The sequence below is a fragment of the Tenrec ecaudatus genome, unplaced genomic scaffold (genome assembly GCF_050624435.1).
Source record: "Tenrec ecaudatus isolate mTenEca1 unplaced genomic scaffold, mTenEca1.hap1 Scaffold_204, whole genome shotgun sequence".
Lineage (NCBI taxonomy): Eukaryota > Metazoa > Chordata > Mammalia > Afrosoricida > Tenrecidae > Tenrec > Tenrec ecaudatus.
This window is the reverse complement of record NW_027458296.1, coordinates 12,431-154,420: the sequence shown is the minus strand read 5'-3', so window position 1 is coordinate 154,420 and position 141,990 is coordinate 12,431. Positions and strand designations below refer to the sequence as shown.

General features: G+C 48.2%; 1 long non-coding RNA gene across 7 annotated transcripts; it reads left to right on the top strand.

The window, feature by feature from the left end:
- Window positions 1-29,927: 29,927 nt before the first annotated feature.
- On the top strand, window positions 29,928-108,269 carry LOC142436299 (uncharacterized). Of its 7 annotated transcripts, none has more exons than XR_012781863.1 (8): window positions 29,928-30,060; window positions 30,355-30,397; window positions 81,087-81,232; window positions 86,275-86,386; window positions 86,847-87,028; window positions 90,095-90,221; window positions 99,863-99,956; window positions 106,043-108,269. It is a non-coding gene; the product is annotated as an uncharacterized LOC142436299 (long non-coding RNA). The 7 variants fall into 7 exon arrangements; XR_012781864.1 differs by lacking the exons at window positions 99,863-99,956; window positions 106,043-108,269 and adding exons at window positions 88,096-88,218; window positions 94,188-98,684; XR_012781866.1 differs by lacking the exons at window positions 99,863-99,956; window positions 106,043-108,269 and adding exons at window positions 74,893-75,093; window positions 94,188-98,684.
- Window positions 108,270-141,990: the final 33,721 nt, after the last annotated feature.

The following is a 141,990-nucleotide window of genomic DNA, read 5'->3' as shown; positions in this document are numbered from 1 at the left end:
GCCTGAAGCCTAGGGGTGCCCTAGCCTGAAGGCTAAGGGAGCCCTAGCCTTAGCCTAGGGGAGCCCTAGCCTAAATCCTAGGGGTGCCCTAGCCTGAAGGCTAGGGGAGCCCTAGCCTTAGCCTAGGGGAGCCTAAAGCCTAGGGGTGCCCAGCCTGAAGGCTAGGGGAGCCCTAGCCTTTGCCTAGGGGAGCCTAAAGCCTAGGGGTGCCCTAGGCTGAGGGCTAGGGGAGCCCTAGCCTTAGCCTAGGGGTGCCTAAAGCCTAGGGGTGCCCTAGCCTGAAGGCTAGGGGAGCCCTAGCCTTAGCCTAGGGGAGCCTAAAGCCTAGGGGTGCCCTAGCCTGAAGGCTAGGGGAGCCCTAGCCTTAGCCTAGGGGAGCCTAAAGCCTAGGGGTGCCCTAGCCTGAAGGCTAGGGGAGCCCTAGACTTAGCCTAGGGGAGCCTAAAGCCTCTGGGTGCCCTAGCCTGAAGGCTAGGGGAGCCCTAGCCTTAGCCTAGGGGAGCCTAAAGCCTAGGGGTGCCCTAGCCTGAAGGCTAGGGGAGACCTAGCCTTAGCCTAGGGGAGCCTAAAGCCTAGGGGTGCCCTAGCCTGAAGGCTAGGGGAGCCCTAGCCTTAGCCTAGGGGAGCCTAAAGCCTAGGGGTGCCCTAGCCTGAAGGCTAGGGGAGCCCTAGCCTTAGCCTAGGGGAGCCTAAAGCCTAGGGGTGCCCTAGCCTGAAGGCTAGGGGAGCCCAAGCCTTAGCCTAGGGGAGCCTAAAGCCTAGGGGTGCCCTAGCCTGAAGGCTAGGGGAGCCCTAGCCTTAGCCTAGGGGTGCCTAAAGCCTAGGGGAGCCCTAGCCTGAAGCCTAGGGGTGCCCTAGCCTGAAGTCTAGGGGAGCCCTAGCCTTAGCCTAGGGGTGCCCTAGCCTGAAGCCTAGGGGTGCCCTAGCCTGAAGGCTAGGGGAGCCCTAGCCTTAGCCTTGGGGAGCCCTAGCCTGAAGCCTAGGGGTGCCCTAGCCTGAAGGCTAGGGGAGCCCTAGCCCTAGCCTAGGGGAGCCCTAGCCTGAAGCCTAAGGGTGCCCTAGCCTGAAGGCTAGGGGAGACCTAGCCTTAGCCTAGGGGAGCCCTAGCCTGAAGCCTAGGGGTGCCCTAGCCTGAAGGCTAGGGGAGCCCTAGCCTTAGCCTAGGGGAGCCCTAGCCTGATGCCTAGGGGTGCCCTAGCCTGAAGGCTAGGGGAGCCCTAGCCTTAGCCTAGGGGAGCCCTAGCCTGAAGCCTAGGGGTGCCCTAGCCTGAAGGCTAGGGGAGCCCTAACCTTAGCCTAGGGGAGCCCTAGCCTGAAGCCTAGGGGTGCCCTAGCCTGAAGGCTAGGGGAGCCCTAGCCTTAGCCTAGGGGAGCCCTAGCCTGAAGCCTAGGGGTGCCCTAGCCTGAAGGCTAGGGGAGCCCTAGCCTTAGCCTAGGGGAGCCCTAGCCTGAAGCCTAGGGGTGCACTAGCCTGAAGGCTAGGGGAGCTCTAGCCTTAGCCTAGGGGAGCCCTAGCCTGAAGCCTAGGGGTGCCCTAGCCTGAAGGCTAGGGGAGCCCTAGCCTTAGCCTAGGGGAGCCCTAGCCTGAAGCCTAGGGGTGCCCTAGCATGAAGGCTAGGGGAGCCCTAGCCTTAGCCTAGGGGAGCCCTAGCCTGAAGCCTAGGGGTGCCCTAGCCTGAAGGCTAGGGGAGCCCTAGCCTTAGCCTAGGAGAGCACTAGCCTGAAGCCTAGGGGTGCCCTAGCCTGAAGGCTAGGGGAGCCCTAGCCTTAGCCTAGGGGAGCCCTAGCCTGAAGCCTAGGGGTGCCCTAGCCTGAAGGCTAGGGGAGCCCTAACCTTAGCCTAGGGGAGCCCTAGCCTGAAGCCTAGGGGTGCCCTAGCCTGAAGGCTAGGGGAGCCCTAGCCTTAGCCTAGGGGAGCCTAAAGCCTAGGGGTGCCCTAGCCTGAAGGCTAGGGGAGCCCTAGCCTTAGCCTAGGGGTGCCTAAAGCCTAGGGGTGCCCTAGCCTGAAGGCTAGGGGAGCCCTAGCCTTAGCCTAGGGGTGCCTAAAGCCTAGGGGTGCCCTAGCCTGAAGGCTAGGGGAGCCCTAGCCTTAGCCTAGGGGAGCCTAAAGCCTAGGGGTGCCCTAGCCTGAAGGCTAGGGGAGCCCTAGACTTAGCCTAGGGGAGCCTAAAGCCTAGGGGTGCCCTAGCCTGAAGGCTAGGGGAGCCCTAGCCTTAGCCTAGGGGAGCCTAAAGCCTAGGGGTGCCCTAGCCTGAAGGCTAGGGGAGCCCTAGCCTTAGCCTAGGGGAGCCCTAGCCTGAAGCCTAGGGGTGCCCTAGCCTGAAGGCTAGGGGAGCCCTAACCTTAGCCTAGGGGAGCCCTAGCCTGAAGCCTAGGGGTGCCCTAGCCTGAAGGCTAAGGGAGCCCTAGCCTTAGCCTAGGGGAGCCCTAGCCTAAATCCTAGGGGTGCCCTAGCCTGAAGGCTAGGGGAGCCCTAGCCTTAGCCTAGGGGAGCCTAAAGCCTAGGGGTGCCCTAGCCTGAAGGCTAGGGGAGCCCTAGCCTTTGCCTAGGGGAGCCTAAAGCCTAGGGGTGCCCTAGGCTGAGGGCTAGGGGAGCCCTAGCCTTAGCCTAGGGGTGCCTAAAGCCTAGGGGTGCCCTAGCCTGAAGGCTAGGGGAGCCCTAGCCTTAGCCTAGGGGAGCCTAAAGCCTAGGGGTGCCCTAGCCTGAAGGCTAGGGGAGCCCTAGCCTTAGCCTAGGGGAGCCTAAAGCCTAGGGGTGCCCTAGCCTGAAGGCTAGGGGAGCCCTAGACTTAGCCTAGGGGAGCCTAAAGCCTCTGGGTGCCCTAGCCTGAAGACTAGGGGAGCCCTAGCCTTAGCCTAGGGGAGCCTAAAGCCTAGGGGTGCCCTAGCCTGAATGCTAGGGGAGACCTAGCCTTAGCCTAGGGGAGCCTAAAGCCTAGGGGTGCCCTAGCCTGAAGGCTAGGGGAGCCCTAGCCTTAGCCTAGGGGAGCCTAAAGCCTAGGGGTGCCCTAGCCTGAAGGCTTGGGGAGCCCTAGCCTTAGCCTAGGGGAGCCTAAAGCCTAGGGGTGCCCTAGCCTGAAGGCTAGGGGAGCCCAAGCCTTAGCCTAGGGGAGCCTAAAGCCTAGGGGTGCCCTAGCCTGAAGGCTAGGGGAGCCCTAGCCTTAGCCTAGGGGTGCCTAAAGCCTAGGGGAGCCCTAGCCTGAAGCCTAGGGGTGCCCTAGCCTGAAGTCTAGGGGAGCCCTAGCCTTAGCCTAGGGGTGCCCTAGCCTGAAGCCTAGGGGTGCCCTAGCCTGAAGGCTAGGGGAGCCCTAGCCTTAGCCTTGGGGAGCCCTAGCCTGAAGCCTAGGGGTGCCCTAGCCTGAAGGCTAGGGGAGCCCTAGCCCTAGCCTAGGGGAGCCCTAGCCTGAAGCCTAAGGGTGCCCTAGCCTGAAGGCTAGGGGAGACCTAGCCTTAGCCTAGGGGAGCCCTAGCCTGAAGCCTAGGGGTGCCCTAGCCTGAAGGCTAGGGGAGCCCTAGCCTTAGCCTAGGGGAGCCCTAGCCTGGAGAACTAGGGGTGCACTAGCCTGAAGGCTAGGGGAGCCCTAGCCTTAGCCTAGGGGAGCCTAAAGCCTAGGGGTGCCCTAGCCTGAAGGCAAGGGGAGCCCTAGCCTTAGCCTAGGGGAGCCTAAAGCCTAGGGGTGCCCTAGCCTGAAGGCTAGGGGAGCCCTAGCCTTAGCCTAGGGGAGCCCTAGCCTGAAGCCTAGGGGTGCCCTAGCCTGAAGGCTAGGGGAGCCCTAGCCTTAGCCTAGGGGAGCCCTAGCCTGAAGCCTAGGGGTGCCCTAGCCTGAAGTCTAGGGGAGCCCTAGCCTTAGCCTAGGGGAGCCCTAGCCTGGAGGCTAGGGGAGCCCTAGCCTTAGCCTAGGGGAGCCCTAGCCTAAAGCCTAGGGGTGCCCTAGCCTGGAGGCTAGGGGAGCCCTAGCCTTAGCCTAGGGGAGCCCTAGCCTAAAGCCTAGGGGTGCCCTAGCCTGGAGGCTAGGGGAGCCCTAGCCTTAGCCTAGGGGAGCCCTAGCCTAAAGCCTAGGGGTGCCCTAGCCTGGAGGCTAGGGGAGCCCTAGCCTTAGCCTAGGGGAGCCCTAGCCTAAAGCCTAGGGGTGCCCTAGCCTGGAGGCTAGGGGAGCCCTAGCCTTAGCCTAGGGGAGCCCTAGCCTAAAGCCTAGGGGTGCCCTAGCCTGGAGGCTAGGGGAGCCCTAGCCTTAGCATAGGGGAGCCCTAGCCTAAAGCCTAGGGGTGCCCTAGCCTGGAGGCTAGGGGAGCCCTAGCCTTAGCCTAGGGGAGCCCTAGCCTAAAGCCTAGGGGTGCCCTAGCCTGGAGGCTAGGGGAGCCCTAGCCTTAGCCTAGGGGAGCCCTAGCCTAAAGCCTAGGGGTGCCCTAGCCTGGAGGCTAGGGGAGCCCTAGCCTTAGCCTAGGGGAGCCCTAGCCTAAAGCCTAGGGGTGCCCTAGCCTGGAGGCTAGGGGAGCCCTAGCCTTAGCCTAGGGGAGCCCTAGCCTAAAGCCTAGGGGTGCCCTAGCCTGGAGGCTAGGGGAGCCCTAGCCTTAGCCTAGGGGAGCCCTAGCCTAAAGCCTAGGGGTGCCCTAGCCTGGAGGCTAGGGGAGCCCTAGCCTTAGCCTAGGGGAGCCCTAGCCTAAAGCCTAGGGGTGCCCTAGCCTGGAGGCTAGGGGAGCCCTAGCCTTAGCCTAGGGGAGCCCTAGCCTAAAGCCTAGGGGTGCCCTAGCCTGGAGGCTAGGGGAGCCCTAGCCTTAGCCTAGGGGAGCCCTAGCCTAAAGCCAAGGGTGCCCTAGCCTGGAGGCTAGGGGAGCCCTAGCCTTAGCCTAGGGGAGCCCTAGCCTAAAGCCTAGGGGTGCCCTAGCCTAAAGCCTAGGGGAGCCCTAGCCTAAAGCCTAGGGGTGCCCTAGCCTGGAGGCTAGGGGAGCCCTAGACTTAGCCTACGGGAGCCTAAAGCCTAGGGGTGCCCTAGCCTGGAGGCTAGGGGAGCCCTAGCCTTAGCCTATGGGAGCCTAAAGCCTAGGGGTGCCCTAGCCTGGAGGCTAGGGGAGCCCTAGCCTTAGCCTAGGGGAGCCTAAAGCCTAGGGGTGCCCTAGCCTGGCGGCTAGGGGAGCCCTAGCCTTAGCCTAGGGGAGCCTAAAGCCTAGGGGTGCCCTAGCCTGGAGGCTAGGGGAGCCCTAGCCTTAGCCTAGGGGAGCCCAAAGCCTAGGGGTGCCCTAGCCTGGAGGCTAGGGGAGCCCTAGCCGTAGCCTAGGGGAGCCCAAAGCCTAGGGGTGCCCTAGCCTGGAGGCTAGGGGAGCCCTAGCTGTAGCCTAGGGGAGCCCAAAGCCTAGGGGTGCCCTAGCCTGGAGGCTCGGGCAGCCCTAGCCGTAGCCTAGGGGAGCCCAAAGCCTAGGGGTGCCCTAGCCTGGAGGCTCGGGCAGCCCTACCCGTAGCCTAGGGGAGCCCTAGCCGTAGCCTAGGGGAGCCCAAAGCCTAGGGGTGCCCTAGCCTGGAGGCTCGGGCAGCCCTAGCCTTAGCCTAGGGGAGCCCAAAGCCTAGGGGTGCCCTAGCCTGGAGGCTCGGGCAGCCCTAGCCTTATCCTAGGGGAGCCCAAAGCCTAGGGGTGCCCTAGCCTGGAGGCTCGGGCAGCCCTAGCCTTATCCTAGGGGAGCCCAAAGCCTAGGGGTGCCCTAGCCTGGAGGCTCGGGCAGCCCTAGCCTTAGCCTAGGGGAGCCCAAAGCCTAGGGGTGCCCTAGCCTGGAGGCTAGGGCAGCCCTAGCCTTAGCCTAGGGGAGCCCAAAGCCTAGGGGTGCCCTAGCCTGGAGGCTAGGGCAGCCCTAGCCTTAGCCTAGGGGAGCCCAAAGCCTAGGGGTGCCCTAGCCTGGAGGCTAGGGCAGCCCTAGCCTTAGCCTAGGGGAGCCCAAAGCCTAGGGGTGCCCTAGCCTGGAGGCTAGGCCAGCCCTAGCCTTAGCCTAGGGGAGCCCAAAGCCTAGGGGTGCCCTAGCCTGGAGGCTAGGGCAGCCCTAGCCTTAGCCTAGGGGAGCCCAAAGCCTAGGGGTGCCCTACCTGGAGGCTAGGGGAGCCCTAGCCTTAGCCTAGGGGAGCCCAAAGCCTAAGGGTGCCCTAGCCTGGAGGCTAGGGGAGCCCTAGCCTTAGCCTAGGGGAGCCCAAAGCCTAGGGGTGCCCTAGCCTGGAGGCTAGGGGAGCCCTAGCCTTAGCCTAGGGGAGCCCAAAGCCTAGGGGTGCCCTAGCCTGGAGGCTAGGGGAGCCCTAGCCTTAGCCTAGGGGAGCCCAAAGCCTATGGGTGCCCTAGCCTGGAGGCTAGGGCAGACCTAGCCTTCGCCTAGGGGAGCCCAAAGCCTAGGGGTGCCCTAGCCTGGAGGCTAGGGGAGCCCTAGCCTTAGCCTAGGGGAGCCCAAAGCCTAGGGGTGCCCTAGCCTGGAGGCTAGGGGAGCCCTAGCCTTAGCCTAGGGGAGCCCAAAGCCTAGGGGTGCCCTAGCCTGGAGGCTAGGGGAGCCCTAGCCTTAGCCTAGGGGAGCCCAAAGCCTAGGGGTGCCCTAGCCTGGAGGCTAGGGGAGCCCTAGCCTTAGCCTAGGGGAGCCCAAAGCCTAGGGGTGCCCTAGCCTGGAGGCTAGGGGAGCCCTAGCCTTAGCCTAGGGGAGCCCAAAGCCTAGGGGTGCCCTAGCCTGGAGGCTAGGGGAGCCCTAGCCTTAGCCTAGGGGAGCCCAAAGCCTAGGGGTGCCCTAGCCTGGAGGCTAGGGGAGCCCTAGCCTTAGCCTAGGGGAGCCCAAAGCCTAGGGGTGCCCTAGCCTGGAGGCTAGGGGAGCCCTAGCCTTAGCCTAGGGGAGCCCAAAGCCTAGGGGTGCCCTAGCCTGGAGGCTAGGGGAGCCCTAGCCTTAGCCTAGGGGAGCCCAAAGCCTAGGGGTGCCCTAGCCTGGAGGCTAGGGGAGCCCTAGCCTTTGCCTAGGGGAGCCCAAAGCCTAGGGGTGCCCTAGCCTGGAGGCTAGGGGAGCCCTAGCCTTAGCCTAGGGGAGCCCAAAGCCTAGGGGTGCCCTAGCCTGGAGGCTAGGGGAGCCCTAGCCTTAGCCTAGGGGAGCCCAAAGCCTAGGGGTGCCCTAGCCTGGAGGCTAGGGGAGCCCTAGCCTTAGCCTAGGGGAGCCCAAAGCCTAGGGGTGCCCTAGCCTGGAGGCTAGGGGAGCCCTAGCCTTAGCCTAGGGGAGCCCAAAGCCTAGGGGTGCCCTAGCCTGGAGGCTAGGGGAGCCCTAGCCTTAGCCTAGGGGAGCCCATAGCCTAGGGGTGCCCTAGCCTGGAGGCTAGGGGAGCCCTAGCCTTAGCCTAGGGGAGCCCAAAGCCTAGGGGTGCCCTAGCCTGGAGGCTAGGGGAGCCCTAGCCTTAGCCTAGGGGAACCCAAAGCCTAGGGGTGCCCTAGCCTGGAGGCTAGGGGAGCCCTAGCCTTTGCCTAGGGGAGCCCAAAGCCTAGGGGTGCCCTAGCCTGGAGGCTAGGGGAGCCCTAGCCTTAGCCTAGGGGAGCCCAAAGCCTAGGGGTGCCCTAGCCTGGAGGCTAGGGGAGCCCTAGCCTTAGCCTAGGGGAGCCCAAAGCCTAGGGGTGCCCTAGCCTGGAGGCTAGGGGAGCCCTAGCCTTCGCCTAGGGGAGCCCAAAGCCTAGGGGTGCCCTAGCCTGGAGGCTAGGGGAGCCCTAGCCTTAGCCTAGGGGAGCCCAAAGCCTAGGGGTGCCCTAGCCTGGAGGCTAGGGGAGCCCTAGCCTTAGCCTAGGGGAGCCCAAAGCCTAGGGGTGCCCTAGCCTGGAGGCTAGGGGAGCCCTAGCCTTAGCCTGGATCAAAGTAAGAAACCTGACTTGAAACTCCCTCTCCAAATGCTCCAGAGTCAGAATGCTTCCTTCTTTTCAGGCCCTTACAGCACCCTACAATACACAGCTCCCTCCCTGCATGGGCGGTTCATATCTGTACTCACACTGACTTCCCTCCGTGTGTCTTACCCACCGTAATACATGGAATTGTGATTGACTTTTAGACTGTCCATTCGCTGATACAGTGTGTTCTTGGCAATGTTTCTAGAGATGGTACACCAGCCTTCACGGAATCTACATAATATGCGATAGCAACAGTACTAATATGTGAAACCCACTGTAGGCCTCGAGCATGACTGATACAGGTCACAGCAGTGCTACTGAAAGTGAATCCAGAGATTGCACAAAAGAATCTCAAAGACATCTTAAGCTCCCTCAAGTCTCCTTCAGACCCAGCCGGTTGCACATTAGTGTTGACACTTGCAAACACAGAATATGCTGGTCATGAAAACCATGACATATTTCCAGTCTCCTGCTCCACACACTAGCTCTCAATAAAATGACTTGTTAAAATACCTGAGTGAGACAAGTCTGTGTTCATACAAACTACTGAATGGGCTTACCTGGGGACTCTGGTACTGAGGATCTTTTCCCAGAGCTGTATGGTTGGGAATGGTGTGGATTTTATTAGCAGAAGGGGCGGGGGGCGGTATTTGCATATCTTCCTAATATACAGTGGCAACTATGGCTGAATATTTTCAAAATGCTCACTGTTCCACCTTAAACGTAAATGAGTCTCCCAGAAGGATTCATTGGGATTATTACTTGGAAATGGTTCCTTATTATGTGATTGCGATACACAGAATACAGTCCTGTTCATATTGTTTCATACACAATAAGCGATTTATATATAGCTGATTTAAGACAGTATGTATGCTCATTTGCTTAACATATTTCACTCAATTTATTTCATTTATGTGGCAATAGACCCATAAGTTTATATCTAGTCAGCATGAATTGATTTTAATGCTTAACATCTTAGAGAAGGAACAAGCATATACTACAATTTATCTCTTTTTAGACATTTAGGTTATTTCTCATTTCTGGTTTTATAATGAAAGTTACTATTTGGGTTGAAATAAAAGAGAAGAGAAAAAAGCATTCACATTAATATTACAAGAAATCACAGTAACAGACATGGCCTTACAGTAAACTTTTCTTCAACACAATTGTAATATTAACAATAAATATCATATTTTTAGTGAGAGCGTTCCCATTAGGACAGAAACACACCAAAGTCTTAACTTTGCTAGAGAAGATGTCTTAGATGACATTGGAACTGCATAAAGATTTTTCTAAAATATTTAATAGTTTAAAGCCTCTTGTGTCAAAGTCAATAGGATCTCCCAGAAGCACAGACTTATGACAATACTTGTTTTATTGCAGAACATATCTTAAGATGTAGATAACAAATGTGGCGAAGAAAGCTGATGTTGCCTGGCTATCGAAAGAGATAGTGTCTGGGGTCTTAAAGGCTTGAAGGTGAACAAGCGGTCATGTAGCTCAGAAGCAACAAAGCCCACATGGAAGAAGCACACCAGCCTGGGCGATCACGAGATGCCAAAGGGACCAGGTATAAGGCATCATGCAAAAAAAAAATGTGTATATATATGTGTGTGTGTGTATGTATATACATACCATAGTGAATGAAGGGGGAAGTGCAGAGTGGAGACCCAAGGCCCATTTACCGGCCACTGGAGATCCCCTCACAGAGGGGTTTAGGAGAGGAGATGGGTCAGTCAGGGTGTGATGTAGTACTGATGAAGAACACAGCTTTCCCCAGATCCAGCATGCTTCCTCCCCCAACTACCATGATCCGAATTCTACCTTGCAGGACTGGATTGGGCAGAGGTTGTACACTGGTGCATATGGGAGCTGGAGGCACAGGGAATCCAGGGTGGATGATACCTTCAGGAGCAGGGGTGTGAGAGGTGATACTAGGAGAGTAGAGGGTGAGTGGGTTGGAAAGGGGGAACTGATTATAATGATCCACATGTGACCTCCTCCCTGGGAGCTGGATGGCAGAGAAGGGGGGGTAGGGATACTCCAGATAGGACAAGATATGACAAAATAACAATCTATAAAATATCAAGAGCTCATGAGGGAGGGGAGAGCAGGGAGGGAGGGGAAAAAAAGAGAACCCGTTGCAAAGGGCTTAAGTGGAGAGCAAATGCTTTGAAAATGATTAGGGCAAAGAATGTACGGATGTGCTTTATACAATTGATGTTTGTATATGTATGTACTGTGATAAGAGTTGTATGAGCCCCTAATAAAATATAAAAAAAAAGAGGTAAGTAACAAACAAAATTGATTTCCTTCTAATCGCTTGATGGTGGCTAGGGTAGCAGGAGAGTAATCACTGACAAAATGCAACCAAACTTACCTCTCCTGAAACTCAACAGAATAAAATCACTGAAAGGCTAGGTGTACATTCATAAAAATCTATATCTGACACAGATAAGAACAAATCTGAAATTATGTCCAGAAGTTACTCTTCAGTTTGTTTGTGTATGAAGTCTTCCATTTCAAGAGGAACATAGACATTTGTAGCTGAAAATATTTTTCAACAAGGGAAAAAGGAAAGGGCAGGCACAGCTTCTCGACCTTTGCAGGAGGAAAGAAACAACGAGAAAGTCGTATCTCAGATGCAGGTTCTAAAAGGAAAGAAATGGGCTTACTTCAGGCAATGGTAGTTACCTGGACTTGAGGTGGGTGATCTTCAGTGGGGCCTTATACCCTGGGTACCATCAATCCTCCAAGGCCAAGCCAAGCAGCTCTTCTACTGAGGCATCTTGAGCAGGTTGCTCCGGAGGTGTAGTGGAATAAACTGTACCACACACTTTGTGTTCAGTGGGGCAGTCATTTCCCCAGCACCCTTTCTGTTCATACTATGGACATTACTTTCTTGGAGGTAACAAATTAGGACATACATTTGCCCATGGCCCCGAGTGGGAGCATCTGAAGCAGGGTGCTCATGGTTCACTCGTGGGCGGCCCAATAACTAGTTTAGATACACCCACTCGGTCCTGGAGGGCACTTGCTAACATTTGAAATTTAACCTTAAGTCTTGATAGCTTATATAACTTTTCCTGATCCTCGCTACTGTTGAAAACTTTGAATGCTGCACTGCGATCTTGCTGTGAAGTCTGGGGTCCACAGTCTAACTTTTTAAGGTTTCTTTTAATGTCTGGAGCTGATTGTGAGATGAAATTTGAGTGACGTACAATGATTCCTTTTGGTGTAGTAGGGTCTACTTTCATATATTTAAACCTTCTGGAAGATGATGTGACAGAAATTTGGCAGAATTTTCATTTGGTTCCTAAATGATTTCCCTAATTTTGTCATAATTGGCTGCTTTATTTGAGGCTTTTGGCAAGCCCTCAATGAGATGAAAATCATATCATTTTGAAGAATTGGGTGCTCATGATCATCTGATAATTCTAATTAGGGTTGTGCTTGGGAACTGCCTTGAAGTCCACGGGCTTAACCCAGTCTGGGCATACCCTTCATCAGCTCTCTTTGTGCAGCTATCCAGATTCTCTCCCGATCTTCAGGGGTCAAGATAGTTGTTAAAATCATATGGATGTCATGACAGGTAAAATCATATGACTGAGTGAGATATTTAAATTATTTTATTGTTTATCTTTTATTTCATAATCATAAACTTAACTCTGCTTTCCAGCTGGACACAGGAGAAATAAGGAAAGTAGGAAACCTGAGTAACTGGAGGGAGAGCACAAGATTAAACGATACTGCAAGCACATTGGGAACAGAAGGGTGATTTCTCAAGCTACAAAAGGAATGGTCTGGTGCTTAAGATAAAACATGAAAATTCAGATCAAATTTAATTAGAGTTGTCCACAGTCAGCAATGGTGATCTTCTTGCTGGTTTTGCCATTCGTGGAACCAAAACGCTCCATGGCTTCCACAATATTCATGCCTTCTTTCACCAGACCGAAGACCACGTGCTTGCCATCCAACCACTCAGTCTTTGCGGGACAGATAACTGACTGGGAACCGTTCGTAGTGGGCCCAGTATTTGCATAGACAGGGTGCCAGGACTTGTGTGCTTCAGGATGAAGTTCTCATCTTCAAATTTCTCTCTATAGATGGACTTGCACCAGTGCCATTATGGCATGTGAAATCACCACCCTGGCAAATGAACTCTGGAATGCGCCTGTGAAAGAAGGAGCCTTTATAACCAAAGCCTTTCCCCTCAGTACTCAGAGTGCGGAAGTTTTCTGCTGTCTTTGAAACTTGTCTGCAAACAGCTTGAAAGAGATGCAGCCGAGGGGCTCACCATTGACAGCTATGTCGAAAAACACAGTAGGGGTGACCGTGGCTGGACCAGAAACCCTAAAAATTCAAGCAGCAGCATCTGCAAAGCCGATATTTAAATTCTTTAATGTAAGTGTCTGGGTCCAATGTATAGCATCTAAGATGTTTTCCTAAGCCTGAAAAATAATTTAACAAAAAAGGGATCTGAAATTTTACTAGCCTCTCTGCTCCTGCAACATCACAGAGGGTACTGAGGGGGGATAGGATTGAGCATGGATGCTTTGGATTTGAAGGAGCTGTCTTTGTGCTGGAGAGGGCTGGACATAAAAGAATGAGAGGTGGAGATGGTGCTGGCAGTAGGGGACAGGTGTCAGATGTCTTATAACATGGCAAGGGTGGGAGGGGAACTGGTGACAGAGAGGTGGGAGGACTGGACAATCATGGTATGGACAAGGGAGGAGTTTGGGTAGAAAGTGTATGAGGTAACAGGGTAGGGGATACTGGATTACAGAGTGTGGGCTCAGAGGTGGTGGGAGGGTGTTGAAACAAGGCAGGAGTGGGAGGAGGTGGTGAGGAGGAAGGCTGAAGAAGAATGAGACACTATAGCAAGAGATATAGGGTTACAGTCTGGCAACTGGGAGAATGTAGCAGCATCCTGTGGGTTGGAGAAACCTGAAGGAGGTTGTAAAGGGGAGGGGAGAAAGAAGGCACAGCTGCAGTTTGGTCAGAGACAATAGGCACTGAAATTGGCGGCATATCATGAACAGAAGGATCACAGACTGATTCTTAGTCTGAGAGAGGAACATTTTCCTGAACCAGTAGGACTTGCATAGTGGAACAATTCTGAAATAAATGAGGTTGAGCACAAAGGAGAAAACTTGGATATACGGAATATCAGAATATATTTTGTAGATTAAAAAGAAATTATTGAGATCTTGAAAAAATTTAAAATCAAGTATACCACCTGGTGACCATCTTGAATTGTTGTCCAATTTGTACTGCAGTCATGCATTATTACATGAGAAAATCAATTTTCCCCTATGAATAACTGATTTAAGACCGAGTGAATTGAAGTTTGCCAGTACACAAACTAGAAGTATTTTATGCCATTGCTTAGTGTGGTAGTTATATAAACATTTGACAATTTGATGATTAAGACTGAAGGGGTGGAGTCCAGCCTGCCAATCAAAATATAACCAATGGCCCCTGTGTGGGTACGGCCTTCTCCTGACAATTTTGGAATTCCGGAATTTCCTTCTTGGAGGCAGGAGACAGTCTCTCTCTCTCTCTCTCTCTCTCTCTCTCTCTCTCTCTCTCTCTCTCTCTCTCTCTCTCTCTCTCTTTCTCGGCTCACTCTCTTAGAGACGCTCTACTGACCAGACACATGATACTATGCTGATAGACCCCATGCCCTGGGAACTAGAGAAGCCACATGGAGACCCCTGCCAATGCTGAGATGCTTACACCACCACTGAATCCAGACTTTCTACCCACTGGCCTGTGATTATCCTGCATTCAGCATCATTGCATGTGTTTCTTACGTCTGAAGGGGACTTCATGGATTGGTATCGGACATATGGGCTAATATCAGACTTATGGGCTTGAACTGGACTGGGTGGGAATGCTTTGTTAATGTACAATTTCTCTTTATATAAACCTCTTATACACACGACTTTCTATGAATTTCTCTAGCCTACCTGGACTAACACACTGAGCATTCTTACAACCCATTTAAAAATGCTGAGTGAAAATGTGAGCTCTGTTATATGAGGTAGTAAAACAGGAGAGCATCCTTACACTGGGTAATTACCACCTAAGCCCCCAGGGCTGGGAAGACAATCTGACTGAGCAAAGCTTTCTGGTACGTGGACATTTTCAGAAAGGCCAAGAGAAAATGAGCAGATGACCTTGAAGTAGGGAGCTTTGGATTTAACACTCACCAATGTGTTGTCAGAGGGTCTTTAGCTGAAGATGTGGAGATCCCTCTGTTAGGCTCACTGGCTTGAAGGGGGTCCAGGAAGGCTGCTAGGAACTTTAGAGGCTAGGGAAAGGAAAGTGCCACTCCAGTCCTAGCCTCGACAGCCCCCCACCTTCCCCGTGCAGGCCACCATATCTCAGGTTTTACAGAGATAAGAGACAGAGTGAGACCTTTAATTTATAGATTTATTGAGGGAGGTGTGGTTTGTAGGGAACAGGAAATCATAGGGGTTTAGAATAGTTAGGTAAGAAAGGTTAGAGCTGGCCCTTCGTCTAAAGCCAGAGGATTAGCTAAATTAAAATGTGTAAAATCCATGAGACCCACTATTACATAAGAGAACATGAACAAACTACAGTAGAATTGGTGAGGAAGGGGTTAAACAGCTCTAATGTCTGCTGCAGAACCTGCAGAAAGAATCTAAGTGGGAGGGAGAGTCAGCCTTACAGGTAGAGAGAAGAGGTGAGAGCAAAAGAGGCCAGAGCAGCAGGAGGGTAGAAGGAGCCCAATCCAATCCAGGCTCAATTTGAGTGTGTAAGTCTTTGGGATATCTGTACTCTTTTTGATAGGATGGTTCCCCCACATCTTTGTGGGTGGTCTGGATAACTCCAATGGACTGGCTGCCAGCTTCCACAGACTGACAACACAGCTGGGTGGCAAGATATATGGAGGAAGCTTTGTAAACATAAGAAACCTATGCTTTCCTTAGTAAAGGCTTCCAACGAACCCTAGAAGGGTTCTGGCCCTTCTAGAGACCTATAAGCTTTTCCCCAAAATACTGGGTCTCCCTTTGACTGAGTTCCAGGTCACTGAACCCAATCTTTCTAGGGCAGGGTGTGTCTCTTCTTCTCCTGCCAGCTGCCAAGGTGTTCACTAAGAGCCACCGAACTGGGCCATCTCCTTGAGGCCCCAGTCCTGGAAGGGCTTAGCCCAGCAACCTGGGAATGCCAATCAGTTTCAGTGCATGGTGGCTGCACTGGAATACCACTTCTACACCCACAAGGCTGAGGCTCCCTGCGGCCACACAACAGCTGGCACTAAGAGCCAGGGAGTTTCTAGAACTGGACCTTGGGTTCTCCCCCGGCCCTGCTTCAGAAGAAGGTACCGCACAGGTGACAAGTCTTAGCAAACCTCCGGAGGAAGCCCTAATGTTTTGCGCACCAGCTGCAGCCACTAGCTTCTGGAGACGCGTGCTCTTCTTCGTAGCGAGAGAAACAACAGACCCCAGGGCTCACCGTTGAGCTGATGAGGTGCAAGGAGTCTCTGGGAGAAGGTATCGATGTATGGAAACAATGAAAAGGGGGGTGAGCAGAAACCCACAAGGCAACGAACCTGGGAACCTCGAAGACAAGACCCCCAGCCTGGGATTACCTTTCTCCAACAGGGATTTCCACCAAGAACCCCAACCAATCCAAAAGTTGGGGGATGGGACACCAGCTCACCTCTCACCAGGAGAGGAGCGTCCCCTGGGGAAGGTGAGAAGAGAAAGGTCGCTTACACCCCAGCAGGACTTCTGTGTGCACCAGGGTACCCCAAACTGGCTGCTGCCCACACGCACATGCTTGGGAAAGAGCGCCCCTCACCTGGGAGCGCTGGCTACTACGCAGAGCTAAGGTACCAGGAGGTTCTCTCGCACCACATGCAGCGCACAGTAAGTAGGACGCTAGGACGCGCCCAATAAGCCACACTTCCGGCTGGGACATCGCCACTTCCACCCCATCTCTGAGCACCCGGGTTAGGAGGAGCCGGCGGGGTTGGTCTCTGCCTTCACTTCACCTTTGAGGCGGTTCTGGACCGGACCATTGGCTTGGATGCACACACCCAGGTGTCTGGGGAAGGGAAGAACCAGAGTGCTGTTTAGGCTGGGGGCGGGGCCAGAGGCGGGGCCTGGGGCGGCGCAGGGAGGAGCCAGTGATAGTCCTCCCTCAACAATGGGCCCTCAGACTTTGATAATGATGGCCAAGTCACCTGAGGGCAGAAACGGTACTTTCTCCCAGCACCGAGAGTGTGCATGGGAGACATAAAACGATGTACAGCGTACGTGGACTGTGTAAGCTTGTGATCAGATTCCCCAGATGGGGCATCCTCCTCACTAACATGAACCATCCAGCCATTCAACCCTGCCACGGTGTTAATGGTGCTGACGCAAGAACCGAAACTAATGACCTTTGAGGTGAAGGGCCATTCTGCTCCCCAAAGCATTGTCATGTATGAAGACTGCCTTTAGGAAAAAAGAAGTAGCTGGCATCAAATGCTCTAGGTAAATTTTATGTCAGAGTAACAAAATTTAAATATAAAACAAGCGGGAGCACTAAAACGTGATGGGAGAAGGGGGAGGGGAGTTGTTAAACTTGTCTGTCCTTAGAGTTGGAGTTTGTGCTTTTATCTTGTTTTATTTTGCTTGAATGCTATTGGGGCAGTTAAACATGACAGTTCGATTCAATTATGCATATCATGATTTCCCCACTCTGCTAATTTAATTTATCACTCACCAGAGGTTCTATCAATCCAATGGTTTCAAGTGCATGGGCAGAATATTTGTAGAGACTCTTCCAAATTGCGAGGTCTGGAATTTAAATTTAATTCCTCCAAGTAACTCTTGTCTGTTGGGTCTCTCACAACAAGTGCTTATGGGACAGATCAAAGTGAAGCATGTCCCTATTAATTTGCATCCATAAAGACTATGCTTCTTTTATGGCTGTTATACTAGATAATTTCATTATGAAAGTTCTAGTCAGATTCCAAAGTTGCTGGCTGAAAATGGAGATACAAGAATTTCAATATTGTTACATTTCCCAATTTGGTGAGATCATTCCACAGACGATGGAAAACTGTCGCCTAACTTTATAAGGAATCAAAAAAAAGTCACTTATCAGCAAATATTTATTGAATTAAACTGATTTATGTTGCCAGTTCTGATGGACTCGCCATATCCTTAAATCTTGGGAAACAGAGACTAGATTTTGCAAAGAAAAGGGGACTTCTCTTGAAATACCTGCCCTGTTCGACTGGGTAGGCTAGAGAAACAAATCCAGGGACACTCATAATGTATACGAAAGAGCTTTATATCAAAGTGTAATTGGATATCAAGAAAACATCTCAGCCCAGTCCAGACCAAGTCCATAAGTCTGATATTAGCCCATTACTCCAATACTAGTCCATATATTCCTCTTCAGACTCATGCACCACATGCAATGATGCTGAATGCAGAAGGATCACAGGTCGGTGGCTGAAAATTCTTGTGTATCCAATGGCGGTAGACTTTCTTAATGCTGGCTCAGGTCTCTATGTGGCTCTTTTGGCTCTCTGAACAGTGTGAAGGTGAAGCAGAGAGAAAGAAGTTGGCCAACTTCCAGGGAGAAAGAGTGGAAGTTCCCAGAATTCTCATGAGAAGGTCAAGCCCACCAGGAAGCATCATGGAGCTGTGACATGAATGACAGGCTAACCTTCACCCCTAGACTAATTTATCAGGTGAATATGAAATTATGTAACTACTACACCTGCTTTCATGTGAGGTTTTCTGCCCCCATGGATAAATCATGAATTGTCAAAAAAATAAAACAAGCAAACAAAAAAATCAATCACTGCGATCGAGTCAATATGGACTCAGAGGGATGCTTATAGGACAGGGTAGAACTGCCCTTGTGAGTTTCCAATTCAGCGTCCAAATTAAGTTCCCATGGTTCAGATGTTTACATATTTTTGCAGTAGTTGATTTCACAGTACATGATTTTACATTTACCCTGTAATTATAATTCATGAAGTGTTGTTTTACTTCCAGTATTGCTGCTTCCAACCCAGTAGCTGCTTTTAACAGACTAGATACTTTCAACACAGCAGCTGCTCTCTACAAAGTAGCTGCTCTCTACACATGTGTTACTGGTAAGCAAAAGCACATTATGGCACTAACCCTGTCACACACACTTGCATTTGTACGGGGTGTATGTGATTGGGTTGGAGTTATGATATCATTACGCCAGTTACTCATATGTGGGTGTTTTTTGCATGTGGGAGGATCTGCCTGGAGACAGATAGAGGATTGGTGTCTTGGTTCCTAAGACCATCAGAAATATGTGTTTTCTGATGGTCTTAGGCGATCCCTGCAAAACGGTGTTTGTCTGGGTATTTTAGAGAAACAAATCCAAAGAAACTCGTGTATCAGAGAGAGTTTTATATAAAGGTTAAGTACACATCGAGAAAATATACCAACCCAGTGGTACCCAAGCCCACAAGTCCAAGATTAACCCTCATGTCTGACACCAATCCATTAAGTCCTCCTCCACCTCACAAAATACACACAATGACTGGAGGAAAGCCAAATCAGAGAACATGTAAACATCTCAGTGCTGGAAGGGGTCTGCCACGGCTGCTCCAGGGCTGTATTGGGGTAGGTCCATGCGACTTCTCCTTGGGGATGTCTTGCAGGAAGTGAACCTTGTCAGCTTAAGCAGAGAACTGGCCAAGGCCGCTGCACCCTGGTCCGACCATCACAACGCAAGAGACCTGGGAACTAGAAAGGCAAGGCTCACCGAGTCATTTATCCCTCGGCCCTTCAAACAATCCCACATGTGTTTATCGGCCAGGTAGGCACAATAAACTAATTACCTTGAGTAGTTCGACCTTCAAAGGGGTATCGACCCTCCAAGTTGAGAACCAGTGCTCTATAGGGTTTATATCAGTCTTAAGTGACTGGACAGATGTGAATTGTATGTTTGGGGTCCAGCCTCTAGCGTTGCACCTGAGATAGACCCAAGGTAACAAGGACAATCACAGTTAGCCATGTGTTCAAGAGGAGCATCTCCCCACTCTCATGTCTGAATTCCTAAGGTACTCTCCTCTGGAAACAGCTCCCAGAATGGACTCACTTGATTTGATTTTTCTAAATATAAATCAACCAGTTTTTAGGGAAGAGGCTGAAAAGAATTTATTTCTACATAAGTCCAATGGTCACAAATCATAATATGCTTCATAAAGGAAAGGCAGATGAACCACTCAAGAGAGATTTGAAAACAGTTTCCCCTTGCAAATTAATGGATTGAAACCTGAGGACACAGGCTTGAATGACCCAGCAAACTATAGTGAAGAGCAGTCATTGTGAACTCCAATGAGGCTAACCCTACTCTCTACCCCTGGTTTTTCCAGCTTTCCACCTGACCACTTTTTAGCACTTATTTCATGGAATATATTTGTTTTCCCTTTCCACAACGTTTTACCTTATGCTACTATTTCCTTTCTAAAGCTTTACAGCAATCCCTTTCTCGTTGTTGTTCTACTAATTCTACTACTTCTGCTTCATCTTCGTTTTCTTTTACATTAAGAGAAAATAGAATGGTTCCTACTGGAATTCCTACTAAATCTGTTGCTAAAATCCAAATTTTGTTTGAACAAAATAAACTAAAAACCACAGCAGACCATCCTATTTGTGCTCTCACTTGCACCTACTCCTGGATCCTGGGCCTGTGCTTTTTGGGCCTGAGCACACCCATTACCCTGAATTCCCTTCAGTTCAACCCCAACCCTGTGCTGCAGGGTGGTTTATATGGGAACTCACATTAACTTTCCCTCACTGTGTCTTCTTGCACAGTCATACGCAGCCGGGTCCTCCACGGCCACAGTGCTCAGGTGCAGGGAGAACTGGTTCTTGGATGTGTCTGGGTTGATGAATAGATGATCTCTGAAGGATGGTGTGTATTCGCTAAACCACTCTTACCTGTAGAAGCTCCTTCCTATCCACCCAGGGCCTCTCCCAGGGCTGCCTGATCTGCTCCCAAATAGCGCTGGTTCTGGAGCCTGAGTCCCCAGTGATGGTGCAAGTGTGCGTGAGGGTCTGTGATGCCCTCACCACCTCATGGTCTGACTCCTGCAGCTTCACTTTGGACGGGACACAAGGAGACTTACAAAACAAGTATTAAATATCCCACCTGTCATTAAAACTGCTGTGACCTACTGTATCTCCCTGCCACTGACACGATGGGAGACACAGTACCATCAAAATGAGAAAAAGAATGCAAGCAGACCTTTCTGTATCAGAGTCTCCCTGGTACAGCAGGCTCTGGAATTCTGCTGGTTCCAGAGGGGAATCTTGAGGGTGGGGTGGGTGTTCATATCATTTAAATAATAAACCACACCAGGCTTTTGCTTATGAGTGTTACTGGCTGTTATCAGGGGGTCAGAGGATGACTATTAAGAGTGTGCTAATTGACAGGGCTCACAGCTCCACATGGAAGCTTCTCCAGAGCTGGTTCTTGAAGCACGTTGTATGGCAGTGATATGTAAGCAATGAGAGTGGGGTGGCCCACAGGCATACACTGAATTTATACCCTCCCAGATCCTAATATTTGCAATCATAAAATTATCCGAGTTCCAGTGTACCTTGTATTGTTTGATTTGAAAAAATGCATCCACTAGTGTGTGCATTAATTTATTCATTTGAGTTCTGAGAGCTATGAACACGCCAGACATTCTTCTGCACTGAGGGAAAATCAGTAAACCACGCAACTGAGCTAGGAAATGAATGATCTCTTCCTCAAAAACTAAACCCACTGCGAGTGCACCTGTCCTGATTCATGGGAACCTTATAAGATTGATTAAAGCTGCTCATAGAAATTCTCTGACTGTAAATAATAACAGGAAAAGACAACCTCATCTTACTTAGGAGGAATGGTTGGCTGGTTTGTGGTGAGCAACCCAATACTTATCCCATTACATCACCACATCTCTGTATATCTTTATACTAAGAAGCCCATATTAAGGGCTTTTTAAATGTCACTTTGAGAAGCCAAGTGGTGATACTTTCAATATTATTATATGAATATGAGCCCTGGACTATGAATAAGGGGGGCCATAACCAAATTTATGGCCATTCACTTACCTTTTGGAAAAGAATGTTGAAAGTACCATGGACTGGGCTATCAATATAACAAGCAGATCTCTTGTGAGGGAAACATAGCCTGGGAGTTCCTTAGAATGAAGGATGGTGAGACTTAGTTCCATGTACTTGAACATGTTATCATGACACCAGTCCATTGAGAAAGACATCATCAATGATAAAGGGGATCAGTAAAGAAGAAGGTGATGGACTGACACAGTGGCTGTAACAATGGGCTCAAACATATTTATTGTGATAATGGTGCTGAACTAGGCATTATTCAGTTCTGTTTTGCGTTGAATCACTGAGATTTGAAATTGATTCTGTGGCACTTAACATCATCAAAATTAAATGAAAAGACACAATATTCTTCCAAAGTTGAATGACAGTGCTGGGGAAAGGATATATGTTTTATTTTCCGTAGCAAAAGGAAATATGTAACAGACTACACTCTTTATAATTGTTCTTATGTGGAATTTCATTTTGCCTTGGTTAAATATTGGTTGCAAAAGTCTTGTCTTCGTATTTATAGAACATTAAGCATCCAAGGTTGTTTGGGTGCAGGAACATAAAGACTCTTAGTGACCCTACATGAAAGAGAACTCTCTGAAAGGATTTTCTTTTCTGTAATAATGATGGGATAACCTTATCAGGTCTTTAACCAACTGAGTCACCATGTGGTTTTGAACTGCCAACCTTTTGGCTAGAAGTAGAGCATTTAATCATGCCCACATAGTTTCGTGGTCCAGGTTCTACTACATATAATTTACATGTATCTACTTTTACTTCCTACAGGTGAATATTTATGTGTATGTTGACTGGTCTTAAGACATTATGTAGAGTTCTTCTAGGTCAATACTATTACTATTATTTGTTCCTTGAGTGTTTAATATGGGATTCTGTCCAATGCATTGTGTGATTTTAGTAGTAACCCTGGGCACCGTCTTCAGTGCCAGAAACACCTCCCAGAATTGTGAAAACTAAGAGTGACTCCTGTAATGGCCAAATACCCCATAAGACATATCAAGGAATTGATGCATTTGGGTTATGTTGTGGCAGTTTCATCATCTCTTGTCAACTTGGGAAGGGATGGAGTCTAGCCTGTCAATGAGATCTCAGCTTGATGACTTCATTTGTAGGTGCAAAGGAGATGAATATCTCCCTGGAAGCCAGACCCAGATAGCATCTCTTCTTGTTGAGACATTCCTGTTTACAAAGCCACATGGAGCTACACTGATGCAGCTAGAGCCCTGGAACTGGAGGGGCCATGTGCAGACCCATGACAGTGCTGAGATGCTTCCATCACCATAAGAACCACAAGACTTTCCACCCACCGGCCTGTGATCTACATCATTGCATGTGTTTCATGAATCTGAAGAAGAATTTATAGACTGATATCAGACATAGGGGCTAATATTGGACTTATGGACTTGATCTAAGCTGGGATGTTTTCTTAATATACAAATACTCTTTGATATAAAACTCTTTCTTACACACATGTGAGTTTCTCCCTGGATTTGTTTCTCTAGTATACCCAGAATAGCACATGGTGTTACAGAATAATATTAAATCTGTCATGGGCTGCCTGAAGGACAAGCAGGTCTGTCTTGGAGTAAACACATCTTGTTTAATTCTTGTAATCATTCAAATAAGATTGTAACTCACTTATTTGGGCATGACATTAAGGAGAACCAGAACCCAGAGAATGATCTTGTACTTGGTAAAGTAGAATGTCAATGAAAATGTGAGAGACTTTCAATGGGACTGATTGTCCTAAGGCTGCAATGATGAGTCCAAAGAGAGGGATGATTGTAAGGATGGCGCACTTTCGGGCAGTATTTCATCCTGTTTGTATTAGTCTGGGTACTTTAGAGAAACAAATCCAACGAAACTCATATGTATAAGAGAGTTTTATATAAAGGCAAGTGCACATCAAGAAAACATCCCCAACCGGTGCTGCCCAGGCCCACAAGTCCAACATTAGCCCATACGTTCAACACCAATCCACAAAGTCCATTTCCATCTCAAAAATACATGTATTGACACCGACTGCAGGAGGAAAGCTGAGTCAATTAATGTGTAAGCATCTCAGCTCTGGCAGAGGTCTCAACATGGCTGCTCCAGTATCTAGGGTGCATTGGGGTGGGTTCATGTGGCTTCTTCTCAGGGATGTCTTGCAGGAAGTAACCCTTGCCAGCTGAAGCAGGGAACTGGCTAAGGCAGCTGCACCTTGGTCCAACCATCAGAAAACAAGAGACCCGAGAACTAGAAAGATGAGGCTCACCGAGCCATTTAGCACTCTGCCCTTCAATTAACACCACGTGTTTATCCGCTACATTGCACAATAAACTAACCACCTCACTGTTGTTCATGTGATCACTGTGAACTTAAGCCAACTTAAAGATCCCTAACAAAATATTATGCAGGTTATTGTAAGTTAAAATTATTACATAAACATATATTTGTGAGTATTCACTGGAAGGAAAATATTGGACATGCAGCTGATGGATTGGAGAAAATTTGAGGCTCACATAAGAATTTTATACTGCATTAATATTTTTATAAGGAGTTTTGGTGGCATAGTGGTTATGCATTGTGCTAAGATTTGCATTCACCAGTTTGCAACTACTAGCCACTCCATGGAAGAAAGACAGGGGATTCTACATCAGTAAAAATCAGAAACTCACTATAAATTGGCATTGAAATAATGGCAGTGGGTTTGGGTTTGGTTTTCTTTTAATATTTTTAACTTGACAACAAATGGCACTAGTTAGTGTCCTGAATTGTAAACTGAGATCTGAGTACATATTGTTGTGAAGTCTGCCTTTGGGTAGATGGTAAATAAAGGCCATCCCTATAAAAAGAAGTATGGTCAGATGCCTGGAGATTCCCTAGAATCACACTCTGCACAATGGTCCCTAGAGAGGTGCTGACAAGGCGAGGGAACCACAGCGTCTGAGAGGAAAGCATCACTGACCTAAGTCTCTTGCATCTGCTTAAACCATGACCTGATGTACTAAGGTTTGTGTCTGGGCTCACACTGACTTCCCATCACTGTGTCTCTAGCACAGTAATACACGGCTGTGTCCTCAGGATTCACAGAGCTCAGTTTTAAATAAACTTGGCTCTTGGAGGTGCCCAGGTGATGCTGACTTGGGCCTGGAGAGCTGGATTATAGTCTGTGCTCCCATCACCCCGTATATCACCAACTCACTCCAGTCCTTTTCCTGGGGCCTGGCAGATCCAGTACACACCATAGCTGGTTAAAGAGAATCCAGAGACAGTACAGGTGAGAGACAGGGTCTGTGAGGGCTTCACCAGTCCAAGACCTGACTCATAATTGCACCTTGGCCAGGATACCTGGGTATAAAGACAAACACAGTGAGTCGTGTGCTCAAATGCTGTAATCTCAGACTTCATGTACGAATCTCTGAAGCACTCACCTCCCAGAGTTGCCACCAGAAACAAGAAAAGCCATACACAATTCATGTTCATGTGGCTGAGATTCATGATAAAGGAATGCTCTCCAGGGTGAGAAGGCATATGACTTTAAGTACATGTATGCTGTGGTTTCATCTGAATGCATATTAGTTATTTGCATGTGGGAGGTGCGGTTGTATGTAAAAAGGTGGAAAGGGCAGAATGGTGGTGTCCAAGTGTGTAATCTAAAAAGACTTTTCCCCAGCTTTGTCTTCCCTAAAAATATGCCAAACATTAGAGGCTATTTGTCAGCGTATTGTGGGAGGTAATTGTTTCCATGGAGAGCCAGAGAAGTGGTCAAACCTGCTCAGTGACATCCAAAGTTAGGCTGCCATCCTGAATCTGAGATCCGTCCATCTTGGCACAGGTATACCCCAATCCCTCCCCTTCCTATTGCCTGTATACCCCTAGATTTTCATCCTCTCATTACTGTATTACCTATAGTATGACCCCTCCCTGTGATGTGTGTCTTTACCTGAAATTAGGGGGCTTGCACACCCTCAAAGGTATATAAATCTTGGTTAGAAATAAAGAATCTCTCTCCCGTGGTGCTCTCCTCTGCGGTCCTCGCTTCCGTGTCCCCTCTCCCCTTGTTCTCCTTCCCCTCACTCTCCTGCCCTCAGGTCTCCCATCTCTATGGGAATCACCGAGCGGGGCTACGGTGAGCATGCTAACATGAAATTTGTCTGATTCCATCATTTTACTCTTTCTTCTATCGCCTGTAATTCTCTATGAGTTTACTATAATCTTTAATTATTATCACTGTACAATTGTGCCTACCAGACCTGGGATGATTTGTGAGGCGCTGGCTACCCTGACAGCCATGGGAGAATACAGTCTTCTCCCTGAGGCCTTCACTCTAGCAATCATACAAACATCTGTGCAGATTTCATGTTTAATGTAGCTTTATGTCATTTCCATCAAAATACCCAGATGTTCTATTGAAATTAAAGACAATCTCTATCCTCACGATATTTAGGTAACAAGACCAGGCCTACCTGAATCTTTCCATACATCTGAACACATAGGGAAACTAGAGTATGTCATCCATAAAGCTCCTTGGCCCTATGATATTTCAGAATATTTAGAAAGGAGTAAAAATACTTTAACCCTATCTTCTAGATTTAGAGTTGGAATAAAAGGTTTCCTAACAATATGGTTATTGTGTGGTTAAAAGAAACCACAGAAATAAGAAAAAGTGCATTTATCCTCTCATGAGTTATTACCGAGGGTGGGCATTGGGCTCAGTGTATTTTGAGAGGCGCCTGCTAACAGCGAGAGGCGTTTCCTGGACTTACACTGTCTTCCACAACTGTGGGTACCTCAGCAACATTCTTTTCTGGTACTGAGCTTTCAGACTCTTGGTCAGGAGTATTACCTGGAGTTGTCTCTGCAGGTTTCCTGCCATGGGCAGTAGAGCTACCATAGTGGTCAGCACAGCAGTTCTAGCTGACCAGGCACTGCAGTCCTTACCCAGACTCCTGTCTTCACTTCTATCTTCTCTTGGTCCAGAGCTGGTGGATCCTTAGCATCCATGCAAGTCTGCTTTCTCCCTGAGACTGGTTTTCTGTCTGGACTCACACTGACTCTCACTCACCGTGAAAAGCTTGGGCCATAGAGAATGATACAAGTTGCGAACACTCTGAATTGGTTGCAGTGAAATGAAGTGAGATCGATTCATGTAGATATTTATATAGATATTGTTATGAGATATATGCCACAATAAAATATCAATCAAGAAAGACATTTGCCTAAAAGACAATCAAAGTATTAAACAGAGGTTAGGGTTCATTCTGTCCACAGAAATAGGAACCATACTTAAAGCAGATTTCTATTCAAAGTAATTCAAGCAAGAGAGTTATAGAGTTATTTATTCCATGTTAAGGAAGAAATTGTCAAGTGAGAATTCTTTTTATGGGTTTCTGTGATGCGTTTGGGAGGGAATTTTGCAGCTGTTGGTAATTGTTGAACACAATAATAATCTAATGCCATTTGTGTTAGTCTGGGTACATTAGATAAATGATCCACAGAAACTCATATGTATAAGAGAGTTTTATATAAAGGTTAAGTGCACATCAAGAAAACATCCTAACTCAGTGGTACCCAAGCCCACAACTCCAACATTAGCCCATATGTCCAACACCAATCCACAAAGTCTTCTTCCATCTCACAAAACATGCACAATGAGGCCGATGGCAGGAAGAAAGCCAAGTAAGAGAATGTGTAAGCATCTCAGCACAGGCAGGGTCACCCCTCAGCTGTTCTAGCACTCAGGGCTTCATGGGGGTAGGTCCATGCAGCTTCTCTTAAGGGATGTTCTTGCAGGAAGTGAGCCTTGCCAGATGAAGCAGGGAACTGTCTAAGGCAGCTGCACCCTTGTCTGACCATCAGAAAACAAGTGACCCTAGAACTAGAAAGGCGAGGCTCACCAAGCCATTTATCCCTCAGCCCTTCAATTGACCCCATAAGTGTTTATCGGCCAGGTTGGCACAATAAACTATGTACCTCTCCATTGAATTATGTATGAGAAGAATGTTGAAAATATTATTTTGTAGCACATATATGATAAAAATAACTTAGAATATGACATAGTTTTCATTTTTTACTCACAATTAGAAATGATGGAGAGTGTTGCTGGTACAACATTTCAAAAGACTAGCTAAAATATTCCATCAGAAAAGAGATTATGATATAAGCCAGAAATTTGAATTTATAAAAAGTGTTAGCAATGGAATAAATATTCTTTATTTAATATTTTATTTATTGTCTCACTTTTCCTCCAAAACTGTTTTATTGGGAGCAAATGCAGTTGTCATATCCATCCGTAGTTCAAGTGCATCAAGCAGTATTATACAACTGCTACCCCAATTAGCTTGAAAACATCATCTTCCTTTCTCAACTAGTGGCACCATCTCCCTTTATTCCACCACCACCACCACTCCACTGTAGTCCCAGAAACCCCTATTCTACTTGCTGTCTCTTTATGTTAATCAATTCTGGCTTTCATCTACCATCAAAAAGAAAAACATATCGCTGAAATTCAAGAATGCTATCCCCCAATGACAAAATACATGAGATAAACTCCAATAAGAATTTAAATTGAGGAAGCAGGCAGTCCAAGTGCAGTCAGCAGCCCTTCCTCGGAATCCATAACAGACCTAGGTGTGCTTCGGATGTGTCAGTCTGGCTACTGGAATGTGAGGATCTTGTCAGTTGACTGCCTTTCTCAGGATATTCTGGATCCAAAAGCACTCTTTAGTAGCTGGTGTCCTGCAACACGCCCTGTGGCTCATGCTGAACACGCAAACTGCTTGTCATATGCATGATATTGAATACAGCAAGAAACAACAAAAAACACCTACTCCCTGCCTTCAAGGAGATTTCAGCTCACAGCACAGCCTTATTTCTCTATGTTTGCTGTTCTTCAACTGCAGCACAAAGGAGGGATGCTTGCAAACCTCCCTCCCTGCACTGGCCACAGAGTGAAACCACTGGCTGTGAGGACTGCTGCCTACTCTGATGGTGAGCCGGCTCTGTCTCTTCTCTGTGAGCAAACTACTGTTGCACACAGAGCCTGTGTGTGAGCTGAGCTTTTGTCAGTGACTTCCGACACTGGTTTAACAGAAATCAACAGTTATATGTGTGCAGTACACAAGAAGGGGAGTAATTCAACTTGAAGGGAGAATAAGGTTATTTTTATAAAAGAACCTTGTAAATTGAAGCACAATCAGGAAAAATATATTTAAAAGGAAAACCATTAACATGTTAAGAAAGATTTTTAAAATAATATAAAAGATGTCACAGAAAAGGATGATATAATTAAAATGAGAATATGATATATGAAGTTTTGTGGAGACCAGGATGATGGAAAAAATAGAACAATTTTTAAAAATAGAACAATTCCTGATAATAATATGAAGTATGATTAAACACAATGCAGAATACACAGAAAACAAATTAATGGACATAAATAAACAAAACAAGATGCAAATTCAGAAATTCGATAACTATAAGCCATTGGCACCGTTGAATCCCGAATCACAGTGATTCTAGGACAGAGTAGAACTGCTCCGTAGGGTGTCAGACACTGTTAATCTTTTGGAGGAGCAAACAGCCTCATCTTTCTCGCTTGGAGGAGCTGGTGATTTCAAACTACTGACATTGAACTTTGCATCCCAATGTAAAATAGATAAAAAGATGTCAAAATGAAAACCTGTGCCAGGGGAGGCTAAGAGTTAAGTGAGAAAGCCCTAATTCCAACAGGAAATCCTCCCTGTCATCCATCTGTGCCTGTCTAAGGCTGGGTTCTCTGCGCCCCCTGCTGCCCAGTGTCTTCCCTGCAGGGGAGGTTTGTGTCTGGGCTCACACTGACTTCCCCTCACTGTGCTCCTTGCACAGTAATACGTAGCCGTGTCCTCAGCGGTCACGGAGCTCAGCTGCCGGGAGAACTGATTCTTCGATGTGTCTCTGGTGATGGAGAGTCGGCTTTGGAAGGACGGGTTATAACCTGTATTACCACCATAATCTATGCACCCCATCCACTGCAGCCCCTTCCCCGAGGTCTGGCGGATCCAGCTCCAACAGTAAACACTGCTTGTTATGGAGAAACCAGAGACAATGCAGGTGAGGGACAGCTTCTGGGAGGGCTTCACCAGTCCTGGACCCGACTCCTGAAGCTGCACCTGGGACAGGACGCCTGCAAATTAAAAAAAGAAAATTCCATGTCAGTCACAACTATCTCCATAGACCCAGGTCGGATATCTGAATCTCTCACCTTGGGGAACTGTCACAGGCACAGCAGAACACACAGCAATAGCATCTTTAGACCACAGCTCTGTTTCCCAAGAGACCCACAGCCCTGTCTGTAGAGAACTGATAGTTTTCCCACCCCAAGGGTGAAATTGTACCCTAGTGCCTGAAAGATAATTTGCATATGAGGGAGTCCTGTCCTTATAAACAGAAAGTGATAGAGGCCAGGCCCCCCTTTATCTTCTGAGCCCATGGTACGGTAACTGTTTGAACTCATATGTTAAGCAGGGACCCTCAGTTCTTGCTTCAGCCCCATTAACACTTTGGCAGAGTTGGGGGGTTGGGTGTTTCCAGTTTGTTAGGAGGATACACATCCACACCCAACGTACATGGTTCTATCTCAACCATGTCACCCATGCACTCCCTCTGCAAACGGCCAAATTACTGGTGCCTCAGCCATTGTTATCTGAGTCTTTGCCGCTGGAGTTTCAGCCACAGGTGTGGACCCTTTGGCGTGGACCGCCTCTCTCCTCTCTGGCTCCTCCCCGAGCCCCGCCCCAAGCCGGCCAGGCCCCGCCCACCCCCTCACCAGGCGCCTGTGCTGGCATCTCAGCAGAAATGGGCGGGGAAAGAGCTGCCTTGAGAGGAAGTGAAGGCAGACCCCTACCCCTCTCTGACCCCGCCAGCTCCTCCCACCCCGGGCCACGCCCAGACAGGGCCGGAAGTGGCGGTGTCTTATTCTGAACTGCAACTCACTGCAAGGATTCCACTGTCGGTGCTCTGCTTGCGGTGCCAGAGAAGCGTCCACAGCCTGAGCACCCTGTTGCTGGCGCTCCCAGGTGGGAGGCTCTGGGCTCCGGGACATGTATGTGGGCGGAGGCTGTTTTATTCCAGCTGACTAGGGTGCAAGCGCCCTTTCTCTCCCCCAGGAACCCTGCCAGCGCTTCTCTTGGTGAGAGGTGGGCGGGTGTCCCCAAGGCCGGTCCTATTTCCCTGCTTTCAGATTGGTTGTGGTTCATGGTGGGAGTCCCTGTTGGAGAAAGGGGATCCCGGCTGGGGTTTGGGGCTTCGGGGTTCCCTGATTCTCTCTTTGCGGGTCTCCTAACCCCCCTCCCTTGTTTCCTTCCGCACAGCGATGCCTCCTCCCGAGACTCCTTGCGCCTCCTCAGCTCAAAGGTGAGCCCGGGATCTTGTTCTGCTGACCTCTCTCTGGACCCGACCAGAGTCTGTTCTAGGCGCAAGATCTCTTGCTGGTCCGTGACAGAAACGTCTTCCCTGGCTTTAAAATATTGGTGGCCGCCCTTTCTTCTTACTCTTTGTTTTTATTTCTATCTATATATTACTAAGGTTTTTAAAATCATTCCCATTTCATTTCCTTTCTATTCTTTATTGTTTCTGTTGGGTTCAGTTTGTGAAGCACAAAAGGAGTGGATGCCTAGAGATGAAATAACATGCGAGTGTCTGTAAGGATGCCTGGGTGGGGTCGGGGTGGGTCGCTGGCGGAGTTGGGGAGGGTGAGGGGACTTGGGGAGTAAGAATGAAGGATTGAGGGGACTGAACACTACAACTGAAGGTGACTAATAAGTCTGCTTAAAGGCGATTTAATCATAGTGGGAAAATAGACGATGTGAAATCGATTGTGGTAATGATTGTGGAATGCTTAAGATGGCTGAATTGTGGGATTATGTGGGATATGTGGATTAAGTGCCCCAAAACATGTTAAAAAGAAAGAAAGATGCTCTCCATCACAAAAGTAATCTAACTAAACTATGCACAGAAGAATCAAAAACCAAACTGAAACAAAGGAACCAAAAACAAGGTAATGTTAAGGTGTTCAACCTCTATTTGGGGGATGAAACTGGAAGTGACCCTGAAATGGGCCCTTGGCGTTTGAACGTTGTGAGGCTGAAGGACAATTTATTTGGGGCTGGTGTAGTGGGCGTTGGCCCTGGGGCCCTTGGCCAAGGCGCCTCTGCCAGCTGTCCAGGCAGCAGCAGGCTCATGGTCACCAGGATGTCGCAGGCTGTGATGGTGGAGTAGTTTGGAATGTGCCAGTTGAGATGCCTGGTCGGCGATGTGCCCAAAGGTGTCTTTGATCAACGAGTGCACAACGCTCATGGCCCTGAACGAGATACTGGAGTCTGAGTGGACCTACTGGAGCATCTTGTGCACATAACACACAGTAGGTCTCCTTGCCGCTGCATTGGCATTTCTTGCTGTGCTCCCTTTGAGCCTTAGCTGCAGCCTCCTTGGGACTCCTCCCTGGAGCAGGCAGGGACTTAGCAGGGTCAGGTGGGTTGTTTGACTGGGACGGTACACCTGGTAAAGGTAATGTAGGTGTCCTAAGGCGAGCTGAGGGAGGACAGAAACCTCCCCTGGAGCAGAAATTGTTGAAGCTCACTGGATCTTGATTTTTAGTAGGAATTTAGACCATGAAAGAAGGACCTCTAGATCCCTCTGACCTGTTGGGGTTTCAGCAGGAAGTGTTGGAAAAGTTACCACAGGGATAACTGGCTTGTGGTGGCCAAGTGTTCATAGTGATGTCACTTTTTAATCCTTCAATGTCGGATGATTTGATCTAATCTTCCTTGTAAGATGGGGGTGGAGGGGTGAGGGGCAGGAGTAGAGGAGGGAGGACAGGAGAGAGGAAGGAGGTGAGAGGGAATGATTGGAGCTGCCTCCACACTCCCTGATCGCCCCTAGCCTTGAACCCCGGGCAGCCACATGCTGGAAAAGGTGTGTAGGCCAGCCACTGAGTGGGGACTTGTTTTTCTCGACACTACCTAGGTGGTCAATGAGGAGGTCCTGTTAGGAAAATGGGTTGGAGATGCTCACATTGTGCACTTGTGTGTCAGCATGCCGTTTGGATCCCTGGCCCGCTGTCGGCACTCTCCCACCCTGGGGTCCCCAGGCTTTCCCACCTGTCTCACAAACTTGAATAGTTGAGTTGGATCCCATTTTATTTTTGTAGATCTTATCATTGTTTCAAAATGTTTCACACACACAAAAATCTATTTTCAATTTCATTATTTATGTGATTTTGGTGTGTACATAAGTGCATGTGTGTGTACCATACACGTTTTTGTAGTATCCTTTTTGATAACAACTAAGGATGTTTACCAGTAGTTTTGTTAGGGCAAAATGTGTGCTACCTGCTAACTGCATATATAAATCTCCTAGTACTGCTTTTGCCCATTTTAGCCCTGCAGGCAGGCTGGCCGGCTCTCCCTGCTCTCTGGCAAACAGCATCACCTCCTCCTCCTCTTGTGTTTTAGAAGGGTATAGGTGTGTTTGAAAGATGGTCAGCATCTTAATATGTAAGGGTTAATGGTTTGGGAGTTGGAGATTAGCAGTTTATCATTAGGGATTTAAGTACCAAGTATTTTTGTGTGTTGAAATGTTGCCTAGAACATTTTAACATTTACTACCTATATATAGTATTTATGACCTATTTGGCAACTTTTAAAAAATTTAATAAATCTTTTTATTGGGGCTCATACAACCCTTATCACAATGCATAAATATATCAATTGAGTAAAGCACCCTTATACATTAGTTGCCCTCGTTATTCTCAAAATTCTCCTTCCACTTGGGTTCCTGGAATCAGCTCGTTTTCCTTTTTATCCCTTCCCTTCCCTCCCCGCTCTCCCCTCCCCCATGAACCCTTAATAGTTTATAAATTATTATGTTATCTTATACTTCCAGGCCTCTCCCCTCACCCACCTTCCCATTGCCCATCCCCCAGAGATTAGAGGAAGGTGATCACACAATGATGGTTTTTGTTCTTGGTGTCTGCCACCTGGTCCGTTCAACACCTTGTATTCGCTTAGGTTGCGCACTTCTCTGTGGGCTTTGTTGTTTCCGAGCTAGATGGCCGCTTGTTTGCCTTCAATTGGCAACTTTTTTACATGACATCTTCAATTTATGATGAATAAGGAATTTTCTTTTCTTCTTTTTGGAAGTCATTTTCTTCTTTTTATTAATTCTTTTTTTCTGATCAATCTAGCTAGTATCATTTTTAATATGAGTGGTGAAAATGGATATGTATGTTTATCCTGATTCTGCGATGGGGTGAACTTTTTTCTCTTTCTCTTACATGTGACATTTTCAAAGTTTTTTTTACAAGAATGTATATTAGCATATTGAGTTTTACCTATTTCATGTTAGATTTGTAGTTGTTTTTTTTTAACATGAAAAGCTTTTTACTTTGTTTATTATTCATTCTGTGTCAATTTAGATAATTGACTTTTCCCCCATCACTAGGCATATTTGAGTGTTCATTTTCTTGTGTTAAATCAATTCTGGGATGAATTAGAATTAATCTTGATGCATGCTTATTTTAATATATTGTCTGACTCAGTTTCCTATTTTAAAAATAACTTTTTCATTCAGCTCCATTATCAACACTCGTCTATAGTTTTCTTAAAATATCGTCATCTGACATGGGTATCAGGTTATTTCTTGTCTCATAGAAAATGTTACTAAGTGCTCTAAAAACTATTGTTATGTTGGAACCCAATAAGTTGAACTTAAGCAACAAAACAGTAAAAAAGTGCTTATTAATCTTATGTGAATACTCTAGCTGCCAGAATTTTTAGTTTTCATCTATCTTACAGTTAGGCTGGAAGTTTCTCAAGAAATTTTATTTTGATTCAATTGATTATAGACCTTCTAAGCATCCTGCAATCCAGTGAGTAATTATTGTCAGTCTCTTGCTCTGCTGGATCCTCTGAACTTCCAGCTGAACCCTCAGTGTACAGGACTGCATGATTTACAGTTTCCTAGACAGACAAATAGCTGCTCACCACTTAGTGAGTGTGTTGTTTTAGACTAGAGCCCATGTTCCTGAAAGTACTCTGCCACCTGGCATGCTGTGAGGCCCTTAGAGAACTGCCTTCAGCTCACCAAAAGAATGGACTAATGAGGGGTGGAAATGCCTCAGTGATTTTGTTGTCACCTTGTTTGTTCCAACTTTTTTTAACTGAAGAAACCTCTTCCCTTTTTTTCATGAGAGAAATAATATCTTTTGTAAACATAACACACTAATGTCTTTGTGTTTGCGCTGGGTGTATATTTGTGGTTTCTGAGACTGTTGTCATATCAGCTGTCATTGAGTCAGTGCCATCTCACTGGGACCCATTGCACAACAGAACAAAACATTGCACTCTCCTGTGCCATCCTCATAATTGAGGATGAACGCATGTTTTTAAAAAATTTATTTATTTTAACTCATTTTATCAGGGGCTTGTACAGCTTGTATTACAATCCATGCATATATCAATTGTGTTACACACATTTGTACATGTTGCTATCATCACTTTCAAAACATTTTCTTTCTACTTGAGCGCTGTATCAGCTCATTTTATTCTTCCCTCATGAAGCCCTGATAAATTATAATTTTTTATTGCTTTTTCGTGTCTTATACTGTCTGATGTCTCCCTTCACCCACTTTTCTGTTGTCCATCCCCCTGAGAAGGGGTTATATGTAGATCATTGTGTTCATTTCCCCTTTCACCCCTCACCTACCCCTTACTCTCCTGGTATTGCCACTCTGATTATTGGTCCTGATGGGTTTATCTGCCCTTGATTCCCTGTGTTTCTAGCTCTTTTCGGTACCCATGTGCATTCTCTGGTCTAGCCAGTTTCGTACAGTAGATTTGGGGTCATGATTGTGGGGTGGGGGGAGCACTAAACAACTAGAGAAAAGTTGTATGTTTCATAGGTGTTATACTGAACCCTAACTGGCTCATCCTTGTGACCCATTCTGATAGGTTAGTTTATTGTGCCAACCTGGCTCATAGGAACATGGTATAAATAATGTTGCAGTTTGATTGGAGGGCAAAGAGATAAATGGCTAGGCAAACCGTGCCTCTCTCTCTCTTGCACTCTTCTCATCAGATCAGGGTGCGCCTGCTAGTTCTCTGCCACAACTTGTGAGCTACACTAAGTGTTGGCCTAACAACCTGTGGATCATGTCGCTAGAGCTTGAGGTTCCTTTGAGAAGTGCTTCATCATGTTGCTGATGTATGCATCACTTGAGCTTGGGACTGTTGGATCCTATCTTCTTGCTCTTTGTTGATGATCTGCCCTTTGTTTGCTGCCTGTGTCCAGACTGCCTGCATTGCCGTACATAAGACTCACCTGTCTGCTTCCTTGACCTTGGACCCAGTGGCCCTCATGAGTTGAAGGACTTCCAGTATATTAAATGTTTCACGGAAGTGAGTTGAACTGAGCACTCTGGACAGCTGTGTGAACAAATTAGCTGCTATATTCTTTTGTGCTTTATATGTCTATCCATTATATAGAATATATAATAATATATAATGGTTTTATATATAATGATTATATATTGTATATGTAATAGATGTATGTATGCACATATCTATATATATTCACAAGTGTCCTGGTTTTGTTTCTGTGTAACACACCCTTCTGTAAGGGGGTGTCCAATTGCCTACAGATGGACTTTGGGTCTCACTCCACACTACCCCTCTTTCAAATTGATAGGATTTTTTGTTCTGTGTCTCTGATGCCAGATACCTGATCCTATTGACACCTCATGATCACACAGGCTTGTGTGCTTCTTCCATGTGGACTTTGTAGCTTCTCAGTTTGATGGCCTTTAGGACCCCAGAAGCTATATCTTTTGATAGCCAGGCAGCATCAGCTTTCTTCACCATATTTGCTTCTGCACCATTTTGTCTTAATCGATTGTGTCAGGAAGCTGAGCATCATGGAATGCCAGGTTATTAGAACAAAGTCTTCTTTCATTGAGAGAGTACTGGGGTAGAGGTCCAATGTCTATCTGCTACTTTTATACTTAAAATTTAAATATATTTACATAGATATGTTACCCTTTTGTCATATATATGTGTACATATGTAAATGACTGTATTTAGAACTCTATAAATGCCCTTTGTCTCCTACTTCTTTCCTCTATTTCCTTTTACTTTCCTCTTGTCCCACTATCATGTTTGGCCTTCATCAGTTTTCAGTAATTCCTCTCATTACATTGCCCTTGATCACGCCCTACCAGGCATCCTACACTCTCCTCAACGTCGATTTTAGATCACTTGTTGTGCCCTTGACCCCAGGCTTACAGCCACTTCCTTTCCCCCACTTCCCTGTTTCCTTTATCCCCCCCCCCAGAACCATCAGCCCCATTGTTGTCTCCTCTGGTGTGTTTATCCTGCCAATCTTATCTAGACAGACATGCGGAGACAATAATAAGCACAGAAACAAGACAGAGCAAAATAACAACAACAAAAAAGGAAGCAACCACCGGAAAAAAAAAGACTTAAGAATCATTCCAGGTTTGTTTGTGGATCATTAGGAGTATTTTACTGTTGGTTGAGTCTGATGTGGTACCATGCCTTGGCCACTCAGTCTGTTTTTTTGTATTTCCCGGGCACTTCATTGCTTTGCTCCTCTTGCTGCTCTGTTGCATGCCCTTAGAGTTTTGCCCCAGTGTGGTGAAGTCAGATCGAGCACATTTCCCACAGTGTGCCACAGTGTTGTCCCTCATAGCGCTGTGGGTCATTAAGGGATGCCGTGTCTTGTGATTGGGATGGCCCTATGGTCCTCTCTGTGCATTAGGCAATTTGAGCAGGAATATCATTCTTCGGGTTTGGTGAACCATTTGTCGCAGTCACTTTGTTAATCCATTTGGTAGTGGGATTCATGTTTTTCACTGCCCGTCATCTTTACCAAACAAAATATCCTTTTCGAGGAATGATCTTTTCTGATATATGTCCAAAGTATATAATATGAACTCTCACCATCCTTGCCTCTAAGTAGCACTCTGACATTACATCTTCCAAAACAGACTTGTTTGTCCTTTGCATGTCCATGGTATGTGGGACATTCTTGTCCAGAACTACAATTCTAATATATTCATTCTTCTTCAGCCTTCCTTTGTTCATCTTTCAAATGCACAAGAGTCAATTGACAATAGCCTGCTTTGGTCAGGTGAAACCAGTCCTCCAGGTAATATCTTTTCCTTTCAATACTCTAAAGAGGCATTGTTCAGCAGATTTATCTAATGCAATGATTGATCTCTTGACTGTTATACTTTCAGTATTCAGGATATTTGTTTGTTTGGTCTTTTTTCTATACACCAACCAATTTTTTTTTCTGGAAGGAGTTAAAATTTACTCAAGCTTTAGATTAAGAATTTTGATCAAGGAGGGGCTGTCGGAGCCAGCTCAGGAGTCAAACCGTCCTGAAAGAGGGGGAATGATTATTAGGGTAAAAAGAAGAGATTAAAAGTATTGGGAGGGCAACAGTGAATACTGAAGCTTCGGGTTTGTTTTACATACTCCTTTTATCCATGCAGAAACAACCCGGGGTTTATTATCTCATTGTTAAGCAAGCACATTTGCTACACATAGCAATTTTGTCTTCTGCCAAGGCAGACATCCCTGAGAAAATTAAACAACGTATCTTCCCAGACTTTGCATACTTTCTTGTTCTTTTTTTTTTGTTGTTCTTGTTCTTAACAGTATGTTCAAAACGTAAAGTCACAGAAGAAATCAGCAAACACTGACACATAGTTCATGAGAGTTATCAGCTGTTTCAAAGCTGAGTCTTAATGGCCTTCAACAGCCCCCGCTTTTTTATTTACTGAAGACGTCTTTACTCAAAACGTCAGCAGATCACTGTGTCTGTCTTAGGTTGTGAAGTCCTGAAATCGCCCTTACCCGTCATCAGTCACTGTCTGCAGGAGACTATGACCTGTCTTAGGTTGGAATACTCAGACTCGATTTTACCCGTCTGACTAACCAGCCTCTGCCTTATACTCCTGTTTGGGGAGGGAGTGAAGTATGCAGGTGTACTTCCTGTAATTTTGTTCCTAAAGCCAATAATTCAACCATAACCTTGTGCAGTATCATAGGGAGTATGCATAAGATAAACAATACACACACTCCCGCTGTGACTAGAGAAAAAGCATGTGAGGTAGGCCTCTGAGATTTCCTAACGAAGGGAAAGAATCTTGAAAATGCTGGAGCCAATCCTCAGCAACCTTGTCGACATCAAAATAAAGAGACTTAGCATCTTTTATGGCTAATATTTCTTGATGGAGTTGTAATCAATCTAAAGACTCATTAGCATTGTGCCAAGTACCTTGAAGATGATTCTACACTTTAATCCAGCTATACTGACTGTTAGTGTACTATTTAGGTGTAACACAGATCCATGTATGTACAGCATGGCACTGTAGACTAGACCTGGCCTTAAGCCCCTGCACCTCGTCTCCTAAATACATGACCATGTCATAAAGAGCATTTACTTTTTGTTCTAACTTCCTGTCTATATCTTCTTGAGTACCCAAAACATTAGTCACATCTTTGGATAATTCATTTCCACAGTGGGCAGTTTGTAAGATTTGTGGAAGTACAATTGCTGCAGTAGTAGCAGTAGCAACTAAACTTAATATAGCTAAAATACTTGCTATAAGCAAACCTACAAAACACTTAAATCTGGTTGATGCTTTTTCAGTCTCTTCTAATACCTGTAACCCTCTTTCTGAATACCAAGGCCCAGTAATATTCACTGGCAGCATAACAAAAGAAGGTTGATATAAAATGGCGATGACAATACCTTCAGGGGACCAGGTAATACAATTAGACAAATTGCAGTTATTACAAGACCTGTTAAACTTAGAGTCATCATGATCTATAGTAATATTCCCTGCCAAAAGTACATAAGGCGATGGTACGCAGGCAGTAACATTTCCCTGTGGTCTGGAGGTAGGGCCCATAAGCTTCATGTCCCCCTAAGCAGCCCCTATTTTCCACCACTGAGTTTGTGGAAAACCCAAATCTGACCACCAAAGCCCTGCAGACAGCCCCTTTTCCCATTTGGCAGTGTTTTTTTTTTTTAGTATTGTCCTGGTTAACAGACCAATCGATGATATATCTCTCTTTTGTGACGTTATACCTGATGGGCTTGTCTGTGAGACACGATCTCCACAATATGGTTTTATTATTCTTTTGAATCTCTAGTCTACATGAGGAAAAAGACTGTGGAGTGGGTGGAATAACATTTCCTTCACTTTGTACAGGGAGGGCGTGAGTCATTAACCCACATCTTGATTTCCAGACCTTCCCAGACAGCAGGAAGTAAGAGTGGTGGATCAGAAACTTAAGCCTAGTACTTCTCACTGAGCCATGTCCCCAGAAGCACTCTGAGGCAAATTACCATCTGCATGGTTTGCAAACTGCACCAACCATTCAGGCAGCCCCCATGCTCCATCAGCATCCTGTGTAAAAACCCAAACATGCCCTCCTCCCCATATTAATAGCGGGTTGGGGCCATTCCTCCAGGCAAAACAAGCCAATGATATCTCTTCATAGGCTCTTTGAAGTTGGTGGAAGGGACACTAAAGGCAAATCTCTTACAATATTTTGGATCCAAGGGCGTGGTATAAAAACAATCTTTTAAATCTAAAATGATCTTATATGTATTGGCTGGAATAGCAGAGGGGGAAGGGAGCCCAGCCTGCAGGGCTCCCATAAGTTCCATAGTATCATTAACCCTCCTTTACTGTTTTTCCTTACAAAGCAGCTGCTATCGCAAGCCCCTGAGTAAAGAAAGGTTCAATGTCTGAGCATAGTCTGATATAATCGGACAGGTTGCCCTTTTTTCCAAAAGGTCTCAGCGCTGCCTGGCAGGCAGTATTTGCATTTTCAAAAGCGGAAGCACCTCGAAGGAAAGTGTATCTAATAAAGATTGAGTAAAAGAGGCAGTTGGGCCATATTGGGCACAAGCAACCTTGAGTTCTTTTAGCTGTTTGAAAGGAATAGGAGTAAGCCCTCTCCAATAGTTTGTGTTATTTTTCATCAGTTAACCTTATTTAGAGAGCTTGAACCCCATTCTCTGGGCAAAGATGATGGAAGATAAGTCATCCTTTTCCTTGATCCATCTCATTTACCTTTAAACTTCTGCATTCACGTTGGCTCTTGTCATCACCCATGTACCTACAACTAGACATCCTTTGAGTGTAGCGTGCATTCTTTTACAAAGGCTTTATCATTGCCATCCATAAACACAAGAGCTTCAGAGAGGAGAAAATAAACATCCCTCTGGGCCTGTTTCCTAGTTAAGGATGTCTCTGCATTGACTAGTTCACCTCTAGGATTTGCTGTTCATGTCCTTCTGTTTCTTATTGTCCACTTTAAAAAGAAGTTTCACGGATTAGCGTACTCTGCTGTGCATATTACTATGGGCCTCTAATGGATTCCCCCATGCTTAGTAATTTCTTAACACTCAATAAAGTATTTTATTCAAGGAGATGTGAGCTCATAAAGTTTGAAGAGCTCACATGGGTTGGACTGAACACACGCAAGCAGGAAACTCACATAATGACATTTGTGTTTTAACAGTCATATTAACATACACATGCCTACTATGAACAAATCAGCACATATACTAGAACTAACAAATCTTCATACAATACCCTCAGATTAATAAATATACATGCATTTACTTAAGAAAAAAACCCACAAAGACACACTAAAATATACTAGAATTATAATAATAGAATCAATGCAGAACAGACTACAAGTTCTGTCACATAGTATAACATATTAAGGCACAGAGTAGTTCATGTGTACTAGCACATACAAAAAAACAGACAAAGTGCATACAAGAATATACACACTGAGCTACAAGAATGTGGAGGTGTGTGGCAGAGACATTTTCTCTGCAGGTAGAGGAAATAGGTACCTAATTTAACTAATCCTTCTTAGGCTCCTCTACATTTCTCCCCTGAGGGTCCCTGTTATCTGTGGGCTTGAGTGACCCCTGAGCCCCGCCCTCTCCCTGTATGGGTGTATGTGTCTGGGTTCCCATAGCCTTTCCCTCTGTGTGTGCCTGACTCAGAAATATGTGATCATAACTACAGCAGTCACAGTACTGATTGACAGAAAATCAGTCCCTGGGCATGTCTCTAGAGAAGGATATTCTGACAGAACTTGAAGGGAACCTGTGGGTGCCCTGTACAGAATAGGATGCTTATAGCCCATGCACAAGGGGACATAGGGCAGGAAGGGAGGTGAGGTCTGTGGAGGCATGTTGAGACTAAGCATAAAATGTGTCTTATCTCCCTTTTCCTACTCTTGTATCAATATGCACAACTGCTAAATTAAACAGCCTTTGGAGAAAAAAACACTGACTCTCAAATTAGCCTGTGGTGGACAAGGACAGACAGGAGCTGTGAATGAATAAAATGAATGAACTCAGAGAAGAAAGTCTCCATTTGGATGAATGGAGAGAGGTGACTTGATCTAGGATTGGGCTACTGGTGGTAAGTTCATGTAGTATGTTGTGTGGAAATATATATATATATATACACACACACACACATACAAAGATAATAAAGTGAGATCCTTTGCACAGCAGGGACTGTTATCCCGAGGAAGGAGGGAATACAGGAGGGTTATTGAAAGCAAGGGATAAAGTTTTTGATGAAGCCGATGATTTGAACAGAATTTGTCCTAGATGCAGGAATTACCAATTACATGGGAAATTTGAGACAATTCAAGGGAAAAACGAAACAAGCTAAGTTTGAAATCATCCTATCATCAGAGGGAGATTGGGTGAGTGTTTCAGAAAGACGGGAGGAGATGCACTGATTCCCTGAGGGATGCTGAGAAGGAGAAGAATCCCCAGACACAACAGGAAGCCAGTAGTGAAGCTCCATTTGGACCTGCTCCTGGGTCTGAGTCCTGTGCTCTGCAGATCCTGAGGGGTTCCTGCAGCCTAACCTCTTCCACTAGGGTACATTCATGTCTGGGTTAACTCTGACTTCTCCTCACTGTGTGCGTTGGTCTGGGTAGACTAGAGAAACCAATCCATAGACACACGTATATTGTGTATAAGAGATTTAATATAAAGGGCAATTGTACATTTAGAAAGCATCTTAACCCCAGTTAGGGCCAAGCCCATAAGTCCATTATTAGCCCATGTGTCGGATACCAATGTATAAATTCCTCTTCATACTTATGAAATACATACAATGATCCAGAATGCAAGATGGTCACAGGCCAGTGGGCAGAAAGTCTTTGGATCCAGTGGCATTGTAAGCTTTTCAGCGGAGACGGGTCTCTACATGTCTTCTCCAGAACCCAGGGCTGCATGGGGTAGGTCCATGTGGCTTCTATTCAGGGATGTCTCACAGAGAGTCACCCTTGTCAGTAGGGTGTCTCCCAGGGATTAGAGAATCTCTCTTCCACCTCCAAGATGGAATACGGGATTTCCCAGAATTCTCAGAAGGCCATGCCCACGCAGAGGCTTCATTGGCTATGATCCAATTGACAGACTCCAACCCTTCCCTCTTTATCCTCTGAAGTCCCAAATTCACACCAGATTATGTAACTACCATACTGTGCATCTTTTGCACAGAAATACAAAACTGTGTCCTTGAAGTTCAGGTTGTCCATTTGAAGTTATAGTATGTCCTTACCATTGTCTTTGGAGATGGTGAATTGGCCCTTCGGAGAGTCCTACCAACACTATTCATGTATGAAACCCACTGCCGCCCCTTCTCTGGGGCTAGGCAGATCCAGTGTATATTATAAATACAGGCAATGAATGCAGAGACTGTACGGGAGAATATCAGAGGAAGCCTCCGACTGCCTCAAGTCTCCCTCAGATGCCATAGCTCCACCTCACACTGGACACCTGCAAACACACAGACATCCTGATCCTGAAAATCATATTTACTGCCTCTCACTCATGCCCCCTCATGCACACTTTCTCTGCATCAAAGCATCTTTTGAAATTCCAAAAAGGAAAATTGAGCTCAATAGAGATTCCATTGTGACTTGATTTGTTCAGTCTTGAATGGGGGTACCTTGGAATTCCAGAGGTGGAGCAACTGTCCAAGAGCTTCAGAGTTGGGACTTGGATGGTTTTCCTCAGCAGGGGAGGGGTCTATTTGCATACCTTCTGCCTATATAGTCATAAGTAATGTTGAATGACTTCTAAGAGAGTCACTCCAAGAGTAGATAAGAATGTTCTAGATATCTTGGAAAGCCCTGCGTGTGGGGTTCATTATGCAGTGTGCTGCTAAATGCAAGGTCAGTCATTCTAAATCTCCAATGGCTCTGCAGGGGGAAGAATTCTCTACACACCCATGAAGATTTATAGACTCAGAAGCCTACAAGGGCAGCCCTATTCTATAGGGTTGTTAAGAGAAAGAATTGACTTAATGGAAATGTCAACCTACAGTTAGAGACAGTGCCTTGAAATGTGCCCTCCTCCTCTCCACCCCTTAAGTGTGGTGCTTATTCATTTCTTGATGCAGTTAAATAAATATTCCCCTAGAAATATATATTTAATCTGACACAAGCTTCCCTTGTCTAATTCTCTTTTAAATTATCTTTTGGAAAAGAAAATTCATATGCTAAAAGTAAAACCCTCCCCAGCCCCTTCTAGACCTTCCCTTAATTGTCCCCTTGAGCTGAATATGACAGCGGCTCCTGAGTCTCGCTCCTTCCCTGCAGGTTTGTCTTGCCTTGAATCAAGCTTGCCTTCCCTTCACAAATCTTTTGCACACCAAGAATTTTAAGGTACTGAGTTAAACTTAGAAGTTCTGTAGATGCTGAAGGTCTCTACATACCCAGAGAAGCCAATGCTGTCTGTGAGTTTGCATAACACATCGGGACGTTTCCAGGGCATCTTCCAAAAACTAGAGGAAGTCTCCCATGCTTGAGGAGTTGATTGTGCTCTCCAAAATCTAGGTATTATGCTTTACAATACTAATGCTTTCTTTTTTATTAAATACTTTTATTGGGGGCTCTTAGGGCTCTTATCACAATTCATGCATTCATCCATTGTCAAGCACATTTGTACATATGCTGCCATCATCATTTTCAAAGCGTTTGCTTTGTACTGGAGCCCTTGATATCAGTTCCTCATTTTCCCCTCCCTCTCCCACTCTCCCTCTTTCATGAACCTTGATAAATTATAAATTATGATTTTCATATTTTGCATTGTCTGCTGTCTCACTTCACCTACTTTTCTGCTGTTTGTCCCACTGGGAGGGAGTTCTATGTCAATCCTTGTGATTGATTTCCTCTTTCTACTCCCACCTTCCCATTACTCTCTTGATATCTCTATTCTCATTGTTGGTTCTGAGCGGTTTATCTGTCCTGGATTCCCTGTGTTGCGAGATCTTATCTGTAGCAGTGTAAATATTCTGGTCTACTAAGATTTATAAGGTAGGATTGAGGCCATGATAGTGGGGGGAGAAGCATTAAAGAACTAGAGGAAAGTTGTTTGTTTCATCGGTGCTGTAGTGCACCCTGACTGGCTCTTCTCTTTCTTGTGACCTTTCTGTAAGGAGATGTCCAATTGTCTATAGATGGGCTTTGGGTCTCCACTGCACACTCTTCTTCATTCACAAAGATATTATTTTGTTCTGGGTCTTTGATATCTGATACATGATCACGTGTACACCTCATGATCATACAGGCTGGTGTGCAAAGAATGTACAGACGTGCTTTATACAATTGATGTATGTATATTTATGGATTGTGATAAGAGTTTTATGAGCCCCTAATAAAATGTAAAAAAAATAATTTGACAAATCCTGGTTAAAGGATATGTTTTTCTCAAGAGAATAATTACCTATTAAAATAATAAATATTGACAAAAATAATATACAACTGTCAATTATTTCAGAAATGGTAAAATCAGGTTTGGTTTGGTTTTCTCTTCACAGGAGATACTTGGGCTGGGATTCACACACATACAATTTCAACCTAAAGTAATTTGGAAAAAATAATTAGGATGGAGAGAAACTGATTGTGTGAGTGAAGCACATGGAGGTCAGAATTTAACGGCATAGAGAGACTACCAGTCCTTCTGGGATTGATTTCAACTTGTCCCAAGTGTGATTTCTTTCTCCCCTGTCTTCTGAGGAAGAATATGGGCTTTTAATTTTTAGGATCTGCCCTCCAGGAAAATAAGAGGCATGCGAACCTAGTTGCTGAAGGTTCCTTGAAGTGGTCTTCCACATGGGTGAATTGGAAAACTCCAGACACAAGAGCAAAGAAACACTTGGCACCCCCTGCACCTGCTCCTGTGGCAAAGATTGTGTCCCATGTACCCTGAGCTCCCTCTGCTGCCAAATTAGGGTTGTGATGCTTGAGATGTTTGACCATTAAGCCTTCATTGTGTCTCCTAGTACGTTTCCTACATTTTACATGTCAGTGTCCTCAGGTTTCAGATTGTTAAAACACATGCAGCTGGTTGAGCTATAGTGGTTGCAATGCATCAATATGTGAAAACTGAGTTGTTGCTAAGACTCATCACAAGGCTTCTGTGCCACCTAACACAGGTCGTGTTTCCCAGAGCCTTTTAGATCTAGAAACATTGATATTTTCAGACCTGGAAGCTAGACATAGCACTTTGAGACATAGCACATAGCTTTCCCAACTCATGACTGGTCTGTAGCAGCTCTACCTGCACGATCACACCTAGGAATACGGGGGGAAATATAATTTAAAACCATTCTAAGATGAAAAGAACTGCTTTTGACATGAAGGTGCTTACAGGGTAGGACATTCATGTCACCAAGAAGAATCCAGAAGGGTGTCACCTCCACAGGCATCTCTGTTTAACATGGTAAGGATGAAGGCCTAAGATACCTGACTTTCATGTGTGACTTGGAGCTCTGTTACCATATTTTACTGTAGGCGATCCACGTGTGCTGTGCTTGTGGAAGCAGAAAGAGGATGGCTCTGAGGAGGAGCAGTAATGGCCTCTAGAGGGGATTTTCCTGACCTGTGTTCTGTGAGGTCAATCTCTACCCTTCATCATTTGCACTGACTGTGGACAAACAATTTCTTCCTGAAAACCATGGGTAGATTTGTAGAAATGCAGACAGTTGGCCTGAGGTGTGAGCCATAATGAAGGGAATTCCTGGGGATACTATTTTCCTAGGAATGTTCCACTTTCTCTCTGGGCAGCCCAGTTCTACCCTTAGGACAAGGGTAGCCCATGAGATGTGCAGGCTGTTGAGTTAAAGTGGAAGGTAAAATGATGAACATTTCTGAGCATCCACTTCAAAACAAAACACTTTTATTAGAACTTTCCCCCTTATATAATTCAATACTTCAACCATATCAAGAAGAGTTGTATAATCTTTACCACAGTCAATTATAGAACAATTTCTCCCCCTCTGTAATCATTATTCATGTAATATATTTCACATACTTGCAAAACTGTATGCAACAAAACTTTCACCGATTCAACGCCTTCTACATGTGTAATTCAGTGCCATTGAGTATTCTTTTCAGGTTGTAGAACCATTATTTTTATCCCCCTGCATATTGTTTCACTGCAGTTAAACTTAATTTAATGCCCCCCTAAGCCAAATCTCTTCCCACTTCACACATGGTAACCATAGATCGTTTTCTTTCTTTCTTTCTTTCTTTCTTTCTTTCTTTCTTTCTTTCTTTCTTTCTTTCTTTCTTTCTTTCTTTTCCTGATATAACATTCACATTTCCATACTTAAAACACTTCTAAAAAAAAGTTGTATGCCCATTTTCAAAATAAGCTTAATGCTCCCTCCTGCTTCACAGATCCACTGATTACTCCTCCCCCTTCCATATAAACCATTGCCTCAGTTATGGTCTCTATTCATCCACTCCTTTACTTCCAAACTTGGAGATAATAACAAAAACAATTAAAAACAAAGATATAATTAAACATAAAGAAAAATTATAATGACATAAAGATACAAATAAGAGTAGAGTACAAAACAAATAGAGAAGGTACCTACTTCGCTTTTCCTGTCCTGCTCTTTATCTGCCTCCATGGTTGCTGTGGTAGTTGTATAATCTGCTGTCAATTTGAGACTTAAGATGAAGGGATGGAGTTTAGTCTGTCAATCTGGGTGCAGTTTGATGACATCATTTGGAGGCACTGAGGAGAAAAATAGCTCGCTGGAGGCAGGACACAGTCTCATGCCCTATGAGACATTCCTGTCAACAATGCACAAGGAGCTACGCTAGAGCCCTGGAGCTGAAGGAGCCACGTGGAGACTCTTAACAGCTTTGAGATGTTTCCACCCATCTCCACTGGATCCACAAGACTTTGCACCCACTGGCATGTGCTCTTCATGCATTCGGCATCATTGCATGTGTTGCATGAGTCTGAAGAATTTATAGTCTGGTGTCAGATATCTGGGCTAATATCAGACTTATGGACTTGAACTGGACTGGGCGGTTATGCCTTCTTAATGTACAATTTCTCTGTGATATAAAGTTCTCTCTTGTACACATATGAATGTCTGTGAATTTTTTTCCCTAGTCCACCCAGACTAACATAGTTGTGGAGTTTCACATGTTCACTTTCCAGGCACTAGTTAGAGGTGCCCATGGTATATGACAGGATTTAGCTAGATCCATCCTCTAGGTGATCATATTCTGGGTACAGGATCTTAACATGGCTCTGCTCAATACTTACCTTCATTGAAAAATCAATGAAGATAGGGGCATTACAGCAAAGTGGGGTGAAGAAAGCAGATGGTACCAGGGTATCAATTATCTGGGATCTAAATGGCTTGTCTTCAAGCAGCCATCTAAGTCAGGTGTCAAGGAAGTCCACAATGAAGAAGCACACCAGCATGTGTGACCCAAAGATAGTGACAATTCAAATGTGATGAAGGAAAAACCTTCAGAGCTCAAATTATGAACATCCAATTTGTCGAAGGGTAGGTGAACAGTGAGAACTCAAAAAAATCCATCTGAAGAATATTTAGTCATATTAAACCTCTGGCAGATCCCCTTGAAAAGCTTTACTCTCAGACAGAGATAACTGCGAACTTGATCACGGTGGATCAGACCATGGCATAATATGACAATTGGTCAGTTGACCTACCTCTCGATCCAACCTGTACTTGCTCTAAGGTAAAGCATTTCTCACTTGTTCCATGACAGGATTTTTTTTTTTTTTTGCTGAACTTTAAAATATTGATGGTAGTCTTTCCTTCTTTATTCTTCATTTTCATTTTTATCTTTATATTATTATTATTTTCTTCTTGCTGTTTTATTTTGGTTTTGTTTTTTGTTGTTTCTATTGGGTTTCAAAGTTTGTAAAGCACAGAAGGCGCGGATCCCTAGAGACAATAACTGATGCAATGGTCTATAGGGCCCTAGGGGAGTAGAGGAGTAGGAAGGGTGAGGAACTTTCGGGAGCAAACAATGAATGTGGGAGGGGGAGAGAACCAAAGAATTCATTATTATATATATGCATATATACATATAGTACAACATTTTAAACATCTATGTAAATGAATACTATTTTTAAAAAACATTTTATTAGGGACTCAGACAACTCTTATGACAATCCATACTTACATTAATTGTATAAAGCACATCTGTACATTCTTTGCCCTCATCATTTTCAAAGCTCCCTCCTCCCTCATGTTCCCTTGACAATTTATAAATTATTATTTTGTCATATCTTGCCCAGTTCAGAGTCTCCCTTCACCCCCTTTTCTGTTGTCTGTCCCCCAGGGAGGAGGTCACATGTAGAGCCTTGTAATCGGTTCCCTCTTTCCAACCTACTCACCCTCTACCCTGCCAGTATCACCCCTCACACCCTGGTCCTGAAGGTATCATCCTCCCTGGATTCCCTGTGCCTCCAGCTCCTATCTGCACCAGTGTACATCCTCTGCTCTATCCAGACTTGCAAGGTAGAATTTGGATCATGGTAGTGGGGTGGGGTGGGGTGGAGGGAGGGGTGGAAGCATTTATGAACTGGAGGAAAGCTGTATTCTTCATCAGTGCTATATCACACCCTGACTGACTCAAGTCCTCCCCTAGACCGCTCTGCAAGGGGATCTACAGTGGCCAACAAATGGGCTTAGGGTCACCACTCTGCACTTTCCCCTTCATTCACTCTGGTAAGATTTTTTTTTTCTTATGATGCCTATACCTGATCCCTTCCACACCTCTTGATGACACAGGCTGGTGTGCTTCTTCCATGTGGGCTTTGTTGCTTCTGAGTTAGATAGCCGTTTGTTTACCTTCAAGCCTTTAAGACCCCAGACACTATCTCTTTTGATAGCCGGCACCATCAGCTTTGTTCACCACATTTGCATATGCACCTGTTTGTCCTCGGTGATTGTATCATGGAGGTATGCACCCAATTATAAAGATTTTTTTGTTCTTTGATGCCTGATATGTGAATATTATATACATCTATTTTTAAAACTATATAAAAACAAACAAAGCTTGACCAATGGTTACCATGGGTGAAGGTGAAATGGTTGTTGCTTAGGGGGAATTCAGTTTATATTATTGGTGATGGGATAATTTTGAAAAGGATATCAATAATGGTTGTAAACATGAAAAGTATCATCAAAGATACTCAATTGTACATATAACAGTGGTTGAATTGGAGAATGTTTTCTTGTGTACATTTTGCCAAAAATGTAATGATATGAACAAAAGGAAGAAAAAATTTAATCGATAGTGATGATGATTGTATGCCCCCCACTTTTTTAAAAAAAAAGAAGCATCTTTATTAATACAGTATTTATTTGTCTCTGTCAAACCTTGAGCCAATTATTTTCCCCAGGCTGTCCGGGGAGGTGCAGGGAAGGGAAATTTTGGGCAGAGAGACTTGGGACAGAGAAATGTGGGGGGTAGATATGGCTCCTTCACATGGTAAAAAGGATGAGGAAGGCCACCATCAGGCAGAAAAGCCCGAGGGCCTTCGAGAAGGCAAAGCCCAGGATGGCATAGGAGAAGAGCGGCTGCTTCAGAGAAGGGTTCCTGGCATAAGCAAGGATGAGGCTCCCAAACCCAGTCCCAATGCGGGCTCCAGAGATGCCACTCCAACTGTGGCAGCCCCAATGAGCTTGGCTGCTGTGTCAATGTCCTTTGAGATATGCTGGTTTGGAAGCTGTGACTAGGGATCAATCAAGTCAGGGAATGTAGGGATGCCAAGCTGCTGAAGCGCTCTTCTGTCAGTGTCTAGGATGTTTCTGCGCCACAGATGGGACACCTCATCAGCTGGGAGGCATTCCTGACCAAGGGATGAGTGGAGAAGAATTTGGCACTGGCAAAAATTTTTAGGGGATGAGGGGTAGTGGCAGGCAAGCTGCTCCTACTGCAGAGAAAATCAAGACAGGTATATGCCTCTTCTTGATATGATTGAATTATATCATGTGCATGAAATTCCAATAAAACTGTTTTAGAAAAGAAACAGAAGATCATCTGTTACTTACACAGACCCTCATTGAAGGGCTTTGGTTAACAGGCTCATGGCCCAGTGCCTGTCTTTGTGAATAACATTCTATTAGCACACAGCTATGCCCTTTTCTCTTTCCTGCTGTTGTTTTCACAATCAGTAAGGTTGAATAATTGTCTCCAAGTCTATATGACCAATGGAATAATCAATTATAGTTTTCAGAGGTCTTTTTGAAAAAAGAAATTTACTGACCCCTGATCTAGGGGAAGAATCTGGATGAAAAACAGCAAGGCTTGATGAAAAACATAATTCTAAACTATGAAGATTGTTTGACAGGATATAATATTTTTTAAAAATAACTGATAGATAAGTAAGAACTACCAATCCTAATGGGACAGTCATGACTTGCCTAGCTGTTAAATGAAAATTCAGTCATTCAGACCCACGAACTGCTGTGTGGGAGAATTTGTGGTGGAATAATCTCATAAGGAAATACAGGCTTGGAAATCTTGTAGGAGCAGTTCTAGTCTGTCCTCTAGGATTACTATGACTTGGAACTGATCAATGTCAACAGAATTTTAGTTTGGGTGAAAGCAACTTTTTACAATATATTGTACTTGAATAAATGACACCACGTTTCAAACCACCAACTTTACAGCCATTAATTGAGGCCTTAACGGTTAGCACTCCACTGAGTCTTCCTGAAAGATATTCAGACTGTGGCAGTTACATGATCTCCTGTGAACCTGCGAAGGGGTGCAGTCTAGCCTGTCAATCAGGTCACGCCTTCATGACCTCATTTGGAGGTGCAAAGGAGATGAATAGCTCACTGAAGGCTAGATACACTCTCTCCCTGTGAGGCATTGTTGTTGACAAGCCACATGGAGCTATGCTAATGGCAGCCAGAACCTTGGAGCTGGAGGAGTCACGTGGAGGCCCACGCCAGCAGTAAGATGCTTCTAATGCCACTGGATCCACAAGACTTTCCACCCACTAACCTGTGATTTTCTTGCACCTGGCATTGTATCATGTATTGCATGAGTCTGAAGAGGAATTTACAGAATGGTATCAGACATATGGGCTAATATTGGCCTTATGGGTTTAATCTGCACTGGACTGGTGTGTTTTCTCAATATACCGTTGCTCTTTATATAAAGCTTTTTCCTATACACATAGGAGTGTCTATGAATTTGTTTCTCCAGTCCACCAGGACTAAAACACTGACCTTCTCAAAATACACGCTGATCACCCCTGGAAAATTTCTACTCCCTATGGGACAAGCTCATTTTGGTTGGTTGTTTTTCTCTCTATGAGAATGTTTTATTTTCTTACAATACAACTTTGAATTCACAGATATTAAGGGTAGGAACTGAATCATAAAAAGAAAACAAAACATAAATTCCCGTGTGAAATAGTGAGATGAAGAACCCTGGATCACAATAGAGATCCAGACTAGAAACTCCCTCTCCAAATGCACATGATCCAGAATCATTCCTTCTGTTCATGCCCTTACAGAGCCCTGCAACACAGCTCCCTCCCTGCATAGGAGGTTTGTGTCTGTACTCACTTTGACTTCTCTCTGTGTTTCTTCCCCACCATTATACATGGACGTGTGATTGACTTTTAGACTGTCCTTTCGCTGATACGGTGTGTTCTTGGCAATGTCTCTGGAGATGGTAAACCAGCTTTCATGGAATCTGTACAATATGTGATATCAACAGTACTAATAAGACACCCTGCAGGCCTGGAACTTGGCTCATACAGGTCATGGAAAAGTTACTAAATGTAAATCCAGAGTTTGCACATTAGAATCTCAAAAATGTCTTATGCTCCCTCAAGTTTCCTTCAGACTCAACCAGTTGCACATTGCAATTGCCATTTTCAAACAAAATATATGCCGGTCATGAAAGCGATCACACATGTCAACTGTGTGCAACTCATACCCACTCACACACACTTGCTCTCAATAGCATTACTTATTAAAATAGCTGCCTGAAAAACCCAGCTTAGTACAGACTCCATGATGATTCTGTGTTCATACAAATTTCAGAACAGCGACTCTTGTAGATTATGGTACTGAGGATCTTCTCCAAGAACTGTTTTGTTGGGATTGGGGTGTTTTTTTTATCAGCATAAGGAGGGCCTTTATTTGCATACGCTTCTCCTGAAGAGAATGAGCCTGATTCACAGATAAAGCAGTCACAAAACCCCATGCTTCAATCCCTGAGCGTTTCACCTCTGAGAGTTTCCCCAAGAAGAGGAAGAAACTGACATATTGGCAATGAGGCCTATTTTCCCAGGTGTATTAAATCAGAATAAGAGCTAAATTTGAGTAAATACATCATGAGACTATATCCAATGGACTATGTGCAGATTTGCATGTGAGTGGTAACTTTGTAATAAAGTTTAAAAGGGGTCAATCTGAGATGAGAATGTTGGCTGCTTCCTCATAGAACACATTCCCTTCCGTGACTTCTCCATTCTTCAAGAACAAGGCCTATTCTTTCAGGCCACAGAAAGTGATGAAGAAGATGGTTGAGGAGGGAGACACAAATTAAGTTTGAGAACAGCTTTGGGAATAAAGGCAGTAGTCCTCTCCTCTCAGGGACTTATATCTTTCTAAGATACTCAGAACAAAACCAAGAGCATTTAAATTGTCAGATACACATTTTCTCTCTGCAATAGATTATGTAAAATTAGATATTCAAATATTTGAAGGTCAGCTAAATCTAGAAATCTCATTGAATTCAGCCAAAAATAGCTCCCATTCAATGTGTGCTGTAAATAGGAGTGGCTTTTGTAAGTCACTAAGAAGGAAGAACTTTTCTTTGACAACTACACTCCTACATCTACTCAAGAGTTATTCTAGTGTGGAAAGAGTACATGCAACACTAAAAAAATTACCTTTGACACAGGAAGACATGTAGTATCCACAAAGTCATCATTAATAAAGTTATTCACACCTAATCTTACATTTCATACAGGATCTTATACCAAAATAGCTGAAATTCTTCACTTAAGGTTGTGTGTCAATGGATACTGGGAATGTTACCGGTATCAAACAACAAAATACTAGCAAAGCCACTAGGAGGAGGATGAGCTCATTAATAGGACAAATGTGGACCCTCTGGGTGAAACCAGAAGGAGTGGCCGACATTCTTTGGGGCTGTGAAGGTGAAGATACAACATCCAGCATGAAGAACTGAATGATCCCGTTTGGCCCTAAGCTCTCCCTGAATCCTGAATTTTCACAAAAAGGTAGTGTGTTTCCTGGACTATCATGGGCTACAGGTTCTGAAGGATAGACTGATATAGGATATTAACACCCAGATAATAAAATGCAGTTGGCGAATTTATGTATTTTCAGATGGGATTCCAGAAAAGATACACACACACACACACAGCCACAAAGGTTAGGAAAAACAACCAAAGCTGTCCTGACCCCTGAGATTTCCCCAAATGTTGGAAACTTGACTGAATAATTTGTGGTAGTAGAGCCCTGCGTTTGCACTCTACCCTGGGGTAAAAAAAAGGAAAACAAAAAAAGCAAAAATCAGCAACAACAAAAATTGTGTCATTTGAAGAAACAATTCAATATAAAATAGGCAGACTGCCTATCTTTTATTAAATTATTAGCTAGATGATTGCCAGAATTCCTCAGAGTGTGCTGAAAGAACATACTGTTAGACTTTCAGCCAATACTCAAACACTTAATAGATACCTTTACCCAGGCACCATTTTCCTGAAGTCTGATTGGAAAATATTTTATCTGAGCGTCTTGAGAACTCTGATGCAGGGACCGCTGGCAAAGTCATTTCCTGTCCTTAAAGGTTAAGAAGCGGATTGTTGCTGTGGGACAGAATATAGTTTTGGTTACAATATAACTTTGAATTCACAGATGCCAGGAGTAGGCACAGAAGTATTATTTTTTAAATTAGAGATTTCCCACAAGGAACTGAGATTTCTGAGAATCCACATATAACCACAGGAAACCAGCCTTGAGCTCCAGCTGCTCCTGGGTCTGAGTCCTGTGCTTTGTGGGTCCTGCGCACCCCCTGGAGACCAATATCCTCCCACCAGGGGAAGTTTGTGTCCGGGCTCTCACTGACTTCCCCTCACTGTGTCTCTTGCACAGTAATACATGGCTGTGTCTTCGGCTTTCAGGCTGTTCATCTGCAGATACAGCGTGTTCTTGGCGTTGTCTCTGGAGATGGTTAATTGGCCCTTTACTGAATCTGTATAGTATGTACTAACACCAGTACTAATGCCTGCGACCCACTGCAGGCCCTTCCCTGGATACTGGCGGGCCCAGCTCATCCATGGTCACTGAAGGTGAATCCAGAAGCTGCACAAGAGAGTCTCAAAGACTCTCCAGGCTTTCTCAGATCGCCCACAGACTACACCAGGTGCACCTCACACTGAACACCTGCAAACAGACACTCTGATTAGATGACTTACATACAAACACATGCACTCACAATTATACACACACACAGCAAGCTCTACAATGATTACCATGTAAAATGGCCAAAATGAAAGCCACGTTTGGTACCAAATTCATTATGTGTCCTCTGGACTAGCTCTTGCTTTCAAAATATTAACAGCAGAGACCCCAGAAATGGGTACTGTCCTCTGAGAAGTCCCACATCAGGGCCTGTGGTTGTTTTATCAGCAGGCAGAGAGCTGCATTTGCATGTCCCCTGATATTTAGAAGCAGATGAGTAGAGAATATGGACAAGAGTTCTCCCTCAGACTGAACGAGCACTCCCAACAGAAAACAGCTCTTAAGCAGGTTGTTTATCAAGCATTGCTTTAATTGTTATCAATTATCAATCTTTTTAAGAAATAGTTTTCAATTTGTAAACTTTATATTACATACATAACAAACTTTCTAATTGAGTGGTATGAGCATTCACAATGCATCCTCTCTGATTCCCCTTATGGTGTGGATTCACATGATGATAGTGGACCGTTCTATTACCTGTTTCTTGTGTGGGAACCTTACTGATTTTCTTTCCTTCTAAGCATTTCCATATTTCAGTGATATTTGTACAGTGTGGACAGGAAGTTCTTCATAAAGCATGTCCACAAAACATGCAGAATGGTGTCTCCTCTCCGGTTTCTGATCTGAGAGATTCCAGTCCTCCTGCTTTTGTGATAATCAGGAAACCTGGCTATTTATCACTTTTCTTCATCTTCTAAAAGAGTCAGTTTTCATATAATCAGCTTACTGGTTGTGTTCCTGTTATTTCATTTATCTTGGTTACTTTTTTATTGTCTCTCCCAGGCCCGTGCTACCTATGCCATGGATATTACCTATGCATACTCACCTTTTTCTAGTTCCATTAGTTGGAAACTGAAGTAATCAATCTCAGAGTTTTACTTCTACACTATACAACTGTGTGTTGCTATGAATTCCTCATTAAGTTCTCTTCAGATGAACCCCACGGTTTGTTGTCTTGTGATTTCATTTAATCCAGTACAGCCATCCAGGATGTGAAAATCATTAAACACATGTTCATGACACAAATAATATAGTATATATCCATATATTCATCACTCACACTCACTGCCATGAGCCAGTGCAGACTCATCATGACCCTATAGACAGCGTAGAATTGTCCTTGAGCACTTCTGAAACTGTAACTCTTTAGGGAGAAGAAAGCCCTGTTTTTCTACTGTGGAACAGCTAGTACTTAACAACTCCTGAAATTTCAGGTCGCAGCTTAATGAGTAACCAACACACCACCAGGATTCATTTATGCATACATATATTTAAATGTGTTTATGCATACAACATATAAATGAATGAATATTGAAATTGATGTGGTGTTTTGTAATATTTAGGAAGACAAGATTCTCAGAGAAAATGTTTTGGAGGGAAAGGAAACCCTAGATACTAAGAGGAAGCTCCTTGCTCCCATGCCTTCCCCATTGCCCTTGCCCAGAAGTCTGGCTCCTGTGCTCTGTGCAGCTCATGTGATCCCTATAGACTAAGGTCATTATTACAGGGAAGGTTGTGCCTGGATGGCACTGAGTCCTCTCACTGTTCCTCTCACACAGTAATGGACAGCTGTGCCCTCAGTGGTCATTGCGCTCAGCTGCGGGGAGAACTGCTTGGTGGATATGCTTTTGGCGCTTGAGAGTCAGCTGCATTAAGGCAGGTAATTGTTTCCTGATGCTCAAACATATTGATAACAAGTGCTGCAAACTTTTCTGCTGGTTGTGGTAGATTCAGGTCCAGAAATATGGAGCCACAAGAGACAGCAAATCTTAGGGAGAGGATTTGTGAGGGATTCATCACTCCTGGGCTCAAATCCTGATGCTGTACCTGTCACGGGGCACCCAGGACAGGGAGGAAAAAAATCCATGCTGACAACTAATGTAAGTCTCTTTTATGTTAACCCATTTTTGGAGTCTCTTGCTATTACCAGAGACATAACTTCCAGGCCAAAGAATATATGAAAGAAAATAAAAACTTGCGGACAAGTTATACAGTTTCTGGAGAATTGTGACCAGTGTGGTGCCTTTCACCATGTTTTGAACTTGAACCTGGAAATTGAAGGAGTGATCTGCATGTTAGAGCCCAAGGAGAACAAAGTAGAGATACTTTCAATCTTTTCTCAAAAAACCGAAAAGAGAGTCTAATGTCTTCATCTTCTCTGGAATTGGCTTCCATTTATTGAGAACTCAAGTTCCTTACACCAAAGAGTGGAGAAAATGTCTGGACACAGAAAGCTTAGAGAGTGTTAAGAAATTCTGATTTCATTAACCCCCAGCTGACAGTGGATATTACTTCTACTGTGTTCTCTCATTTCTCTGAATAGTCTCTTGAAAATTCAGTCCTCTTTCTTTAGCCTAACATGTAAATTAGCACGAGTTGTGATGGTGGACATGTACAGAGTTTTGAGATGCAAATGGGCAAAGGACATGAATAGATACTTGACTAAAGGGGACATTCAGTTTGCAAAGATACACATACAAATATGTTAATTCCCATTACTCATTGGTGGTGTTATTGTTTATTTGGTTGACTTTGTTTTTGAGATCTTTTCTTGGAATGGTTACAGAATACCTGGCCATATTTTCTGGAAAACATTTTAAGCACTTTCACGGAATATTTTTTCTAAAACATATATGTTTAATACAACCTGTAGTGTGGTTTGTTTGTTTTTTCCATGAATTTTCATTGTGCATCACAGTAATACAGAATCATTGAAAGCTGTAGTAGTTTCTCTGTGCAACACGCTGTTCTGAGCAAATAACCTGAGAAGCTGTACTAACTGAAAACTATGACATCAAGATTGAAGGAAGCCAGGTTCATAATCCGGCACATGCAAATGACATAAAACTACATGTTGTAAGACAATATGACTTGTATAACTTACTGATAAAGAGCAGGGATTACTGCCTTCACTTTAGATTAAAATTCAATGTAAAGAAAATTAAACTCCCTAATATGGGACCAATGGAAAGTATCAGGATAAATGGGGATAATATTGAAATTTGGAAGAAGTTCATCTCTCTTGGATCTACAATCAATATTCATGGAAGCTTGACTCAATCAACTGCTGCATTTAGTTGAGGAAACCTGCTGCACAGACCTCGTCAAAGGTGAAGAGCAAGGAAGTCTCTTTGAAGACTCAGATGTACCTGGCCCAAATTATGAGGTTTCCAATTGTCTCATGTGCATGTCAAAGTCGGACAATGAATGAAAAGGATGAAAGATCAAACGATGTACCTGAATTATGGTACTGGAGAATAATTTGATGGTAGGATGGACCACCAGAAGAACAAACAATTGTATATTGAATGATGTGCAATGCTTAATAGAAAGAAGGGAGGAGGTGATTACTTCATCTCAAGTACTTCGGACATTTGTTAGGAAAATCAGAACTTGGATAAGGACCTAATGCTTTATGAAACATAAGGTTATTAAAAAAGGTAACCTTTAACAAGCTAGATTGGCACAGTAACTGCAAAAAAGGCCTCATACATCACAACTGTGAGAATGAAGCAAGACCTACGCTTCATTCTGTTTTCTCTAGTGTTGCTGTGGGTCCAAATTTATTTGATAGGACTTAAAACAGCAAAATGCAAGGTCAATGACAAACATTGAACTCAATGCAGAGTAAGTGAAGGCATTCACCTTTCAAATTGGAATCAGATAAGGCTATCATTAAATACCAATCTTAATTCGTATTGTGCTGAAACTGTGGTAGTTAAATAATCTGGTGTCAGCTTGAGAATATTGAAAGTGAAGGGGTGGAATTTAGCCTGTCAATCGGGTCACAGCTTGATGACCTCATTTGGTAATGCTATGGAAATAAATAGCTTGCTGGAGGAGGGATACACACTCACTCTAGTTGTGGGATACAAAATGCCCCCCAGCTTTGTCTCACACAAATTTCTGACAAACAGAGGTTATTTGAAAGCTCATGGTGGGAGGTCAGATGCTTAGACATATTCCTCCTGCAGGCATCTGTTCCACTCTAGGTGGGGTACCCACCCAACTGTTAATGGTTTCCATGGAGAGCCAGGAAACAGGTCAAACCTGCTTGGTGACATACAAAGTTAGGCTGCCATCCTGAATCTAGGATCCACCCATCTTATCACATGTAAACCCTTAATCCCTCCTCTTCCTATAGTGTATGTACCCCTATATCACCCCCCCTACCACTACTGTATTACCTATTCCACAACCCTTTTCTCTGATGTATGTCTTTACCTGTAATTCGGGGGCTTACATGCCCCACCCAAAAGAAGATATATAAGCCTGGGTTAACAATATAAAGCCCTCTCCCCTCACTCTCCCTGGCTCTCAGCTCTCCCTTCATCTCCCTCCATCCTTGCTCCCCTGTTCCCTTTCCCATTGTCCTCCTTCCTCTCCCCCTCTCTCCTGCCCTCCTGTCTCCCATCTCCACGTGGACCACCAAGTGGGGCTGAGGTGAGCATGCTACCAGGAAATGTGTCTGACTCCATTATTTCAATCTCTCTTCTAATCTCTCCGTATTCTCTAGGACTTTATTATAATCTTTATATATCTCAACTGTACTATTGTGCCTATCAAACCTGCAATTAGTTGTGGGAGGCTGACCTTTACCTCACACTCCCTGTGACACGTTCCTGCTGTTAAGACACATGGAGCTACACTAGATTCCTGCAGCTGGAGGATCCTGTAGAGACCCCTGCCAGCATTGAGAGTTTCCATTGCCTCTGGATCCACAAGTCTTTCCACCTACTGGCCTGCGATCTTCCTGTATCCAGGGTCATTGCATGTGTTGCATGAGTCTGAAGCGGTATTTTTAGATTGGTATTGGACATATGGGTTAATATAGGACGTATGGACTTGGATAGGATGTTTTCTCAATATACAATTGCTCTTTTATGTAAAGGTCTTTCTTAAACAGATTTGAGTGTCTATGAGTTTGTTTCTCTAGTCCACCCTGACTAACACAAACTTTGAACAATAGCTATCAGTCAACAAATGAAAACCAAATGCATCCTAAATGGCAACAAAGAGGTAAAACTCTCTATAATTGCTGATGACAACTCTCTGTAATTGCTGATGATTTTCTAAACATAAAAAATCCAAAAGCCCTAGAAGAAAATTGTTGAAAGCTCTGAAAAGGAAATCAGAAAATAATATCATTTACAATAGCTACCTAAAAGATAAAATAAATGGAATAAACCTAAGAGAACCAAAGTCTTGTAGAAAGAAGTCTATAAGAAAAACACTACTCCAAGTTACCAAAAGAAATGCAAATAATGAGACTAATGGACCATGTTCATGAAGCAGAAGGCTCAGCTTTGTGAAAATAACACACTCTAAGCAATCTATAATTATAATGCAATTACCATTATAATTAACTTCTGACCAAGATCCCAGTGTCTATCTTCAAGGACATGGAAATTACTGACCATATTTTAAAAGAAATGGGAGGAGATGAGTCACTCAGGGTTCAGTGTAGCAACAATGAAAATCAAAACCTTCCTCTAGTGCTTGAACGCTTCCTCCCCTCAATTCTCATGATCCCAATTCTGCCTTGGGGACCTGGTTAGACCAGAGGATGCACAGCGGTGCAGTAAGGATCTGGAAACAGGGAATCTAGGACGGATGAACCCCTTAGGACCAGCGGTGAGAGTGGCGACACCTGGAGGGAAGGGGGTATAGAAAGGGAGAACCGATCTAGGGGATCTACATGTAACCTCCTCTCTGGGTGATGGGAAACGGGAAGGAAGGTGAGGGGAGAGACCGGACAGTGTAAGATAAGATAAAATAATAATTTATAAACTATTAAGGGTTCATGGGGGAGGGGGGAGAAAAGAGGGAGGGGTAGGGGAAAAAGGAAAATGAGATGATTCCAGGAACCCAAGTGGAAGGCGAATTTTGAGAATGATGAGGGCAATGAATGTATAAGGATGCTTTACTCAATTGATGTATGTATGGATTGTGATAAGAGTTGTATGAGCCCCAATAAAATGGTTTATTAAAAATTACTCTTCAACTTAAAAAAATGAAACAAGTCCATCATAAAAAGGCCAAAACTACACAGACACTCCATACCTAGGAGATCCAGTGGTGTTGTAGATTACAAAATAGACTACTATTTGCAAGTTCTGCAGTTCAAGACCATCATCTAATCCTCAGGAGAAAGACAAAGCTTTCTGATCATGGAAGGTTTTACAGTCTCAGAAATCCAAAGGGGCAATGATGGTTTGTCCTGTACAGTTTCTATGAATCTTAATTGATTCAACAGCAGTTAAGTTGGGTGTTTGGGGGTGGGGGGACAATCCCTATAACTGCACCTGAGATTGACCTATGGGAAAACGGACAATCACAGTTTAAGTGGATCATCGCTAGACTTGTCTCTGAGTCCCTAAGACAGTCTTCTCTGGAAATGTCCACCTGGAAAAAAAATCACTCACTTGTGTCTCAGGTATTCTGGATGTGAATGAGCTAGTTTCTAGAGAATATACTAGAACAGATTGATCCATATATAAAGCCAAGGGTCACACAGCAGAATATGTTTCACAAATCCAGGCAGATGAACTACCTCAAGAAATGATTTCAAAATACTTTCCCTATGCAAATGAATGGATTGAAATTGAGGACACAACCTTGTATGAGTGTGCAAGATAAAAACAAATTTTAAAAAAATGTCCCCAAACAAAGCAACACACTCAGGGAATTAAAATAGAGATAAATGACTCCAGGTGGGAATACACAGTTAAAATGGAGTCGGCATAAGTCTAAACATAGGACAAGCTACTAGAAACTTCTTCAGAGGAAACAGAAATTTACCTTTGGGCAATAAATAAGCAGGAGCAGCTCCCACACTCCCCCGGCTTTGTAAAAATTAAAGAAACAACGCAAAATTCTTGAAGAGTGTATGTGGGAAGGGAGATCTTCCGTACTTGGCTCTTGCCCTTCTATCGAGACCAATACGCTTTCCCAAAGAAAGACTGGCCTTCACTTTGGCTGAGTTCCTGCTCAAGTGAACCCCATCTTTGTACAGCTGGGCCTGTCTCTTTCTCCTTTTACTTGCCACCTGCCAGACTGTTGACTGATAGCCACCAACCTGGGTCACCTCGCTTGAGGCCTCCAGTCCTGGAAGGACTTAGCCCAGCTACCTGGGAATGCCAATCATGTCTCAGTGCGCCGTGCGTGCGCTGGAATATCACTTCAACAACCTCAAGGGTGGGTGTACTCCCCGCAGACACCCTACTGGCTGGCAAGGAGCCAGGGCATTTCCAGACCTGGGTTCTCCCCCCGCCCCGCTCCCCGGGGAAAGTTACTGCACAGGTCACAACATTGGGCAAACTCAGGAGGAAGCCCTAACGTTCTGTGCACCAGCTGCAACCACTCGCTTCCTGAATAGCGTTCACTTCTTCATAGCGAGAGAAGAAAGGGACCCGGGGCTCATCTTTGAGCTGAAGATGTTCTAGGAGTCTCGGGGAGGTGGCACACTGTATGGAGACAATGCAGGGGGCTTAGGAGAGACCTGCAAAGCGACTAATCGGGAACACAGACGCCCAAAGCCAGTCTGGGATCCCCCTTTCTCCAACAGGTTTCTCGCAAGGAATTCCAACCAATCCCCAAACAGGGGGATGGGACCAGTCTCTGGGACACCCTCCCACATCTCACCGTACAAGGGGAGAGGTACTGGATAAGAGGAGGTGAGGGGAGAAGGGTGCTTGCACCCGAGCCAGGCTGCTGTGTGCGGCAAGGTCACCCCAACTGGTCACCAACACGACCCCAACGTGGGCGCGCCGACTACACAGAGCTCAGGCTGCAACACTTCTCTGGCTCCACACCGTGCACAGCAAGTAGGAACCTAGCTATGACCCTCACTTCCGGCTAGGACACTGCCACTTCTGTCCTGTCTCAGCGTGACCCGGAATAGGAGAAGCATAGTCATGGGTGTGATTGGGAAACACATAAGTGAAAATTCAGTCAGGACAGACTTCATTAAGCACAGATATTCAGGAAAATATGGATGTGGTAGAGGTTAATATGGATGTGGCAGAGACATCAAAAACAGTAGTTCCTGGTGCTTAAATTCCCACCAACGTATCTGAAAGTTTGTTCTTCATAACACTGACCATACAGGAAATAATTCAGATGAGTGGGAAATAATGCAATGTGTAGGTCTTAGTGGGGAAAACCCCCCCACCAGATTCTTATCCTGAAAAACGGTTAGATTAGTATTACATGTATGATCAAAGTCACATATCCCATACAGCACTGAGCTAAAAGCACCAACCTGTGACATTCAGTATCCACATCGGAAAAGGTGACGCCTGAGTCACTGTGATAGTGGGTCAGGATGTCATTCTCTTACAACCAGAATCTCACAGCTGTGCTCAGGGCCTCATAAAACAATTAAGAATACACTTCTACCATATCGACACAGTTGTATACAAAATAAACTGAATATGTTCTTCAGCTCTTGGATAGTCGAGTACATTTTAACTTCCAGGTGGTGCTTATACATGTCTGAGACTGAGAAAATCAACCACTGCATCACCTGTCTAGTTTTGGACTATTGTCTATAAGGACACTACTTGCTGTGGTAAAGATGAAACATGTTCTATAAAATGTAAAACACAAAAGCCTAAGGAGCTGTTTCTCTGCTCTCTGTGGTTCTATGAGTCAGAATTCACACAACAGCTCTGACTTTATTGTTCTTCTTTTAAATGTATTTTCTTATTCCATATATGTAAAACCTTTAGAGTTTTGTGTATTTGCAAACCGGAGGCAAAAACAAGAGATATATCACTTCAACCATGGAGCTTGGTAAACAAGAGGAAAACTTTTTAGATTGAAAGAGGCTGAGACAATGGGCTCAAATATAAGAACAATTATGAGGACGGTTTAGGGCAAGCCAGTGTTTCTCCCTGTGGTGATATGGTCACTATGATTTGGAACTAACTTAGTGACACCTAACAACCTCTCTTGTACAGGGACTGTATGTACAATAAGTACTGAAATGTTAGAGTGTTTCTTTTTAAAATAAGCAGTAAAGTAATAATCATTCCAGAATCTTGTTGAAAAAAAATATAATCATGGTTTTAATATGTATACCTGCAATATGAATCAATAGTAAAGGACAAAATTGAATAAATATAGATTTGTACAAGAAACCTTTTTATTAATGCATGAGAAACTTTAAAAGAAAATTTTATGACTACAGAGAATATGGGGTAAAATTATTTATAAAATACACTCTACAACAGAATATATTATACTAATATTTTAACAATAAAGGAACATATTTGATGATTACATAACTATTGGTTTAGGTGAGTGAGTAGATCATACATCAGACCAATTTATCTTTACATTTGTGGAAATGGGATGGATTGAGTTAGAGAGCGCCTATCCCTGACTTTGAGTTCATATTTCAACTTGATTAAGTGGGATTATTACCAGGGATACAAGAATGTTTCAATATTAGAAAAAATTAATGTAACCAACCACATAAATAGGACAAATAATAAGAACCATATCATATTAATAGATGCGTAAAAGGCATTTGACAATATCTACTACCTATTCCTGATAAAAACCCTCAATAACATAGAAATAGAAAGGAGAGACCTCAACACATGAAATATATTAAAGGAAACATTCTGTGTAGGACAATTAGTTGACTGTAACTTGGTCGAAATAGACACTTGTTCACATAGAAAGGTTTCATAAAAACCTATGTAAACATAAGAACCCACAGATTGGGGGGAAATAAATCTTAAGCAGTGCGGGGAGAGAGAGAGAGCAAGGGAGGAGAAGAAGACAACAGGATAACTGGCATTTTCAGGGATTCCCCATCTTGATGCTCACCTGATCATACACAGGGAGCAGAGCCTGAAGCACAGGGAGCAGAGCCTGAAATCAGTGTCTGAGTTTCAGAGGCGTCCAGGTGAAAAGCAGGAGAGATGTGGTCAGGTGGAGCAGATGGCAGCAGATGCTGTCAAGTGTGTGTCTCTGTGGCCCTAGCTGCTGGAGTGTCTCTTGGGGAAATTCCCACTTGGGAAGCATGCCTTCCACCCATCACTTTTCTTTCAGTTTGTCTTTGTGCCTGGACTTGTGTGGTGTTGGGATTCAAATGCAAACGCTTTTCAAATGCAAGCTGGGCCACCCAAAGTGCTCAGATTTCAGCAGGGCTTCCAGACTAAGAAGAAACTACTAAGAATGAATCCTTTGCCTTGCCAGGCCCTGAGCCTCACCTCCAGGAACCTCCCTCCACGACACCCTCATTACCTCCAGGCCCCGCCCCTTCCCACAGAGACCACCCCACCCCCTCCCCAGGTGATAGTTTCCTGCTGAACCCATTTCCTCTGAGTGAGAAGGATCCAAGAGTGCGGCCCAAGAGCTTCTGTGGGTGAGTTTCTGTGTTTCTGTGCTGATCCCTGGCGCGGAATCCCCTGCAGGCCTGGAGTCCCAGCTGTGTCCGGGTTCCCGTGGACGTTACACTTCCCGCACCCCATACAACAGTGTTCCAGGTCGCCGCGACCCCCTGGGACATTTCCAGTTAAATCCTTATTGAATTGGTTGCAGGCCTTTGCCTTCGGGCGCGGGAATACTCTGGCCGCTTTTTCTGCTCAGAGCTCCTCCGTCCAGAAAGGCGCGATTGCGTGTTTTTTTTTTTGGGGGGGGGGGTTGCCTGGGGCCTGTCCCTTCGTGTCAGGTCGCGGGCATGAGAGCATGGGGACCCCAGAGTGGCCTTTACTGAAAGGAGAGGCAGCCTTGCAGTCATCAGGCCACCCCACTGATGACCGAGGTCTGTATTAGAGCTTAACTTCTCAGCACCCTGCTTTGCAAAGGGGTACCAGAGCAGTGACAGCCCCAAATCCCCGCACAGATCTGGTCCTTGCATAGATTGCAGAGCCCCACATGGAGTGAGCCTCTATTGAGTGGTTTCTGCCCAGGAACCAAGGTAGTAGGTAATCTGGCCCTCAGGCTTTGCAGGGTGGCTTTGCTTCACCTCTGCAGGCAGCCCATGGAGAAGCAGTTTCTCTTGGAGGTTTGCCTGAGTGTGTGTCCTTGATGGAGGTCACCAAACTGGAGACAGTCCAGGGGACTCCTAGTCAGGAGCCACTTGCTTTTAGCCTTTCCCTGACTGCATTGGTCAGGAGGCCCTGGACCCATTTTGTAAGCCTGCTATCTAAGGATGGAATGTCTGCCATTGAGATGCATGCTTTTGTGAGTTTCCTTTGCCCCGCCCCTCCCCCACACCCTCTTTGGCTCACATCTCAGTTGTGAACCTTGGAAGCCATTTCCACCTCCTGTTGGTGGCTTCCTTCATTCAGATGATGTGTTTGTGCCCTTGTGCTGTCTTTGTCTCATAAGATTTAATAGATGTTCTCTTTAAACTATATTTAAAACGCGGTCTCCTTTTTACTCTACTGCATGTTCTTAACCATTTCTGCCCATCAAAAACTAGCTTGTGCTCTGATTTGGACTACAAAAGGAACTCCAATCTCAAATATAATTTACGGAGAACATTTATTAATTATTAAAAGAGACAAAGAGAATACAAAGACACGGACCCATCACCGGATGGAGATCATAGTGCAGTTCAGGGAAACAGTCAAGTCGGGAATCGAATGAAATAAGATTGCAACAGAGGAAACGGTCACACGTTTCTGATTGGTGGAGCATCAGTACAGCATGTTATAAATGGGACTACAGAAGCAGGGACAGGACTGTAACTGAGCCACCTTCATTGCCAGATAGAGCATTTTACAAGATTGTTCCAAGTCCTTCTGACCCAGGCAGTCAGGGCTCAACTGCTAAGGCATTTTGGGCTCCTGACTATAGGACCCTCTGCATTACCTGGAGATCAGTGAATGGTGTTCACCTTCCCAGTTCCTCTGTCCCTGGGCCAATTTAATCTATTTCCTTGCTTGATGATCAGAAAGAATTCAATGGAGGCTTAATCTACAGCCATCTATCCTATAGCGCTTTACTCACTGGAGTGCTAAGACTTTAATCTCTAATACAGCTCCTGAGATTTGTGTCTGCGGATGCTGGACTTTTCCACTTGGAGTGTGAAGAGCCCCAGGGGGGGATGTTTCCCCTATAAGCCTCATCTCAGAGATTGGTTGCATTGATGGCTCATCTCTCTTCAAACTGCCACTTTCCCCCCTGCCGCCACCCTCTTATGATCCTTCTTGGCTCTTAGAGCTTGCTGGCCCAGATTTAATATCCACTCATATTTTTAATAGGGAGTTTTGGTTTCCTTTTACATCCTTTTGAATTGCAGGACCCAGCAATTATTTTACTTACTTATTTTCAAGTCATTTTATATATTAATGTGGAGAAATAATAGGTCTTCCCCTGTAGTGTTTCAGTTTTGAAAATCCACAGGGCAGTTCTACTCTGTCCTCGGGGGTCACTGTGAGTCAGAATTGATGTAAGTTAGTGGCACATGTGGTCAAGGTCAGCACTTTTTGGTAATTTCAGTTATTTTATTTTCACAGTGACATAGATTGAAATCCATCATTTATCCTACTGGATACAGAAAGCGTTTGAAATATCCTGATGTTTATTAATTAACCAGATGAATTTAGCTTCTATATTTTCCAGCTTATGCTTGAGTTGGTCCCCATCCTCCCCAACCCCCTCTCCCCACATGATTTATTTTGAAATCATTAATAGTGGACATACATCCACATCCTAATGGCTGCATACTGTGACTGAACGACCCTAAGTCTCATTTGCTAACCTGCTGACACTCGCCTCTATATTTCCATTGCTTAAGCTTGCTATTTCTGCATTGGTCCCCGGACCCACCAGATTCAAAATGTTAGTGGGCTGCTGCCCATGCCCATGTTGGATATCAGCAGGAAGTTCCCTAGCTGCTCCACCCCCCTTAGTCAGCGTGTACAGTTGTGATCGGAGGAGAAAAGTATTCCCGACCGTTCGTGGTTTCTTGCTGTATAAACCAGAGTTCAAGTAGTGCGCTTGGGGCCCGATGGATTGAGCGCCAGCTGTTTCCTGGCGGCCAGCTCCAGTGAAGCTTTGCATTTGATCCTTTTCCCTGTGGCCCTGATTAATCTTTTGATTTACTTTTTTTTCATATGTTAGCTCTTCAATTTGTTTGCATTTGCTGTTCAAGAACAGAGTCCTACTACTAGCTCCTCCTTTTAAAATTTGTGTCATGATTATTTCTAATAGAAGGCAACCTCCAGATATATAACTGTTATATATAGTAAGATAGCATGTTATTTTCTCTGTGCCCCACTGCATGGTAATGCTTGAATGTTCTAGCCTTTTATCCACGCGTTCTTGATAAGAGGCTTGTTTTGTCCACTGCGCTACAGTGGATTCTGTGAGTGATGTCACAGCACCTTCCACTCCTCGTTGGGGTTTCTAGGCTATAATCATGCGTTACCAGATGGCCACTTCATGGAGCTGCCAGTCCTTTAACCACTGGAGCAGTGGGGCTTCTTCACGGACTAATTTAGATGGGCCACACTGACATGTTATTCATTGCAGACATGGTGATTCTTAATGGGAATTATATTTGTTTTTGATTTAGTCATAATTTCAATGTAATATCCATGTGTATACATAGACAAGAATATGTGATCATGTTCAATTTCCCCTTTGGTTAGGTGTCATGGAGTTAGTTCCATCTCATGGCTATGTCATGTGTTATAGAGCAGAACTGTTCCATAGTTTTTCTGGAGCATCATGTTTGTGGAAGCAGATCTCCTGTTCTTCCACAGTAATGCGGGCTGTTTACCCCCATCAAGCCTCAGGGGAACAGTCTAGTGCAAGCTGTTTGTGCCACCTAGAAACTTTGTCCCACCCCCCAAAACAAACTCACTGCCACACAGTCAATTCTGACTCATAGTGTTCCTCCATAGGTATCTGATAACAAAATCTATACAGAAGCAACCAGCCTCATTTTCCTTTTGCAGATGTGCTGGTGAGGTTGAACTGCCAGCCTGCAGAGTAGCAAATGATACCAGAATTCATTTTTCCCCCAAAGGAATGAACCAAATCAAGCATCTGCCATCAAACCCACACCAACTCCTGGGGACTCCATGTGAGTCAGAGTGCAGGGATGTTGCCGAGGGGTTTCAGTGACTGGTTTCTCAAGTGCATCACCCAGGCTTTCTTCCCTGGAGACTGAGTAGACACAAACTTCCAGCCTTTCCATGAACACCTATCCATGGTAACCATTATCATGCTCAGGGACATAAAAAACTAAGCAAGACACACATGTGTGTATGTACACACATGCCAGAACCTATGAAACCTGGCAATCTATCAAAGAAGGAAAATTCAAAACTACAAGGAGATTGAGTTTCTAACTATAACATGAAAAACCACACAGTTGAATTTGTAAAATTTGCAGGACCCAGAAAAATAAAGTCATTCTGTAAATTTTCAGCTCTCAAGTTTTTATGTGTATCGTACATATATACGGTAACCTAACTGGTCTCTTTACCATAGATAGAGAATAAAATTAATATCAGCTTTAATAGATCTTTAAGAGAGATGCTATATGTAAATAGCTTAGTATTCTTTCTGAATTATCATGGAAGATGAACAGGGATCCTAAATACTTTAAAGATGTACAATATTTGAGGAATTAAAAAAGATTTATGACATTATTCTATTTAGCATAATTTTGCACTGTTTAGCATAATCTATTACGAAAAGATATGCAGTAGCTTCCAAATGGAAAAATTCCATTATTTTTATTCCATTTTCCCATGGCCTTTTTCAAAAACCCCTTGTGCATTCATGGCATGAAGGATTGGCTACCAATGAGCTCCTTGTATCTCAATTAAGTAATACTTGTTAAATATCAATCATTTTGCCTACCATTGGGTTCCATATGGTGACCGTATGTGGTTTCGGAGTAAAACTATGCTCCGTAAGATTTTCATTGGCTAACTTCAGAAGTTGTTGATTTCTTCTAAGGTTGCCTTCAGTCTCTAATCATTTGTTTGGTAGCTGAGCACTCTGTTGCTCACACTACTCAGGGACTCCATTTAGGGACCTGCATCTTGAAGTGTGAGTGCTTGCAGGCAGAGCCCTGTGTAGCCTGATGTGTCAGGAATTAGCTTCCCTTACAAATTGGTGGGCCTTTCTGGAGCTGCTTTTCTTTTTCTGTAGGTCTTTCATGAGTTCCTGTAATGATACTTTATTGTATGTGGGACACGTGAACAAAGGAGTCCTTTTGTCCAGTGGGTTAAATATTGGGCTGCTGACTGCAAGGGCAGCTGTGCACACTCACCAGAAATGTGCAGAGAAGATGAGTCTGCCTGCTCCACTAAAGATGTGCAGGCGTGGGAGTCCTACAGGGAGTTCTGCTCTGTGATAGCTCTGCTGTGAGTTGGACCAGATGTGGTGGCAGGGAGTTATGTGCGGACAATGCCAACCCTTGTTCTTGACCCCTTATTAGCTATTTGAGGCTAAATGCAATTTGATTCACATTTTTTGTGGACTCTTGTGAAGTGCAAAAAATAGAATATTTTTTGTTGACAGTTTTGGGAACTGATATATTAGTGGAGGAGAGTTTTTTGGAACATGCTATTTTTTTTAATCATTTACGTTGGGCTCAGACAACTCTTATCACTATCCATACATCCATCCACTGTGTCCGATGTCTCCCTTCACCCACTTTTCTGTTGTTCATCCCCCATTTGTCTTTAGTGATCTTATAGGGAAAGTGAGCACACAATGGTATGAAATTTTGGAACATGCTACTTTTTTATTGATTTCAATCTTTTTGCATTTCTTCATTGAAATCCCAACGACACACCTTTCTGACTTCCTTTATCCTTATAAAAATGTATTTGTTCAACCTGGGCTTTGACTATCCTTAAAACATAGCAAGTACATTTCTTCCTAATACCCTGTGGTCTGGTATTTTCTCCTCTAGGAACAAACTCTTTTGGACTACCCATTAGTTAATCCCATCACATCCTTCAAATCACTGTTTTCAATGAATGCAATTGATTAGACTACTAAGGGCAGATAAGGAAAACCACTTGTAAACAAAAGGGCCCCATAGGCAGGTACACAGAATGATTTCACAATGAAATCAGCTGAGAGAGTACCTGTTTTCACCGCCCCTCTGTATTGAGGACAGATGTTTGCTCTGGGTCCTAACTAGAGTAATTAATTAGAGGCATTTAAAAGGATGCTTTTCTTGTTGTTAGTTACCATCTAGTTTTCTCCAATTTATTACAACACTGTGCACCCATGGTGATGTAGTGTGCTATGCGTTGGGTTGGTACCCACATGTTCAGCCATTCAAAACTGCTCACTGGTCCACAGTAGAAGATGAGGCTTTCTACTCCCTTAAAGAGTTGCAGTTTCAGAAATGCGCAGGCCCTGTTCTACTCTGCTCTGTGGGGATGCTTTGAGTCAGAATTGACTCAATGACAGTAATTTTTTAAAAAAATGTACACCAGAAAGAAAAACATGCCCTGTGACCTCCGTACTCTGACTTCAACATGGTCAGCTTTTATCTCTGAGACTGGAATGGTGACTTTGAGCTCTTCACATATTGGTCATAAACCTGAACGTCCTCATTTGCATTTCTTTTAACTATTGCCTCTTTTGTTTTACTTTCTTGCTGGTGCTTCTTCATGCTCCACTTATTTTCCAGTGTGGGAAGTTCCATGAATGCTTATTGCTAACGAGCTTTTCATTTAGTGGCTGACCATGGAGCTTCCCTCTCCGGCCCCTGAAGACCTGGGTGCTCTTTGACTCCTTAGCCTGTATGTTTGAGAAACGGAAATCGAACTGAGCATTTGCAAATTCATCACAGAACCTTCCCATGTTGTTAGAATTTCCTTATCATGCCAGGGTTCTCTGGCTAGTGTTTCCTAAAGTGATCATTTTATTTCTCCCTACACTAGCTCACGAAATGTAAATATGTATGTGTTAATGCTTAGACTCCACCTCTGTTGCATTTCTCATAAGAGTTATTATCATTTGGCCTTGTGCTTTTGTTCTTGTTTTTTACTGTGGAGTGTTTTCAACTCATAGCCACCTCATGTGTCCAGGGTTGAACTGTTGGTTTTGGAATGGTGTGCCCTCTCAGAACACATTGGTCTGGTTTTGTTCTGATTTGCTCAATGGTTTTTTATTTGCTCAATCAATCTAATAATTTCTTATATGCAAGAGCCAGTTGTACGGCCCTGAGGTAAGCAGTATTGTCTGAGGGTCCTGGCTTTTCCAGGACAATGCGTTCCAGTTATCTGAATTGAATAGATTGTTTTCTTCGTCTCCTCTTTGTACTACACAGAAGATCCAGATCATCTCTGTAACTGATGACTGACAGAATAAAAAGCTCTGGGCATATGAACAGAAATGTAATTGCCAGGCATTTAGTTGTACACACATGGACCTGCATGCTGACCTGGTTCAACAAGTTTTCATTTGAGCAATACTGAAATTGTGAGTAATGTTGGTGACTTCAGCTCTATCCCATTGGGAGCAACATCTGCTTAAAAGTGAGTGACAAGAGGACTAAATGAGCCAATGTGGCCAAATCTTTTTGGAAATTGCCTCAGAATCGTGGTTGCTGAATAAATGCAGTGTTTTATCATGAACATGTTGTGTGAAAGAGGCCCTAGTGGTTCACTGGTTTAATCGATGCCGCTGGCCAGACCCTTTGTGGCTCCAGCATTCCAGGCCCATCAAGGGAGGCCAAGGAGGCTGCGTGGGCCCGTGAAGATTTACAGACTTGGAAACACTAGCGAGCAGTTCCACTCCCTGTTTTATGGTCAAAATGAGTTAAAATGTACTTGACCGCAGTCCATTTGGTTTTGGTTCATCATGAAGGAATGGGAAGGCTTTAAAACCCGGCACCCGATGCACTGCTGTGGATGAGATTTTGAAAGGCTTATTGGATCGACACTAGGTTACACTGTTGTAGCAGAATTGTGGAGTGACCGTGATAGCTCATGCGACTTTATGCCATAGCTAGTTGGCCATGCTGTGAAATCTTAGCATAAAGTGCAACCTTTTCTATGTTGTTGTTAGGTGGCTTCGTGTCCATTCCAGCCCCTAAAGCCCTCTATGTAACAGCGCGACACACTGCCCTGTCCTGCACCATCCTCACATGTTCCCACGTTGGAGCCATTGCGACAGCCCCTGTGTCGATCCATGTTGGCGAAGGCCTTTCTCTTCTTTGCCTCTCTCTCCCTCACCAAGCACCATGTCCTTCTCCAGGGACTGGTCTCTCCTGAAAAGATGCGGGAACAAAAGTATGACAAGTCATGGAGGCCAGTCCCACAGCTGAGAGAATGCTAGTGGTCATCATGTTCAGCTAGTCGTCCTTCCATGATCTGCAAATGTGAAAAAATCTTTAAAAATCTAAAATGTGAAAAACATCTCAAAGCCTGGTATGTAAGTCCTAGTATCCTAACAGTTTAACATTGAAATGCACTGAAGTTCAGTCAACTTATAAGAAAATTGGAACCTAAGTACATTTTCCCAATCAGCAAAAAGGACATGCTATTATGATACTGAATATATTGTGCTCTTTTGTCAGTATATCCTATGAGCTTAGTGTGTATTGATGTGCGTATCCAGTATTTTTTGAGGGGAGCAGTCCATAATAATTACATGACAGTAGCTTTGTCTCAGTGGGAAAATTTTCAAGATATCTGCATATATTCTTTTTTTTAATCATTATATTACAACTCATCACAATCCATACATCAATTGTGTAAAGCACATTTGCACATTCATTTCCATTATCAATCTCAAAGCATTTGCACTTCACTTAAGCCCCTGGCATCAGCTCCTCATTTTTGCCCCTCCCTCCCCACTACCCCCTCCCTTATGAACCCTTGATAACTTATAAATTATTATTTTGTCATATCTTATACTGTCCAAAATGTCCCTTCACCCACTTTTCTGTTGTCAATCCCCCAGGGAGGAGGTTATATGTAGATCCTTGTAATCAGTTCGCTCTTTCCACCCCACCCTCCCTCCATCCTCCTGGTATCGCCACTCTCACCACTGGACCTGAATGGATCATCCACCTTGGATTCCTTGTTTCCATGTTCCTATCTGTACCAGTGTACAGAGGGTATCTATATTCTGTTGTTACCTTTCACTCTTGCCCGGTTTCCCTTTTCAATAGCTTGTCCTATCTCATTGAAAATACAAAATACACAAGCGTGCAACTGCAGAGTGACTGGAAAATAGGCGAGTAACATAGACACTCTATAGAAAATTTCATAATTCCCCAAATAATCATCTCTATCACCAGGTAACACGTCAGCTCTTGATCACGTAGAATTCTCCAAGAGGATACCATGACTCCAGGGCTTTGGGTCCCTACTTTGTTAGTTCATACCAGCAGCTCTCCAATGGCTAAGGAGGGGCGACAGGGAGAAGCACAAATTCTGCAGTGTTTCCTAGTTGTCATCTTCCTTTCACCCTGTGCTTCCTGTTTTGATAAATATTCTAATTTCAATCCTCCCTCCAATGGAAGAGAGGATATGAATTTGGAATCGAGGCTTTTATTTTTGATCATTCATCTGATTTATGTGTTCTGACTGTTCTCTATTCTGAAACAGCTAGATAGAAATAAGGCTGCAGTTGGTCACAGACAAACTGTACAGAGATAAACTCATTATGCTAGAAGCATGCAGTCCTTGGGATAACATGTAATTAGTGAGGGAGTGTGTCTAGTGCAGTGGTTCTCAACCTTCCTAATGCTGCAACCCTTTAATACAGTTCCTCATGTGTGCTCACCCCCCAACCAAAAAATTATTTTCATTACTGTAATTTTGCTACTGTTATGAACGGGAGAACCCTTTGAGAGGGTTGTTCAACCCCCAAAGGAGTTGCAACCCACAGGTTCAGAACAGCTGATCTAGTTGGTGAAGTGGGTTAGCTAAACCCTGATGGAAATCCTTAGAGCAAGACCCCTGTGTCTAATGCCCATGTGAAGTCTCTGTTTCCCCAGGACTGTCTTCTTCATCCTTTCACATAGTGGAATGCATGGTACCTTGCCAAGCCAGAATATACGGGATGTTTTAGGACACTGTGGCTGTTGAGGAGGTGGCTCTGAATTTCTCCGAGGAAGAATGGGCATTGCTGGACCTTTCTGAGAGGAAACTATAGAGACACGGGATGATGGAAACTTTTAGAAACCTGGCCTCAGTAGGTATGAATATTTTCATTAAAAACGGAAAGATGTGTGCGTGCGTGTGTATATGTATATTTGTGTATGTTTCATACTCAGTGATGCTATTGCAGTATGTGAGCTGAGTAATGGGAATACTTTGTTATATAAACAAGTGTAGTACTTTCCTCTCAGGAGCATGATGTCATGTTTCCCCATGAATATAAGGCTCTTAGTGTTATACTGATTTCTTATATCAAGTGTGACTATGAGTCTACTAAGTTTCCTTACGTGTTATAAATGTGAGTGTTGACCTTTGGTGCAGAGAGGCTATGTGTGCATTGTGCCTTGTAAGAGCTCTGTGTTTTTTCAAGGTTAACATGATAGCTTTATCTATTTATTATCTATTTATCCATTGTGTGTCAAGCACAGTTGTACATGTGTTACCTCATCATCCTCAAAACATTTGCTTTCTACTTGAGCCCTTGGTATCAGCTCCTCAATTTCCCCCCTCCCTGCTCACTGCCTCTCCATCATGAACCCTTGATAATTTATAAATTATTATTTTTTCATCCTTACACTGTCCGATGTCTCCCTTCACCCACTTTTCTGTTGTCCATCCCCCAGGGAGGGGGTTTTATGTAGATCCTTGTAATGGGTCCCCCCTTTCTGCCCCACCTTCCTTTCACCCTCATGATAGCACCACTCTCACCACTGGTCCTGAAGGCATCTTCTGTCCCAGATTCCCTATGTTTCAGGTTCCTATCTATACCAGTGTGCATCCTCTGGTCTAGCTGGATTTGTAAGAGAATTAGGTTCATGATAGTGGAGGGGAGGAGGAGCATTTAGGAAGTAGAGGAAAGTTGTATTTTCATTGTTTCTACACTGTACCCTGACTGGCTCGTCTCTTCCCTATGATCCTTCTGTAAGGGGCTGTCCAGTTGCTGACAGACGGGCTTTGGATCCCCAATCTTCACTCCCCTTCATTCACAATATGCCCGATACTGATCCCATCGACACCTTGTAATCAATCCATAGGTTGTGTGCTTTTTCCATGTGGGCTTTCTTGCTTCTAAGCTAGATGGCCACTTGTTTACCTTCAACCCTTTAAGATCCCATATGCTATATCTTTTGGTAGCTGGGCTCCATCAGTTTTCTTCACATTTTCTTTGCACACAGTTGTCTTCAGCTATCATCTTAGGAAGGTGAGCATCGTGGAATGCCAGGTAATAGAACAAAGTGTTCTTGCATTGAGGGAGCACTTGCATGGAGGCCCAATGTCCATCTGATACCGTAATACTAAACCTATTAATATATGCACCTAGATCTATTTCCCCACCCTAATATAAATATATTTACATATGCACATGCTTGTATTTAGACTTCTGTAAATGCTCTTTGTCTCCTAGTTCTTTCCTCTATTTCCTTTTACTTTCCTCTTGTCCCACTATCATGCTCTGTCTGTAGTTCAGTAATTTCAGGGTTTCAGTAATTCTTCTCAGTTACATTGCCTTGATCAATCCCTACCAGGCATCTTACACCCTCCTTGCCACTTATTTTGTGTCAGGGGAAAGGCCAGACCCTAACACATCACAGCGGGTGGTTGGTGCAATTGTACAGTGATAATAAATAAAGATTATAGTAAAGTCATAGGGAGCATGAGAGATAGAAGAGAGATTGAAATAATGGAGTCAGACACATTTCATAGTTGCATGTTCACCTCAGCCTCACTTGGTGGTCCACATGGGGAGAGAAATATTTATTGCTAACCAAGGCTTTTATATCATCTGGGGATGTGCAGGCCCCCTAATTACAGGTGAAGAAATCCATCACAGGAAAGTGTTGTGCTATAGGTAATATAGTAATGGGAGTGGGATGCTGTAGGGGTTCATATGCTGTTGGAAGAGGAGGGAGTAAGGGTGTGCATGTGACAAGATGGGCGGACCCGAGATTCAGCATGGCAGCCTAACTTTGGATGTCACTGAGCAGGTTTGACCTGTTCTCTGGTTCACTGTAGAAATCATTATCAGTAAGGTGTACTGTAAACCCACCTTGCAGGGTCTAAATTGAAGCCTTTAGGGGGAAGTATCCCATTGTCCTTAACAGCAGGGATGGGCCCTATATGTGGTGGGACTAGACAGTCCTCTGACAGCTGATTGCCTTCAGGGAGGTAACTTGACAATTATTTACCATTAATTGTGAGCAGTGTCCTAAGTCTAACATATATTTGGGGGAGATGACTTGGAGAAATCTTTCTGTTTCCCACTATTTTGGATCACTTATTGATTGTTCCCTTTTCCCTGGGTTGGTTAACACCACTTTCTTTCCCCCACCTCCCCTTCTCCCATGTCATGCTCCCCGCCCCAACCATGGGTCCTGTTGCTTTCTCCTCCAGATTGTTTATCTGGCCTATATTATCTAGTTAGAAGTGCAGATATAATATGCACACACACACACACACACACACACACATACACACACACAAGCACACATACACACAAAAGAGCAAAACAAAATGACAAAAGAAAACAAAACAACAGCAACAAGAAAAAAAGGGAAAAAAGAGAAAAGCCTGTAAAAAGTTAGAGGTCTCTATGTTGACCTTTAGGAGTGCTTTTCTGTGGAGTCTGATGGGGTGCCACGCCCTGGCCCCCGAGTCTAATTTTGGTACTCTTGGGACTTCCTTGCTCTACTTCCCTTGCTGTTCTGTTGCACAACACCCTTAGTGTTTTGTCTGGGTGTGGTGGGGTCAGATCGGATGCAATTCCCAAACTGTCTCCAGTGTTGTCCCCTATAGGGCTATAGGTCAGTGAGGGATGTCATGACTCATAGTCGGGGCAGCCATAGTGCTTCTTTTTGCATGGGCTGCTCAGAGCAGGCATATTGTCCTCAAAGCTTGGTGGGCCAGGATGTGTGCTCCACTCTCTCTTCCTCCCCCTTCATTTTCTCCCGTGTGCTCTGATCAGACATGTCCCTTTCCCTGAGCTGTAGCTTCAGTGTTGTCCTCTGAAGTAAATTCTTCTGGGGGAAGGGGCAGCTGTCCTCTTAGTTGGGATTGGGGCTGGCCCCTCTGATATTTTTGTTATAAATAGATTTTCTTCCACCAAAATTCCACAGACCTAGAGGAGCATAGGACTGGCTCAGTGTCAGGGAATTGTTGATTATCTTTTCACACTTTCCTTGTGATGTGTTTTTCTCCAAGAGCAGCATGTCAGGTACACCTTTTCGCCCTCATATGACACTAATGTGATGGGGATCTGCCTTAGGCTGGGTTCTCTAGAAAAATAAAACTATAGACACTGACATATGCATAAGAGAGAGCTTTTCATCAAGAGAACATCCCAGCCCAGTCCAACTGAAGCCCATGGGTCCAATGCTACCTAGAGCATCCATGGCTCAGTGTGTTCAAGTCCCCAAACTTCAGTTTTTGGGTGAGCATCAATCCTATCTGTTGTCCAGCTTGATATATGTGTGTGTATCACATACATATATGTGTGTGTATCACATACATATATGTGTGTGTATCACATACATATATGTGTGTCTATATAGTCACTCTAATATTATATGTGCACACGAATGCCTTGGTTTAGTTTATTAATTCATCAGTATATGAGGACCTTCAACACTACAGAAAACTACAGGACTCTAAATTCATGCTTTCATCACAGAATGGGTGGAAACAAATTCCCTGTTTCAGGGTTTTAATCTGAATACATTTGTACTTCCTTTTCTGTAAGATAAATGCTATAATTTTGATCATGCTGTATTTCTTTTTTTATTAAATCACTTTATTGGGTCTTGTAGAACTCTTATCATAATCCACACCTCCATCCATTGTGTCAAGCACATTAGTACATTTGTTGGCATACTCATTCTCAAAGCATTTTCTTTCTACTTGAGCCCTTGCTGTCAGCTTCTCATTTTTATTCCCCCCTCCTCATGAACCCTTGATAATTTGTAAAGTATTATTTGTTCATCTCTTACACTGCCCTATGTCTTCCTTCACCCACTTTTCTGTTGTCTATCCCCCTGGGGAGGGAGTTATACGTAGATCATTGTGATAGGTTCCCTCTTTCTCCCCCCACCTTCCCCTTCCACTTCTGATTAACAATTAATAGTTAGGGAGTTAAGTACCAAGAGTTATTTCAGCGTGTTTAAATGTAGCCTACAATGTTTTAGCATTTATTAGCTATTCATGGCATATCGTGAATATTTTATGGATGTGATAATTAAATTATGATTAAAGGAATTTTTATGTCTTTTTGGAAGCCTCTTCCTTAAAAAAAAGTGAACCTGGTAGCTCTAGTTAGAACATACAGTCAATTTTTAATATCACTGGTAAAAGTGGACATTTATGGTTGTCCTTTTTCTGACGTGGGGTGATGTTTTTTCAAGTATGACTTTTTCTTTTTAGGAATGTATATTAGCATATTAACATTTTGAACTATATTTGTTTTATGTTAGATTTGTAGAGTTATTTTTCCTTAGCATGAAAAGTCTTTGACTTTGTTTAGTAAGTTTTGTGTCTATTTAGATTATTAATTCTTTTTTACATTAATTGGTATATATTACAGTGCTCATTTTCTTATATTAAATCAACTCTAGGATAGATTCTACTTAATTATCATGTGTAATTATTTTCATGTGTTTTCTGACTCTGTTCCCAATGTTTTCAAGAACTTTTTCATGTAGATCCATTATCAATATTGCTCTACAGTTTTCTTGAAGTATCATTATCTGACCTTGTTTACAGGTTATTACTGGTCTCATAGAAAATATTAATAAGGTTACTCTGACAATTATTGTTATGTTTCACCCAATAACGTGAACTTAGACAAAAAGAATAAAGCGTCTATTCATATTGCGTGAATACTCTCCTGTCTAGCTGCCAGAATCTTCAACTTTAATCTGTCTTACAGTTAGCCTTGAAGTTTCTCATGGAATTGAATTGTGATTCAGTTGATTGTAAACTTTCTGAACATCCTGAAACCCACTCGACTCTCATAGATCACTTGCTCTGGCTGGATCCTCTAGAGTGATAAATGATTTACACCCCTCTTGACGGGACAAATCGTCACTCACACCTGAGACTATGGATGGGACATCCTTGAACCCAAGCCAATAAGCCCACTACTACAGTGTGTGTTGTTTGCCATCAGTCAGCATTACCTAGAAAGCTTGGAATCCAGAATTTAGGTCAAGATGACAAAATGGTTTGATCAGTCATCTCTTTTCTGGATACATCTTGCATTTTTAAGCATCTTCCCTCACCTTGGCTCTTACCATGACCCCTTGCCATTCCATGACTGTAAGCTGCAGTCTTTCCCAAAGGCTTTAAAATCGGACATCTGTAAACACAAGAGCTTAAGAGAGTAGCAAATAAGGATTCCCCTGGCTTGTTTTCTTGTTTAGAATATCTCTATCTTGGGCAAGGTACCTCTAGGATGTGCTATTGGTGTCGCTCTGTCTCTTGTTGTCCACCTGTACAAAAACTTTCTCTAGTTACTACACTATTGTGCATAAATGGGCTACCCAACCATAGGGATTTCTTCACACAATAGATATTGTAAAGAATACCCAGGATGCAAGGGGATTGGAGTAGGTTTTACTTAATGAGAAGCTCAGCCTGAGTTGGAGTGGCAGATATGAGCGTGATTCAGCTTGATCACTTTCACCAGATATGTCAAGGGTTTTGGTCTGAGGTTCCGTTATGGGCTTTTAAAGAACATTCTTCATAAAATATTCCGTTCTTCAGTTAGATTGCTGGTGAAAAGAAGATATTTACCTTCAATGGAGCTTGAGAAATTTGAGGCCTTAAGTACTTCCACTTTGTGGATCCAAAGTTGATCATGATATTTGGGAAATTAGTAAAATTGCTCTGCAAAGATAGAGTGGACCCTTGTTTAATGCAAACCCTCAGCTTTGAGCAGGATTTTGATCCCAGGTGGTGGGGGTGGTCACTATTTAGCGCAAGAAGTACAGGCCAAGAAAGTGATATGCCTTTTTCAACATTGCCTCCTCTTCTGTTTCAGAACAAAGATTTGCCACAGAGAAATACAGTCCAGTCTAGGGAGCTAGAAATCTGGTACTAGTGTCTTGCACATTGAAGCATGACAAGGAAGGACTTCAACTTCTGACTGGGTCGTGAACCAAATCCATTCACCTGACTCCAAGCAGGGTGAGCATCCCTGGGGTTCCTGGGGTCAGCACTGGGCAGAGGAGTTTGAGGGGAAGCAGGAGGGATCTGAGCTTTCTGGGGTCTGAACCCAGGAAACACCAGTGTACAAGAACCCAGGCTGCCCCATTGGTCGGGGTCCGAGCAATTTGCGCATCTCCCGGAATGATAGAATTTGCTGATAATGTAACCATGTATAATTGTATTAGAACTTAAATTGTGAGCACTCCAATTTGCAAAAGGCGGGTGGCATAGTGGTTACAGATTGGACTGCTAACTGCAAGGTCAGCAGTTCAGAATTACAAGTCACCCCTGAGGAGAAAAACAAGGTTTCCAATCTTGGTAAGAGTTATAGTCTCCGAAATCCATAAGGGGCCATTCCACCTCCCTTTAAAGGGTCACTGTAACCAGAATCCACTCTGTGGCACTGAGTTGGGTTTAAGGTTTGCATTGCTGATGACAGTGACAACTCTGTCCATTTGCTGCCTCCCCAGTTTGATTAAGCCTCCATTGAATTCCTTTTGATAATTAGCCAAGAATGTAGATCATCTTACCCTTGCGGAAAATGCCTTACAAAATAGATTGCCTGCACTCCTCTCCATCCATCCCCATCCAAGGGCCTGCCTAGATGTATCCTTGATGGAGCTCACCTAAGCGAGGACAGCACAGGGGCCATTGTTATGAGTCTGGCCTTGATTGCCTCAGTTTGAAGGCCCTGGACCAATCTTTTAAGTCTTTCTATCTAATAATGTGCATGTCCCAATTATGGTCCCATTCCTGCTGCTGCAGTCCCACCTGTATCTGATGTATTGCTTTGCCACCAATCATGATCTGTGACATGGCCTTTTGTTCTGTGTCCTATTTATCTAGGGTCCCGACTCTGAATCCTCAGTTGCATTTGAACTGCTAATGGCCTCCCTTATCCATATGATGTGTGTGCGTATCTTTTGTTGTCTCTTAAAGTTCAATAAATGCTCTCCTCAAATTATGTTTGACAAAGAAGTCACTTTTCCACCCTAACACACAATTTAGCATCATCAGTGCCTCAAGGTACAGTTCTCTGGGACAGCATCTTGACAGCCGTACCTGCAGGTGAGGTCAGGCCCTACAACCCCCTGGCTTCTGTCCTAAATGTACAAAAATTACAAAGTTCTCTTAGTTCTGCGGATAAATTCTCTCTCTGCACCTTAGCCTTATACCAGACACACTTAGCTCTATGTGGGTTGGCAAATCTAGTTCCCCAGATAAGAACTCAAATGTACCCCTATTTCACCTCTAACCTCCTGCCCAAAGGCACTTAGCTCTCTTGTTCTGTGGTCTGGGAATGCCACTGCTCTGTCTCAGGCTCTTGGTTCTGCTGCCACCATGTCTCTGTTGCTGCTTCTTCCCTTCATGTCCACTCTTGTGTCACAGCTGCCTGTCTGCTGGATTGAAGAATTTCTGTGAAAGAATCTGGGATCTAAAGGCCCCTACTCCTGGTTCTTTTTTTTTTTTAAGTCATTTTATTAGGGACTCATACAACTCCTAATACAATCCATACATATATCAATTGTGTAAAGCACATTTTTACATTCGTTGCCCTCATCATTCTCAAAACATTTGCTCTCCACCCAAGCCCCTGGCTTCAGGTCCTCAATTTTTCTTCTCCTCACTCCCTCCTCCCTCATGAACCCTTGATAATTTATAAATTGTTATTTTGTCATATATTTCTGTGTCCCATTTTTCTGTTGTATGTCCCCCAGGGAGGAGGTCACATGTAGATTCTTGAAATAGGTTCCACTTTTCCAACCCAACCTCACTGTGCCCTTCAAATATCACCACTCACACCACCAGTCCTGAGGGGATTATCTGCCATGGCTTCCCTGCATTTTCAGTTCCCATCTGCACCAGTGTACATCCCCTGGTCTAGTCAGACCTGCAAGTCAGGATTCAGACCATGACAGTTGGAGGGGGGAAGGAAGCACCCAGAAACTTGATCAAAGTTGTATTTTTCATCGTTGCTACATCACACCCTGACTGTTTCATCGCCTCCCCAAGACCCTTCTGTAAGGGAATGTCCAGTGGCCTACAAATGGGCTTTGGGTCTCCACTCCACACTCCCCCGCTGATTCACTATGGTAAGATTTTTTGTTCTGATGATGCCTGATACCTGATCCCTTGATACCTTGTGATTGCACAGGCTGGTATGCTTCTTCCATGTGGGCTTTGTTGCTTCTGAGCTAGATGGCCGCTTTTTTACCTTCAAGCCATTAAGATCCCAGATGCTATATCTTTTGATAGCTGAGCACCATCAACTTTCTTCACCACATTTGCTTATGCACAAATCTGTCTTCAGTGATCATATTATCGAGATGAGCGTGCAATGTAATGACTCTTCTCCATCTATCTTGATTGATAATTTGGCTTGGTAGCGTATTCTTGGGTTTGCATTGTTTTCCTTCAATTTTTTGAAAATGTTACTCCACTCTCTCTTCTTCATAGTTTCTGCTGATAGGTCTGATCATATTCTTATTTGGGAACCTTTATATATGATTGCTTGTTTTCCCCTAGCTGCTCTCATGATTTTCTCCTTTTCCTCAAAGTTGGATAATTTAACTATTATGTGCCTTGATGACTTCTTCTTGGGATCCAGTCTTGCTGGGATTCTTTCAGCTTCCTGAATGGTTGCCTTGTTTTAATTCACTAAGCTGGGGAAGCTTTCCTCCAAGAATTCTCTCACTACTGTTGCAGATGACTTCTTTGTTGTGTCTTCCTCCAGTAAGCCAATACTTCTAATGATGTACCGCTTCATAGCATCAGACTTAGTTCTTAAGTTTTCTTCAGCTTCTCTGATGATCTTATTAGATTTTTGTTCTCGTTTGTTGAAGTCTGCTTGGCTGTCCTCCAAGTCACTGATGCGGGCCTCTGATTCTTCCAGTTGCTTGTCGAGGTCCATGAGTGTGCTACTGGTTTTTGTTATCTCCTCCCTAAGCTCCTGTATTTCTCTTTGATTTATGGTTTTTACCTTTTCTATCATTTCATCATTTTTCTGTATTGTTTCCCTCATATCCCCTGACTCCAAGTAACATTCTGAAAATTTCTTTCTGTGGCAGCTCAATGTCTGCTTCCTCTATGCATGCATTATGTTCAGGACATCTTCTGGCTTTGCCTTTTGTTCCTCTCCTTTTTTTGTTGAGGTTTTTGGGGCTGATGGCTGCTTGTGTTGCGTTGTTTTAGATGAGCCAGGTGCCATTTTCCAGGGAGTCGAAGAGCACTGGCTCTCTCTGGGAGACTTTGAACTGCCTATAGCTTATTTCACTATGGAATTAACCTACCACTTTGTCCTCCTGTGGCTTCCCTCTCGGGGGAGTGACCCAGAAGGGTTGCCTGCTTTGGTGTTGCAGAGGTTGGGCAGAGGCTCCTGCAGTAACTTTTGTTGAGGAGTGTTGGCCGAGCTGCCTTATGCCCCACAGGCACAAAGGCTGGAAGGAGTTCCCCAGTCAGAAGTTGAGCAGAGTATCCCCTGTTGGGGGCCAGCAGGGATTTTTCCAGCCTGCTAACTACACAGGGTGGAGCTCACCTAGCTGCGTGTGGCTCAGGTGTAAATGCCCTAAGCTAAGGGAGTGGTCTGGAGGTTAGCAGTAGAGTGTGAGAGACCAAGAAAGAGGAAAAGAGGAGAAAAAAAAGTTAAAAAGCAAGCCAAATGTGCCCATGAGGGGCGGGGGAGGGGGAATATAGTGAAGAGATGGATAGAAAGCAACAATGTAGCTGAGCCCTTATCCAGGCCAGAGGAGCTGCAAGGGTTTAATCCTTGTTCGGAGGTGGTAGCAGCAAGCTGTGGCTGTGTTGAGAAAAGGCTGCTGCACAGCCCTCCAAGACTGATAGGGTGACAGAGAGGAGATGCAAAGGTCTAGTGCCTGCCCCAAGGCAGGTGGTGGCAAACTGTGGCTGTGTTGAGACCAAGCAGCCCTACAGGCTCCAAATGGTCCTGGCTCTGGCAGAGACAGTGGCGGGGCAAAGGTCAAGCCCCAGCCGGCCTCCACTGAAGTAAACCAAAAGCCCCCAGCCCCTCAAAACCCCATGGGTCTGTGCCTACTTGTCTTTATGATGCTCCTCCTGCATTCCAGCAGTGTTCAGTTATCTCTAAGTAACTCTCCTAGCTTGAATTCTGTGGAGTTCCTCTGGTGTTTGTTACTCCTTCGCCATCTTGCCGGAAGTCCCCCTGGTTCTTCTTTTTTGTTGGTAGTGAGATCCCAATTTCTGTCTCTGAAATAACTCAATTAGTTGTAACATGAATTCCAAAGTAACTAATCTGTAGGTTAGGTTTCAGACAGTTTATTTACATAACCACAAGGCACAACGGTACCAATGTATTGTTGGCCAAGCTGCCCGATTGTCTTATATGACAGCCCCAGTGGGTTTCCAAGACTGTAACTTTATAACGGAGTAAAAAGCCATGTCACTCATGCTTTCGAGGAGAAATTGGTGGTTTCCAATTGCTGACCTTGCAATTAGCAGCCTGACAGTAACCACTATGAGGGACAACTTTTCCTCGTTCACATTGGCAGGCGACAAACCCAGGTAAATAATTTGGAGGAAGTTAAGGGGGCATAGCTAGACTGTGTACTTGTATAGACCACCTGTCTGACTCAGTGATTCTCAACCTTCCTAATGCTGCGACCCTTTAATGCAGTTCCTCATGTTGTGGTGAAGCTCCAACCATAAAACTACTTTTGTTGCTACTTCATGACAGTAAGTTTACTACTGTTATGAATCAGGCAACCCCTGTGAAAGGGTCCTTCAACCCCCAAAAGGGTCTCAACCCATAGGTGGAGAACCACTGATCTAACTGCATTAGGTACTACAAATAATGGTATATTAAAAACATTATCTATATTGGGATTCAAAAGTGCACTCATTATTGGGGGATATATACTTCTTCATTTACATTTATATGTAATTTATATATGTATAGATATAAATTTCAATCTAATAAATGTCATATAAATGTTTATTATGGAGCCTTGTTTTTGACATGTGTTAAGTGTTGGACTTCTATCCTCAAGGTCAGAGGTACACACCCATTAGCATCCTGTCATGGCTTTAGAATCTTGGAAGCTCTGTACAGCAGTTCTCCTGTGTCCTATCGGCAGCTTATATGTCTAACTTTACTTGATGGTGAGTTTAAAAGTGTTTCTAAAGTTATTTTACAATTTATAGTTCTCCTATAAAATAATCTTTAGTTTATAATAGCTCTTTATATATCCCATGTAAAATGTTTCCAGATGCTTTAATTAACATAATCATCTTAAAGGTTCATTGATTTGTCATTCTCTTTGAGAGTCACACAGTAAGGAATTGGTAGTTTGTATGCTGTGGGGTAGGGATCCAACTCTTTGTTTATTTTTTTATATTTATATTTGATTGCCCAATCTCTATTTGTTATAAAATAATCTTTTATTCACATGTGTGAACATTATGAGTTTTAGATTTTATTGCTCATGGTATAAGCATGTTTCCCATTACTCAGTAAGGGCACCGTTAACAGTATTGGGGACTTTGGGTGTTTAGAAGAAGGAAAGAACAGTAACAGCACCTGGACCTATTGGTTATGTGTTACACTGTATTCTCCCATCAGCCTGCCGATGGTGCATCACCAGCAGCTTAGAGGAAGGAGGAAGAGTGCCTTGTATTATTACTTTTGGGATTTCCTCACGAGAGATTGAAATTTGTGAGCATCATTAGAGCTGATCCAGATAAGACAGAGCATCCCAGTTGCCTGTAGTGTCCTAAGGACCAAAGAAAATGGCCAAGGCTCAGGTGCTTCTGATGTGTTTTATCCTTTTCTGTATTTTCTACTGGAATTGTAGGAGCCTGTATAATACTGATTCAGTTCATTGGAAAAGCAGAAATTTGAAATAGTAGAACTTAGAGCTAAACTTTTACTCTGATTTCAACATTTGGCTGGAGAAGATTAGGAATATATTGATCATAGGATTAACAATAAACTATTGACATTGAACATAATATAGCACTGAGGATTCTTTGGATAACATTATCTTCCAGCTCATAATTTATTATTCTATGGCCAGCATATCTTTCAAATTATATGCTATACATGGTTTTTAAGGAGAAATAAAATCACTTCTTTAGGAGAGTTCAGTAGTCCATGGGATTTTTGTTTGAGTAACTTTCTTTAATGCTTATTTCTGAAGGTGATATGTTAAATACTCTCCCACACAGCAGCATTCTCATCAATGCATCTAAAATGGGTCTTGTTGCATTAGTGGTTTAAAAATGAGACAGCATCTCACCTCCTCTAACTAGAGATGCAGGAGAGAGAATTAACTGTCAACATCAGCTCTGATTCATATGAGGCAGAGCTTAGACAGACCTGTACCCTCCAATGGTTTTCCAGTCTGACACCAGTATCTTTGCCACACTCCTCTCCTACTCAGCTTATTCTTTTTTTTTTTTTTTTTTTGCAGTGGCCATGGACTAATTACAGTCCAGAGTCACAGGTACAAGTTTTACTCAGTAACAGAGTATAATTTGGTATCAGAATTAGTAGGCTACACATTGACTTTCATATTAAAGAACCATGTAGGCACATTTGCTCTTCTTCAGGGAAGGCCTGTTTTCCCTGTCCCCTATCAGACATTTTTCCTTCTAAAGATAGGCTCATTTCTTAGTTCCATCTTTATATGGTCCTCTCAACTACTTTTGGATATCCTCTTCTTGATCTTGCCTGCCTGTCCCACTTTCTTGGCTGAAAAGCCCTTTCTGGACCTGACACCATTGGCTCTGTCACTCCTGTCCCTTCTACCCTGGTCATTGTCTCCATTGGTGCAGCTCTTGACCCATGAATAGTACAGTTCATTTTGCAGGAGCAGCAGTAGACCCATCCCTATGTGGTAGAGGTTCAAGATGGTCCATGATTTGCTCAGCAACATCTCACAAAACTCAAAAGTCATCAAGTAAATAAATCGCACTTCAAGATGTGGAAGCTGGTGAGTTCCAGATCTATATAAAGGTCAGGAATCAGTCTGTAGGTTTTTCCTCATTGATTTGTTTATAAACGCTGATGAACCAGATCATCAGGTCAGACCACAGTCCACTGCCTCACAAAGAGAAGTTGTTGAATCTCGTCAGCTAATAGGTTGCAGGGGCTGAGGAACCCAAATTGGAAGGTCAGACAGCAAGCTAATGGCTCATAGAGTGGAGGAAGCTCTCAAGTCAGGTCACACAGGCAGCTCATAGTTGCCATTCAAGGAAATGCCACATTAATTTTTTGGAAGCTGCAAATCCCTAATCCATGGGTTCATTCTGAACTGTGTGGCTGCAGGGGCTAATAAACCCAAATCAACAGCTCAGATGACAGGATAATGCCTCACTGTCTCCTCTCAAACCATGCCTGCAGGCAGTTCTCTCTCTCCCTCTTAATATGTTGGCTTCTTGGGCCAACCCAGCATCTTCCCTGCCTAGGCAAGATTAGGAAGGCTCCAGAGATCCACCCAGCAGAATTAGGCTGGGGGCGCCTTGGAGAGCATGTGGTGAAAGATGGCAAGTTCAAGAGGACCTTGCAATTAAAGTTAAGATAATTCACTCCAAAGGTGGCTGAGGAGAATTTGTCCTAAGGTTGTCAAGAGGAGCTTGTCCTAAGGTGGCCTTTAAGAGCTTAGAAAGTTGTTCTGCACTCAGTAAGGGAGATAATGTCTATGAACATTCTGATCTTGGTTCTGACTTATAGCTTCTTGTTCCTGATCCCGAGTTGTACCTTGTTCATTAATAGACCACTTTGATCTATTGAGTGTTGTGTGACCACAGCAACAGATTATCAAACCCAGAAGTGAGACAGAGTGGTGTGGAAGGATTGACTTGTTTTAGAGTTGACAAAAAGTGTTGGAGAGTTGAGGTATGTTTGACCTCCCCCATCTGCACTGTTCCCAGTACTTATTGCCACTGAAGGTACCGAGCCTCTAATAATGGTGATGCTGGTAGAAACCCTAATGCCATTTAATAACAAATAGGTCTTTATATACCTTGTGTGATTATAAAGCTGAGCTATTTCTAGAACATTCAGATAATGTCACTGGAACTCAAAATTCTAATGTTAAGAGTGGGTGCATTATTTTCAGGCACTGGGGTCCCCAACACTCCAAAAGTGATCCTCAGGAGTGACATTGCAATTGTGAAAATATTAAAAGACAGAGAGCAGACAGCTGGACACAGGGGCTCTCTTCCCATGTCAGGCCTGAGAGAGTGAATATATTTTCCAGTGGGTATATATAATGGAGCTTACAGGTCTTTCCATAAGGCGTTCGTGTCATGCAGTTAGCATGTACATAGTTAATGGGTCATATCATAAGCGGGTAAAATTCTAAACAAGCAAGATGCTGAGTTACCATCTTGACCTAGTGTTAGTTGACTTCAAACCGGCCCTGTGCCCTCCCCAGGTGTTTGCTACATTTATGTTGGGCTGGCTCTAGAACCTGATTGCTCAGATATACAGATAACCTTCAGGCATAGTGAAGTAGCCAGGTACAGAAATGATTCCTCTACTATGGGAGCTCCTTTAAGCCTGCTCCTTAATGTGGAGCTAGCTATTGTGGGGGCACTGTATTTGACCTGGAGAATGTATTTGAAAACATTTATTTCTCAGAACACTGGAGATCTTTCTAAAATTAGGGCTAGTTTTCTCGGCTGATGGTCGTGAATGTAGAAATAAGGTAAAATATTTTGTACCAAGTCCTCAGTTAATGACGCATTATGGAATGAACTACCACAATAGTTTTTATTATTGTTTTGCTTTTTTTACTGTAAGATATATTTTTTTTAAATCTTCAAATGGAAAATACTTCATTAAGTAGACCCCTCTTACTACAGGAACCACTGACATTCAACGATGTGGCTGTAAAGTTCACCCGGAAGGAATTGCAGCTCCTGAACTCTGCTCAGAAAACCCTATATCAGGATGTGATGTTGGAGAACTATCGCAACCTGGTTTCCATTGGTGAGGAGAATTCTCAAGTCATTGACCTCGTCACTGGCTTTTCCTGTCTTATATGTTAAAAACTTTGCGGTGTTTGTCGTATTCTCAAAGAGGTAGATTCTCATTGCATTGTCTCATCCTAGGTTAGTGGGTTAGGTCTTCTACCCTTGAAAGAATGCTATTTACTTTATTCCTTTGAACATTATTTTTCTAGAAATACAAAACTGCAGTCTTTACAAACTTTACGTTAATTTTGGTGTGTCCATGATTCTGTAATTTCCCATAAACAGGTTATCTAATTGTCACCCCAGAAGCTTTCTCTCAGTTGGAACAAGAGAACTGTGTTTGGTATTAGAAGCAAGCTATAGTGGAATTTTCTCAGATGCATGGTCAAAACACCTTAAGGGGAATTGGCTGGGGTAGTTGATTGAACAGGGAGAAGGCCTCATATCTATGAAAGGTGTCAGAAAATGCATAAAAGTGTGTGCGACTTTGTATGTGAGAGTTCACTTGTCCAAGATGTTGAGGGAAGTACACCTGTAGCTCTTATGAGATTAGATTTCCATTTTCTTGTTTTACACTATGTGTGTTTGCTTCCATAATTTTCTTTAACATTCTGAAATTTTCCCTTCTTTTATGTTTCCACTTTACTATGAAAATCTGTCTTGCACGCTTCTCTCCAAACAGAGAATTCTGAATTAGTAACTGTCCTCTGAATACAGCACATTCCTCCCCTACTGAGTAAGAATGGATATCCATTTGCAGTATGCAGCACCATCTTGCATCTTGAGCTCCCACCATAAACGGGTCTCCTTTGTGCTTCCTTAGCTTCCCCCCTTGGAGTTTCTCTAAAGATTTGGTGTCCATATTCTCATTTGGTGTCCTGTTCCTTTAAAGTTTTCTTCATGCAGGTGATGTCAGTTCTTTCTGTTTTCTTAGAGAGATGGTCAATTTGCCTTCTCTGTTGGAATTCTTTAACAGACATATTTCCCCATATTTTACTCCTTTTGGTGAAATATATTTATGACTTCTGTTGTTTCCAGGTATCTAAAATCATCTTCCTAGCAAGAAAATTATCAGCTTTAAAGTATACTTTAGCATTGTACCTTACATTTTTTTCTACCTGTAAGATTTTTTTAAGTTGTCTGTTCCTCCAATAATTTTTGTAAGTGGAAAGGGCATGTTTTTTTTTTAATTAAGCAATGTCTGCTATATATTTCTTACTATGTAGTGTCCCTTCCTTAGGCCCACCCCTTCTTAACAGGTCCAATACACGAAAGATGACTGTTGCTGCTTCTAAAGAACATTTTTGCAGTATATTCCAATAGGTTTTATTGCTGTTATTCAAACAATGCATAGTACATTCAATATTGCTCTCTTTTCTTTTCTGTCTCTTGAGTAGCCTTTTGGTTTCCATGTGTAAGTTGCCTTTCATGTCATCCCACATCTCATCTGGTCTCTCATTAGTCTTCAGTCAGACTTTTATTCCTCATGTTTATTCTTTACATAGTCTCTAAGCTGTGCTCTAGCTACTTTGGCTAGCTTCTACTTGGATTTGAGCAATTTATGATCTGTTCCACAGTTAACCCCTGGGCGTGTTTTGACTTATAAGCTTCTCCACCATTTCTTTCTGTAGATGTGGTTGATTTGATTTTCATTTGTTCCATTCCGGAAAATCCATATGTGTAGTTTCCATTTCTGGTGTTTAATAAGGAATTTGCTATGAATTCATCATTAGTCTCAAAATGTTATCAGTGAACCTGTGTGTCATTTCTGTTACTAAGGTCACATTTTCCAACTACTGCTACTTTCCCCAAATTTTACACTTATCAGTGTGTATGATTGTTTGGTTGATCAATGTCAGGCTGAAAAATTCATGTGAAAATTTCAATATATATTTTTAAATATTTTATTGGGAGCTCTTATAGATATCATAACTTCCCATAGTTCAATTACATGGAGCAGTCCTGTACAATAGCTACCACAGTTTGAAAACTTTTTCTTCTTTAATTCCTTGATATCAGCTCTCCTTTATCCCTTCTCCCCTCAATTTCATTATTGTGGTGGTAAACAGAACCTGGATGAAAGTGTGAGCAGCAGCCTTATATCTGTACTCCTGACCACAGGGCTTGGAAGACCAGTTCTAGTGTTGGAAGAAAACCCCCACAAGTCCCAAAGCTAGAACTGCTAATGAGCAATCTCCAGACAGAGATTTCCCCCCAACTGCCCTCCAGGAAGATGTTAGTATACAGCTGCTACAGGTGCCTGACTTCTTGCTTCTCAGCTGAAAGATGCCTAGCTTTGAAAGCAATCAGGTTCCCTTTGTTGCTGTCACTTAAGGAATCAATTATCTCTTTCTCTCTTAAATGCCCACTGGATGGGTCCTAAAGGACTGGTGTGTAATTGAAGGGCAGAAATAAAAAGGCTTTGCATTCTTTCACCAATTTATATAATCTCAGGGCATGCAGCTCCCCCGCCTCCCACACAAACACAGGCAGACACCTAGCTACCTAACAAGGTAGGCAGGATCTTTAGCCTCGGGATCCCTGAAATAATTGGATGAGCAACTTAAGACCAGTGCTGAGGGTAGGTGGAGTGGAGTAATTGTCTCCTGAGCGGGGAGAACAATAACAACAACATGTCTGCTCTTGTCGTTAAAGCTGCTGGCAGATAGTAATTAGCCATGCGCTTGTATGAGGTATCATTAAGGTGGCACTACAATGAAAGGATAGTGTGGCGATGATATTTAACTAAGAGTATGTGACTGGGACTCTTCTCCAACTTTGTGAATGCTTCTATGTTTGCTTTAATTGGTGCACAAAACTGAATAACACTTGTACTAACTGGTCTTGCTTGCAGGCATATGAATATTAGCCTACCACTGACAAAATTATACATCAGGGAAGATATTGCAGTGTGCTTTTGGATAATGAATATGATGCCAATCTTCTTGAATTTGTCGATCTCAGCCTTATAAACCACTTGATTATCTAATTAAAAATAGCCAGTACCAGTCTATTAAAGTTGAATAATGCATACACTATCAATTTTTACCATTCCATTTTGTTTTGACAACTTGCAATTTTTCATGACAATATTGCATGTATGCCATTTTCCATTTACTAGAGGATATTAGCAGCTATTTTTTCTCATTTTCAGTCATGCCATGTCAAGCACTGAAGGTCCCCAAAGCTTTTCCTCCATCTACATCATTATGGTTGACTGTACTTTGAGGATTTAGTACTTGTTCAGTGTTATTTCATTGCCATTAAACCTGAGGGGTTCATGTTCCAGAAGTCGATCACCAGATCTTCCTCCCAGTCCCTATTTCTGGAGAATCCACTAAGACCTGTGCACCATGGGTGGTCCTGCTTGTATTTGAAACACTGGGTGGCAGTGCTTCTGGCATCACAGCAACCTGCACGCCACCACAGGACAGCACTGTAAGAGGAGTGCTGTGAGCTAAAATACAGGCTCCACAAACATAAGGAATGTGTTTCTGTACCATAATCCCTTTCATATATACCTGTAAAAATGGTTTTCTCCCAAGTAGAATATTCGCCATGTTTCGCATTCCCAACTTTATCTAGCACTTAGTTGTCTTTCAGTAAAGATTGATTAAATGAATACATTTAACCTCTACCAAATGGAATTAGCAAGTCATATCACTCCTGTGGTCTATTGGTCTCATGTCTTCCTTCTGTTATGTTTGTTGTATGTATTCATGTACCTCTTTAAGCAAATATCAAACCTGTGTCCATTTATCACTTTCATATCCAACCTGATTTCTATAGTAACTATTTTTACCATTTGAATTGTTTACATGATTGTATTTCGTCCAATGGGCAATAAACATTAAGCATAGTGTTTTATTTATAGTCATAAAAGAGGGTTGTCACTAAAGATCTACTTTATATCAATGTGTATTTTATGGGGTCCATTGAAAACCAAGATATTTAAAAGAGTCAATGTTGTGTTCTTTTATAGAAATCCAGAAAGATGATGATCATTTGCTTGAGCACTTGCAATGTGAAAGATGCATTGACAGAATGGAATGGTGCTACAAATGTAATACATATTCTCAGCATAAAAATAATTTTCCTCCAAAGGAAACTTATGAGATGTTTGGATTACATGAAAAAAATGTAAAATCAGATTTAATCATTCTGGAATTAAATCAGAACAGAAGCAACAAAATACAGAAGTCAGTTGTGCTCACTGAAGATGAGAAAACTTTTCTCCACAGTGAACAAGAGCAATTTAATACTGAAATGAAATTCCCTGAGTGTGAACCACCCAGGTTCATGAAGTCACAGTGCATTCAGCATCAGGAGTCTGATGAAATTGAGAAACCACACACAGGCGATAAATGTGGAACAACCTTCATTGAAGACTCTGTGTTCTATGAACACCAGATTATTGGTATACTAGATAAGACCTACGAATGCAGTCAGTGTGGGCAAATATTCAAGAAAATGTTCAAACTCAATGAACATTATCAAAAAAGTCATGAAGGACAAAAGCTAGGAAAATGCTTGCAATGTGGGAAAAATTTTCACAGTGTATCATACCTCAAGGGACATCAGGAACCTCATGTGGCAGGAATGTCCTATGTATGCAGTGAATGTGGGAAAGGCTTCACTAGGCAGAGTGATCTCACTGCTCATCAGCAAACTCATACTGGAGAGAAACCCCACATATGTGGTGAATATGGAAAAGCCTTTATCAGGAAGACTCTTCTCACTTTTCATCAGCGAACTCATACTGGAGAGAAACCCCATGTATGTGGTGAATATGGCAAAGGCTTTAGCCAGAAGAGTAAATTTACTGTTTATCAGCGAACTCATACTGGTGAGAAATCCTATGTATGTGGTCAATGTGGAAAAACCTTTCTCACGAAGGATGTTCTCACCGTTCATCAGTGAACCCATACTGGAGAGAAACCCCATGTATGTGGTGAATGTGGAAAAGCCTTTATTCGGAAGCATGCTCTCACTGTTCATCAGCGAACTCATACTGGAGAGAAACCCCATGTGTGTAGTCAATGTGGAAAAGCTTTTATCAGAAAGAGTAAACTTACTGTTCATCAGCGAACTCATACTGGAGAAAACCTCCATGTATGTGGTGAATGTGGAAAAGGCTTTATCCAGAAGACTGCTCTCACTATTAATCAGCAAACTCATAGTGGAGAGAAACCACATAAATGTGGTGAATGTGGCAAAAGCTTCATTCGTAAAGGAAATCTCAAAACTCATATAAAAATTCACAGGAGTAAAACCCTATATATGTGGCAAAGGCTTTATCCAGAAGATTTCTCTCACTGTTCATCAGCTAATTCACACTCGGGAGAAACCCCATGTATGTCATGAATGTGGAAAAGCCTTTATCTGGAAGGCTTCTCTTACTGTTCATCAGTGAACTCATACTGGAGAGAAACCCCATATATGTGATGAATGTGGAAAAGCTTTCAGCCAGACACAATGCCTTACAGCACATCAGAGATTTGACAAAAGGAAAAAAGCCCTTTGCATGAATTAAATGTGGAACATCTTATATGTGGGCATCAGATCTCGTTAATCATGAGAAATTTTCATCAAGAAAAACTTTCATTGGAGTTAGTGTAACAAAGCTTTCAAAACAAAGGAAGAGGTGCTGGAGTTTGGCCTGGGCCAAGTGTGTGAACGGACAGTTGTGACTTACCATATGGGTACCCGTGTTCTGTGTTGCTGTCCCTCTACTGACATGGCCCACCATTTTGGCGACAGATGACCTTCCAGACTTCCACAGAGTGCATGTTCTTCCTCAGATGCATGAAGGTTCCCTAGACTATACACGGTAGTCCCTGGAGAAGTGCTGACAAGGTGGGGAAACCACAGCTTCTGAGAGGAAAGCCTCACTGCCTTCATTCCCTTGTCTCTGCTGAAACTGAGTTTGTGTCTGGGCTCACACTGAGTTCCCATCACTGTGTAACTTGCACAGTAATACATGGCCGTGACGTCAGGATTCACAGAGCTCAGTTTTAAATTAACCTGGTTCTGGGATGTATCCCTGGTGATGCTGACTCAGTACTGGAGAGCTAGATTATAGTTTGTGCCCACCATTCTCCCTTATTATCCCAATCCACTCCAGATCCTTTCCTGGAGCCCGGTGGACCCAGGTCACATTATAGCTGGTTAAAGACAATCTAGAGACCGCACAAGTGAGAGATAGGGTCTGTGAGGGCCTCACTAGTCCAGGGCCTGACTCTTGTACCTGCACCTGGGCATATACAGCTGGGGATAGAGAGAAACCCAGTGAGTCATGTGCCCCGATTCTTCACTCCCAGACTTCATGTCTGACTCCCTGAACCACTCACCACCCTGAGTTGCCAGAAAGAGGAAAACCCACACATGCTTCATGTTCATGTGGATAAGATTCGTGACACCCAGAAAATGCTCTCCAGGTGAGAAGGAATATGAATTTAAGTCCTTGCATGTTGTGGTTTTATTTGGGTTCTTGTCAGGCATTTGCGTGTGGGAGGTGCATGGTATGTAAAGGTGGAAAGGGCTGAATGGGGCCCCTGCCTCTGGGACTCACACTAGAAAAGTGATGCTGGTGGAGTCCTTGAGAGAACACAGCCCTCTCTTTGAGGTCTTCCCTCTACCAATCATGCGGACATCTGTGTAGATTTTAAGTTTAATGTAGCTTTACATCTATTACCATCAGAAGTACACAGATGATCTGGTGAAATTAAAGACAATCTCTATGCTTACCATGCAATGGAATCAAGACTAGGCCTACCTGAATCTTTTCATTCCTTTGACCACGTAGGGAAACAAGTATATGTCTCCCTAAAACTCCTTTCCCCTATAACATTTCAGAATATTTGGGAAAGGATAAAATATACTGCGTTATAGTCCATGTTTAATATTGGAAAAAAAGTGTTTCCTACCAACAAGGTTATTTGTGGGGAAACAGGAACCCACAGAAGTCTTAAGAAGGTCATATTTCTTCCCATGGATTAGTACCCTCTGTGGGTGATGGGTATTCTGAGCCCCCTGCTGACAGCAACCCATCACATACAGGAGAGGTGTTTCCTGGGCTTACACAGTCTTCCAACTTCTGTGGGGCACACAGTAACATTTTCTCTGGTCATAAGCATTCAGATTGTTGGTCAGGAGTGTTACCTGGAGTTGTCTCTGCAGATTTCCAAACACGGGCACTGGAGCTACCATAGTGGTCAGCACAGCAGCTCTAACTACAGTCTGTATCCAGGCTCCTGTGGGGCCTAAGCACCCCTGCAAGTCAACTTTCTCCCTGAGGTTATTTTTACCTCTGGTCCCTCAGTGGGAAAAGCTTTAGAGGTAGAGAGTGCTACAAGTTGCAAACACTGTGAGCTGGATACAGTGAAAGGAAGTATGATCTACAGACATAGCTCTTTATACAGATTTTGATATTGAGATATAAGCCACAAAAAATACTGGTAAAGAAAATCTGGCTCAAAGACAAAGATATTCTACAGGATTTAGGCTGCCTTCTTTACAGAGGAACGGGGAAGTATTTAAATCAGGCTTCTATTCAAAATAATTGAAACTGGAACGTTTTAGTTAATTATTTGATGTTAAGGGGAAAGTTTCTAGTCAGAATTATTTTGGGGGTGGTTTTCTGTTATGTTTGATGGGAAATTTTGCAGATGTTTTTAATTGTTGAAAACAATACTCTAATGCCACTGAACTACACCTGAGAAGAATGTTGCAAATAGTATTTTGTTGCATGTTTCATGAGAAAAATATGTTCCAATACATGACAGAAAGTTTTGCACACATAGCTGCAAACGGACAGAAATTCTTGCCAGTACAATATTTCAAAAACTTTAAAATATTGAACAGGAAAAGGGATTGTGATATAAACCAATAACTGAATTTACAATAAAAAATTTCATAATGAAATAATCTATGTTTATTATTTTATTTGATTATTTGTTTTTTGCCCAAACCATCTTATAGTTAGCTGTGGTCGTCATATAATCATTTGTCAATTTCACAGGATTAAGAGTGAAGGGGTGGAGTCTAGCCAGTTAATCAGATCATAGCCAATGTGGCCTCTGTGTTGGAGTGGCCTCCTGAGGATTCTGGGAACTCCTTCATTCCTCCTTGAATGTAGGAGTCTGTCTCTCTCTGTCTCTTTCTGTTGACTTCCTGGGAGACATTGCAGCTGACAAGACATGTGGAACTATGTGAGTGCTCTCAGCTGGAGAAATCACGTGGACCCATGCAAGCGCTGAGATGCTTACAATGCCACCAGATCCAGAAGACTTCCCACCCACTGGCCTGTGCTCTTGCTGCATTTGGCATCATTGCATGTGTTTTGTGAGTCTGAAGAAGACTTTAAAAATAGGTATCGGACATATGGTCTAAGATTGGACTTAAGGAATTGATCTGGACTGGGCTGGGATGTTTTCTTGATATTTGAGTTCTCTTGTACATAAAGCTATTTCTCAAGGACGTGAGTGTCTATGAATTTGTTTCTCTAGTCTACCCATAGTAACATAGATATCATATCATCCCACAGTTCCATCACATCAAGCAGGAGGAAAACATCTTTCTTGAACTTTTTAATATCGGCTCCCTTTTACCCCACCCATTGCCCCACTGTATCTCCAAGAAATCCTTGTTTGTCTTGCTGCCTCTATACATTTATCAATTCTGGGTTCGTATACTGTTAAACAGAAAGACACATAACAAAACTCAAGAGAATTACCCCCAATTGCAAAATACATCTGAGGTGAACCCAAAAGGAATTGCAAGTTGAGGAAGAAGGCAGTCCAAGTGTACTCTTCTGTCCTTCCCTGGAGTCCAGGACTGAACCAGTTGTGTTTAGGATCAATTATGTCAGTCTGGCTCCTGGGATGTGGTGACCTTGCTGGATCACTGCCTTTCCAGGGCTTCTGTGTTCAAACATACTCTTTAGGTCTGGTGTCCTACAGCCTGCCCCTTCTACCTTTGGTTGAACACATGCTAACATTCCCCAAACTGATTGTTAAATATATTACAAGGAATACAAACGACGACGACAAAACTAACTCCCTGCCTTCCAGTAGATTCTCCCTCATAGCACAGCCCTATTTTGTCATCTTTGCTGGTGAGGAGGGAACACTGTTCTTTTAGCAGCTCAAACGAAGGATGCTTACAAAACAACATCCCTGCACTGGTCGCAAAGTGAGACTGCTGGCTGGGGGTAGTGAGACCCATTACTGATGAGCCAGCTCCATCTCTTCTCTGTGTGTGCAAAGTACTGTTGCATGCAGTGTTTGTTGGTAAACTGTGCTTTTGCTGGGGACCGCAGACAATGGTTTAACAGATTCATGCTGTTAAGTTGACCTTACATTACAATAGAGGGGGATACTATTGGAAGGAAGAATAAGGCTATTTTTGTACATCTACCTTTAAATTGAAGCAAAGCAAGTGAAAAAATATATTTAAAAGGAAAGCTAAGTGTTGGATCGGCCCTGTGAACAGCTCACTGCTGTGGGATTGCCAAATTTGCAGGTAGGTAGCTGGGTTGGGGCCTGGGATATAATACCAGGTGTCCTTTAAATTGGTTTATCCACAGAGAGCACAGCTGTGCTCTCAATCATGCCGTCGGAGTTCACAGCACCTTCCTGTGCTTTGCTTCCCTTGCAGATGCTGTGGCAACTCCCGGCCGAACTGTTGATACTTCAGGATCATCCCACAGAAGCCTGCAGAGACAACTGGAGGCTTGATGCTGAACCACAAGGTCTGCAGAGGGAGGAGAGCTCCCACTGGTGATAATCCCTAGCTATGCCCAGCTCCTTCCTGCAGATGATTAGATCAGGCCACGTGGAGAGAGTCTCAGCACTGGGGAAACAGGAGTGCTTGGAATCTGCCAGGAGCAGGGCTAGGTGTCGGTGGAGGTGTTTCTATATTGCTTTGAGAAAGGAATCACAAAATGCCTCACCGTGCTAGTAGAAATAGGACCTGGTATTTCCAGGTTTCCGGCACTTGTCCTGCACAGGCCAGGTACCTTTCAGAACTGGTGCCCAGACTGTAGCCTGATCCACTTCTGAATGTACACTCCTCCCTGGGCCATTCATTGTAATAGAAAATTGACACCCCAGGACCACGCATAAACAGCGGATAATTCTGAGCTGTTTAGGAAACCACTGTTATAAGCACAATAAAAGTGCACTCTTCTAAAAATAATTCACAGGGTACATAAGGGACTGTAGTGGATTGATTATACTCCTCCCTTGCCCCAAACCACAATAACCTCTGGAAATACAGACTGGTATCTCTCATGAATATAGATGCCAAAATCCTCAACAAAGCCCTGGTCAATAGAATCCAACAGCATATAAATTTATTTTAAAAGACCAATATTCTCAGGTCAATGAATCAGGACAGAAAACCCAACAATAAAAACATCCACATACAATTGATTTTTACATTGGCCCAAAAGACATTAAATGGGAAGCAGGTGCCCTCCTCAATAAATGGTGCTGGAAAATCTGGATAACCACCTGCAGAAGAATGAAATAAAATATCTCATTCTATGTACTAAAATAACTCCAGGTGGATTAAACACCTACATGTAAAATCCAGAGCTAGCAGGATCATTAGTCCAGGGAATACATGGGTTGGCAGAATTAACAAAAGAAACATACTCCATAGAAGGTAACATAGATGAATGGGACCTATGAAAAAGAAAACACTTGTGTAAATCAATAGAGTTTATTTAATAAAAGAGTAAAAAGAGAGCCCCCAGACTGGAAAAGGATATTTAGTAATGACACATCATATAAAAGACTGATGATTAAGATCCACAGAATTTTACAAGGTTATAGCAAGAAAAAAACTTGGTAAGATGGGCTAAAGACCTGAACAAACAATTCGTACAAGATGATAGATAAATGGCTAATAAACACATGTGGAAATGTTCTAGGTCTGTAGTCATTCAGGAATTGGAAATCAAAACAACAATGTGATACCAACTAAAGCCCAGTAATGTATCCCAATTTAAAAACAAAACATAACAGAACAATAAAGGGTGGACAGGGTCTGGTGGGATAAGGACTTTTGTACAACTGCTAGTAGTCATGTAAATATGTACAGCCACTATAGAAGGCGATATGGAGATACCTAAAACATATGGAAATTGAACTACCATCTGACTCACCAATACCATTACTGGGCATATACCCCAAAGAAATAAGAAAGAGATGATGAACAGACATGTGTTCCCCCATGATCATTGCAGCACAGTTCACAATAGCACGAAGCTGGAAACAGCCTAAATTCCCATCAAGAGAAAAGTGGATACATTAAAAAAAAACCAACTCTGATGTAAACACACAAATAATATGAATCCCTAAAAAGCAGCATTGAAACACTTCAAGTCGTGGAAGGATCTGGAAGACATGCTTAGTGAAGTTAGTCAAGCACAAAAGGACAAATGCTATTTAAGTTCACTCCACTTGGAAAAAGTCGCAGAAAGGGCACAAGCTCAAGTTTGCACGTCATCAGGCCCTCTGGCTAGGAGCTAGATCGCCTGGGAAAGAGCTGGACCAGTGCCATGAACCACAAATCCTCTGGTTAAGGTAAGTATAGTGGAGGTCATTTGGCCAGAGGACACTTCCTGATCTCCTGATAGCTGGGATCCATTGGTGGGGGAAAGGGGGCAGGATGCTGAGTAGTAGCAATATGGATCTGGGGTGAGGTCCCCTGGAGAGGGTGGTGGCCCTCTCAAAGGGGTGAGGCTTAGTGATGGTAGGGCGTGGGCAGCACTGAAGAGGGGAGATGGAACAGTCAATTTTGGGTGAACGTAAGTGCATGTCTGCTCGGGTGTGGGAAAGGAGAGCTGACAGCCAAGTGGAGTAAGGAGAGACTGCAGGTGCTCTTCGGATCAAAAGGTAGGGAGGGTATTTCATGACTTGCACTCGGAGAGCAGAGCTGACTTAGGACTCTGGGGTTACCTGGGAAGCCAGGTCAGATGTCACAGAACAGTGGGAAACTGAATCCTGACTCTCAGAGTACAAGTCATGCTGCAGAGCTGCTTCTGTGGGATCCCCAAATGGGAACTCCACTGGGGGAACTGGATTCTACCCCAGACTCACTATAACCTGAGGAATTAAGCTGGAAAACACATGGTGTCTGGGGTTGAAGAAAATAGCTGTACCAAGAGCTGTCTACTATTGGTTGTCTAACAAACAAGTCTTGGTACAGCAAGTGTGCTGTGTTAAGACGTATTATCCTGGCAACTGTGTGGCTGTTCTGTTGCAGTCTGCTTATACTCATCTACATTAGGCTGTTTCTCACAGGTGTGCCGCCATTGGAGCTCACCGTCTTGAAGCAGTGTAATTTGTTTGGTTATTTTTCAGAAAATGAAACCTAGGGATGTTGTGCCCACAGGGAAAGAAAGCATAACAAGGTTTTAGGGTGCTTGAAGGGTGGAGGAGAAAAAAGGGAGATGATTTCAAGAAGTCTAGGAAGGAACCCTATCATTTGGAAAACATGTATGAGTATGCAAGAAATTGCACAATTCGTTTTGACAGAATTGAACTATGGAACAATATGACCTATACAGTGGTTCCCAAGTTAAATAATTTTAATTTTATCAAATAAAAGGTAATAAAGTAATAGATCAAAGAATGGGTTTGGGGCTTGCACTAAATCCTATCCCCAATTTAAGGACTATCAGTTCGAGCCCACAGGACGATGGCAACGTAGTGACACATGCCAGGGGGACTCTGCAGAATCCAGCCCAGGAGAGTTGCTTAGAGGGAAATTCAAAGCTGCTGGATCGCAGGAGGTGCATCATAAAGATAAGTATGCACATATCCACTGGGTTTTGAAGGGCTGTGGGTTTTGGCTTACATCACTGGAAGCTGCCGGGGGCTTGACCTTAGCCCAGCCACTGTAACTGCTGGAGCCCGGACCATTTGGAGCCCAGCCAATGTATCTGCCGGAGCCGGGGCCATTTGGAGCCTGTAGCAGGGCTTGGTCTAAACACAGCCACAATTTTCCCCTGCCTGCCTCAGGGCAGGGACAGGACCCTGGCAGCTCCACCAGCAGGGATCAGGGTTCAGCTACATTGTTGCTTCTGTTTATATCTCTGCTCTCTATTCCAACACAGCCGTGGAGGGCTGCACAGGAGCTTTTTCATGTCATGGCCACAGCTTGCGGTGCCTACGTGGTCTGAGCAGGGACTAAACCCAACACCCCACAGCCCAACAGGCAGGGATCAGGGTTCAGCTACACTGCTGCATCTGTTAACATCTCTGCTCTGTGTCCCCCCACTTCTTTGGGGGCTGCTCAGCAGCTTTCTTGCGACTCTTGGGGCTCAGCTGTGGATAGCAGCTGGGGCTTGGGGCAGGGAGTAAGCCCTTGCAGCTCCACAGGCAGGGAGTGGGACTCAGCTACATAGTTGCTTTTGCTTCCCTCACTTCCCTATACCCCTGCAGAGTCTAGTCTAACATTTTAATTTTTCTCCCCCTGCTCTTTATTCCTACCCTGCTCTCTCATGCTCCATTGCAGACATATGGGGCACTCCCATTGCCCTAGGGCATTTGCGCCTTGGCCACACCCAGCTAGGTGAGCTCCACCCTGCATAGATAGCCAAAGGCTAGGGAAAGGCCTGCTTGCTCTCCAGGGGATACTCCTCAGACTTCTCACCAGGGAGTTCCTGCCTGAGTACCTGGGGACATAAGGCAGCTCAGCCAACACTTTTCAACATTCAAACCAATAACAGGAACATCAGCCCAGCCTGTGCAACACTGGGGCAGGCAGCCGACCTGCCATCTGGGGTACTCCCCTGATAGGGAAGCCACAGGAAGATAAAGTGGTAGGTTAATACCATAGCAAAATCAGCTGTAGGCAGTTCGAAGAAGCATTCCTGTAAGTCTTCCAGAGAGAGACTAGAAAATGGCACCTGGTCCCTCTAAAATAACAACGCAAAAAGCCATCACCCCTAATGACTTCAACGAAAAAAACAGGAGAAAAAAAGACAAAGGCAGAAGATGTCCTGAACATAACAACATACATAGAAGAAGCAGACATTGAGATGCCACTCAAAGAAATTCTCAGAATGCTGCTTGGAGCCATGCAGGATATGAGGGAAACAATACAGAAAAAGGATGAAACGATACAGGAGCTTAGCGAGGAGATAATGAAAAACAATAGCACAATCATGTTCCTTGAAAATTGATTGGAGGAATCAGAGAACCCTATCAGTGTCTTGGAGGACAGCCAAGCAGACTTTAATAAACGTGAACAAAAATCTAACAAGAGCATCAGAGAAGCTGAAGAAAACCTAAGAGCTATGTCTGATGCTATGAAGCAGAACATTAGAATTATTGGCCTACCGGAGGAAGACACAACAAAGAATCATCTGCTACAATAGCGAGAGAATTCTTGGAGGAAAACTTGCCCAGCCTAATGAATGAAAACCAGGCAACCATCCAGGAGGCTGAAAGAACACCAGCATGACAGGACCCCAAGATGAAATCACCAAGGCACATAATAGTTAAACTATCCAACTTTGAGGAAAAGGAGAAAATCATGACAGCAGCCAGGGAAAAACAAGCAGTCACATATAAAGGTTCCCACATAAGGATATGCTCAGACCTATCAGCAGAAACTATGAAAAAAAGGAGAGAGTGGAGTGACATTACTCCAAAAATTGAAGGAAAACAACGCAAATCCAAGAATATCTACCCAGCCAAATTATCGATCAAGATCGATGGAGAAGTAAAAGTCTTCCCAGACAAGGAAAAACTCAAAAATTACATTACAACAAACCCAGCCTTACAAAAGATCCTCGCCGACTCAGTATGGGCAGATGAACAACACTCACCAAGCACAAATAAGAGACCAATACATAGAACAACTTCACCCAGAGCACAACAAGGAGAAAAGAGACCCCAAGATAGCATTGGTTTAAGGATGGAAAGAAGTCAAGAATGATACACACAAAAAACACACACTAATGAGAAAGGAAAGTAGGAAAACTCCCAACACAAAAGGTATAAAATGGCATCACAGAGTCCACAGATGGAGATAATAACCCTGATTATCAGTGGCCTGAACTCAGGCATTAAAAGACTGAGACTAGCAGAATGGCTTAGAAAACACAACCCATCCATTTGCTGCCTACAGGAGACACATCTCAAGGCTACAGACAAAAATAGGCTGAGAATCAAAGGCTGGAGAAGGACCTACCAAGTACACAGCAATACAAAAAAAGCAGGGGTTGCAATCCTAATCTCGATAATTGACCTCAAAGTACAAACCATAAAAAGAGATAAGGAAGGATACTATCTAATGCTCAAGGGAATCATAGACAATGAACCACTAAGCATTGTAAACATATATTCCCTGAATGAGAGACCAGCTGAATATGTCAACCAAACACTCCAAAAGATTAAGAAAAAATCACAGACCCGACAATTATAGTGGGTGACTTCAACACACCACTCTGAGAAAGATAGATCACAGGGAAAGAAACTCAACTATGATGCACATACCGGCTTGGGAGGAACTGGAGGAAATCATGCTAAGTGAAGTAAGTCAGGTACAAAAGGAAAAGTAAAACATGATCCTGCTGAGGCAAATATTAAAAAAAATGCTAATGTGGCATAGGGGAAAAAGTTACTATATACTCACATTTTGGGGTTGAAGACTGTGTAGTATGGCAGAGACCAGATCAAAACCAGGGATGCACATAGTAGACAACTGGGGAGGAGGTGGGGAAAGAAAAATAAAAGGATGAATATAAGGAAGAAAAGGTGAGCTGGGGCATGGGGCACTAACCCACCCAAGGGGAGGGTATTGTTTATATCTCCACAGGGAAAGTGGGACCAGACTTCCACCCAGTGCCGCGAGGTGTGAATGCAGCATTCCGGAGTGGAGTAGGGAACCAGTGGAGAGGTCTGGGAGGCTGGCCCCAACACCAAAAATTAAGTGGATTCCTGCCCCTCCCCCAAGAAGAATTTGTTTCAAAGGACGACATTGATTCTACAGCTCGGGCAGAAGGATATATCGGATCAGAGCACACGGGCGCAGATGAAGGGGAGGAGGAGAGAGTGGAGCACAGACTTGCCCACCAGGCCGTGAGGATGATGTTCCTGATTAGAGCAGCCAGTCCACAGAGAGGACAACATGCCCCCCACTATAAGACATGAAACCCCTCAGTGACCAATGGCGCTACCGGAGAAAGCATCAGAGACACAGTGTGCAGATTGCACCTGACCTGATCCAACCACACTGAGGCAAATCACTGGGAGAGTTCAGCAGAACAGCAAGGGAATGGAGTGGCAAGGTCCCCAGGGAATGCTGAAAGTGGATTTGGGGCCAGGGCGTGGTGCCCATACAGACTGGACTGGAAAACACTCCTAAAGGCCAACAAACGAACCTTGAACTAACTACAAGCTTTTCTATCTTGATGTGTTTTGTTTTGTTCTTTGTCAGTGGTTTTTTGTTGTTTTGTTGTCTGGCTGTATACTGTTGCTTTGTTTTCCTCTGTCTTATTTTTGTGCATGTTATTATCTCCACAGGTTTGTCTACATAAGACAGGCTGGATGAACTATCTGGAGGAAAAACAAAGGGACCGACAGTTCTGGGGGTACCTGGGATAGGGGGAGATTGGGCGTAAAGAAGTGGTGTTAACAAACCCAGGGACAAGGGAGCAACATGGGATCCAAATTGGTGGCGAGGTGGGGAGTGGCTGGCCTGGTAGGGAATGATAAGGGCAAGGTTACTTAAAGAAGAGGTATAGCTGTAAGCCAGGTGGGGATGGAGCATGATAGTGGGGCAGGAGGAAAGTCAAGGGAAATAGAGAAAAGAACTAGGAGGCAAAGTGCATTTATAGAGGTCTAGACAAAGACATGTACATGCAAATATATATATATGAGGATGGGAAAATAGATCTATGTGTCTATATTTATAGGTTTAGTATTAAGGTGGCAGAAGGACCTTGGGCCTCTACTGAAGCACTCCCTCAATACATGAATAGTTTCTTCTATTAAATTGTCATTCTATGATCCTCACCCTCCCGACACAATTGCTGAAGCCAAAGCATTTGAACAAGTAAATATGAAGAAAGTTGATGGTGCCCGGCTATCAAAAGAGATAGCGTCTGGGGTCTTAAAGCCTTGAAGGTGCACAAGTGGCCATCTAGCTCAGAAGCAACAAAGCCCACATGGAAGAGCACATCAGCTTGTGTGATCACGTGGTCCCGATGGGATCAGTTTTCAGGTATCAAAGAGCAAAAAATCATATCATTGGCTGCACAGCTCCATGATACGATTGTCGAGGACAAACGGGTGCATAAGCAAACGTGGCAAAGGAATCTGATGATGCCCGGCTATCAAAAGAGATAGTGTCTGGGGTCTTAATGCCTTGAAGGTGAGCAAGCGGCCATCTAGCTCAGAAGCAATAAAGCCCACACGGAAGAAGCACACCAGCTTGTGTGATCACGAGGTGCCAAAGGTATCAGGAATAAGGCATCATCATAAAAAAAAAAAACCCAAAAACTTAACATCGTGAATGAAGGAGGAAGTGTAGAGTGGAGACCCAAAGCCCATTTGTCGGCCACTGGAGATCCCCTCACAGAGGAGTCTAGGGGAGGAGATGAGTCAGTCAGGGTGCGATGTAGCACCAATGAAGTATACAACTTTCCTCCAGTTCCTAAATGCTTCCTCCACCCCACCCCCCAACTATCATGATCTGAAATCTACCTTGATAGAGCAGAGGTTGTACACTGGTGCATATAGGAGCTGGAGGCACAGGGAATCCAGGGTGGATGATACCTTCAGGACCAGGAGTGTGAGGTGCGATACTGGGAGGGTAGAGGGTGAGTGGGCTGGAAAGGGGAAACCGATTACAAGGATCTACATGTGACCTCCTCCCTGAGGGACAGACAACAGAAAAGGGGTGAAGGGAGACGCTGGATAGGGCAAGATATGACAAAATAATAATTTAAAAATTATTAAGGGCTCATGAGGTAGGGGTAGCAGGGAGGGAGGGGAAAAAAGAGGATCTGATGCAAAGGGCTTAAATGGAGAGCAAATGCTTTGAAAATGATGAGGACAAAGAATGTACAGATGTGCTTTATACAATTGATGTATGTATATGTATGAATTGTGATAAGAGTTGTATGAGTAATAAAATGTTAAAAAAAGAAAATAATCTAAGAAGTTGTCCTAAATATAGAAGAGCACGGAAATAATATTTGTGAAAGCCTTATTAATTCCCTGTAGTGTGAAGATGCCTTAATACTGCATGCCATAAGGTAGTCTGACTTGAAAAATGTACTGATGAAGATCAGAGACTGGTGCCTTAACTACAGCATACAGCTCGATGAAAGAAAACCAAAATCCTCACTATAGGACCAATACAAATTACCATGAAAAATGGAGATATCATTGAAGTTGTCAAGGATTTCATTTCACTTGGACCTCAATCAATATACACAGAAGCCATAGACAAGTGATGTGTTTCCCTGGGCATATTTGTTTCCCAGGACCTCTTTAAACATTTAAAAAGCAGTGTCTATTTGAGAACTAATATTTACCAGATCCAAGCTATTTTATTTTTAATTGTCTCATATGCCACTGAAAGTTGAAAAATGAATGAGGCTGTTTAAAAGTAAAATGATGCATTTTAATTATAGTGCTAGTGAAGAACTTGATAGTTTGATGCACTGTCAATTGTAGCTTAGAAGTTGTACAATTATAATGCTTGTCATAAATGGATACTATGAAAATTTCATTTTAAGTATATTAGAAATTTGTTGAGAGATCTGTCCATTAAAGGACATGCTTGATAAAGCAAAATATCATTGAAAAAAGGATGAACTTCAACAACATAGAACATCACAGTAACTGCAACTAAGCTCAAACTTGACAACTGTGAGAAGGAAGCAGGACCCATATGTGTTTCATTCTTTTTTTTCTCTAACATTTCTATGAGAGTGACATGATTTAATTTGACTTAAACAGCAAAATGCAATGCCAATGACAAACATTTTGCTTGATGCATAGTTAATTAAATTTTTCCCTTTACATATTGGCACCTGATAAGGATACCATTTAATACCACTTTTATTTAATAATATGCTGCAAGTCTTTATGGCAGTTATTGATCAAAAAGTGTCTAATAAAAGCTGACAATGGTAGCAAAGATGTAAAACTGTAATTGGAGATGGTATCACTCTAAACATGGACAATCCAAGGCCCTACAAGAAAATCATTGCATCCAAATGAAATGTTCAGCAATTTCACACGCCATAGGTCAATATAGAAAAGTCCATTTGGATTCCGTGTACCAACAGAGAACGCCTAGGGGAGCCCGAGCCTAAAGCCTAGGGGTGCCCTAGCCTGAAGGCTAGGGGAGCCCTAGCCTGAAGCCTAGGGGTGCCCGAGCCTGAAGGCTATGGGAGCCTTAGCCTGAAGCCTAGGGGAGCCCTAGCCTGATGCCTAGGGGTGCCCTAGCCTGAAGGCTAGGGGAGCCCTAGCCTGAAGCCTAGGGGAGCCCTAACCTGAAGCCTAGGGGTGCGCTAGCCTGAAGGCTAGGGGAGCCCTAGCCTAAAGCCTAGGGGTGCCCTAGCCTGAAGCCTAGGGGTGCCCTAGCCTGTAGGCTAGGGGAGCCCTAGCCTTAGCCTAGGGGAGCCCTAGCCTGAAGCCTAGGGGTGCCCTAGCCTGAAGACTAGGGGAGCCCTAGCCTAAAGCCTAGGGGTGCCCTAGCCTGAAGGCTAGGGGTGCCCTAGCCTGAAGCCTAGGGGTGCCCTAGCCTGAAGGCTAGGGGAGCCCTAGCCTTAGCCTAGGGAAGCCCTAGCCTGAAGCCTAGGGGTGCCCTAGCCTGAAGGCTAGGGGAGCCCTAGCCTAAAGCCTAGGGGTGCCCTAGCCTGAAGCCTAGGGGTGCCCTAGCCTGAAGGCTAGGGGAGCCCTAGCCTTACCCTAGAGGAGCCCTAGCCTGAAGCCTAGGGGTGCCCTAGCCTGAAGGCTAGGGGAGCCCTAGCCTGAAGCCTAGGGGTGCCCTAGCCTGAAGCCTAGGGGAGCCCTAGCCTGAAGCCTAGGGGTGCCCTAGCCTGAAGCCTAGGGGTGCCCTAGCCTGAAGGCTAGGGGAGCCCTAGCCATAGCCTAGGGGAGCCCTAGCCTGAAGCCTAGGGGTGCCCTAGCCTGAAGGCTAGTGGAGCCCTTGCCTAAAGCCTAGGGGTGCCCTAACCTGAAGCCTAGGGGTGCCCTAGCCTGAAGGCTAGGGGTGTCCTAGCCTGAAGGCTACGGGAGCCCTAGCCTAAGCCTAGGGGAGCCCTAGCCTGAAGCCTAGGGGTGCCCTAGCCTAAAGGCTAGGGGAGCCCTAGCCTAAAGCCTAGGGGTACCCTAGCCTGAAGCCTAGGGGTGCCCTAGCCTGAATGCTAGGGGAGCCCTAGCCTAACGCCTAGGGGTGCCCTAGCATGAAGGCTAGGGGAGCCCTAGCCTAAAGCCTAGGGGTGCCCTAGCCTGAAGGCTAGGGGAGCCCTAGCCTTAGCCTAGGGGAGCCCTAGCCTAAAGCCTAGGGGTGCCCTAGCCTGAAGGCTAGGGGAGCCCTAGCCTTAGTTTAGAGGAGCCCTAGCCTAAAGCCTAGGGGTGCCCTAGCCTGAAGGCTAGGGGAGCCCTAGCCTTAGCCTAGGGGAGCCCTAGCCTAAAGCCTAGGGGTGCCCTAGCCTGAAGGCTAGGGGAGCCCTAGCCTTAGCTTAGGGGAGCCCTAGCCTAAAGCCTAGGGGTGCCCTAGCCTGAAGGCTAGGGGAGCCCTAGCCTTAGCCTAGGGGAACCTAAAGCCTAGGGGTGCCCTAGCCTGAAGGCTAGGGGATCCCTAGCCTTAGCCTAGTGGAGCCTAAAGCCTAGGGGTGCCCAACCTGAAGGCTAGGGGAGCCCTAGTCTCAGCCCAGGGGAGCCTAAAGCATAGGGGTTCCCTAGCCTGAAGGCTAGGGGAGCCCTAGCCTTAGCCTAGGGGAGCCTAAGGCCTAGGGGTGCCCTAGCTTGAAGGCTAGGTGAGCCCTAGCCTTAGCCCAAGGGCGCCTAAAGCCTAGGGGTGCCCTAGCCTGAAGGCTATGTGAGCCCTAGCCTTAGCCTAGGGTAGCCTAAAGCCTTGGGGTGCCCTAGCCTGTAGGCTAGGGGAGCCCTACCCTTAGCCTAGGGGAGCCTAAAGCCTAGGGGTGCCCTAGCCTGAAGGCTAGGGGAGCCCTAGCCTTTGTCTGGGGGAGCCCTAGCCTAAAGCCTAGGGGTGCCCTTGCCTGAAGGCTAGGGGAGCCCTAGGCTTAGCCTAGGGGAGCCCTAGCCTAAAGCCTAGGGGTGCCCTAGCCTGAAGGCTAGGGGAGGCCTAGTCTTAGCCTAGGGGAGCCCTTGCCTAAAGCCTAGGGGTGCCCTAGCCTGAAGGCTAGGGGAGCCCTAGGCTTAGCCTAGGGGAGCCCTAGCCTAAAGCCTAGGGGTGCCCTAGCATGAAGGCTAGGGGAGCTCTAGCCTTAGACTAGGGGAGCCCTAGACTAAAGCTAGGGGTGCGCTAGCCTGAAGGCTGGGTGGGCCCTAACCTTAGCCTATGGAAGCACTAGCCTAAAGCCGAGGGGTGCCCTAACCTGAAGGCTAGGGGAGCCCTAGCCTTAGCCTAGGGGAGCCCTAGCCTAAAGCATAGGGGTGCCCTAGCCTGAAGGCTAGGGGAGTCCTAGCCTTAGCCGAGTGGAGCCCTAGCCTAAAGCCTAGGGGTGCCCTAGCCTGAAGGCTAGGGGAGCGCTAGCCTTAGCCTAGGGGAGCCCTAGCCTAAAGCCTAAGGGTGCCCTAGCCTGAAGGCTAGGGGAGCCCTAGCCTTAGCCTAGGGGAGCCCTAGCCTAAAGCCTAGGGGTGCCCTAGCCTGAAGGCTAGGGGAGTTCTAGCCTTAGCCGAGGGGAGCCCTAGCCTAACGCCTAGGGGTGCCCTAGCATGAAGGCTAGGGGAGCCCTAGCCTAAAGCCTAGGGGTGCCCTAGCCTGAAGGCTAGGGGAGCCCTAGCCTTAGCCTAGGGGAGCCCTAGCCTAAAGCCTAGGGGTGCCCTAGCCTGAAGGCTAGGGGAGTCCTAGCCTTAGCCGAGGGGAGCCCTAGCCTAACGCCTAGGGGTGCCCTAGCATGAAGGCTAGAGGAGCCCTAGCCTAAAGCCTAGGGGTGCCCTAGCCTGAAGGCTAGGGGAGCCCTAGCCTTAGCCTAGGGGAGCCCTAGCCTAAAGCCTAGGGGTGCCCTAGCCTGAAGGCTAGGGGAGCCCTAGCCTTAGTTTAGAGGAGCCCTAGCCTAAAGCCTAGGGGTGCCCTAGCCTGAAGGCTAGGGGAGCCCTAGCCTTAGCCTAGGGGAGCCCTAGCCTAAAGCCTAGGGGTGCCCTAGCCTGAAGGCTAGGGGAGCCCTAGCCTTAGCTTAGGGGAGCCCTAGCCTAAAGCCTAGGGGTGCCCTAGCCTGAAGGCTAGGGGAGCCCTAGCCTTAGCCTAGGGGAGCCTAAAACCTAGGGGTGCCCTAGCCTGAAGGCTAGGGGATCCCTAGCCTTAGCCTAGTGGAGCCTAAAGCCTAGGGGTGCCCAACCTGAAGGCTAGGGGAGCCCTAGCCTCAGCCCAGGGGAGCCTAAAGCATAGGGGTGCCCTAGCCTGAAGGCTAGGGGAGCCATAGCCTTAGCCTAGGGGAGCCTAAGGCCTAGGGGTGCCCTAGCTTGAAGGCTAGGTGAGCCCTAGCCTTAGCCCAAGGGCGCCTAAAGCCTAGGGGTGCCCTAGCCTGAAGGCTATGTGAGCCCTAGCCTTAGCCTAGGGTAGCCTAAAGCCTTGGGGTGCCCTAGCCTGTAGGCTAGGGGAGCCCTACCCTTAGCCTAGGGGAGCCTAAAGCCTAGGGGTGCCCTAGCGATAAGGCTATGGGAGCCCTAGCCTTTGTCTGGGGGAGCCCTAGCCTAAAGCCTAGGGGTGCCCTTGCCTGAAGGCTAGGGGAGCCCTAGGCTTAGCCTAGGGGAGCTCTAGCCTAAAGCCTAGGGGTGCCCTAGCCTGAAGGCTAGGGGAGCCCTAGGCTTAGCCTAGGGGAGACCTAGCCTAAAGCCTAGGGGTGCCCTAGCGATAAGGCTAGGGGAGCCCTAGCCTTAGCCTAGGTGAGCCCTAGACTAAAGCTAGGGGTGCCCTAGCCTGAAGGCTAGGGGAGCCCTAACCTTAGCCTATGGAAGCCCTAGCCTAAAGCCTAGGGGTGCCCTAGCCTGAAGGCTAGGGGAGCCCTAGCCTTAGCCTAAGGGAGCCCTAGCCTAAAGCCTAGGGGTGCCCTAGCCTGAAGGCTAGGGGAGCCTTAGCCTTAGCCTAGGGGAGCCCTAGCCTAAAGCCTAGGGGTGCCCTAGCCTGAAGGCTAGGGGAGCCCTAGCCTTAGCCTAGGGGAGCCCTAGCCTAAAGCCTAGGGGTGCTCTAGCCTGAAGGCTAGAGGAGCCCTAGGCTTAGCCTAGGGGAGCCCTAGCCTAAAGGCTAGGGGAGCCCTAGCCTTAGCCTAGGGGAGCCCTAGCCTAAAGCCTAGGGGTGCCCTTGCCTGAAGGCTAGGGGAGCCCTATCCTTAGCCTAGGGGAGCCTAAAGCCTAGGGGTGCCCTAGCCTGAAGGCTAGGGGAGCCCTAGCCTTAGCCTAGGGGAGCCTAAAGCCTAGGGGTGCCCTAGCCTGAAGGCTAGGGGAGCCCTAGCCTTAGCCTAGGGGAGCCTAAAGCCTAGGGGTGCTCTAGCCTGAAGGCTAGGGGAGCCCTAGCCTTAGACTAGGGGAGCCTAAAGCCTAGGGGTGCCCAAGCCTGAAGGCGAGGGGAGCCCTAGCCTTAGCCTAGGGGAGCCTAAAACCTAGGGGTGCCCTAGCCTGAAGGCTAGGGGCGCCCTAGCCTTAGCCTAGGGGAGCCTAAAGCCTAGGGGAGCCCTAGCCTGAAGCCTAGGGGAGCCCTAGCCTGAAGGCTCGGGGATCCCGAGCCTGAAGGCTAGGGGAGCCCTAGCCTAAAGCCTAGGGGAGCCCTAGCCTGAAGGCTAGGGCAGCCCTAGCCTTAGCCCAGGGGAGCCTAAAGCCTAGGGGTGCCCTAGCCTGAAGGCTAGGGGAGCCCTAGCCTTAGCCCAGGGGAGCCAAAAGCCTAGGGGTGCCCTAGCCTGAAGGCTAGGGGAGCCCTAGCCTTAGCCCAGGGGACCCTAAAGCCTAGGGGTGCCCTAGCTTGAAGGCTAGGTGAGCCCTTGCCTTAGCCCATGGGCACCTAAAGCTTAGGGGTGCCCTAGCCTGAAGGCTAGGTGAGCCCTAGCCTTAGCCCAGGGGAGCCAAAAGCCTAGGGGAGCCCTAGCCTTAGCCTAGGGGAGCCTAAAGCCTAGGGGTGCCCTAGCCTGAAGGGTAGGGGAGCCCTATCCTTAGCCCAGGGGAGCCTAAAGCCTAGGGGTGCCCTAGCCTGAAGGCTAGGTGAGCCCTATCTTTAGCCCAGGGGAAATTAAAGCCTAGGGGTGCCCTAGCCTGAAGGCTAGGTGAGCCCTAGCCTTAGCCCAGGGGAGCTTAAAGCATAGGGGTGCCCTAGCCTGAAGGCTAGGGGAGCCCTAGCCTTAGCCCAGGAGAGCCTAAAGCCTAGGGGTGACCTAGCCTGAAGGCTAGGGGAGCCCTAGCCTTAGCCCAGGGGAGCCTAAAGCCTAGGGGTTCCCTAGCCTGAAGGCAAGGTGAGCCCTAGCCTTAGCCCAGGGGAGCCAAAAGCCTAGGGGTGCCCTAGCCTAAAGGCTAGGGGAGCCCTAGCCTTAGCCTAGGGGAGCCTAAAGCCTAGGGGTGCCCTAGCTTGAAGGCTAGGTGAGCCCTAGCCTTAGCCCAGGGGTGCCTAAAGCTTAAGGGTGCCCTAGCCTGAAGGCTAGGGGAGCCCTAGCCTTAGCCTAGGGGAGCCCTAGCCTTAGCCTAGGGGAGCCTAAAACCTAGGGGTGCCCTAGCCTGAAGGCTAGGAGAGCCCTAGCCTTAGCCCAGGGGAGCCTAAAGCCTAGGGGTGCCCTAGCCTGAAGGCTAGGTGAGCCCTAGCCTTAGCCCAGGGGAGCCTAAAGCCTAGGGGTGCCCTAGCCAGAAGGCTAGGGGAGCCCTAGCCTTAGCCCAGGAGAGCCTAAAGCCTAGGGGTGCCCTAGCCTGAAGGCTAGGGGAGCCCTAGCCTTAGCCCAGGGGAGCCTAACGGCTAGGGGTGCCATAGCCTGAAGGCTAGGGGAGCCCTAGCCTAAAGCCTAGGGGAGCCCGAGCCTGAAGGCTTGGGGAGCCCTAGCCTAAAGCCTAGGGGAGCCCTAGCCTGAAGGCTAGGGGAGCCCTAGCCTTAGCCCAGGGGAGCCTAAAGCTTAGCGGTGCCCTAGCCTGATGGCTAGGGGAGCCCTAGCCTTAGCCCAGGGTAGCCTAAAGCCTAGGGGTGCCCTTGGCTGATTTCAATGGGGAGCCCTTGCCTTAGCCTAGGGGAGCCTCAAGCCTAGGGGAGCCCTAGCCGGAGGGTAAGGGGAGCCCTAGCCTTAGCCTAGGGGAGCCTCAAGCCTAGAGGTGCCCTAGCCTGTGGGCTAGAGGAGCCCTAGCCTTAGCCTAGGGGATCCTTAAGCCTAGGGGTACCCTAACCTGAGGTCTAGGGGAGCCCTATCCTTAGCCTAGGGGAGCCTAAAGCCTAGGGGTGCCCTAGCCTGAAGGCTACGGGAGCCCTCTCCTTAGCCTAGGGGAGCCTAAAGCCTAGAGGTGCCCTAGCCTGAAGGCTAGGGGAGCCCTAGCCGTAGCCTAGGGGAGCCTAAAGCCTAGGGGTGCTCTAGCCTGAAGGCTATGGGAGCCCTAGCCTTAGACTAGGGGAGCCTAAATCCTAGGGGTGCCCAAGCCTGAAGGCGAGAGGAGCCCTAGCCTTAGCCTAGGGGAGCCTAAAGCCTAGGGGTGCCCTAGCCTGAAGGCGAGGGGAGCCCTAGCCTTAGCCTAGGGGAGTCTAAAGCCTAGGGGTGCCCTAGCATGAAGGCTAGGTGAGCCCTATCCTTAGCCTAGGGGAGCCTAAAGCCTAGGGGAGCCCTAGCCTGAAGCCTAGGGGAGCCCTAGCCTGAAGGCTAGGGGAACCCGAGCCTGAAGGCTAGGGGAGCCCTAGCCCAAAGCCTAGGGGAGCCCTAGCCTGAAGGCTAGGGCAGCCCTAGCCTTAACCCAGGGGAGCCTAAAGCCTAGGGGTGCCCTAGCCTGAAGGCTAGGGGAGCCCTAGCCTTAGCCCAGGGGAGCCTAAAGCCTAGGGGTTCCCTAGTCTGAAGGCTAGGGGAGCCCTAGCCTTAGCCCAGGGGAGCCAAAAGCCTAGGGGTGCCCTAGCCTGAAGGCTAGGGGAGCCCTAGCCTTAGCCTAGGGGAGCCTAAAGCCTAGGGGTGCCCTAGCTTGAAGGCTAGGTGAGCCCTTGCCTTAGCCCATGGGCACCTAAAGCTTAGGGGTGCCCTAGCCTGAAGGCTAGGGGAGCCCTAGCCTTAGCCTAGGGGAGCCCTAGCCTTAGCCTAGGGGAGCCTAAAGCCTAGGGGTGCCCTAGCCTGAAGGGTAGGGGAGCCCTAGCCTTAGCCCAGGGGAGCCTAAAACCTAGGAGTGCCCTAGCCTGAAGGCTAGGTGAGCCCTAGCCTTAGCCCAGGGGTAATTAAAGCCTAGGGGTGCCCTAGCCTGAAGGCTAGGTGAGCCCTAGCCTTAGCCCAGGGGAGCCTAAAGCCTAGGGGTGCCCTAGCCTGAAGGCTAGGGGAGCCCTAGCCTTAGCCCAGGAGAGCCTAAAGCCTAGGGGTGACCTAGCCTGAAGACTAGGGGAGCCCTAGCCTTAGCCCAGGGGAGCCTGAAGCCTAGGGGTTCCCTAGCCTGAAGGCAAGGAGAGCCCTAGCCTTAGCCCAGGGGAGCCAAAAGCCTAGGGGTGCCCTAGCCTAAAGGCTAGGGGAGCCCTAGCCTTAGCCTAGGGGAGCCTAAAGCCTAGGGGTGCCCTAGCTTGAAGGCTAGGTGAGCCCTAGCCTTAGCCCAGGGGCGCCTAAAACTTAGGGGTGCCCTAGCCTGCAGCCTAGGGGAGCCCTAGCCTTAGCCTAGGGGAGCCCTAGCCTTAGCCTAGGGGAGCCTAAAGCCTAGGGGTGCCCTAGCCTGAAGGCTAGGGGAGCCCTAGCCTTAGCCCAGGGGAGCCTAAAGCCTAGGGGTGCCCTAGCCTGAAGGCTAGGTGAGCCCTAGCCTTAGCCCAGGGGAGCTAAAGCCTAGGGGTGCCCTAGCCTGAAGGCTAGGAGAGCCCTAGCCTTAGCCCAGGAGAGCCTAAAGCCTAGGGGTGCCCTAGCCTGAAGGCTAGGGGAGCCCTAGCCTTAGCCCAGGGGAGCCTAACGGCTAGGGGTGCCATAGCCTGAAGGCTAGGGGAGCCCTAGCCTAAAGCCTAGGGGAGCCCGAGCCTGAAGGCTTGGGGAGCCCTAGCCTAAAGCCTAGGGGAGCCCTAGCCTGAAGGCTAGGGGAGCCCTAGCCTTAGCCCAGGGGAGCCTAAAGCCTAGGGGTGCCCTAGCCTGATTTCTAGGGGAGCCCTAGCCTTAGCCTAGGGGAGCCTCAAGCCTAGGGGAGCCCTAGCCTGAGGGTAAGGGGAGCCCTAGCCTTAGCCTAGTGGAGCCTCAAGCCTAGGTGTACCCTAGCCTGAGGGCTAGGGGAGCCCTAGCCTTAGCCTAGGGGAGCCTCAAGTCTAGGGGTGCCCTAGCCTGAGGGCTAGGGGAGCCCTAGCCTTAGCCTAAGGGAGCCTCAAGCCTAGCGGTGCCCTACCCTGAGGGCTAGAGGAGCCCTAGCCTTAGCCTAGGGGATCCTTAAGCCTAGGGGTTCCCTAACCTGAGGTCTAGGGGAGCCCTATCCTTAGCCTAGGGGAGCCTAAAGCCTAGGGGTGCCCTAGCCTGAAGGCTAGGGGAGCCCTAGCCTTAGCCTAGGGGAGCCTAGAGCCTAGGGGTGCTCTAGCCTGAAGGCTAGGGGAGCCCTAGCCTTAGACTAGGTGAGCCTAAAGCATAGGGGTGCCCAAGCCTGAAGGCGAGGGGAGCCCTAGCCTTAGCCTAGGGGAGCCTAAAGCCTAGGGGTGCCCTAGCCTGAAGGCGAGGGGAGCCCTAGCCTTAGCCTAGGGGAGTCTAAAGCCTAGGGGTGCGTAGCCTGAAGGCTAGGGGAGCCCTAGCCTTAGCCTAGGGGAGCCTAAAGCCTAGGGGAGCCCTAGCCTGAAGCCTAGGTGAGCACTAGCCTGAAGGCTAGGGGAACCCGAGCCTGAAGGCTAGGGGAACCCGAGCCTGAAGGCTAGGGGAGCCCTAGCCTAAAGCCTAGGGGATCCCTAGCCTGAAGGCTAGGGCAGCCCTAGCCTTACCCCAGGGGAGCCTAAAGCCTAGGGGTGCCCTATCAGGAAGGCTAGGGGAGCCCTAGCCTTAGCCCAGGGGAGCCTAAAGCCTAGGGGTTCCCTAGCCTGAAGGCTAGGGGAGCCCTAGCCTTAGCCCAGGGGAGCCAAAAGCCTAGGGGTGCCCTAGCCTGAAGGCTAGGGGAGCCCTAGCCTTAGCCTAGGGGAGCCTAAAGCCTAGGGGTGCCCTAGCTTGAAGGCTAGGTGAGCCCTTGCCTTAGCCCATGGGCACCTAAAGCTTAGGGGTGCCGTAGCCTGAAGGCTAGGGGAGCCCTAGCCTTAACCTAGGGGAGCCCTAGCCTTAGCCTAGGGGAGCCTAAAGCCTAGGGGTGCCCTAGCCTGAAGGCTAGGGGAGCCCTAGCCTTAGCCCAGGGGAGCCTAAAGCCTAGGGGTGCCCTAGCCTTAAGGCTAGGTTAGCCCTAGCCTTAGCCCAGGGGAGCCTAAAGCCTAGGGGTGCCCTACCCTGAAGGCTAGGTGAGCCCTAGCCTTAGCCCAGGAGAGCCTAAAGCCTAGGGGTGCCCTAGCCTGAAGGCTACGGGAGCCCTAGCCTTAGCCCAGGGGAGCCTAACGGCTAGGGGTGCCATAGCCTGAAGGCTAGGGGAGCCCTAGCCTAAAGCCTAGGGGAGCCCGAGCCTGAAGGCTTGGGGAGCCCTAGCCTAAAGCCTAGGGGAGCCCTAGCCTGAAGGCTAGGGGAGCCCTAGCCTTAGCCCAGGGGAGCCTAAAGCTTAGCGGTGCCCTAGCCTGATGGCTAGGGGAGCCCTAGCCTTAGCCCAGGGGAGCCTAAAGCCTAGGGGTGCCCTAGCCTGATTTCTAGGGGAGCCCTAGCCTTAGCCTAGGGGAGCCTCAAGCCTAGGGGAGCCCTAGCCTGAGGGTAAGGGGAGCCCTAGCCTTAGCCTAGGGGAGCCTCAAGCCTAGGTGTACCCTAGCCTGAGGGCTAGGGGAGCCCTAGCCTTAGCCTAGGGGAGCCTCAAGTCTAGGGGTGCCCTAGCCTGAGGGCTAGGGGAGCCCTAGCCTTAGCCTAAGGGAGCCTCAAGCCTAGAGCTGCCCTAGCCTGAGGGCTAGAGGAGCCCTAGCCTTAGCCTAGGGGATCCTTAAGCCTAGGGGTACCCTAACCTGAGGTCTAGGGGAGCCCTAGCCTTAGCCTAGGGGAGCCTCAAACCTAGGGGTGCCCTAGCCTGAGGGCTAGGGGAGCCCTAGCCTTAGCCTAGGGGAGCCTCAAGCATAGGGGTGCCCTAGCCTGAGGGCTAGGGGAGCCCTAGCCTTAGCCTAGGGGAGCCTCAGGCCTAGGGGTGCCCTAGCCTGAGGGCTAGGGGAGCCCTAGCCTTAGCCTAGGGGAGCCTCAAGCCTAGGGGTGCCGTAGCCTGAGGGCTAGGGGAGCCCTAGCCTTAGCCTAGGGGATCCTCAAGCCTAGGGGTGCCCTATCCTGAGGGCTAGGGGAGCTCTAGCCTTGGCCTAGGGTAGCCTCAAGCCTAGGGGTGCCCTAGCCTGAGGGATAGGGGAGCCCTAGCCTTAGCCTAGGGGAGCCTCAAGCCTAGGGGTGCCCTAGCCTGAGGGCTACGGGAGACCTAGCCTTAGCCTAGGGGAGCCTCAAGCCTAGGGGTGCCCTAGCCTGAGGGCTAGAGGTGCCCTAGCCTTAGCCTAGGGGAGCCCTACCCTAAAGCTTAGTGGTGCCCTAGCCTGAAGGCTAGGGGAGCCCTAGCCTTAGCCTAGGGGAGCCCTAGCCTAAAGCCTAGGGGTGCCCTAGCCTGAAGGCTAGGGTAGCCCTAGCCTTAGCCTAGGGGAGCCCTAGCCTAAAGCCTAGGGGTGCCCTTGCCTAAAGGCTAGGTGAGCCCTATCCTTAGCCTAGGGGAGCCTAAAGCCTAGGGGTGCCCTAGCCTGAAGGCTAGGGGAGCCTTATCCTTAGCCTAGGGGAGCCTAAAGCCTAGGGGTGCCCTAGCCTGAAGGCTAGGGGAGCCCTAGCCTTAGCCTAGGGGAGCCTAAAGCCTAGGGGTTCCCTAGCCTGAAGGCTAGGGGAGCCCTAGCCTTAGCCTAGGGGAGCCTCAAGCCTAGGGGTCCCTAGCCTGAGGGCTAGGGGAGCCCTAGCCTTAGCCTAGGAGAGCCCTAGCCTAAAGCTTAGTGGTGCCCTAGCCTGAAGGCTAGGGGAGCCCTAGCCTTAGCCTAGGGGAGCCCTAGCCTAAAGCCTAGGGGTGCCCTAGCCTGAAGGCTAGGGTAGCCCTAGCCTTAGCCTAGGGGAGCCCTAGCCTAAAGCCTAGGGGTGCCCTTGCCTAAAGGCTAGGGGAGCCCTAGCCTTAGCCAGGGAAGCCTCAAGCCTAGGGGTGCCCTAGCCTGAGGGCTAGGGGAGCCCTAGCCTTAGCCTAGGGGAGCCTCAAGTCTAGGGGTGCCCTAGCCTGAGGGCTAGGGGAGCCCTAACCTTAGCCTATGGGAGCCTCAAGCCTAGGGGTGCCCTAGCCTGAGGGCTAGGGGAGCCATAGCCTTAGCCTAGGGGAGCCTCAAGCCTAGGGGTGCCCTAGCCTGAGGGCTAGGGGAGCCCTAGCCTTCGCCTAGGGGAGCCTTAAGCCTAGGGGTGCCCTAGCCTGAGTGCTAGGGGAGCCCTAGCCATAGCCTAGGGGAGCCTCAAGCCTAGGGGTGCCCTAGCCTGAGGGCTAGGGGAGCCCTAGTTTAGCCTAGCGGAGCCTCAAGCCTAGGGGTGCCCTAGCCTGAGGGCTAGGGGTGCCCTAGCCTTAGCCTAGGGGAGCACTAGCCTGAAGGCTAGGGGAGCCCTAGCCTTAGCCCAGGGGAGCCTAAAGCCTAGGGGTGCCCTAGCCTGAAGGCTAGGGGAGCCCTAGCCTTAGACGAGGGGAGCCCTAGCCTTAGCCTAGGGGAGCCTCAAGCCTAGGGGTACCCTAGCCTGAAGGCTAGGGGAGCCCTAACCTTAGCCCAGGAGAGCCTAAAACCTAGGGGTGCCCTAGCCTGAAGGCTAGGGGAGCCCTAGCCTTAGCCCAGGGGAGCCTAAAGCCTAGGGGTGCCCTAGCCTGAAGGCTAGGGGAGCCCTAGCCTTAGCCCAGGGGAGCCTAAAGCCTAGGGGTGCCCTATCCTGAAGGCTAGGGGAGCCCTAGCCTAAAGCCTAGGGGAGCCCTAGCCTGAAGGCTAGGGGAGACCTAGCCTTAGCCTAGGGGAGCCTAAAGCCTAGGGGTGCCCTAGTCTGAAGGCTAGGGGAGCCCAAGTCTTAGCCTAGGGGAGCCATAGCATTAGCCTAGGGGAGCCTCAAACCTAGGGGAGCCCTAGCCTGGGGGCTAGGGGAGCCCTAGCCTTAGCCTAGGGGAGCCTCAAGCCTGGGGGTGCCCTAGCCTGAGTGCTAGGGGATCCCTAGCCTTAGCCTAGGGGAGCCTCAAGCCTAGGGGTGCCCTAGCCTGAGGGCTAGGGGAGCCCTAGCCTTAGCCTAGGGGAGCCTCAAACCTAGGGGTGCCCTAGCCTGAGGGCTAGGGGAGCCCTAGCCTTAGCCTAGGGGAGCCTCAAGCCTAGGGGAGCCCTAGCCTAAAGCCTAGGGGTGCCCTAGCCTGAAGGCTAGGGTAGCCCTAGCCTTAGCCTAGGGGAGCCCTAGCCTAAAGCCTAGGGGTGCCCTTGCCTAAAGGCTAGGGGAGCCCTATCCTTAGCCTAGGGGAGCCTAAAGCCTAGGGGTGCCCTAGCCTGAAGGCTAGGGGAGCCTTATACTTAGCCTAGGGGAGCCTAAAGCCTAGGGGTGCCCTAGCCTGAAGGCTAGGGGAGCCCTAGCCTTAGCCTAGGGGAGCCTAAAGCCTAGGGGTTCCCTAGCCTGAAGGCTAGGGGAGCCCTAGCCTTAGCCTAGGGGAGCCTCAAGCCTAGGGGTCCCTAGCCTGAGGGCTAGGGGAGCCCTAGCCTTAGCCTAGGGGAGCCCTAGCCTAAAGCTTAGTGGTGCCCTAGCCTGAAGGCTAGGGGAGCCCTAGCCTTAGCCTAGGGGAGCCCTAGCCTAAAGCCTAGGGGTGCCCTAGCCTGAAGGCTAGGGTAGCCCTAGCCTTAGCCTAGGGGAGCCCTAGCCTAAAGCCTAGGGGTGCCCTTGCCTAAAGGCTAGGGGAGCCCTAGCCTTAGCCAGGGAAGCCTCAAGCCTAGGGGTGCCCTAGCCTGAGGGCTAGGGGAGCCCTAGCCTTAGCCTAGGGGAGCCTCAAGTCTAGGGGTGCCCTAGCCTGAGGGCTAGGGGAGCCCTAACCTTAGCCTATGGGAGCCTCAAGCCTAGGGGTGCCCTAGCCTGAGGGCTAGGGGAGCCATAGCCTTAGCCTAGGGGAGCCTCAAGCCTAGGGGTGCCCTAGCCTGAGGGCTAGGGGAGCCCTAGCCTTCGCCTAGGGGAGCCTTAAGCCTAGGGGTGCCCTAGCCTGAGTGCTAGGGGAGCCCTAGCCATAGCCTAGGGGAGCCTCAAGCCTAGGGGTGCCCTAGCCTGAGGGCTAGGGGAGCCCTAGTTTAGCCTAGCGGAGCCTCAAGCCTAGGGGTGCCCTAGCCTGAGGGCTAGGGGTGCCCTAGCCTTAGCCTAGGGGAGCACTAGCCTGAAGGCTAGGGGAGCCCTAGCCTTAGCCCAGGGGAGCCTAAAGCCTAGGGGTGCCCTAGCCTGAAGGCTAGGGGAGCCCTAGCCTTAGACGAGGGGAGCCCTAGCCTTAGCCTAGGGGAGCCTCAAGCCTAGGGGTGCCCTAGCCTGAAGGCTAGGGGAGCCCTAACCTTAGCCCAGGAGAGCCTAAAACCTAGGGGTGCCCTAGCCTGAAGGCTAGGGGAGCCCTAGCCTTAGCCCAGGGGAGCCTAAAGCCTAGGGGTGCCCTAGCCTGAAGGCTAGGGGAGCCCTAGCCTTAGCCCAGGGGAGCCTAAAGCCTAGGGGTGCCCTATCCTGAAGGCTAGGGGAGCCCTAGCCTAAAGCCTAGGGGAGCCCTAGCCTGAAGGCTAGGGGAGACCTAGCCTTAGCCTAGGGGAGCCTAAAGCCTAGGGGTGCCCTAGTCTGAAGGCTAGGGGAGCCCAAGTCTTAGCCTAGGGGAGCCATAGCATTAGCCTAGGGGAGCCTCAAACCTAGGGGAGCCCTAGCCTGGGGGCTAGGGGAGCCCTAGCCTTAGCCTAGGGGAGCCTCAAGTCTAGGGGTGACCTAGCCTGAGGGCTAGGGGAGCCCTAGCCTTAGCCTAGGGGAGCCTCAAGCCTGGGGGTGCCCTAGCCTGAGTGCTAGGGGATCCCTAGCCTTAGCCTAGGGGAGCCTCAAGCCTAGGGGTGCCCTAGCCTGAGGGCTAGGGGAGCCCTAGCCTTAGCCTAGGGGAGCCTCAAGCCTAAGGGTGCCCTAGCCTGAGGGCTAGGGGAGCCCTAGCCTTAGCCTAGGGGAGCCTCAAGCCTAGGGGTGCCCTAACCTGAGGCTAGGGGAGCCCTAGCCTTAGCCTAGGGGAGCCCTAGCCTAGGGGTGCCCTAGCCTGAGGGCTAGGGGAGCCCTAGCCTTAGCCTAGGGGAGCCTCAAACCTAGGGGTGCCCTAGCCTGAGGGCTAGGGGAGCCCTAGCCTTAGCCTAGGGGAGCCTCAAGCCTAGGGGAGCCCTAGCCCAAAGCCTAGGGGTGCCCTAGCCTGAAGGCTAGGGTAGCCCTAGCCTTAGCCTAGGGGAGCCCTAGCCTAAAGCCTAGGGGTGCCCTTGCCTAAAGGCTAGGGGAGCCCTATCCTTAGCCTAGGGGAGCCTAAAGCCTAGGGGTGCCCTAGCCTGAAGGCTAGGGGAGCCTTATCCTTAGCCTAGGGGAGCCTAAAGCCTAGGGGTGCCCTAGCCTGAAGGCTAGGGGAGCCCTAGCCTTAGCCTAGGGGAGCCTAAAGCCTAGGGGTTCCCTAGCCTGAAGGCTAGGGGAGCCCTAGCCTTAGCCTAGGGGAGCCTCAAGCCTAGGGGTCCCTAGCCTGAGGGCTAGGGGTGCCCTAGCCTTAGCCTAGGGGAGCCCTAGCCTAAAGCTTAGTGGTGCCCTAGCCTGAAGGCTAGGGGAGCCCTAGCCTTAGCCTAGGGGAGCCCTAGCCTAAAGCCTAGGGGTGCCCTAGCCTGAAGGCTAGGGTAGCCCTAGCCTTAGCCTAGGGGAGCCCTAGCCTAAAGCCTAGGGGTGCCCTTGCCTAAAGGCTAGGGGAGCCCTAGCCTTAGCCAGGGAAGCCTCAAGCCTAGGGGTGCCCTAGCCTGAGGGCTAGGGGAGCCCTAGCCTTAGCCTAGGGGAGCCTCAAGTCTAGGGGTGCCCTAGCCTGAGGGCTAGGGGAGCCCTAACCTTAGCCTATGGGAGCCTCAAGCCTAGGGGTGCCCTAGCCTGAGGGCTAGGGGAGCCATAGCCTTAGCCTAGGGGAGCCTCAAGCCTAGGGGTGCCCTAGCCTGAGGGCTAGGGGAGCCCTAGCCTTCGCCTAGGGGAGCCTTAAGCCTAGGGGTGCCCTAGCCTGAGTGCTAGGGGAGCCCTAGCCATAGCCTAGGGGAGCCTCAAGCCTAGGGGTGTCCTAGCCTGAGGGCTAGGGGAACCCTAGTTTAGCCTAGCGGAGCCTCAAGCCTAGGGGTGCCCTAGCCTGAGGGCTAGGGGTGCCCTAGCCTTAGCCTAGGGGAGCACTAGCCTGAAGGCTAGGGGAGCCCTAGCCTTAGCCCAGGGGAGCCTAAAGCCTAGGGGTGCCCTAGCCTGAAGGCTAGGGGAGCCCTAGCCTTAGACGAGGGGAGCCCTAGCCTTAGCCTAGGGGAGCCTCAAGCCTAGGGGTGCCCTAGCCTGAAGGCTAGGGGAGCCCTAACCTTAGCCCAGGAGAGCCTAAAACCTAGGGGTGCCCTAGCCTGAAGGCTAGGGGAGCCCTAGCCTTAGCCCAGGGGAGCCTAAAGCCTAGGGGTGCCCTATCCTGAAGGCTAGGGGAGCCCTAGCCTTAGCCTAGGGGAGCCCTAGCCTAAAGCCTAGGGGTGCCCTAGCCTGAAGGCTAGGGGAGCCCTAGCCTTAGTTTAGAGGAGCCCTAGCCTAAAGCCTAGGGGTGCCCTAGCCTGAAGGCTAGGGGAGCCCTAGCCTTAGCCTAGGGGAGCCCTAGCCTAAAGCCTAGGGGTGCCCTAGCCTGAAGGCTAGGGGAGCCCTAGCCTTAGCTTAGGGGAGCCCTAGCCTAAAGCCTAGGGGTGCCCTAGCCTGAAGGCTAGGGGAGCCCTAGCCTTAGCCTAGGGGAGCCTAAAGCCTAGGGGTGCCCTAGCCTGAAGGCTAGGGGATCCCTAGCCTTAGCCTAGTGGAGCCTAAAGCCTAGGGGTGCCCAACCTGAAGGCTAGGGGAGCCCTAGCCTCAGCCCAGGGGAGCCTAAAGCATAGGGGTGCCCTAGCCTGAAGGCTAGGGGAGCCCTAGCCTTAGCCTAGGGGAGCCTAAGGCCTAGGGGTGCCCTAGCTTGAAGGCTAGGTGAGCCCTAGCCTTAGCCCAAGGGCGCCTAAAGCCTAGGGGTGCCCTAGCCTGAAGGCTATGTGAGCCCTAGCCTTAGCCTAGGGTAGCCTAAAGCCTTGGGGTGCCCTAGCCTGTAGGCTAGGGGAGCCCTACCCTTAGCCTAGGGGAGCCTAAAGCCTAGGGGTGCCCTAGCCTGTAGGCTAGGGGAGCCCAAGCCTTTGTCTGGGGGAGCCCTAGCCTAATGCCTAGGGGTGCCCTTGCCTGAAGGCTAGGGGAGCCCTAGGCTTAGCCTAGGGGATCCCTAGCCTAAAGCCTAGGAATGCCCTAGCCTGAAGGCTAGGGGAGCCCTAGGCTTAGCCTAGGGGAGACCTAGCCTAAAGCCTAGGGGTGCCCTAGCGATAAGGCTAGGGGAGCCCTAGCCTTAGCCTAGGGGAGCCCTAGACTAAAGCTAGGGGTGCCCTAGCCTGAAGGCTAGGGGAGCCCTAACCTTAGCCTATGGAAGCCCTAGCCTAAAGCCTAGGGGTGCCCTAGCCTGAAGGCTAGGGGAGCCCTAGCCTTAGCCTAAGGGAGCCCTAGCCTAAAGCCTAGGGGTGCCCTAGCCTGAAGGCTAGGGGAGCCTTAGCCTTAGCCTAGGGGAGCCCTAGCCTAAAGCCTAGGGGTGCCCTAGCCTGAAGGCTAGGGGAGCCCTAGCCTTAGCCTAGGGGAGCCCTAGCCTAAAGCCTAGGGGTGCTCTAGCCTGAAGGCTAGAGGAGCCCTAGGCTTAGCCTAGGGGGGCCCTAGCCTAAAGGCTAGGGGAGCCCTAGCCTTAGCCTAGGGGAGCCCTAGCCTAAAGCCTAGGGGTGCCCTTGCCTGAAGGCTAGGGGAGCCCTATCCTTAGCCTAGGGGAGCCTAAAGCCTAGGGGTGCCCTAGCCTGAAGGCTAGGGGAGCCCTATCCTTAGCCTAGGGGAGCCTAAAGCCTAGGGGTGCCCTAGCCTGAAGGCTAGGGGAGCCCTATCCTTAGCCTAGGGGAGCCTAAAGCCTAGGGGTGCTCTAGCCTGAAGGCTAGGGGAGCCCTAGCCTTAGACTAGGGGAGCCTAAAGCCTAGGGGTGCCCAAGCCTGAAGGCGAGGGGAGCCCTAGCCTTAGCCTAGGGGAGCCTAAAACCTAGGGGTGCCCTAGCCTGAAGGCTAGGGGAGCCCTAGCCTTAGCCTAGGGGAGCCTAAAGCCTAGGGGAGCCCTAGCCTGAAGCCTAGGGGAGCCCTAGCCTGAAGGCTCGGGGATCCTGAGCCTGAAGGCTAGGGGAGCCCTAGCCTAAAGCCTAGGGGAGCCCTAGCCTGAAGGCTAGGGCAGCCCTAGCCTTAGCCCAGGGGAGCCTAAAGCCTAGGGGTGCCCTAGCCTGAAGGCTAGGGGAGCCCTAGCCTTAGCCCAGGGGAGCCTAAAGCCTAGGGGTTCCCTAGCCTGAAGGCTAGGGGAGCCCTAGCCTTAGCCCAGGGGAGCCAAAAGCCTAGGGGTGCCCTAGCCTGAAGGCTAGGGGAGCCCTAGCCTTATCCCAGGGGACCCTAAAGCCTAGGGGTGCCCTAGCTTGAAGGCTAGGTGAGCCCTTGCCTTAGCCCATGGGCACCTAAAGCTTAGGGGTGCCCTAGCCTGAAGGCTAGGTGAGCCCTAGCCTTAGCCCAGGGGAGCCAAAAGCCTAGGGGAGCCCTAGCCTTAGCCTAGGGGAGCCTAAAGCCTAGGGGTGCCCTAGCCTGAAGGGTAGGGGAGCCCTATCCTTAGCCCAGGGGAGCCTAAAGCCTAGGGGTGCCCTAGCCTGAAGGCTAGGTGAGCCCTATCTTTAGCCCAGGGGAAATTAAAGCCTAGGGGTGCCCTAGCCTGAAGGCTAGGTGAGCCCTAGCCTTAGCCCAGGGGAGCTTAAAGCATAGGGGTGCCCTAGCCTGAAGGCTAGGGGAGCCCTAGCCTTAGCCCAGGAGAGCCTAAAGCCTAGGGGTGACCTAGCCTGAAGGCTAGGGGAGCCCTAGCCTTAGCCCAGGGGAGCCTAAAGCCTAGGGGTTCCCTAGCCTGAAGGCAAGGTGAGCCCTAGCCTTAGCCCAGGGGAGCCAAAAGCCTAGGGGTGCCCTAGCCTAAAGGCTAGGGGAGCCCTAGCCTTAGCCTAGGGGAGCCTAAAGCCTAGGGGTGCCCTAGCTTGAAGGCTAGGTGAGCCCTAGCCTTAGCCCAGGGGTGCCTAAAGCTTAAGGGTGCCCTAGCCTGAAGGCTAGGGGAGCCCTAGCCTTAGCCTAGGGGAGCCCTAGCCTTAGCCTAGGGGAGCCTAAAACCTAGGGGTGCCCTAGCCTGAAGGCTAGGAGAGCCCTAGCCTTAGCCCAGGGGAGCCTAAAGCCTAGGGGTGCCCTAGCCTGAAGGCTAGGTGAGCCCTAGCCTTAGCCCAGGGGAGCCTAAAGCCTAGGGGTGCCCTAGCCAGAAGGCTAGGGGAGCCCTAGCCTTAGCCCAGGAGAGCCTAAAGCCTAGGGGTGCCCTAGCCTGAAGGCTAGGGGAGCCCTAGCCTTAGCCCAGGGGAGCCTAACGGCTAGGGGTGCCATAGCCTGAAGGCTAGGGGAGCCCTAGCCTAAAGCCTAGGGGAGCCCGAGCCTGAAGGCTTGGGGAGCCCTAGCCTAAAGCCTAGGGGAGCCCTAGCCTGAAGGCTAGGGGAGCCCTAGCCTTAGCCCAGGGGAGCCTAAAGCTTAGCGGTGCCCTAGCCTGATGGCTAGGGGAGCCCTAGCCTTAGCCCAGGGTAGCCTAAAGCCTAGGGGTGCCCTTGCCTGATTTCAATGGGGAGCCCTTGCCTTAGCCTAGGGGAGCCTCAAGCCTAGGGGAGCCCTAGCCGGAGGGTAAGGGGAGCCCTAGCCTTAGCCTAGGGGAGCCTCAAGCCTAGAGGTGCCCTAGCCTGTGGGCTAGAGGAGCCCTAGCCTTAGCCTAGGGGATCCTTAAGCCTACGGGTACCCTAACCTGAGGTCTAGGGGAGCCCTATCCTTAGCCTAGGGGAGCCTAAAGCCTAGGGGTGCCCTAGCCTGAAGGCTACGGGAGCCCTCTCCTAAGCCTAGGGGAGCCTAAAGCCTAGGGGTGCCCTAGCCTGAAGGCTAGGGGAGCCCTAGCCTTAGACGAGGGGAGCCCTAGCCTTAGCCTAGGGGAGCCTCAAGCCTAGGGGTGCCCTAGCCTGAAGGCTAGGGGAGCCCTAACCTTAGCCCAGGAGAGCCTAAAACCTAGGGGTGCCCTAGCCTGAAGGCTAGGGGAGCCCTAGCCTTAGCCCAGGGGAGCCTAAAGCCTAGGGGTGCCCTATCCTGAAGGCTAGGGGAGCCCTAGCCTTAGCCTAGGGGAGCCCTAGCCTAAAGCCTAGGGGTGCCCTAGCCTGAAGGCTAGGGGAGCCCTAGCCTTAGTTTAGAGGAGCCCTAGCCTAAAGCCTAGGGGTGCCCTAGCCTGAAGGCTAGGGGAGCCCTAGCCTTAGCCTAGGGGAGCCCTAGCCTAAAGCCTAGGGGTGCCCTAGCCTGAAGGCTAGGGGAGCCCTAGCCTTAGCTTAGGGGAGCCCTAGCCTAAAGCCTAGGGGTGCCCTAGCCTGAAGGCTAGGGGAGCCCTAGCCTTAGCCTAGGGGAGCCTAAAGCCTAGGGGTGCCCTAGCCTGAAGGCTAGGGGATCCCTAGCCTTAGCCTAGTGGAGCCTAAAGCCTAGGGGTGCCCAACCTGAAGGCTAGGGGAGCCCTAGCCTCAGCCCAGGGGAGCCTAAAGCATAGGGGTGCCCTAGCCTGAAGGCTAGGGGAGCCCTAGCCTTAGCCTAGGGGAGCCTAAGGCCTAGGGGTGCCCTAGCTTGAAGGCTAGGTGAGCCCTAGCCTTAGCCCAAGGGCGCCTAAAGCCTAGGGGTGCCCTAGCCTGAAGGCTATGTGAGCCCTAGCCTTAGCCTAGGGTAGCCTAAAGCCTTGGGGTGCCCTAGCCTGTAGGCTAGGGGAGCCCTACCCTTAGCCTAGGGGAGCCTAAAGCCTAGGGGTGCCCTAGCCTGTAGGCTAGGGGAGCCCAAGCCTTTGTCTGGGGGAGCCCTAGCCTAATGCCTAGGGGTGCCCTTGCCTGAAGGCTAGGGGAGCCCTAGGCTTAGCCTAGGGGAGCCCTAGCCTAAAGCCTAGGGATTCCCTAGCCTGAAGGCTAGGGGAGGCCTAGTCTTAGCCTAGGGGAGACCTTGCCTAAAGCCTAGGGGTGCCCTAGCCTGAAGGCTAGGGGAGCCCTAGGCTTAGCCTAGGGGAGACCTAGCCTAAAGCCTAGGGGTGCCCTAGCGATAAGGCTAGGGGAGCCCTAGCCTTAGCCTAGGGGAGCCCTAGACTAAAGCTAGGGGTGCCCTAGCCTGAAGGCTAGGGGAGCCCTAACCTTAGCCTATGGAAGCCCTAGCCTAAAGCCTAGGGGTGCCCTAGCCTGAAGGCTAGGGGAGCCCTAGCCTTAGCCTAAGGGAGCCCTAGCCTAAAGCCTAGGGGTGCCCTAGCCTGAAGGCTAGGGGAGCCTTAGCCTTAGCCTAGGGGAGCCTAAAGCCTAGGGGTGCCCTAGCTTGAAGGCTAGGTGAGCCCTAGCCTTAGCCCAGGGGCGCCTAAAACATAGGGGTGCCCTAGCCTGCAGCCTAGGGGAGCCCTAGCCTTAGCCTAGGGGAGCCCTAGCCTTAGCCTAGGGGAGCCTAAAGCCTAGGGGTGCCCTAGCCTGAAGGCTAGGGGAGCCCTAGCCTTAGCCCAGGGGAGCCTAAAGCCTAGGGGTGCCCTAGCCTGAAGGCTAGGTGAGCCCTAGCCTTAGCCCAGGGGAGCTAAAGCCTAGGGGTGCCCTAGCCTGAAGGCTAGGAGAGCCCTAGCCTTAGCCCAGGAGAGCCTAAAGCCTAGGGGTACCCTAGCCTGAAGGCTAGGGGAGCCCTAGCCTTAGCCCAGGGGAGCCTAACGGCTAGGGGTGCCATAGCCTGAAGGCTAGGGGAGCCCTAGCCTAAAGCCTAGGGGAGCCCGAGCCTGAAGGCTTGGGGAGCCCTAGCCTAAAGCCTAGGGGAGCCCTAGCCTGAAGGCTAAGGGAGCCCTAGCCTTAGCCCAGGGGAGCCTAAAGCTTAGCGGTGCCCTAGCCTGATGGCTAGGGGAGCCCTAGCCTTAGCCCAGGGGAGCCTAAAGCCTAGGGGTGCCCTAGCCTGATTTCTAGGGGAGCCCTAGCCTTAGCCTAGGGGAGCCTCAAGCCTAGGGGAGCCCTAGCCTGAGGGTAAGGGGAGCCCTAGCCTTAGCCTAGTGGAGCCTCAAGCCTAGGTGTACCCTAGCCTGAGGGCTAGGGGAGCCCTAGCCTTAGCCTAGGGGAGCCTCAAGTCTAGGGGTGCCCTAGCCTGAGGGCTAGGGGAGCCCTAGCCTTAGCCTAAGGGAGCCTCAAGCCTAGCGGTGCCCTACCCTGAGGGCTAGAGGAGCCCTAGCCTTAGCCTAGGAGATCCTTAAGCCTAGGGGTTCCCTAACCTGAGGTCTAGGGGAGCCCTATCCTTAGCCTAGGGGAGCCTAAAGCCTAGGGGTGCCCTAGCCTGAAGGCTAGGGGAGCCCTAGCCTTAGCCTAGGGGAGCCTAGAGCCTAGGGGTGCTCTAGCCTGAAGGCTAGGGGAGCCCTAGCCTTAGACTAGGTGAGCCTAAAGCATAGGGGTGCCCAAGCCTGAAGGCGAGGGGAGCCCTAGCCTTAGCCTAGGGGAGCCTAAAGCCTAGGGGTGCCCTAGCCTGAAGGCGAGGGGAGCCCTAGCCTTAGCCTAGGGGAGTCTAAAGCCTAGGGGTGCGTAGCCTGAAGGCTAGGGGAGCCCTAGCCTTAGCCTAGGGGAGCCTAAAGCCTAGGGGAGCCCTAGCCTGAAGCCTAGGTGAGCACTAGCCTGAAGGCTAGGGGAACCCGAGCCTGAAGGCTAGGGGAACCCGAGCCTGAAGGCTAGGGGAGCCCTAGCCTAAAGCCTAGGGGATCCCTAGCCTGAAGGCTAGGGCAGCCCTAGCCTTACCCCAGGGGAGCCTAAAGCCTAGGGGTGCCCTATCAGGAAGGCTAGGGGAGCCCTAGCCTTAGCCCAGGGGAGCCTAAAGCCTAGGGGATCCCTAGCCTGAAGGCTAGGGGAGCCCTAGCCTTAGCCCAGGGGAGCCAAAAGCCTAGGGGTGCCCTAGCCTGAAGGCTAGGGGAGCCCTAGCCTTAGCCTAGGGGAGCCTAAAGCCTAGGGGTGCCCTAGCTTGAAGGCTAGGTGAGCCCTTGCCTTAGCCCATGGGCACCTAAAGTTTAGGGGTGCCGTAGCCTGAAGGCTAGGGGAGCCCTAGCCTTAACCTAGGGGAGCCCTAGCCTTAGCCTAGGGGAGCCTAAAGCCTAGGGGTGCCCTAGCCTGAAGGCTAGGGGAGCCCTAGCCTTAGCCCAGGGGAGCCTAAAGCCTAGGGGTGCCCTAGCCTTAAGGCTAGGTTAGTCCTAGCCTTAGCCCAGGGGAGCCTAAAGCCTAGGGGTGCCCTACCCTGAAGGCTAGGTGAGCCCTAGCCTTAGCCCAGGAGAGCCTAAAGCCTAGGGGTGCCCTAGCCTGAAGGCTACGGGAGCCCTAGCCTTAGCCCAGGGGAGCCTAACGGCTAGGGGTGCCATAGCCTGAAGGCTAGGGGAGCCCTAGCCTAAAGCCTAGGGGAGCCCGAGCCTGAAGGCTTGGGGAGCCCTAGCCTAAAGCCTAGGGGAGCCCTAGCCTGAAGGCTAGGGGAGCCCTAGCCTTAGCCCAGGGGAGCCTAAAGCTTAGCGGTGCCCTAGCCTGATGGCTAGGGGAGCCCTAGCCTTAGCCCAGGGGAGCCTAAAGCCTAGGGGTGCCCAAGCCTGATTTCTAGGGGAGCCCTAGCCTTAGCCTAGGGGAGCCTCAAGCCTAGGGGAGCCCTAGCCTGAGGGTAAGGGGAGCCCTAGCCTTAGCCTAGGGGAGCCTCAAGCCTAGGTGTACCCTAGCCTGAGGGCTAGGGGAGCCCTAGCCTTAGCCTAGGGGAGCCTCAAGTCTAGGGGTGCCCTAGCCTGAGGGCTAGGGGAGCCCTAGCCTTAGCCTAAGGGAGCCTCAAGCCTAGAGCTGCCCTAGCCTGAGGGCTAGAGGAGCCCTAGCCTTAGCCTAGGGGATCCTTAAGCCTAGGGGTACCCTAACCTGAGGTCTAGGGGAGCCCTAGCCTTAGCCTAGGGGAGCCTCAAACCTAGGGGTGCCCTAGCCTGAGGGCTAGGGGAGCCCTAGCCTTAGCCTAGGGGAGCCTCAAGCATAGGGGTGCCCTAGCCTGAGGGCTAGGGGAGCCCTAGCCTTAGCCTAGGGGAGCCTCAGGCCTAGGGGTGCCCTAGCCTGAGGGCTAGGGGAGCCCTAGCCTTAGCCTAGGGGAGCCTCAAGCCTAGGGGTGCCGTAGCCTGAGGGCTAGGGGAGCCCTAGCCTTAGCCTAGGGGATCCTCAAGCCTAGGGGTGCCCTATCCTGAGGGCTAGGGGAGCTCTAGCCTTGGCCTAGGGTAGCCTCAAGCCTAGGGGTGCCCTAGCCTGAGGGATAGGGGAGCCCTAGCCTTAGCCTAGGGGAGCCTCAAGCCTAGGGGTGCCCTAGCCTGAGGGCTACGGGAGACCTAGCCTTAGCCTAGGGGAGCCTCAAGCCTAGGGGTGCCCTAGCCTGAGGGCTAGAGGTGCCCTAGCCTTAGCCTAGGGGAGCCCTAGCCTAAAGCTTAGTGGTGCCCTAGCCTGAAGGCTAGGGGAGCCCTAGCCTTAGCCTAGGGGAGCCCTAGCCTAAAGCCTAGGGGTGCCCTAGCCTGAAGGCTAGGGTAGCCCTAGCCTTAGCCTAGGGGAGCCCTAGCCTAAAGCCTAGGGGTGCCCTTGCCTAAAGGCTAGGGGAGCCCTATCCTTAGCCTAGGGGAGCCTAAAGCCTAGGGGTGCCCTAGCCTGAAGGCTAGGGGAGCCTTATCCTTAGCCTAGGGGAGCCTAAAGCCTAGGGGTGCCCTAGCCTGAAGGCTAGGGGAGCCCTAGCCTTAGCCTAGGGGAGCCTAAAGCCTAGGGGTTCCCTAGCCTGAAGGCTAGGGGAGCCCTAGCCTTAGCCTAGGGGAGCCTCAAGCCTAGGGGTCCCTAGCCTGAGGGCTAGGGGAGCCCTAGCCTTAGACTAGGGGAGCCCTAGCCTAAAGCTTAGTGGTGCCCTAGCCTGAAGGCTAGGGGAGCCCTAGCCTTAGCCTAGGGGAGCCCTAGCCTAAAGCCTAGGGGTGCCCTAGCCTGAAGGCTAGGGTAGCCCTAGCCTTAGCCTAGGGGAGCCCTAGCCTAAAGCCTAGGGGTGCCCTTGCCTAAAGGCTAGGGGAGCCCTAGCCTTAGCCAGGGAAGCCTCAAGCCTAGGGGTGCCCTAGCCTGAGGGCTAGGGGAGCCCTAGCCTTAGCCTAGGGGAGCCTCAAGTCTAGGGGTGCCCTAGCCTGAGGGCTAGGGGAGCCCTAACCTTAGCCTATGGGAGCCTCAAGCCTAGGGGTGCCCTAGCCTGAGGGCTAGGGGAGCCATAGCCTTAGCCTAGGGGAGCCTCAAGCCTAGGGGTGCCCTAGCCTGAGGGCTAGGGGAGCCCTAGCCTTCGCCTAGGGGAGCCTTAAGCCTAGGGGTGCCCTAGCCTGAGTGCTAGGGGAGCCCTAGCCATAGCCTAGGGGAGCCTCAAGCCTAGGGGTGCCCTAGCCTGAGGGCTAGGGGATCCCTAGTTTAGCCTAGCGGAGCCTCAAGCCTAGGGGTGCCCTAGCCTGAGGGCTAGGGGTGCCCTAGCCTTAGCCTAGGGGAGCACTAGCCTGAAGGCTAGGGGAGCCCTAGCCTTAGCCCAGGGGAGCCTAAAGCCTAGGGGTGCCCTAGCCTGAAGGCTAGGGGAGCCCTAGCCTTAGACGAGGGGAGCCCTAGCCTTAGCCTAGGGGAGCCTCAAGCCTAGGGGTGCCCTAGCCTGAAGGCTAGGGGAGCCCTAACCTTAGCCCAGGAGAGCCTAAAACCTAGGGGTGCCCTAGCCTGAAGGCTAGGGGAGCCCTAGCCTTAGCCCAGGGGAGCCTAAAGCCTAGGGGTGCCCTAGCCTGAAGGCTAGGGGAGCCCTAGCCTTAGCCCAGGGGAGCCTAAAGCCTAGGGGTGCCCTATCCTGAAGGCTAGGGGAGCCCTAGCCTAAAGCCTAGGGGAGCCCTAGCCTGAAGGCTAGGGGAGACCTAGCCTTAGCCTAGGGGAGCCTAAAGCCTAGGGGTGCCCTAGTCTGAAGGCTAGGGGAGCCCAAGCCTTAGCCTAGGGGAGCCATAGCATTAGCCTAGGGGAGCCTCAAACCTAGGGGAGCCCTAGCCTGGGGGCTAGGGGAGCCCTAGCCTTAGCCTAGGGGAGCCTCAAGTCTAGGGGTGACCTAGCCTGAGGGCTAGGGGAGCCCTAGCCTTAGCCTAGGGGAGCCTCAAGCCTGGGGGTGCCCTAGCCTGAGTGCTAGGGGATCCCTAGCCTTAGCCTAGGGGAGCCTCAAGCCTAGGGGTGCCCTAGCCTGAGGGCTAGGGGAGCCCTAGCCTTAGCCTAGGGGAGCCTCAAGCCTAAGGGTGCCCTAGCCTGAGGGCTAGGGGAGCCCTAGCCTTAGCCTAGGGGAGCCTCAAGCCTAGGGGTGCCCTAACCTGAGGCTAGGGGAGCCATAGCCTTAGCCTAGGGGAGCCCTAGCCTAGGGGTGCCCTAGCCTGAGGGCTAGGGGAGCCCTAGCCTTAGCCTAGGGGAGCCTCAAACCTAGGGGTGCCCTAGCCTGAGGGCTAGGGGAGCCCTAGCCTTAGCCTAGGGGAGCCTCAAGCCTAGGGGAGCCCTAGCCTAAAGCCTAGGGGTGCCCTAGCCTGAAGGCTAGGGTAGCCCTAGCCTTAGCCTAGGGGAGCCCTAGCCTAAAGCCTAGGGGTGCCCTTGCCTAAAGGCTAGGGGAGCCCTATCCTTAGCCTAGGGGAGCCTAAAGCCTAGGGGTGCCCTAGCCTGAAGGCTAGGGGAGCCTTATCCTTAGCCTAGGGGAGCCTAAAGCCTAGGGGTGCCCTAGCCTGAAGGCTAGGGGAGCCCTAGCCTTAGCCTAGGGGAGCCTAAAGCCTAGGGGTTCCCTAGCCTGAAGGCTAGGGGAGCCCTAGCCTTAGCCTAGGGGAGCCTCAAGCCTAGGGGTCCCTAGCCTGAGGGCTAGGGGAGCCCTAGCCTTAGCCTAGGGGAGCCCTAGCCTAAAGCTTAGTGGTGCCCTAGCCTGAAGGCTAGGGGAGCCCTAGCCTTAGCCTAGGGGAGCCCTAGCCTAAAGCCTAGGTGTGCCCTAGCCTGAAGGCTAGGGTAGCCCTAGCCTTAGCCTAGGGTAGCCCTAGCCTAAAGCCTAGGGGTGCCCTTGCCTAAAGGCTAGGGGAGCCCTAGCCTTAGCCAGGGAAGCCTCAAGCCTAGGGGTGCCCTAGCCTGAGGGCTAGGGGAGCCCTAGCCTTAGCCTAGGGGAGCCTCAAGTCTAGGGGTGCCCTAGCCTGAGGGCTAGGGGAGCCCTAACCTTAGCCTATGGGAGCCTCAAGCCTAGGGGTGCCCTAGCCTGAGGGCTAGGGGAGCCATAGCCTTAGCCTAGGGGAGCCTCAAGCCTAGGGGTGCCCTAGCCTGAGGGCTAGGGGAGCCCTAGCCTTCGCCTAGGGGAGCCTTAAGCCTAGGGGTGCCCTAGCCTGAGTGCTAGGGTTGCCCTAGCCATAGCCTAGGGGAGCCTCAAGCCTAGGGGTGCCCTAGCCTGAGGGCTAGGGGAGCCCTAGTTTAGCCTAGCGGAGCCTCAAGCCTAGGGGTGCCCTAGCCTGAGGGCTAGGGGTGCCCTAGCCTTAGCCTAGGGGAGCACTAGCCTGAAGGCTAGGGGAGCCCTAGCCTTAGCCCAGGGGAGCCTAAAGCCTAGGGGTGCCCTAGCCTGAAGGCTAGGGGAGCCCTAGCCTTAGACGAGGGGAGCCCTAGCCTTAGCCTAGGGGAGCCTCAAGCCTAGGGGTGCCCTAGCCTGAAGGCTAGGGGAGCCCTAACCTTAGCCCAGGAGAGCCTAAAACCTAGGGGTGCCCTAGCCTGAAGGCTAGGGGAGCCCTAGCCTTAGCCCAGGGGAGCCTAAAGCCTAGGGGTGCCCTAGCCTGAAGGCTAGGGGAGCCCTAGCCTTAGCCCAGGGGAGCCTAAAGCCTAGGGGTGCCCTATCCTGAAGGCTAGGGGAGCCCTAGCCTAAAGCCTAGGGGAGCCCTAGCCTGAAGGCTAGGGGAGACCTAGCCTTAGCCTAGGGGAGCCTAAAGCCTAGGGGTGCCCTAGTCTGAAGGCTAGGGGAGCCCAAGCCTTAGCCTAGGGGAGCCATAGCATTAGCCTAGGGGAGCCTCAAACCTAGGGGAGCCCTAGCCTGGGGGCTAGGGGAGCCCTAGCCTTAGCCTAGGGGAGCCTCAAGTCTAGGGGTGACCTAGCCTGAGGGCTAGGGGAGCCCTAGCCTTAGCCTAGGGGAGCCTCAAGCCTGGGGGTGACCTAGCCTGAGTGCTAGGGGATCCCTAGCCTTAGCCTAGGGGAGCCTCAAGCCTAGGGGTGCCCTAGCCTGAGGGCTAGGGGAGCCCTAGCCTTAGCCTAGGGGAGCCTCAAGCCTAAGGGTGCCCTAGCCTGAGGGCTAGGGGAGCCCTAGCCTTAGCCTAGGGGAGCCTCAAGCCTAGGGGTGCCCTAACCTGAGGCTAGGGGAGCCCTAGCCTTAGCCTAGGGGAGCCCTAGCCTAGGGGTGCCCTAGCCTGAGGGCTAGGGGAGCCCTAGCCTTAGCCTAAGGGAGCCACAAACCTAGGGGTGCCCTAGCCTGAGGGCTAGGGGAGCCCTAGCCTTAGCCTAGGGGAGCCTCAAGCCTAGGGGTGCCCTAGCCTGAGGGCTAGGGGAGCCCTAGCCTGAGGGCTAGGGGATCCTTAGCCTTAGCGTAGGGGAGCCTCAAGCCTAGGGGTGCACTAGCCTGAGGGCTAGGGGAGCCCTACCTTTAGCCTGCGGCAGCCTCAAGCCTAGGGGTGCCCTAGCCTGAGGGAAATGGGAGCCCTAGCCTTAGCCTAGGGGAGCCTCAAGCCTAGGGGTGCCCTAGCCTGAGGGCTAGAGGTGCCCTAGCGTTAGCCTAGGGGAGCCTCAAGCCTAGGGGTGCCCTAGCCTGAGGGCTAGGGGTGCCCTAGCCTTAGCCTAGGGGAGCCTCAAGCCTAGGGGTGCCCTAGCCTGAGCCCTAGGGGAGCCCTAGCCTTAGCCTAGGGGAGCCTCAAGTCTAGGGGTGCCCTAGCCTGAGGGCTAGGGGAGCCCTAGCCTTAGCCTAAGGGAGCCTCAAGCCTAGGGGTGCCGTAGCCTGAGGGCTAGGGGAGCCATAGCCTTAGCCTAGGGGATCCTCAAGCCTAGGGGTGCCCTAGCCTGAGGGCTAGGGGAGCCCTAGCCTTAGCCTAGGGGAGCCTCAAGCCTAGGGGTGCCCTAGCCTGAGGGCTAGGGGAGCCCTACCCTTAGTAGGGGAGCCTCAAGCCTAGGGGTGCCCTAGCCTTAGCCTAGGGGATCCTCAAGCCTAGGGGTACCCTAAACTGAGGTCTAGGGGAGCCCTAGCCTTAGCCTAGGGGAGCCTCAAGCCTAGGGGTGCCCTAGCCTGAGGGCTAGGGGAGCCCTAGCCTTAGACTAGGGGAGCCTCAAACCTAGGGGTGCCCTAGCCTGAGGGCAAGGGGAGCCCTAGCCTTAGCCTAGGGGATCCTCAAGCCTAGGGGTGCCCTATCCTGAGGGCTAGGGGAGCCCTAGCCTTGGCCTAGGGGAGCCTCAAGCCTAGGGGTGCCCTAGCCTGAGGGATAGGGGAGCCCTAGCCTTAGCCTAGGGGAGCCTCAAGCCTAGGGGTGCCCTAGCCTGAGGGCTAGGGTAGACCTAGCCTTAGCCTAGGGGAGCCTCAAGCCTAGGGGTGCCCTAGCCTGAGGGCTAGAGGTGCCCTAGCCTTAGCCTAGGGGAGCCTCAAGCCTAGGGGTGCCCTAGCCTGAGGGCTAGGGGATCCCTAGCCTTAGCCTAGGGGAGCCTAAAGCCTAGGGGTGCCCTAGCCTGAGGGCTAGGGGAGCCCTAGCCTTAGCCTAGGGGAGCCTCAAGCCTAAGGGTGCCCTAGCCTGAGGGCTAGGGGAGCCCTAGCCTTAGCCTAGGGGAGCCTCAAGCCTAGGGGTGCCCTAACCTGAGGCTAGGGGAGCCCTAGCCTTAGCCTAGGGGAGCCCTAGCCTAGGGGTGCCCTAGCCTGAGGGCTAGGGGAGCCCTAGCCTTAGCCTAGGGGAGCCTGAAACCTAGGGGTGCCCTAGCCTGAGGGCTAGGGGAGCCCTAGCCTTAGCCTAGGGGAGCCTCAAGCCTAGGGGTGCCCTAGCCTGAGTGCTAGGGGAGCCCTAGCCTGAGGGCTAGGGGATCCTTAGCCTTAGCCTAGGGGAGCCTCAAGCCTAGGGGTGCACTAGCCTGAGGGCTAGGGGAGCCCTAGCCGTAGCCTAGGGGATACTCAAGCCTAGGGGTGCCCTAGCCTGAGGGCTAGGGGAGCCCTACCTTTAGCCTACGGCAGCCTCAAGCCTAGGGGTGCCCTAGCCTGAAGGCTAGGGGAGACCTAGCCTTAGCCTAGGGGAGCCTAAAGCCTTGGGGTGCCCTAGTCTGAAGGCTAGGGGAGCCCAAGCCTTAGCCTAGGGGAGCCATAGCATTAGCCTAGGGGAGCCTCAAACCTAGGGGAGCCCTAGCCTGGGGGCTAGGGGAGCCCTAGCCTTAGCCTAGGGGAGCCTCAAGTCTAGGGGTGACCTAGCCTGAGGGCTAGGGGAGCCCTAGCCTTAGCCTAGGGGAGCCTCAAGCCTGGGGGTGCCCTAGCCTGAGTGCTAGGGGATCCCTAGCCTTAGCCTAGGGGAGCCTCAAGCCTAGGGGTGCCCTAGCCTGAGGGCTAGGGGAGCCCTAGCCTTAGCCTAGGGGAGCCTCAAGCCTAAGGGTGCCCTAGCCTGAGGGCTAGGGGAGCCCTAGCCTTAGCCTAGGGGAGCCTCAAGCCTAGGGGTGCCCTAACCTGAGGCTAGGGGAGCCCTAGCCTTAGCCTAGGGGAGCCCTAGCCTAGGGGTGCCCTAGCCTGAGGGCTAGGGGAGCCCTAGCCTTAGCCTAGGGGAGCCTCAAACCTAGGGGTGCCCTAGCCTGAGGGCTAGGGGAGCCCTAGCCATAGCCTAGGGGAGCCTCAAGCCTAGGGGTGCCCTAGCCTGAGGGCTAGGGGAGCCCTAGCCTGAGGGCTAGGGGATCCTTAGCCTTAGCGTAGGGGAGCCTCAAGCCTAGGGGTGCACTAGCCTGAGGGCTAGGGGAGCCCTAGCCGTAGCCTAGGGGATACTCAAGCCTAGGGGTGCCCTAGCCTGAGGGCTAGGGGAGCCCTACCTTTAGCCTGCGGCAGCCTCAAGCCTAGGGTTGCCCTAGCCTGAGGGATATGGGAGCCCTAGCCTTAGCCTAGGGGAGCCTCAAGCCTAGGGGTGCCCTAGCCTGAGGGCTAGAGGTGCCCTAGCGTTAGCCTAGGGGAGCCTCAAGCCTAGGGGTGCCCTAGCCTGAGGGCTAGGTGTGCCCTAGCCTTAGCCTAGGGGAGCCTCAAGCCTAGGGGTGCCCTAGCCTGAGCCCTAGGGGAGCCCTAGCCTTAGCCTAGGGGAGCCTCAAGTCTAGGGGTGCCCTAGCCTGAGGGCTAGGGGAGCCCTAGCCTTAGCCTAAGGGAGCCTCAAGCCTAGGGGTGCCGTAGCCTGAGGGCTAGGGGAGCCCTAGCCTTAGCCTAGGGGATCCTCAAGCCTAGGGGTGCCCTAGCCTGAGGGCTAGGGGAGCCCTAGCCTTAGCCTAGGGGAGCCTCAAGCCTAGGGGTGCCCTAGCCTGAGGGCTAGGGGAGCCCTACCCTTAGCCTAGGGGAGCCTCAAGCCTAGGGGTGCCCTAGCCTTAGCCTAGGGGAGCCTCAAGCCTAGGGGTACCCTAAACTGAGGTCTAGGGGAGCCCTAGCCTTAGCCTAGGGGAGCCTCAAGCCTAGGGGTGCCCTAGCCTGAGGGCTAGGGGAGCCCTAGCCTTAGACTAGGGGAGCCTCAAACCTAGGGGTGCCCTAGCCTGAGGGCAAGGGGAGCCCTAGCCTTAGCCTAGGGGATCCTCAAGCCTAGGGGTGCCCTATCCTGAGGGCTAGGAGTGCCCTAGCCTTGGCCTAGGGGAGCCTCAAGCCTAGGGGTGCCCTAGCCTGAGGGATAGGGGTGCCCTAGCCTTAGCCTAGGGGAGCCTCAAGCCTAGGGGTGCCCTAGCCTGAGGGCTAGGGGAGACCTAGCCTTAGCCTAGGGGAGCCTCAAGCCTAGGGGTGCCCTAGCCTGAGGGCTAGAGGTGCCCTAGCCTTAGCCTAGGGGAGCCTCAAGCCTAGGGCTGCCCTAGCCTGAGGGCTAGGGGATCCCTAGCCTTAGCCTAGGGGAGCCTAAAGCCTAGGGGTGCCCTAGCCTGAGGGCTAGGGGAGCCCTAGCCTTAGCCTAGGGGAGCCTCAAGCCTAAGGGTGCCCTAGCCTGAGGGCTAGGAGAGCCCTAGCCTTAGCCTAGGGGAGCCTCAAGCCTAGGGGTGCCCTAACCTGAGGCTAGGGGAGCCCTAGCCTTAGCCTAGGGGAGCCCTAGCCTAGGGGTGCCCTAGCCTGAGGGCTAGGGGAGCCCTAGCCTTAGCCTAGGGGAGCCTGAAACCTAGGGGTGCCCTAGCCTGAGGGCTAGGGGAGCCCTAGCCTTAGCCTAGGGGAGCCTCAAGCCTAGGGGTGCCCTAGCCTGAGGGCTAGGGGAGCCCTAGCCTGAGGGCTAGGGGATCCTTAGCCTTAGCCTAGGGGAGCCTCAAGCCTAGGGGTGCACTAGCCTGAGGGCTAGGGGAGCCCTAGCCGTAGCCTAGGGGATACTCAAGCCTAGGGGTGCCCTAGCCTGAGGGCTAGGGGAGCCCTACCTTTAGCCTACGGCAGCCTCAAGCCTAGGGGTGCCCTAGCCTGAGGGATATGGGAGCCCTAGCCTTAGCCTAGGGGAGCCTCAAGCCTAGGGGTGCCCTAGCCTGAGGGCTAGAGGTGCCCTAGCGTTAGCCTAGGGGAGCCTCAAGCCTAGGGGTGCCCTAGCCTGAGGGCTAGGGGTGCCCTAGCCTTAGCCTAGGGGAGCCTCAAGCCTAGGGGTGCCCTAGCCTGAGCCCTAGGGGAGCCCTAGCCTTAGCCTAGGGGAGCCTCAAGTC